General features: G+C 56.2%; 1 protein-coding gene across 1 annotated transcript; it reads left to right on the forward strand.

Annotated features, from left to right (window-relative positions):
• Positions 1 to 19,658: 19,658 nt before the first annotated feature.
• BMP7 (bone morphogenetic protein 7) lies at positions 19,659 to 109,179 on the forward strand. The gene is made up of 7 exons (XM_042930597.1): positions 19,659 to 20,143; positions 50,982 to 51,174; positions 78,324 to 78,472; positions 92,539 to 92,736; positions 101,581 to 101,657; positions 103,156 to 103,266; positions 107,130 to 109,179. The coding sequence occupies exons 1-7, from the start codon at positions 19,726 to 19,728 to the stop codon at positions 107,277 to 107,279; spliced, it is 1,296 nt and encodes a 431-aa protein (XP_042786531.1). The 5' UTR covers positions 19,659 to 19,725; the 3' UTR covers positions 107,280 to 109,179.
• The last annotated feature ends 31,103 nt before the right edge of the window (positions 109,180 to 140,282 follow it).

Consider the following 140,282-nt stretch of genomic DNA (forward strand, 5'->3'; position numbering starts at 1 on the left):
CGGTGGGTAGCAGTGATAGGCGGGCTTCCACCACTGGAAACTGTCCACGCCTATCTGACCCACACTGAACACTACTGCCAACAACACCCCTCCCTTTCTCTCTCTTATTTGAAGATGAAGTTCATATTTCTACTATCTGCTCTAGGTGTGTCTGAGAAGGAAAAAAAAAAAGTAATTTAAAAGCCTGGAATTCAAAACCCGCAAACCTTTGAAGCCACAGCCAGCTGAAAACATTGCAGTCAACTGTAGTCACTCATGTTTATCAGGGGGAGAAAAAAGGTTCACTCCAAACAAAAGCGCTTACCAGGGAGAGGGAAAATATGAGAAGTATTCGGTCCAACGCTTCATTTGCGCCGGATTGCACTTCTGAGCAGCTTAACCAGCAAGGCATTTCACCCACTGGGGGCTCAGCTGCTTTCCCCCCCACCCCCACCCCAGGAAGTTATTAAGTTGAAAATAATTAAGGTTGCTAAGTGATTTCATGCCCGTGAAACCACTAGAAAGGAATCCCATCCCTGTTTAATTAAGAAATGAAGAAAGAAGAGACAAGGAAGGATGAGAGGAAAAGGGGAGGAAGGAAGGAGGGAGGAAGGAAGAGAAGAAAAAGGAAGGGAGGAAGAAGGAAGGAAGGAAGGAAGGAAGGAAGGAAGGAAGGAAGGAAGGAGGAGGGGAAGGCGGGGGAGGGGAGAAAGGAAAGCCAGTGATACTCTCAGGGGGATGGGGCTCTTCTGGGGGCTCCCTAGGAACAGCTCTTCTTATCACAGAATGAGCTCATTTCCTGCTCAACTGGAAAGTGGTTCCTGCCGCGGCCTCCCCCCCCCCCCCGCCCCGGTTGCCCCCACCCCTTCATGGCACCTCCTTGCTGCAAACAGGGGAGAACAAAGAGATTCGGAAGTTCTCGTGGCATATCCTGTGCCAGCTTCTGAAGACTCGAAGGGTCCCAGCTAGAACACTGAGCAGAAGTTCTGGATGCAGACTGGCTCCAGTGTTCCCCAGGTGGGTGGCCTCGGGAAAAGGCCCTGACTTTTTTGCCTGTCTAGGATTTCACTTATGTGCACAAGATCAGTAGTATAGTGGTCTTGCCTCTCTGCTTAGACCAAACCCTATGAAACTACTGTTTTTGTAGGTCAAAATGGCCGAAGGTCAGTGATTCCATGTGATGGTACCAGAATCAGCTAAAAAGAAGGAGTGTGGGAGTGTTTTGAAAATGGCTACATGTCGTACTGATGCGAGAGGTGAGCTAATTCTACAGGTAGTCACCGACCGTCGCCGAGGTGCTGGTGCTGGGCTGAGTCGGCACGTTAACGCGGACATCACTCAATCCTTGCAGCAACCCCAAGGACGGATGCAAGTAATCTTCATTCTGCGGATAAGGAAACTGAAGCTCGTGTGGCCAAAATCACGTACTCTAGGACATTTGCCTGGGATGTGTAGCAGCCCGGATTTGAACCCAGGCAGTCTGGCTTCAGAACCCAAGCTCTCTACCATTAATCAATCATCAGCTATTTAAGTCAATCTGTTCATTCATTCAAGAAATATTTATTAAAGTCTTTTTTTTTCTTTCTCACGGTTCTAGGCATTAAGAATACAGTGATAGGGAAGATAGAGTCCCCAATTCTATGGAGAGAGAAAGGTAACACATAGCAGATAAGGAAAAAGGATTATAGATAATGGTAGCAACAGGAAGGAAGATAAGAGGTGAGGTGGGGAGGGGAAGGCTATGATATCATGGAAAATCCATATTTGGTCTTCATCCCTAGTTCCTGGCACGGAGATCTTAAAACCTTTGGGATTTCCAGAGTGATAGGAGGTAATAGGAGCATCTGTTGTTATAACATTTGGTCTTTGCCTCTGGTTCCTGATACAGAGGCCCTAAATCCTTTGGAATTTAGTGAGTGGTAGCAATGTCTTTTGTTCTAATGAGGTGATTCTTGGCAGGTCCCTAAATAGCTTCATGATGGGGGCTGGTCACCCGAAAGACTAAATCTTGATCAGAAACTTGGAACTTTCAGCCCCATCCCCCAATCCCAGGGGAGGGGCAGGAGATTGAGTTAACAATTAAAGGTGGTCATGCCTATGTGATGAAACCCCCCATACAAAACCCTAAACGATGATGTTCAGGTTGCTTCTGGTGAACACATCCACGTGTTGGGACCGGGATGAACCCCCATTCTGCAAGGACAGAGGCTCCTGGGTTCAGGATGCTTCCAGCCCTATGTACCTCTTCACTGGCTGTTCATTTGTATTGTGTTCTGGGAGAAGTTATAACAAATTGATGAACCCGAGGAGGGGGTGTCATGGGTGCTTCCCCCATCCTCCCCCTCCCCCCAGTTTATGGCTGGTCTGTTAGAAGTATGAGAGGCCCAGGTACCTGATGCAATTGGTACCTGATGTTGGCACCGTCTTTTGGGGCTGAGCCCTTAACCTGGGGGGTCTGTGCTAACTCTAGGTAATATCAGAATTGAATTGAGTTGCAGGACACCCAACTGGTGTGCAAAGAATTAAAGTATTGGTTGGGGTAGGAAGAAACATACATTTGGAGGAGAAGCAAATGATAGTTGGTGTCAGAAGTGGGATTTGTTAGCCTTGCCCTAGTTCATGGGAACATGTGATTTGAAAAGAGAATGGATGGAAGGCAGGGGATGAGAGGCTGTGGGTTTCTGGGTGGCCATGTGGTCACCCCTCAGACGGAGCAGCCACTGTACTGTAGTCAGTTATTAAAGATAAAAGTTAGCAACAGAATTCAGAGTTGGATCCAACTTTTGGCGAGTTGGTTCACTGAATGCATAAGGAAAAGCAAACTAATAAGAAAAAAGCAAAATATGTAACCCCTTGGTTACTGTTATCTGTAATAGCTAAACTGGAGTTAAAAGAAGTGCTGAGTTGTACCTTGATGCTAGACAAAGCTCAGATTTCAGGCAGTCAGAGGTTGGCCATCCATAAAGGGGAAAAGAGTGGGGGGGATAACAGAGAATACCCCTAAACTCTGGTCACCAAGAAGGTAGTCCATGTGACAGAAGGAAAAAAACCAAGAAAGTATTGAAACCAGGGGGTATAGTGTGAAGGAGTCTCAGTTTGTAGATCAGTATCATCAGCTTCCTGAAGAATCTTTACTAAGATAGATTTTGAGGGGCATCTGGGTGTCTTCAGTTGGTTAAACATCCAACTTCGGCTCAGGTCATGATCTCATGGTCCATGAGTTCGAGCCCCATGTTGGGCTCTGTGCTGACAGCTTAGAGCCTGGAGCCTGCTTCGGATTCTGCGTCTCCCTCTCTCTCTGCCCCTCCCCCACTCATTCTCTTTCTCTCTCTCTCTCTCTCTCTCTCTCTCTATCTCTCTCTGTCCCTCGATCTCGCTCTCTCTCTCTCTCAAAAATGAATAAACATTTTAAAAATTTAGAAAAATAAATAAATACAATGGATTTAAGTGACTAACTCGGGCACAGTAACCTTATGCTGCAGAGTGGAAGAGGCTATTCTGATGGGGCCGTCTGGGTGGTGACATTTGAGGAGGAGGCTGGGTGTCAGGAACATCTGGAATACAGTGAGGGTGGTAAAAGCAGCCAGAGGGTGGGGTAAATGTGGCCCGTGGGGCTTTGGGGGATGCTGGGGAGGAGGCCATGGCCACGGTCCAGGCACAGGTGGTGGTGGCCGGGATCCAGCAGCAGGCAGGGAAAGTGGGTAGAATCCAGATCCACCTTGAAGGGGGGAGTGGTAGGATCTGCTGGTGGATGAGACGTGCCAGGAAAAAGACAAGGCTGTTGGCTTTGTTACTCCCAAGTCCACAGCTACCGCATTGGGGAGAAAGGACTAGAAACCCAGGCTCCTGACATTGGTCAAATACTCTCTCTGTCATCCGTTCATTTGAAAGCATTTATTGAGTTCTTGCTGTGTGCCTGTGCTGGGCACTGAGACCCGCTGTGTGGCCAGGGAGCTTCCATTCTCGAGGGGAAGGCAGATGCCAATCACAAGGGTCTTAAGAGCCCATATCATCACATGGGTGCAGAGAAGCTGGGTGCCCTAAGGACACATGTCAGGGGACCCCACTCCTCCAGGCTTCTTGCCGAAGGACAAAGCTGGACCAGAAAGACGGCCAACGCCTCTCAGGGTCCAGGGAGCACGCCGAACAATTTATGACGGTGCTCTCATGCCACTTTGGTAAGAAACCTACAAGGAAGGAACTATTTTTATTCCCCTTTTGCAGATGAGACAACCCAAGGTTCCGTGGGAGGGGGTTGGTTGCCCAAGGTCACAGCTGGCAGAACCAAGATACAAACCCTGGGATTTGGATCCTAAGTTTCATCCAGTTCTCTCTTCAAAATCCTCTGGTATCAGCCCCTTCCCATTACTGCCTGGAGAAAAATAGACGTGATTAATAAATCACTATGTCAAGTAATAACCATGTTCTACCTCGAGACAGTCCCCTGTGATAGAAGCAGGTGTGTTTTTTTTGGTGGGGGGGGGGGGGAGGGGGAAGCATAAGGGAAACTTGATGAAAGTCCAGAATTTTCCCCGTGAAGTCCACATGACCTTTAATTACTTACAGATTTAATAGAATATCACTCCACATGATTTATTCCACTGAAAGATTGATTAGTAATACAACTTGAATTGCAGTTCATCTCCCCATGCAATTTAAGATGATTTAGTGCCAAATAAAGACTAACCCCAAAGGCCTTGCTTCAAAGAGCCGCTGTCTCCCTTGTTGTTCTAACGCATTTGGGAGAAATTGCGAGCCCACTGGTCAGAAAGCAATTCGATCTTTCCTAGCCTTCAACTAAACGAGGATCCGGATCCTTCCAACCTTGACGGGGGTGCGGGCTTGATTGGGGTCTGGGTCACTTTCTTCTGGCCCCGGGTCTCTCAGCTTTGGCATCATGGACATTCGGTCTGGACCCACCTCTGTTGTGGGAAACCATGCTGGGTATTGTAGGATATTGATTAACATGCCTGGCCCCCACCCACCGGATGCCACTAACACCGTCCCCAAGTTGTGAAAACTGTAAATGTCCCCAGACATTGCCACATGTCCCCCTGGGGGGCGCAGAACTGTCCCTGGCTGAGAACCACTGATCTACACCTCACTAAAGCGGGGAGCCAAAGCGTATTCTTTAGAAAAGTAAAGAGCAAACAAGCACACTTATAATCTCACTTGCGCGTGTACAGTTAAAAGCAGAGAAACTTGGCATCTGGGTTCCTCAGTTGGTTGAGATTCCTACTCTTGAGTTTGGCTCAGGTCATGATCCCGGGGTCATGGGATCGAGCCCCACGTTGGGCTCTGTGCTGAGTGTGGAGCCTGCTTGGGATTCTCTCTCTCCCTCCCTCTCTCTCTCTCTCTCTCCCTCTCCCTCCCTCCCTCTGCCCCTCTCCCCTGCTCACACACACACCCCCTCTCTCCCAAACAAAAAGAAAAGGAAAGAGTACATTTATAAAAAGAAGTGGGGAAGCTTTCTCCAAGGGATGCGTCGTTCCCTTTCATTTCCTTATCTCTTTGGTCCCCGTTGTTACATAGACAATACCCTTCGGATGCCTCCAGGGAGACCCTCGGGGGACGGACACTGTGGACCTCGGGTTTCACCAGCGGTGTTGAGCAGGACACTCTGTGCCCTGGCAGCGGCTGGTGGGTTTCTTCCCTTCCGCATTCTGGATCGTGCCTGAACCAAAGGGACTCCCCAGGCCTCCGGATGAAAAGCCAAGTGGTCAGAAATGTGGCTCCCTTAATGCAGTCTGAGTTCTCGGGCCAGAGGAACACACGTCGTTCCATTCAGCGGCTAGACTGCACCAGCTTCTGGGGTTTCAGCTTTGGGGAACCCCTGTCCCTCCAGGATGACTTCTGATGTCCCTGTGTGTGTGCACGCACGCGAGCCCGAACACGTTGCAAACACCAGTCATGGAAATTTCTGGGACAGTCCTGCTGTTGACACCCTCTCCCCTTTTCCATCTTAGACAACAAATAAAACAGCCCAGTTCTCCTCTGCGGCAGGACCACCAAGGCTGAGCAAAGGGCCGCCAGCCCCCTCCCGAGGGTCCCCCTGCAGTCTGTTCCACTCGCCTCTTTCAAGGACGTCTCAATGAGTGGCCTTGTTGAGACGTCCACTAAGGCCCAGACTAGAAGGGACCATTAAAAACAGTTTAATCGGAACAAAAGAAGTTCTGTTCTCATTGTCCCCCTGGTTGCAGTTTGGATGCGGCAGCTGAAAATGTATCTGCACCGAGCAACAAACCGGGATCCAGCCACGCTGCCGGGTTCACCCTCCGCAGAGATTTCTGGATGGATCCTTGGAGGAGATAATTTACAACTAAAGCAAAACACAAGGAGAAGCCTTTTTATTTGGCACAAATGTTTCCTATTAAAAGCCTTCGAAAGCCCCCGGTAACTGGAGCTCTTCCCCCAGCCCTGCACAAGCTCAAGGTGACCCTAGTAAGGCACACAGAATTCTGAAAGGAATTCTTGGTTTGGATGCTGATCCTGTGTGCGAGGAACAGTGTGGAATTGGACCGTGAAAAAGTATACGGAAGCACAAGCATGCGAACGAGGAGTGTCTTTGGGTTGATTTTAAATGCCCGTCTTGAAATCTTGGTGGTGAGCAATTTTCTGCCGCTGAGAAGCTCCAAACAGGCAGGGGCATTTGTGGTAAACCTCCAGAGCCTTCCGGAAACAGGGAGAATTGCCCCAAAGTGGAGCTTTCGGCGTGTCGTGCGGGATGGGAACTCGCGGGGCCAGTTCTCTGGGACATCAGGTAAGTTTGGTGCCATCTGTTGTTTGGGACGCACCGCCTCAAAGAGGCGATTTTAAATGCTTTGGTTCTCTTTTTCATCCGTTTTTCATTCTCATTTTCATTTAATTGAATTCTGGTTTTGATTTTAATTTAAGATTTTATGTACAGGCAAGCATGGAATTTCTAAGGACGACTCGGTTCAGAAGCTCATCTCATCCGACCCGTGGATTCCTGCTCCACGCTTCCAGAAGGGTGAGCCCGCCCGGTTGTGGGCCTTCTCTCGCTGTGCGGGGGTTTAACGCAGCTCGGCACCTTTCTCGTGCAGGCTCGCGAGCAGACGGAAACCAAAGGAGTCACAGGCACCAGTCTTACCGTTTTGGGACTCAACTTGGGGCAAAAGGTGACCGCTAAGGTCTGAGGCGGACCCTTGATGCGCAAACACCCAGGAACTAGCCAGAAAGCCGCAGGGCCACAGTTGGACCAAAACCCTTCTGCGTGACGTCGGATAAAAGCCACAAAGAGAATTCGGTACCGGATCGGTGTCATCGCTGTTTTCCCTCCAGTGCCCAGCAGCCAGGGGTGCGCAGGGACCCGTCTTCCTTTGACCCCCGAGGAATTCCTGAGTAGGAATTACGAGGCTGCCGCGAGGACCGATGCCGGAGACTCGCCACCATTTTTCAAGTAATCATCCTACACCAGGCGCTTCATGGACCGTCTCTCTGAGTCTTCCAGGCAATGAGAGGGAGAAAAAAGGAGCGTGGCGACTCTGCCCATTTTACAGACGAGAAAATGGGGCCGCAGAAAGGTGCAGGCTCGCGCGGTTGGCGGCAGGTCCCGGTCCCCCAACCGCGCTTTGAGTGAGCAGGGTTTCGGGCAGGGGGTCAGTAAACGTTTTCCGTTTTCTGTAAGGAGTCGGATCGTAAATATTTCTGACTCTGCAGAATGTACAGTCTGTCACAGCTACTCAAATCTGTCGTTAAACACGAAAGCGGGCTGAGATAAGAGGTAGGCAGGTGGCCATCGCTGCGTTAGCAAAACCTGATTAAGCAAAATAGGCGACTGGATGTGGTGCGCGGGCCATAGTTTGCCGCCCCGCGATCTAGTCCCTCGACCGAAGGCAAACAGTCGCCACGTCACGAGGACGTCGGGAGACTGGAACCAGTCAGGCTGGTGGCACGTCGAGACCGGTGTTGCTGTGGTCGCTGACCCCACGTCCATCCTCCCTCACCTCCTACCAGAACCGGCCAGAAATCCTCACCGGTTGGCCTCTGGGGCAGCTAAGCGTGCCTCTGTGACCCCGCGCTGGCTGATGAGATGCCCGGAGCTGGGCAGCCCATGCAACCGTGAGGCTGTAGGCCATGGGCTGAGGGCAGCAGCGTGGGGTGACCAGGGGGGAGGACGTCCTCCCCATACGCTTCCCGTGGGCGGAACGCACATCTCCTCTCACGTTTCCGACGCACACAGCCAGATGCGATCCTACGAGTTCAAATACCGGGTCCAGTGCTGGGCGCAAAGTGAATTCTTAAGAAGCAAAGTAGAGTCTCCTCTTGGTAAAGTCAGAAGGGAGGTCTCTGACCCTCTGGGGCATCCTGAGTGATGGGTAGGGTTGGAGGTGATACGTTCTGGCCTGAAGACAACATCAGTGCCTCTTTTCCCCCCTCAGTTCCGGGAACAGTTGGGAAGCTGTCGGGGGAGTAGGAGGAGAGAGCCTACGTGTGCTCCTGCCGCGGCCGCGTTCACAAGGTCATGATTGTGGCTCTCCATCTCCCGAAGACAGAGATGACCTCTGAATCATCTTCATGGCCCTGGGTGGCGGTACTGAAACTCACCCACCATGTGCCTGTAGACGGTTGGGGTGGAGCCTTCTTACCCCCCCCCCCCCCCGGGATGGTTAATTTTAGGTATCACCTTGACTGGGCTAAGGGAGGCCCAGATGGCTGGTAGACCATTATTTCTGGGTGTGTCTGTAAGAGTGTTTCTGGAAGAGGTTAGCCTTTGAATTGGTAGACCGAGTCGAGAAGACGGCCCTCATCGATGTGGGTGGGCATCCGATCCACGGAGGGTCTGAGTACTGCGACAATGTGGACGGAGGGCCAACTGGCCGTCTCTGCCTGAGCTGGGACATCGGTCTTCTCCCACCCTTGGGCGTCTATGCCGCTGGCTCTCCGGTTTTTCCTACTTGGACCAGAACTTACACCATTGCCTCCCCTGATGCTCAGCCCTAGACTGGATTATACACCGGCGTCCCGGTTCTGCCCCAGGGCACAGGTCTCTTGTTGGGTTGAACCAGTTCCTGACTCGGGGGTGAGCAGGTGACCCAGGCCAGGAAACTCAGGTGCTCCGTTCCTTGGCCCAAGACCCGGATGTCCTTTTTTTTTTGGGAAGCAAGAATCTCTCTGTCTCCACCATGGTCACCAGCTAGCACTGTCCATCTAGAGCAATCGGTGGCTGAATCCCCTCCCGCCCCCCGCCCCATGCAGAGGATGCCAGTCTGTGGAAGGAAACAAGGAAGCCAACACGAAGACAGATGCCCAGTCAAAAGACAGAGCTGGAGGGCTGGAGAGAACAGAGCTGCAAAGAAGAGGATGCCCCGTGCGCCCTGGGAGCCGGCACTGCCTGGACAGTGCTGAGCGGCACCCCTCTGATTTGGGCTCGTGTCATCGGCACTCAATGCCCTCCTGACTTAATATAACAGCTCAGGGAAACGCTGTACTTTAATTAAAGGCCGAGAAGCTCTGAAATGAAGAAACCTGTTTGTCTTTCTCAGGCTCGTCGTTTCTTAAGCTGACCTGACCGGGAAGTGCCTTTTCCATGTACCACGTTCATACGTTTGATGGACGGAGAGAAAAGAGAAGGTGTTCCCGGCAGTGAGGCAGCAGAGGCGGGGAGGTGACAGTCGCGACATCAAACTCCTCTGGGAAACAGAGCTGCGAGGTGGCTGCTCGGAAGCCAGGTGTAGAGAATGACCTTGCCCCCCACCTCCCAGCTTCCTGTATGTTTTAGGGTTCTGCTCCTGAGTGAGGAGATCTGTCTCCACGTGGGGCCATTTTCACAAGATGACCTCTGTGAGTCACATTCCATTGTTTTATCTTTAAAAATTCTGCCTCAGAGACAGACCCCCCCCCCCCCTTTTTAAACACAGGATGGCTTTATCTTCTCAGTCTGTTTATCGCCGAATGCCAACAAGGATTTCGGAAGTCACAGATGCCTCGAACTAACCTCTAAGAGGGACTCAGCGTGGCCAAACTCAATTGATTTTTTTTTCCCCCTTCGAAAATGGCAATGAAACAACCAAATGAAATTAAATGTTCTGGTTATAACGAAGCTTTTGAGCCCCTGTAGATCATCCTTTTACTTCTCTGGCTCCCACCCCCCACCTCCAGCAAGTTCCCACAAGGCATTTGGGAATCAAAGAATATTACCCCATAAAAACAAAATCAGGGCCGTGGTGCCAGAGACATGGGAGGACATGGGACACATTACAGCCGGGAGGTGGGGGTGGGGGTGGTGGCTCCAAGCGCTGACCCTGTCTACCATTCATGGGAGCCCCGAAGAAAAATCCTCCTCGGACTTGGTATCCAAACAGCAGCTGCAGGAGGAGAGCTGGGTCTGCGGTGACCGCAATCTTTGCAACCTCTTTGATGTCTGGGAACGTCGTGCTTCCTGGTTATGCAACCGCAGATAGCTTCCTGGGAGCACACTCTTCAAAGGCGGCCGGGGATGGGTCTGGCTAAAGACGATCCTGGGCTTCCGACCAGAAGTGGACACACACATGCCTGTACCCGTGTCTGGACTCTGCTCCGGGACAGGGGCCCGGGCTGGGGGCATGGGCTGACTTCTTTTGGCTGTAAGGATGAAGCACCCACTCGGGCCAGCCCAAGAGGGTGATGGTGTCATACAGACGCCTGGGTCCGGGGGTCTGGGCACCGGGATCCATCGGGCCCCGGGAAAAGCTGGAGTTAGAAGGAGTTTCTGGGGTCAAGTGGTCCAGGTGCTCTTGGGATTCGCCCCTGGGTCTTTGTACTTGGCGTCGCCTCCTTCGGGGACACCCTTTCCCTGTTTGTCACGTGCCTGGCTTCTCAGACGTCACCTTGGCAGAGAGCCTCTCCCTTGTCACCTGAACACCCGAACCCATGGTCGTTGTAGTCTACACCCAACTGTCAAGGCCATTGTGTCACCCCATCCCCCTAGGAACACGGGGTGCTATGGTGAGCCTCTCAGGAGCACCTAGCAGGGACAATGCTAGCTAGTGACAGCTGGCAGGAACAATCCCGGCTCCTGATTCGGAGACAGGTGGCGTTCCAGACAGAAACCGAGGTGTCAGGGAGTTCGTTCATTCTCTCAGCGGGCATTTGTCGGTCATGCACCACAGGCAGGACGCCTTCTGGGCTCGATTTATGGTGGTGCACAAGTCAGACCGAAGCCCATGCCCTCGTCCCCGTGGCGGAGAGACAAGAAAGCAATAAACGTGTAATTCTATGATATTTCAGGTGGCAGTAAGCATGTATAAGCGTGTCCCACACACTTTGGGACATACTTACATTTAAAAATTAGTCATGATCGTTGATAGGAAATTCAAACGTGCCTGGGTGTCCTGCCTTTTTGTGTCCTAAATCTGGCGGCCCTACTCAGTGGTCAGTCATCGTGTGAGCCACGGAAATAAAAGTTGCGGCTGGCTTTATGGAGAGGTGTGGGTGGAAGACAGAAGGCAGTCAGAAGCAGTTGGCCCAGGTTTCAAATGCCGGCACTGCCCTTTGTCCTGGCCAAGCTCTTTGACTTCTGGGCCTTTGATATCTTCATCTGCGAAACGGGAGACAGAACATCTAATTTCAGGCTGTTGGAAGATTCAAGATAATCCGCGATGCGCCCGGCACATAGTTTGTGTCGTCAGTACTGACCCTCATTATTCTTTGCATCATAGGTAACCTGAGCTCATATCTGTTCATCTTCCCGAACTATGTTTTTACGTGAGTCAGGACTAACCTATTTGGAGTGAGGGTTGATTAAGAGGGAGGCAATAAAGGTAACATTAAAGCAGAAGGAAGAGTATTTTTTTTTTTTTTATATAACAAATGCTGGGCAGGAACACAGCGAGGGAGGCCAGAGAAGGAAGAAGAAACAGACACGGAGACATGTACAATATGGGACAGTGAAGGGTTCCCAGGACCCTGGGAGCCAGAACCCCAGATTTGAATGCCAGCTCTGTCCTGACTCACTGGGAGACTTTGGGCCCCACACTTTTTCTGTGGGTCTCGATTTCTCTCTCTTCAAGATGAAGGACATGATACACACATTTGCAGGATTTGGGTTGCAACCGACTGAAACTCACTACACGGTGGCTTAAACGATCAAACGATCTTTTTCAATAAACGAAGAAATAAACGTTTAGTCTCAGTACGTCTCAAATAAAGCATGGGACGTACTTAGACTGAAAGCCATTCATTATTGGGGCGCCTGGGTGGCATCCGACTCCGGCTCAGGTCACGGTCTCGCGGTTCGTGGGTTCGAGCCCCACGTCGGGCTCGGTGCCGACAGCTCGGAGCCTGGAGCCTGCTTCAGGATTCTGTGTCTCCCTCTCCCTCCGCCCCTCCCCCACTCGCTCGCACGCACTCTTTCTCTCCCAAAAATAAATAAAAAATTAAAAAAAAATCGTTCATTATTTGTCCGAAATTCACATTTAACTGGGCATTCTACATTCTTCTTTGTTAATCGCAGCAATTACAGCCGCCCTTCTCGCTCTGTTTAACCGGAGAAGCTCTGTTTCTGTTTTCTGTGTCGAGCATATGTGAAAAGCGTCCTTGATCAAAAGTTCCAGCTGCTGAAAAAAAGAGGCCTGTAAACTTTAGACGGACATGGTTCCCGTGGCCCCTTCCAGCTCCCTGATGCTGTACCCTGCAGGCTTGTAGCTGTAGGCAACAGAAACCATCTGGGGCTGACTGGTACAGGAAAGGAGTTCACCGGAGGATCTTGTGGGGCTCACAGAAGTTCCAGGAAGGCCAGAGAACCAGGTTGGGGGTCTCTGCAATTGGGAACATGGCCCCAGATGGTTCTGCAGAATGGCCCAGGCCCAGGCTAGCAGCATCTGACTGGCTGGGACCTGGTCACATGCTCTGGTTGCAAAGCAGGCTGGTCCAGGGCATCTCTCATCTGGGGGGGGGGTGGGGGGTGGGGGGTGGGAGGCTGCTTCCCAAGATGGGAGATTCCCTGAACACAAGGGAGGACTCAGACGCAGAGGGGAGGAGGGAGACCCTTGGAGGCAATGGCAGTGAAGGCTTAGGGTCCTGGAGAGAGAATTCTGGATTTTGATGTTTGTGGGGGAATTTTCTGAGCTGGCGGGGGTGGGGGGGGGGCGCTGCTTTGAAACGCACAGACCTTGGGGTCCTTTGGTGTGGGGAGTGGGGAGGCTGCATACACCCTCCAAACCCAGCAGAGACCTATACAGGGACAGTGGCAAACTGGAGTCCAGCATCTGGCTGGTAGATGGGTTTTCTTTGGTCTAACAGTTGAAAAACAAATTGAATTAGCTGCCCATACACACTGAGAGCCGTCACATAAAAGCAGGGTTTCCGCTTCTCTTGAAAGTTAGCATTCTGTGGGAACGTCAGAATACAATTCCTGGATGGCACCCCCCCCCCACGCCCCCACAGGAATGTGGCTTCCAGCTCGCCCTCTCCCCAGCCCTCCCTGTTAGATCTGGGCCCCGGGTCCCTTCCTTCTGTTGTGTTTGTCTCGTGTGTGGTCTCCTTTAGTGGAAGAGGAGGAAAGTGAATTCTAACTTCGGAAACATAGAGTCCGCACACCCGGCGACATCAGCACCCCCTGGGAACCGAGTAAAGGTGCAGAATCACAGGGCCCACGGGGACCAGGGGTGTGGGTATGCGCATTTTGACAGCTGGGGGGGGGGCGGATTTGGGAAATTCGACAGCACAGTCAGGATGGAGAAGGTTTGCTTTTGGATCAAGCGAGGGGGAGAAATGATCTGCTCCCAGGCCATTAAACCACCAGGTGCTTCAAAGCCCGGGCTGTGCAGACAGATGTGGCTTTGGATGATGGTCTCCTCCCGAATGAGTAGCGTGACACTCTCAGAATCCCAGTCTGCTTCTCTGTGGTCCGAGAAGAACAGACCCGCGCCTGGGGGAGGGGGACGTGGGCTTAGGCAGCGAACGGTGTAGCAGGTGCCCCGCTTCGAGCTTGCCAGCCGCTCACGTCTGGGAAGCAGGAAAGGGCTTCTTCTGCCGCTCAACCGAGAATAGTAAATGCTCAAAACCGGTTCCTTCAACTGAGGCAGAAAACAACAGTCGTGCCAGTAAGAAACAAAACCGAAGCTTTCTCCTGGCTCTTTGGGAGACCCTGATAAATAAATCTATCTGGGAGCATCAGCTTTCCCTGGAGCGAGTGTGTGTGTGTGTGTGTGTGTGTGTGTGTGTTTTCCATCTGCAACTGTGGCTACTGCCACATGCACTGAAGACCGATAGGAGCTGTTTTGTGTCTTACTCCTCTGTTGAAAAATTTGTGCAAAGCCCCAGGGAAAGTGAGCTTGAGTCTCTATCTCCAGCGCAATGAAAGGTCTGCATGGAAAGCCACATTTCATTACAGGAGTGCTAAAATAATTTCCTCTCTGGGGCAAGTGGACACACACACGCACGCACGCAAGGATCTGCACACAAGGATGTGAAAACCTGTGCACGAGGAGGCTCTCGGCCCCCTATTCCCGGCGGGCGTCTGACGTCCGTCCAGGTCATCAGGCCATGGCCAGGTGGGGAGACAGAGGGAACAGCTCGCTAGACTGGCCAGGCCGGGGGGAGGGTGCCCCCGGGGAGCCCCCAGGCCCGCTGAACTTCTGCCGGGACAGGTGGTACAAGGGTTCTGCTGGGGAAGACGAGGTCCCTACCTCCCGCTGAATCTGAGCGTCAGCAGGATGACTTTTTTTTATTGCCTTCGAGACACATGCTGACTCGGTCAAAATCGCTCCGGCAAGATGTGAGCGATGATGTATGAAATGAAAACTTGCCCCAGCGCTGAGAGCCGGGTGTGGACTCTCGGCTGGGCTGGCCAGACACAGCGATACCCCTCACGTTTCCAGGCTGTCTTTCAGCCAGGCGAAGCAGGCCCCAGGTGTGGAGCAGAGAGGGCGGATCCGGTTACGGCCGGCCGGGGAGTCCTGCGCTGGGTGCCCAGCTCAGGGAACCACAACCGGGGTGGGGGCTGGGGCACCGGCTGCTGGGAAACCAGATAGGCCCCCGGGAAGTTCCTGGGCCCTGGATGGCACAGGAGGGGCGCCGGGGGACGAGGGGGGTCAGAATGCAAGCCTTGCCCTTTCTTCTCTAGTAGTGTGATGCTGCTCTGCTCTCACCCCTCACCCCGGCTCTCGATCTCTCATAATGGCGAGAAATGGACTTTTCTCTGCTTGGCCAAAACCAGACCCTCACGAAGAATTGTGTTGTTGTTGTTGAATTTTTTTAATGTTTATGTTTGAGAGAGAGAGAGAGAGAGAGAGACAGAGCGTGAGCAGGGGAGGGGCAGAGAGAGAGGGAGACCCAGAATCCAAAGCAGGCTCCAGGCTCTGAGCGTCAGCAGAGTGTGATGCGGGGCTCAAACCCATGAACCACGAGATCATGACCCGAGCCGAAGTCGGTCTCTTAACCGACTGAGCCACCCAGGCGCCCCAGGATTGTGGTTTTTTTTTTTAATTTTTAAAATGTTTTTATTTATTTTTGAGACAGAGAGAGACAGAGCATGAGCAGGGGAAGAGCAGAGAAAGAGGGAGACACAGAATGGGAAGCAGGCTCCAGGCTCTGAGCTGTCAGCACAGAGCCCCACGCGGGGCTCGAACTCACAGACTGTGAGATCACGACCTGAGCTGAAGCCGGACGCTTAACCGACTGAGCCACCCAGGCGCCCCTGTTGTTATTTTTAACTTAGAAGGCTTTCCTGTTAACATATTTTCCTTTTCATCCAGATCGTAACAGACACTTATCAAATGCTTTCTCTGTGCCCCAGTCACCTTGCAAAGCACTTTACGTGAATTGCATTAGCTTCCAAATCCTCCTGGGAACCGCAGGAGAAAAGTGACCCTAGGAAATGGGCGCTAGTAGCCTCCCATTATACAGACAGGGAAACTGAGGCACAGAGCGCTTAAATCTCTGAGACAGAAGGGCAAGTGGCAGGGCTGGGGTGTGAAACCAGACAGACAGGCTCCCAGGGCCAGGCTGCTAGCTCCCCTCTCCCCACCTTTCTCTAAACAATCTCCAAGGTTCTGATGGTGTCTTCAGCTCTCAAACCAGCATCCCATACATTCCCGGCCAGATATTTCTCGACTGTGTGTTGGCATTCATTCATCCATTCATTCATTCATCCAGCAAGCATTCGCTGAGGGCTGGGTGCAGTGCTGGGGACTCCTGTGGGGGAGGAAGCAGGGAAAATAAAGAACACACCCCCTCCCCCAGCGTGGATGGCAGGAAAGATAAAGCCGAATCAGGTTGTGGGAATTCGGAGGGAACCTTATCTTTGCCCAGATCTTGGATATGGAGAGCGTGTTTTCTCTTCACCTTGCATGAGAAAAGACGGAAGGGTCTCGGGGCGAGGGGTCTGGGAGACACCTCGCCCTGGCGCCTGCATGGTCAGCCCTCAGTGAACTGTGCTTTTCAGGTATTGGCTCTGCTCATTTTGCTATTCATCCAATGGGCACTTACTGAGCACCTGCTGTGGGCCAGGCTCCACTGGGCTCCCGGTGGGATGTGCAGAGGGGTGAACCATAATCCTGGCTTCAGGGCCTTCCTGGGGTTGAGGGGAGCAGGGCAGATGCCGACCAATCAGTTGTTTTCATATGTAAATCGGTAGCACCAGCACCGGCCGCCCCCACCCCCTGCCTCCCTCGCTGGTCAAAATCCCCCTGAAAAACTTAAGAGTGGATTAAAAAGCAGACAGGGCTGCAGCAGAGGAAGAAAGTGACCTCCTTCATCTCAGCTGGTGACGGAAGTGAGCTCAGGGGCAACAAAGCCCCGCGTCTGTTCCTTGCTCTGCACAGCCTGTGCACCTGCTGGTCGCTCTGCCTAGGATGCCTTTCCCTGGCGAAGCTGGCTCTCCCTCGTCCTTCCAGGACGCAGGTCAACGGCATCTGGTCCAGGAGATCTCCTTCCCACTGCCTCATCCTGTTGACTTAGCCCCGTGGCTTATCACGAGATGATCTAGGGCGCGCCCCTCACCCGTGGACTCGGGAGGCCCGCCAGCACTCCTCTGACTGCCTCCGCAGGCCCCCGTGTTTGCTTCCTACCCACCACGATGCCCGTTCGGGTCTCTGCTCCCTGACCCTCCTGTGTTCCCTGTGCTGCCTGGCCCCGGCCGAGTGCACCACATCCTTCTCCGAGAGAATCAAGGGACAGCACTGCCACCCCTCCGGACCTCTAATCCCATTGAAGGTTCCCGCTTCGTCTCCTCTGGGCTGAAAGCCAGCTTTGCGATGGAGGCCGCCGTGCGGGCTCGCTCTCTGCGGTGCCCTCCAGCCCAGCACTGTGCTTGGCACTGGGACGGGCGCGTAATTTGCAGGGCCCAGTGCAAAATGAAAACAGGGGCCCTTTGTTCATAGATTAGGAAGAATTGCAACACAGAAGCAGCAGAACATTAAGCCAAGCGTGAGGCCCTTTTGAGCTTTGGGGCCTGGGCGTCCCCACGGTTGCCCGCCCAGGAAGCCCACCCTGCCTGACACGGAGGAAGTACTTCACAAACCTTTGTTGAAGGAAGGAGTTAATGGATAAAGGGCAGGTGGAGGGGGCTTTCAAAGGGCCTTGACTGACAGGTGGGCAGAGGGGCCTCAGGACCTGTTCCACCTGGAAGCCAGGGGCCTAAGAAACATGAATGGCTCTGACTTGTAAGCCTTGTAGATCTCTTCTCCTTGCCTGGCCTCCGGCCTCTCTTCTCTGGCTGCGATCTTGTCGAAAAGCCCCCAAAGGACCGCATGGCAGAACCATCTCTGCTCCGGAAAACTCTAGAAGGCCAGGTTTATCTTGACCGACCCCGGAGCTTTCTCCTGTCCCCAGGCGAGGCTTAGCCAGACTGTCCCCCCCACCCCCCACCAGCCGGGGCTCTTGTCTCCCAAACTCAATACTTTACCTTCCTCCCAAACTCTAACCCACCATCTGGGAACTCCTAGCTTCTGGATTTGCCTCTTTGGGGCAGTCCTAGGAGGGGACGGAGGCAAGGTTGAACTTGTACCCACGGCCTCACTCGCACTCCGGGGGAGTATTTTGCTCCTGTTTTTACCGATGAAGACATTAAGGTTCTGAAGGGCAGTAATTCACCTAAGTTCTCCAAGCATCATCCAAGGCGTCCGTGTCCCTGCCCAATAGCGCTGGGCCCCGAGGAGCTCAGGATGTTTGCGGGGTGAGGGAAGGCCAGGAGGGAAGAAAGGAGGTCTCAGGCACAGAGCCACAGAGGGGAACTGGGTGCAAGGTGGATCCTCAGACAATGCCAAGCCAGGGGCTGATGGGGAAGGGCGGACATGGGGTGGGGTAGGGGCCAGGGTATTCAGTCCCAGGCTCTGGAGTGCTAGGAAGTAAACGGGGGGGGGGGGGGGGGGGGGCGGGAGCCCAGATGGGAGTAGGCGGGGCGAGTTCTGCAGCTCATAATTTCAATCCTTCAGCAGATAATGATTGTGCGGCCACAGTGGCTACCAGGACCCGGGTCCAAGGCGCAGCGGGTACAGAGGAGGCTCAGAGAAGCCAGGCCTGGGTCTCCGGGGTGGGGGACTCCGTTTCCGGTGTGTGACGCGGGGCGGGGGGGGGGCACGGGACAATAAAGGCAGCACGAATAACTCAAAACAGGAATCCAGGCGGTGAGGGGGGAGTTCAAGAAAACACAAGAAGTGACCTTACCTCTCCTGGTCCGGGAGGAAAGTGGCACCCGAATGGCACCCGGAGGTGGAGGGTTGGCTATCGGAGCTAGGCACAGAGGGTGGGAAGGGAGAGAATTCCGGGCGGAGGGGGTGGCAAGAGCGAAGGCTGGCGCTAAGCGCTGGGAGGCGCACAGGGGTCAGCGTGGCTGGAGTAAATGGGGGGAGGGGGGCTGGTGGAGCAGAGGGGAGGGAGGGACTCGGGGTCACCTCCTCCGGGAAGCCTTCTCGGATTGCTGCGCGGCCTCCGCACCCTCCCCCCCGCCCTCCCCCGCTTCTTCCCCGTCAGCCCGAGAAGAATCCCACCGGTCCCGCTCAGGCCTCCTCCCTGGCCGGACTCCGCGTCCCCAGAGGGCAGGGCCGGCTCGGATTCCTCCCTCCGCATCCCCGCGGCGTCCGGCCCGGCGCTGGGCACCCCGTGGGCACTCGGTAAATATTTGTAGAGCGCACTAGATGGAATGAATGAACCCATTGGGCGCAGCTGGGGGGAGGGCGGGGCCGAGGGCAGGTGGGAGGCCGCGGGCGCGGGAGGGGCCCTTGGAAGCCCGTCCTCCTCCTCCTCCTCCCAGGCCCCAGCGCGTACCAGTCTGGAGCTCCCGAGGCGGCCTCTCGTGCGATCAAGGGCGCGCACCGCTGGGAGAGCGACTCGGGGCCCCCGCTCTCCGCGCCGCAGTTCGGAAGAGAGTGGGTCGCCGCCGCCCGAGGGCGAGAGCGCGAGCGGAGCGGGAGGAAGGAGCGCTCGCTCGCCCGCCGCCTCGCTGCCTCCCCGGCGCTCGCTCTGCCGGCTCCTAGGTTTGCCGGCTGCTCCTCCCACCCGCGCCCGCCTCCTCGCTCGCTCGCTCGCTCGCTCGCTCGCTCCAGCCGGTTTCCGAGCCCCGCGGTGAGCCCGGGCGAGTGCGGGGCGAGGGACCCCGGGGCCGGCGCCGAGCAGGGGGCGGGGGTCCGGGCAGCAGAGCGCAGCCGGCCGGGGAGGGGCCATGTCCGGCGCGGGCGCAGCGGGACCCGTCTGCAGCAAGTGACCGAGCGGCGTGGACGGCCGCCTGCCCCCCTCCGCCACCTGGGGCGGCGCGGGCCCCGGTGCCGGGTGCCCGGAGCCCGGGTCGCGCGTAGAGCCGGCGCGATGCACGTGCGCTCGCTGCGCGCCGCGGCGCCGCACAGCTTCGTGGCGCTCTGGGCGCCCCTGTTCCTGCTGCGCTCCGCCCTGGCCGACTTCAGCCTGGACAACGAGGTGCACTCGAGCTTCATCCACCGGCGCCTCCGCAGCCAGGAGCGGCGGGAGATGCAGCGCGAGATCCTCTCTATCTTGGGCTTGCCCCATCGCCCGCGCCCCCACCTCCAGGGCAAGCACAACTCGGCGCCCATGTTCATGCTGGACCTGTACAACGCCATGGCGGTGGAGGAGGGCGGCGGGCCCGACGGCCAGGGCTTCTCCTACCCCTACAAGGCCGTCTTCAGTACCCAGGGCCCCCCTCTGGCCAGCCTGCAAGATAGCCGCTTCCTCACCGACGCCGACATGGTCATGAGCTTCGTCAACCTCGGTGAGTGCGGGCAGGAGGGAGGGGGTGAGCCTCTAGGTCAGGAGGCACTTTGGGACGGGGAGGGGGGGGGGGTCCCTTTTTGCACGCAGCCCGCCCATCTTTACACTCCGGGCGGTTTGCAAAACCGCAGTGCCTGGCGCAGGGTCCGAGCAGGGACCCCAAGCAGCGCGCGCCCCAGGTAGGGCGAGCCGGGCTCCTTCGGCCCGTGGGAGTTTGGCGGAGGAAGGGGTTGGTTTGAAGCCCCCTCCGGGTGAAGTCGGCCGGCCGCACCTCTGGGGGGCGGGAGGCGCCGGGCCCGCCGCGGCTCAGTTCAAAGCGCGGGGCTGGGTCATGTGAGCCGTGCCGGGCCCGCGCGGCCCCTGCTACCTGGATTTAAAGGGCCCTGTTGGGCGAAGCTGCCTTCCCGCCTTTTCGGGGCCCCTCTCAGCCCTGCCTGGACCTGGCATCGCCGGCGTCGCACCCCCTTCCCCGCCCCGTGAAGCCCTACCTGTCCCCTCGCGGTGCGCCCGCCTTGGCGTGCGGCGCGCCGCCAGTGTCTCCGGGCGCCCTCCTGGCGGCCGGGCGCCCCCTTGCCTCCCAGCTCTCCTGGCGGGAGCCGGGGAAGAAACGGTGCCATCGCGAGCTTTCTATTTTAAATATTTAATGATAGGTCCCGGGCGGGCAGAATCCATTTTCGGCGTTTATCACGTGTGGCGCGCAAACCGCGGGTTTTGGCGATTGAGTGGCGCGGGATCTCCGAGCAGACGCTGCCGGGGGCGGTCCCGGGGGACCTAGCTCTCGCCTGGAGCCGCGATGGCCCGGGGGACGGGAGGCTGGCGCTGCGGCGGGGGCGCGGGGGCTCCTCCATCAGAGCGCGCACGGTCGCCCGACTTGCTCAAACTAACCCCCGGCAGCGCGCTGTAGGACTGATGATCAAATATTTGGCTTCCCGAGATAACACGCCCCGATAGCGCCGTTTCCTGAGCCGATTTCATTCTACGTGTGTAACTTGCTGCGAAAACGCGAACGGAGCCAGGACAACAAACTCACGCCCACGGGCGCCGTGTCAACAGGGAGATGATACCGAAGCCCCCCGCTGGGGGCGCGGGGCAGGGAAGGGGGCGCGGGGGAGCGGGGATCAACCCTCGTGCTTCCAGCACCGGATAAGGTTCCCTGAGTTCCCGGGTCGCCATTGTCTGTCCTAATAATAGCGAGAAATCAAATAGTGCAGCGACTCTCAGCTAGAAAAGGGTGGGAGGTTTAGATGCCAAAATAACTTCAAGAAAGTTTAAATTATACTAAGCAGCCTGTTAGAAGGAGGCAGCTCCATATGTCCTGATTTAGAACAATCTCCAAGATGTATGAGGTGGAAAAAAGCAAGGTGCAGATCAGTGAGGTTAGTATGTGCTTGTATATCATCCGTTCCCCCTGGAAGAAGATACCATGAACGTGAAATACATTTTATGGGGGGGGGGGGGGTAGCACTGGAGCTGGGGCTTAGGGAGTGGGAGCTGGGGTCTGAGTTTTCATTGTCTGCACTTTTGTCTGTGTGCCTTTTTTTTTTTTTTTTACAATGTGTATTTATGACCTACACCAGAACCTAAAGAAAAATTCCAAATATATTTATAAAAGCGGGGCTCTGTAACCATCCTGAAGCTGGGGGTTAGCCAAGGCCCTTTCTCTGGTGAGGGATTTATGGTATCTAATGCTCTCTTGGGTCCCCGTGACTCTCAGTGAACGCAGCAGGTCCCAGGGGTGGCCCTCAGAGCTAGGCTGGGGTCATTAGAAAGGGGTATGTAAACCCTGGCTTCTGTGGAAGGCTTTGCAAACCCAGTGCAGAAAAGCACCCTGTTTATATGGATGAGCCTCGGTGGTCAGGGCTCCCCCCACCCCAGAGAAGAACTAGGCTGCTGACTGAGCGCCTCTGGGAACCTTGGGGCAGGGCTGTTTGCTCTCCCTTGGTGGTGGGAGCGAGCTGGGACTTGTTTGGGAAGGCCACAGCTGGGTGGTTCACCTCCTCTGGCTGAACACACACCTTTCAACCCGTTAGCCCCATTTCTTTCATCTTGAAAGGACAAAGACCGGCTTGTCTGAGCCTCTTAATCAGTCGGGCTGGCTTTGGGCTTTGTGGGACAGTCCTGACTTTCTCAGGTCTTGCTTTCTGGAACATCACTCCAAATTAGATGGCAGAGTGCCTTTTAACAGAGTGCGCTGACCTTGTTTTCTTTCTCTCGCCGTCCCTAAAACTCGAGGTAATTAGTTGGGTGAAGACCTGGGCTGCAGTTTGGCAAGACTCCTCCTGTAGATGCTTTAAGGTTGGCCTTTAATTTCTGCTGAGCAACAGCACAGGAGTAAACCGCCCGTCCCTTCCATTCTGTCCAGGCTCCAGAATTTCTCCATGGGAGGGGCTTGGGGGTGGCAGCCGGGGGTGGAGGGGAGTCTGTAGGAGACTAATCTGGAAGCTAAGTTTGCAGAGGGAGCACATGGTTTTTCCTGGGGTTGCAAAGCGTAATTGATCTGTAACATACCAAGTTTTCTAAAGGTGCGTTTAGTCTCACTTTATCCAAGCAGAAGAAAATGTCATTTGTCCCTATCAGACCATCAGTGGGTATCATGCGGGGGACCTGGGGTGACGTTGGGGGGCTGTGGGTGGAGAAGCTGGCGATCTCCAACACCCTCTCCTCCCTCCACTCCACACGGCTGCTGCCCTGCATGCCGGGGAGACCTCTGCCTGGATTCTGAAGGCTTTTGCAGACCCAGTGCATTACTCTTGTGTCTGCAGCCAAACCCGGTTTTGTTCGTCTAGGTTGTTCTCCTTGGAATTCTAGCTTTTTGCCAGGCTGAGTGGGGTCTAAACTAGAGAAGGAGCTGGGAGAGAATGTACAACAAAACCAGGTGCTGAGATTGAGGACTTCAGACCCCACCTTATGACAAAGACCAGCCTGTCTGATGAACCCCCCCCCCCCGTGTAACGCTAGCTGAGCTGCGAGGGAGACTCACATCTCAGCCTGGGCCCCTTCAGTTCAATGGCGAGATTTGTAAACTGGTTTGGATTAACAAGCCCCCGATTCCTCTGTGTAGAATTTAAGTTTTTGAATTCAAAACAGGCTACCTTCTCTGAAGTTGTCCCCAGGCAATGTGAGTTCTGCAGACCGAATCCAGCCAGAGCCCCCTACCATTTTTTTTTTTTTTTTCTTTTTGCCTTTGGGGAAATCCAAGCGGCCCCTTTTGGAACCTTCAAAAGAAGCCGGCTGGCATTAGGGGTGTGTGATGGGTGTTCGTCTCCGGCCCAGGTTATGAAGGAAGCAAATTTGTTGAATCTTCGGAGCTGAATTAAAAAAAAGAAAAGGCTGGAAACCGGTCATTATTGGACTCCACGTCTCAAAGTGGCTTTTGTTAACGCAGCCAAAGAGCGGGGAGAAGAAGGCTGTGCAGTTTTTTGCTTTATGCCATCTGGCTGTCCTTTTTGTTGACAAGTGTTTGGCATTACGATCTCTCCTCTTGCCCCTTAAGAACAGGCCCTACCACTGTAGACCATTAGAAAAAGATTCTGTTACAGTTTAAAAATTTCCTTCAGGGAGTGCTTCGAGAAGGGAGCATGGGCTGGAGGCATTTGCAGCTGTAACCTGGCTTGTGTTAAAATTTGGAAGGGGCGGAACCACATTCCAGCACTTGGAGCGCAGGCCCTCACTGGTGAGCAGCTGGAGGTTAATATAGATGTCACACAGGCTTTCCCCCTTCTTTCTAGCTTTCTTTTCTTGTTTGCTGCAGGGTGTCCTCACTCTAGGGCTGCACCAACAGCTGTGTGCTTCGGAACCCTCGCGAAATCGCTCCCCTTAAACCTCCTTTTCCTGCTTCTTAAATCACAGATCTTCTCCCACCCCCGCCCCCCACCCCTTTTCCCAAGGATATACGTGCCCCGGACTTGAACTTTCTTGATCTTCTTTGCATGCCCTTCGGGAATCCAAGCAGGTTGAGGCCGAGCCCTGGGTGCCAGCCTGCTGTGGCTAGTTTGGGGTTTTGATTCCGGGGCTCTGCTTTGGTTGTGGAGTGGGGCGAGGGAGGTGGCCCGGATAGATTGATTTCAGGACTGCAAAGGGGCGATTCTGTGAATGCCCAGAGAGAAGAAACCGCTTCTAAAGCACCGCTCTTGGGACGCCTGGGTGGCTCAGTCGATTAAGCGGCAGACTTGGTTTCGGCCCAGGTCGTGATCTCACGGTTCGTGGGTTCAAGCCCCACATGGGGCTGTATGCTGACAGTGTGGAGCCTGCTTGAAATTCCCTCTGCCCCCTCCCGCCCCGACACCCCTCACCTTCTCCCCCCTCCCCGCCATCTCCCCATAAAGAAATGAACTCAAAACACAGCTCTTGTGAGCTGTGGATCAGGGGCCTTTCATCCCGTAGTAGGGCTCTCAAACCCCTGCGAGATAAACCCAGCTGGCGTCCGATCCCCTGACGGCCAGAATGCCTGTGATGTGAGCGAATATCACATGTCCGCTGAACTCCGAGACAAGTGATGACTTCATTCCGGGGAGAGTCCCATCTAAGTTGATTGATCACCCCTATCGCTTTAATATCTTTTTTCCCTATTGGGTAAGGTCATATTTGGCCCATTGCAAGCATCACAGTGTCCTAACGCCCCCCCAGTCCCCACCCTCCCCAGCCTGCCCATCCGTTTTGCCAAATGGATATTTTGAATGGAGGGCCCGAAGGGCTGGCCATGTTCGTTTCTTTGCAGTCACTCTTCAGACCTAGCTGGGGGCTGTCGACACACTGTTTCTGGCAGGCTGCTGCATCACTTTGCCTTCATGCCGTCAGGCAGTGTCGCGGGGGTTCGGGCACAGGCAGGGATGCGTGGGACCTGTCATGTTATCGTCAGAAGGAATGCAAAGAAACGCCGTCAAAACGTGGTGGTGAGAGAGCAACGCAGCTGTGTATACTTCTTATAAAAGACTTAAGTCCCACTGGTAAAATCAATATATTGAATTGCATGACCCTCTGCTTTTAATTAGTTTAAATCAAATGTGCCGGTGCCATTTTGCCTCCTCTCGCCTTCATGGGGCGAGGAAATACCAATATTTACATAGAAACTGTTAATTTGTGGTGAAAATGATGGCACATTTAGCTTCACACACCCAAATTGCTCAGACTTGATGGATCCCAGAGCAACGTGGAGTCACAGGGTGACGTCACCGGGGCGCGGGAGCAGGGCAGAGGCGGCCCCAGGAATGCGGGGTCGCCTGGACCCTGGACGTCGCGCGTGCAGGTGGGAGCTGCCGTGGGTGCGGGTGCCCGGGGAAGCTGGTCTTTGAAGCATTTGGCCGGTTCTTACCCGGTGAGCCAGAACTGGTGAGCTTGACCCGTGCGTCATCTAAAATCTTTCCTCGTGAGCATTCTTACAAAGCTGTTCAGCGGGCACTTGCCTTTCTGGTTGTTTTGCGTCCTTGCTCCCAGCATGCTGGGTCTTTTGTACGGGGCAGCTCAAGGCACAGTACTTTATTTATTCCAGAGCTTCAGATGCTTTTCTTTCCAATTCCTGAAACAGTTTATAGAGGAAGGGGGGGGGGGGGTTCTTTCGCTGCAAACGATCCCGTGTATGATCACGGCTATTATGTGAACCATTTGGTATTAGCTGTGTGTTCAGCTGCAGTTGAATTCTGGGTTTTGCAGCAACTGGCATTTGACAAATAATATCTGACAAAAATGTGACTTGGTATTTCTTAATATGGAACAGATATTTTTTCATATATTTCATAGTTGACCTCCCCCCCCCCCCCCCAAAGATTGCTTGAACCCAACGGGGAATGACGCGGTGGGTGAACACCGGGGGCCGGCCGCGGCGTGTTCTTCCCCTCGCCAGAGGGGAGTGTTTATGATCTGGGGGGTGGGGGGGAGGACATCAGGAGCGCAAGAGTTTGACACTTACTTATGTGAAACTCAGAGCAGCATGTGCGATGCGGCCTTTCAACATTTGTAGCAGAAGGCATTGTTGGGAGCCGCGCAAAGCCTTTGCTGATCCGAGTGGAGTGGATTGAATTAATGACAACTCTGAGCACCAGTTTTAGGGTAATTGCTTTATTGTTTTGGAGCCAGGGTGCTTATAATCCGGTTCCTGTACAAACATGTTTAACGTGTGTTAATGCATTTGCAAACCAGAGCCTCTCAGCCCAGCCCTGCTTTCCATTAATTGATGTCGGTAGCATGGTACAGTGTTTCAAAGGGCTGGCCAAGTATAAACTGTGTTTCCAATTTCCTTCCTTTCCTGTGTTTGGAATGCCAATGTTAATTTGTTCCCTTGCGGGAGAGGGGGCTTCCAACTGCAGCTTTCTATAAAGGGCTTCACGGTGAAGGTCTCCAGCCCTTGCTGATGCTTGGGGCTGCCTGGCCAAGTTTCCTGACACTTTGCAGCTAATTCTGGGTGATATATGGAGTGGGGGGTTGGGGGGCTTCACTGCCTTGTAACGGAAGTTCTCGGTGACAGCCGAGGGTGTGACTTGGCAAGGGAGAACGGAAAGGCATCCGCCGCGATTTCTCTTTAGACACGGCTTAAACCCATGTGTCTGTTTCCTCTCTGGTTGCTGTGTGACCTTGAACAAGTTCCTTAACATCTCTGAGTTCGTGTCCTCGTTTTGTAAAGCTGGGTAACGATCCCCTCCTTCACAGATCCTCGCGAAGGCACAACCCTATCACACACGTGTAGAGCCTGGCACACAGTAGGTGTGCACGAAACGGTGGCTCTCGTTTTTGTGGTGGCCACAGCACTACTCATTTTGCTATATTGGTCTCGAGGTGAGGTTTTTAAAAAAATTTATTTCTTCACGTTTATTTATTTTTGAGAGAGAGAGAGAGAGAACATCAGTGGGGGAGGCGCAGAGAGAGAGGGAGACACAGAATCCGAAGCAGGCTCCAGGCTCCGAGCCGTCAGCCTCCAGAGCCTGACGCGGGGCTCGAACTCACAAACCGCGAGATCATGACCTGAGCCGAAGTCGGACACTCAACTGACTGAGCCCCCCCAGGCGCCACCCCCCCATATGTGTTTTTTAGTACTTAAAATATTTAGGTTAAGCCACCCATGTTATTTTAAAGATAGCAAGAAAATGGCCCCCAAAATGTGTGTGTGTTCGCACACACACGATTTCCTTCTTTCCGAGATCGATGAAATTTGAATGAGCACACCAAACTTCTTTGAGGATAAACAGAGCATAATGCTGACTATTTCTCTTGCTTTTAGCATCTATGGCTATTTAAACATTTTATTTCCAGGGAAACTAAAACTTGGGTGAAGGTATATGGGAACTCTCTGTACTCTCTGTGCAACTTTTCTCTAAGTCAAAAATTATTCCAAAATAAAAAGTTTTAATTAAAAAAAAAAAAGCCCAGCACTGAACTATTTCTTCCCACCCCTTCTGGAAGATGGTCAAAGTACAAATTGTCTTTTCCTTCAAGGGAGCGACAAGCCCAAAGCATTCATTAACAGAACAGCACAGCCTCCCCACTCTTTATTGGAGCAGGTGCGAGGCTCTCCCCCACTCCCCCGGCTGGGGGTTAGGCTGCAACAAAGCCCTGTGTGGATTCAGTGCGTTTAGAAGCCTCTGGAGACCCTGGGACGAAAGAGAACGTCTCCAGGGCCCGAGACGAGGGGTGGGCTTAATCACTCAAGGCTTCCCGTAAATTCCCTTCAGCTCTTTCTACACTGCTCGAAAAATCTGACTTAGTGAGTATTAGGTTTCCCTGCATCTTTGAGGTCACGTGTTATTCTTTCCCATCTTTATCTCCCCAGAGTGGCTTTCAAGTTCCAATCTTTTGTTGTCTGGCTTAATTAAATTTGGCTGTGAATAAAAACTTGCACTGTTTCCAAAATCGAGGACTCGCATGTTTTTTAAGCACTGGAGTTAGGCCTGTGCTGTCTTGTCATGCCAGCCTCTCTCTTGCTTTTATGTAGTTTGGAAAAAAAAAAAAATCTAAACACTTAGCGTGACAGTCAGCTTAGACTGGTTCTGTAATGGTCCCGGTGCTCATCTGCCCCGACAATTTAAGGCGGCCAACAGAGGCAAGCAAGTTATTCTGCGGTTTCAATGACTTGTGTTTGGCCTTTGATAAAGGACTCTTTTCTTGACCGTTTTTTCAGACAGTCTTACTATTTTGTTCTTGCACTGTCTTGCCAAATTCTCATGGCACAGGAGGTGATCAGATATTGGCTGCTTGTATGCATGAATGAGTTGAAGATGTTCTAAGGCAGCGGCTTCTGAATTTTTTTTTTTTTTTTTTTTTGCTTCTGCCTCCCCACTTGTAAATTTCTGGGTGGAGGCCCTAATTAGAACTAAGTCCTATTGGGGGCGCCCGGGTGGCGCAGTCGTTTGAGCCTCCGACTTGGGCTCAGGTCGTCATCTCCTGGTTTGTGAGTTAGAACCCCACATCTGGCTAGCTGCTGTCAGCCTGTGTGCACAGAGCCCGCTTTGGATCCCCTGTCCCCCGCCCTCTGCCCCTCCCCCACTTGCACTCTCCCCCCAAATAAATATTAAAAAAAAAGAAATCCTACTGTTTTAGTTTTTTTCTTTTCTTTTTTTTTTTTTTACCTTATAAAACATATCTAAAATATAAATTTAAGGAGGAAGGCACTAAAGGTAAAAACATGGGGCGCCTCGGTGGCTCAGTCGGTTGAGCGTCTGACTTGGGCTCAGGTCATGATCTCGTGGTTCCTGGGTTCAAGCCCCGCGTCGGGCTCTGTGCTGACAGCTCAGAGCCCGGAGCCTGCTTCCGATTCTGTGTCTCCCTCTCTCTCTGCCCCTCCCCTGCTTGCACTCTGTCTCTCTCTGTCTCTCAATAATAAATGTGTTTAAAAAAAAAACAAAAAGAAAGAAGACCCTAAAGGTAAAAACAATGCAAAATTCTGATGTTAATTGATACACATTTTAACTAATTGATCATTATTAATTAATACAAAATTGCACTTTTATTTAACGAGACACCTTCACCTAATTTTGCTCTCACGGGTGAGTTCATGTTGTGCGATAGAACTTGATGGCTTTCAGAATCGTGGCCCAGCAGTTCGGGATCAGCGAGCTAAAGGCCTGGTCCTACATTTTTATTATTTTGGCCCTCCATTTGCCTAATCAGCATAAGTGCAGTTATCACATGATAACAGAGACCGCAGTCTTGGTAGGCTAAACCCACAGAGGTTTGTTGTTCTCTTGTATTAAGTTTGGCTCCATTGTGGCTTGGTAGGGGCTCCGCGCCTTGGCCGGGTTGGCAGGGGGCGCAGGTCCCCTGGCTGATGGGGCTGAACCCTGTCCGGTGTCACCTGTTGCCAAGTCGGAGGGAAAGGCTCTGTGAATCGTGCCTGGGCTTTGACAAGTGAATGCCCCACTTCTCACATTTCATTGGTCAGAGCTGGTCACGTGGCCACAGCTGACCCAAGGTGGGCGGGGAAACTAGAACCCCAGCTTGGAAAGGGGAGCACCAGAAGGAACCTGGGAAGTGCTGTACTACGGTGGGAAGGCTTTCTCCCAGGAAGAATATGGCAGTGGAAGAGAGGAACTGTTGGCTGAAACACGATCCTCACTTTGTATTTAAAAAAAAAAAAAGTTTTTTAGGGGCGCCTGGGTGGCTCAGTCGGTTGAGCGTCCGACTTCGGCTCAGGTCATGATCTCACGGTCCGTGAGTTCGAGCCCCACGTCGGGCTCTGTACTGACAGCTCGGGGCCCGGAGCCTGCTTCCGATTCTGTGTCTCCCTCTCTCTCTGCCCCTCCGCCACTCGCTCTCTCTCCTTAAAAGATAAATAAACATTAAAAAAAAATTGAAATGGCTAAAATGGTGAGCTTTAGGGACGCCTGGGTGGCTCAGTCAGTTAAGTGTCTGCCTCTTGGTTTCGGCTCAGGTCATGATCTCATGGTGTGTGAGTTTGAACCCTGTGTTTGGGCATGGAGCCGACAGTGGGGAGACTGCTTGGGATTCTGTCTCTCCCTCTCTCTCTGCCCCTTCTCTGCTCATGCTCTGTCTCTCTCTGTCTCAGAAGAAAATAAACATTAAAAAAAGATTTAAAAAATGTTTTTTAAATGTTTTTATTTATTTTTGAGACAGAGAGAGAGCGTGAACAGCAGAGGGGCAGAGAGAGAGGGAGACACAGAATCTGAAGTGTTTTTATTTATTTTTGAGACAGAGACAGAGTATGAGTGGGGGAGGGGCAGAGAGAGAAGGAGACACAGATTCCAAAGCAGGCTCCAGGCTCCGAGCTGTCCGCACAGAGTCCCATACGGGGCTCGAACCCACGAACCGTGAGATCATGACCTGAGCCTGAGTCAGACGCCTAACCGACTGAGCCCCCCAGGCACCCCAAGATCCTCGCTATTTATCTCCTCCACCAGTTACGCAGAGATTTTTATCAAAGCTTGGCTAGTAAATTTCCACCTTCCCTGACGTCCATCGGTCCTTGAAATGTACTTAATTATGATTGGAATATTTTCCCCACATCCCGGTGGGTCCCTCCAGCCTCCCCCAAGTGCTTGCACCCCATTGTGGAGACCAGTGTTTCTAGAAGTTTCTGCATCACTGAGGTATTGACATGGTTCAACAAGAAGAACCACTTCTCCTCTCTCTTCCCACTTGTAAAACGACTGACCTCTTTAGGACTTGTCTTTCAGCAAAAGCACGCTCCAGCCTCCGTCTGGTTCCCGACCCAGAGAATCAGGAGCCTGATTCTGGTCCTGGCTGGCGCTTGTCTGGCTTGTGCAGAGTATGACTCTGTCACGAAGTCTTGCCCCGAGTGGGGGTGCTGCCTTTTCTGCCTGGGCCTCAGGGCCACTTCCTGTAGTCTGGGTGGGATCTTGCAGGGCTGAATGTAGGGACTGAATTCAGAGAGTCCTTCATCAGCTAAATACGCCACTGAAATAAATCCTAGTGATAAAGGACACCATCGTTTTGTAGCAGCCGTGGGGCTCTTACACCCCTCTTTATCGGGCTTCTCATTTAATTCTCTCAACGTTCTGCAAAACGAGTCGTTCCCCTTTTATTAGGGAGCAGGAAGGTAAAGGGGCCCCAACTTGCGTCGCTAGAAAGCTGTGGGGTTGAACGTAAAGCAGTGTACTCTTTTCTCCTCGGCCCATGGAGGTATGTGAACGGGGCTGGGGGACACGCAAGGGGAGTGGTGTTGGGCCACCGAAACACGCTGAGCCCTTGACCTTAACTTTGTGGTTTGGTGCATACCTTTTTCTGTCATCATCTATCCTGCTTATGATAACTCCCTCCTCCCTCTCTGGGACCTCAAACAAACTGCCAGGGTGGAGGGTCCCGAGTGCCGTGTACCGGGGCTCCTACATGCACCCCACTCCCCTTGGATGGTGAAATTCCAGAGGCAACTAAAGATGGGTATTTAAAAATTTTTTTGGTGGCGGGGGGTGGGGGTGGAGGCGCCTGGGTGGCTCAGTTGGTTAAGTGTCTGATCGGGTCATGATCTTGCGGTCTGTGAGTTCGAGCCCCGTGCCGGGCTCTGTGCTGACAGCTCGGAGCCTGGAGCCTGCTTTCTTTTTTTTTATTTTTATTTAAAAAAAAAATTTTTTTTTAATGTTTATTTATTTTTGAGACAGAGAGAGAGCATGAACGGGGGAGGGTCAGAGAGAGAGGGAGACACAGAATCCGAAACAGGCTCCAGGCTCTGAGCCATCAGCACAGAGCCCAACGCGGGGCTAGAACTCACGCACCACGAGATCATGACCTGAGCCGAAGTCGGACGCTTAACTGACTGAGCCACCCAGGCACCCCTGGAGCCTGCTTTCAATAATTCTGTGTCTCCCTCTGGCTCTATCCCTCCCCCGCTCATGCTCTGTCTCTGTCTCTCTCTCTCTCGAAAATAAACATTAAAAAGTTAAAAATAAAAAATTTTTTAAGGTTATTTGTTTGAGAGAGATAGACACAGCATGAGCGGGGGAGGGACAGAGAAAGAGGGAAAGAGAGAATCCGAAGCAGGCTCCGCGCTGCCAGCACAGAGCCCCACGCAGGGCTTGAACCCACAAACCATGAGACCGTGACCTGAGCCGAAACCAAGAGTCAGATGCCCGACCAGCTGAGCCACCCAAGCGCCCCTAGAGATTGGTATTTTGATAGCAATACCTCAAGACACTCTAGAGAAGACTAGAATCACCAAATGCCTAAATGTCCACGAGCAGGAGATTGGAGAAATAAATCTGCAATCCGTTTATTTATAAATTTGTAATCAACCAGAAGGGAACGGAAGGTCTTCTTTCTTATGTAGCAATACAGATTCAGAATGATGTCAGGAGGGAAAAAAGCAAGTTGCGGGAAGATGTTTAAAGGTATAACCACTGGACACTGTGTCGAACCACACACACTCAGGAGGGGGCACCAGGTCATACTATGTGTCGTCTGTGGGTCCATACGTATGAGGTCACACCAGGGGCACTCCCAGCAGCTGCCTCTCGGGAGGCAGGGAAGGAATGCGATTGGGGAGAAATTTCAAGTAAACTCCAACGGTTCCTGTCAAGTTTTCTTTCTGTTACACTTTGCTCTGCGATCTTTGTTGATTACATTTTTTTTTTCCAGGCCCCAAGGACTCGGGGAAACCCTCCCAGAGAGCCGGTCTTAAGAGAATGTTCGGGGTATCATGCCCCAAGGGCCAATAACTAATCAATCCACAGACCCACTAGCGCGACAGGGACTCAGCTGGCAAATGAAAAGCCTGTGCAGCTGTGCCCTGAGACCTTTAAAACTCTTTCTGCCCCCGTTCATAAGATGCCCAATGTGCAGCAGACATTCGTTTATGAGCGCGAGAGACAGGGTTGGGGGGGGGTCATGTTAGGTCTCTCAGCGTTCCTCCTGGTCCTGAACTTTGTAAAACGCACCCCCCGCCCCCGCCACCTTCCCCTTTCTCAGGTTCCCTTTTCTGATTGACTTGACCTAACGTTTGTTGAGAGAGAAGCCCTTAAAAATGGCAGTGGGGCCTCAGAACCTTCCAGGGCTAGTAAATGTTTATAGGGTAGAGGCACCGGTTGGTCATTTCCTTTAGGAGGAAACAATAAATGAAGCTACTTGCCTTATACCTACTCGAACCCTGGGCTCCTCATTGTCTTAATATACTTGGGGGGGGGGGGATGGGAAAGGGGGTCCAGAAACCTCTCGTGGCCCAGACGCCCTGGGAACTGGGCGGTGCCTTCTTTGGGTGGATGTAGGGCAGGGTTTCCCAGTCTTGGCACTCTTCGATTTTTAGCCAGACGGCGCTCTGTGGTGAGAGGTGCCCTGCGTGTTAACAGGGTGTTGGGCAGGCCCTGGCTCCTCCCTGCCAGGTACCCGTGGCACTGCACCCCGAGGCGTTTTGTGTCCAGACGTTGCCATTGTCCCCCGTGTGTGTGTGGGGGGGGGGGAGTTGCCCCCAGTGGAGAACCACTGGTGTAGGGTACCTTTCCTCAAAGTTAGAAACTGATTTGAGAGCCTTTGCTTCGAACCCGTCGGCCCATGGCGGTGAATGGGCGAAGCGGCATTTCTAGACCGATGGATCATTTTCCAGTCGAAAGGAACACGGACTGCAACCAAAATGTGAGCCCTCTCATGGGAGCACAGCGCTGCCTGGGTCTGAAACACCCTGGGGACAAAGAGGGAGGTCACATCTCTACAGAGTGGCATCATCTCCCAGGAACCAAAGTAGTTTTGTTTTGTTTTGTTTTGTTTTCATACTTATTTTGGGGAGAGCACAAGTCGGGGAGGGGCAGAGAGAGGGGGACAGAGGATCGGAAGCGGGCCCCGTGCGGACAGGCTGACCTCAGCGAGCCCGATATGGGGCTCGAACTCACAAACTGGGAGATCGTGACCTGAGCCGAAGTCGGACGCTTCACCGACCGAGCCACCAGCTGCCCCACCAGAGCATTACAGTGACTTGTGCTCCGTGATGCTGAAAGGCTATTAGATGCACACTTAGAAGTGGCCCCTCTCAGAGGCATTGGGGTAAAAACGTCTCTTACCAGGTGACTGTCCTCCTCTCTCGGCAGGTAACTTAGGGGGTGTAGCGGAGAGGTGGTGTTTCTGCATCCGCCGTAGCCCAAAAGCTGATTGAAGCAGGGAGACCTGCTGGCTTCCGGCCACGGCCCACGGCCCACATCTGAACCTCTGTCTGTTTTTGCGTAGCCTGTGAGCAAGAGTGGTCGTTACATTTTTTTGAGTTCATTTTTTTAAAGTAATGTTTACACCCGACACGGGGCTCGAACTCACGACCTCAAGATCAAGAGTGGGATGCTTTTCTGGCTGAGCCAGCCAGGTGCCCCGGTTTTTACATTTTATTTTAATGTTTATTTTTGAGAGAGGGAGAGAGAGAGACAGAGCTCGAGCAGGGGAGGGGCAGAGAGGGAGGGAGACACAGAATCCGAAGCGGGCTCCAGGCTCCGAGCTGTCAGCCCAGAGCCCGACGCGGGGCTCGAACTCGTGAACCGTGAGATCACGACCGGAGCTGAAGTCGGACGCCCAACTGACGGAGCCCCCCGGGCGCCCCGGTTTTTACATTTTTTTAAAAAGCAAGACACATAATCCAAAGAAGAAGAAGACTTCGTGACATCTGGAGATTAGAGGAAATCCAGGTTCCGGTGTCTGTACGGTTTGCTCGGAACATGCTCGTTCGCTTACGTGTTGTCCGCCTCTGCTTTTCCACCGCAGCGGGAGCGGAGTCATTGCAACGGAGCCGATGTTCCCCGAAGCCTTACGGTGCTGACTCTCTGGCCTGCTGGAGAAGGTCGCTGACCCCTGCTTCCGGCTGCCCACAGCCTCTACCTGGGAAGGGCGAAAAATGAAGCCTGAGTTTTACCTGTCCCCCTTTGTCCCTCTGCAGACGACCAATGACACAACGCACCCTGTCTCCTCCCGGCTGTTCAGAGGGGCCCCTCTGATTTAAACGGATTTCTCCGCCGACGGCTTCTCGGCATCCGTCACGCGAGCCATGCGTCGTGCCTCCATAAGAGATGCCGCGGCCCAGCGCATGCTGCTTCCTGAATTCGCGTGATCCTAGTAGCCTCCTCCCCGTGTTCTGCTTGTAAAAACTTCTACGGGCGCCAGGGTGGCTCAATCCGTTAAGCATCTGACTCGAGCTCAGGTTATGATCTCACAGTTTGTGAGTTTGAGCCCCGCGTCGGGCTCTGTGCTGGCAGCTCGGAGCCTGGAGCCTGCTTCGGATTCTGTGTCTCCCTCTCTCGCTCTTCCCCTCCCCTGCTCAAGCTCTGTCTCTCTCTCTCAAAAATAAACATAAAAAAAAAATTCTCGTAAAACATCTCCGGTGGTAGTTAAGACTGGCTCTGGGGTTGGACCTTAGGAGTCTAAATCCCAGTTCTGCCGCTCGTTAGCTTTGTGACCTGGGGCAGGTGATTATACTCTGGGTCCCCGTTTCCTCGTCTGCGTGAATACTGGCACCTGCCTCCCGGGCAGCTGGCGGGACCCCCTGGGCGGAGGAGAGAGGAGAGCGGGCATGGTGCCTGCGGGGCATTGGATGCCCAGGAACGTTAGCTGCCGGCAGTGACGGGGTCACTTGCCGGGCCAACGCTTGGGCCACCCGGAGCGGGCTGCCCGTGCTGGCACCCAGCGTGGCGCCTCTGGGCCCCCAGGGCGGCGGGACCCTCCGTCGGCTTGTGCCGAGGGTCACAGTGGGCTGGACGCTGAGCTCTGCAGGCTTGGGGCTGACGGTGGTTCCCCCTTAGCCGCGATGACCCCCGGGAAGCGGAGAGCCCGTCTGAGTTAGCCGGACGTGAGACAGACCGGGAAGCTGGCTTTCTTATCGCAGATCCTGTTATCCCAGAAAGTCACCCCTTGCTGACTCCGATCCCTACTGATCGGTGCAGGGTTTTAGGGAGACACGGAACCCCCAGGCCCAGTCTGCATGTGCCATCCAGCTCAAGGCACAGACAGCCCTTTGGATTTACACACTTGGCTGTGGGCTGGTCTACTCGTAAGAAATAAAATTAATTAATTAACTTAAAACTCACAGTAAAATTGTGCCTTTTTTTTTTTTTTTTTTGGCTTTGTTTTTTTTTTTCCTGAACGCCACTGATGTCACACTTAGTGGGGTGGCATTTCTTGTGTCCCCTCATGTTTTTATTAAAAAAAATTTTTTTTTTTTAACATTTATTCATTTTTTGAGAGACAGAGACAGTATGAGCAGGGGAGGGACAGAGAGAGGGAGACGCGGAATCCGAAGCTCAGGCTCCAGGCTCCGAGCCGTCAGCACAGGGCCCAACGCGGGGCTCGACCCCACGAATTGCGAGATCGTGACCCGAGCCGAAGTCGGACGCTGAACCGACTGAGCCCCCGGGCGCCCCTGTGTCCCCTCGTGGTTTGATGAGAATCCCTGATACTTCTCCATCTTAAGTGACCCCTCCCCAGCTGTTAGCATGCTTTCCCACATTCATTACCACATGTGAGGCCAAGTGGGGGTCAGGCTTGGCCACTCACTTGTCTGGCTTTGGGGACAGCAGGTCCGTGTGGCTTTGAGTCCCAGGTTGCTGGTGTGTGACCTCAGGCAGGTTACTGAAGGCACCCGGGCGCTCGGGGCCTCGGTTTCCACCTTAGTCAGTCTGGGCCATCACAAAGGGCCACAGACCGGGCAGCCTAGACCGCAGACGTTTGTTGTCACAGGTCTGGAGGCCGCAGGGCTGAAACGAGCCTGCCAGTGTGGCTGGGTCTGTTTTTCTCTCTGGCTACACGTGTCCTCTCAAGGTGAGGGCCGGAGCCCCAGTCACCTCCCCCTCGTATGGGGACGCTGACTCCTGCCTGGGGCCCACCCTCACAGCCTTCTCTAAACCCAATCCCTCCCCAAGACCTGTCTCCTGATAGCATCGTTTGGGGGTCGGGCTTCAACACGTGGGTTCGGGGGGCACGATTCAGTCCACAGCACTTTCCCCGTCAGGTGGGGCGGCTGGGGGCTCGGGGCCACAGAGACCGAGTGAGATGGTAATGGGGAACCCTCAGGAAACAAGGGGCTCCTCCTGGAGCTGCCCTGGGAGCCCTTGACTGCTGCAGAGTGTCTTCTAGGCCCTTCTGGGAACATGGTGATGAACCAGCCCCTGACGTGTGGACCGGTCTGCCCGGTACAGCTCACTGGGGGCGCCTGTGAGTCCCTCTCCACCCCCGGCCTGGGCCCCTCCTATCCAAGACCGCATTTCCATAAGTGGCTTCACATTTTAAAAATTATACTTCTGGGGGCGCCTGGGTGGTTAAGCGTCCGACTTCGGCTCAGGTCACGATCTCGCGGTTCGTGAGTTCGAGCCCCGCGTCGGACCCTGTGCTGACAGCTGGGAGCCTGGAACCTGCTTCGGATTCTGTGTCTCCTCTTCTCTCTCTGCCCCTCCCCCGCTCACGTTCTGTCTTTCTCTCTCTCTCTCTCTCTCTCTCTTTCGAAAATAAATAAACATTCAAACAAATGATACTTCTGCTTTTTTACTCCCCTCCTATTACAGATCTTGACAAGAGGCCTGGACCCTTGCAAAAAAGTGTGAAAAAAAGTCACCCCTTCCGTGGGGGCCAGGCGGAAGGCAGCGGGTTGGATAGAAGCTGGGCAGAGTGAAAATTACCCTTGAGATCCCTTAGGAAGCTGCCACATTGGAGACAGACGTGCTCAGCGCCCATAGGACCCAAATGCTTCTCTTTAATCACTAGCAACACCCTCCAGGACAGCAGATGGTGCAAGGCATATATATACCTCCCAAAGCCTGCTCTCTGCTTCTGTGGAGAGGAACGATGTCTCATCTAGGACGTGTTCTGAGTCACAGAACACCTGCCTAACAGCGGCTTTGGCGCTAAAGACATGTCATTATCTCCCATACCAGCAAGACCTCAAGGAGGTGATTCCGAGTTTGGGGGTGGTAGCTCAGTGGTCTCATCCAGGTATTCGTGAAACTTATGCCTTATCTTCACCACCTTCAAATTCCTCGTGCCCGTTGCCTCGTGGTTGCAAGATGGCTGCTACAGCCCCAGACATCACATCCTCGCACAATCTCACGTTCAAGGCAAGAGAAAGGGGATGCGTTCAAAGAGCTCCCCTTGCTTGGCCTCGCTCTTCATTTTCTAGAATTCTCTAGAAGATTTCTCCTTAAGTCCCAGGAGCCAACCTGGTTCATAAGGCCAGCTGTTGTTGCCAGGGAGGATGGGAAGGTATGAAAGTGGCCTCTAGCCAACGCAGTGGGAAGGGGGTGATTTTTGTTTCTCTCTCTGACACAGCCCCGAAGCTAGTTTCTGGTCTCCAGACAATAGTGTGCCGCCGTGAATGTATGAGAAGGCTGGTAGCATGTTGACACGAATTCAGACCCTCTGTGGCCCACGGAGAGACTTGAGCTTCTCTTTAGGCTCACCCCCCTAAGTAGACACAAGGTGAGTCCTCAGGACTCTAGCCAACAGCCACTTGTTTGCTGAAAACAAACTTTATCTTATCAGCTCAACCCTCCTGATCTCCTTAGACAGGGGAGCAAAGTGTTTGAAAAGTCCCGAGAAGGTCAGGAATCATTGTCCCCTGGGAGGAAGCAGAGGCTGGGCCCGGGGCTTGATCTGAGCTCTGCTTGTGGGACAGGTGGCTCCTGTTTCCCTCTGGACAGAGGATGAATCGATCCAGATACTCGAGGCATCGTAAGAATCTGTGTTGCACGGTTTGCTAGCCAGAGGTGGAAAGCTGCTTGGAGAGAGCCTGCTCAACCTTGTGCGTATGCTGAGAGCCGGAAAGAACTTTCAGGAAGTGGGCTTTGGGTACTAGGTTGCTTCTGCTTGCCCGCGAGAGAGTAATGCGCGAGGGTCCGAGTGTATCCTTGGGTTCGCCGGTAGGAGTTGATCAGAGGCAAAAGAGGTGGCAGGTATTTTCAGGGATCGTTTTTGGGCAGTGGGTGTTGGGTGTGAACAAAGGTACACATAACAGAATTCTTTGGTCCAGGCAAAATAAACCTATTCAAACTAGCTTAAGGGGGAAAAAAAAAAAAGGAAGTCAGTGCATCCCAAGCCTTGGGGAAGGACACGCCAGCAGCTTGCAGGTCCTTAGAGAATCCCAGGGTTATTCTCTCTGGGTCCCTCATCTGTCGCTGAACAGCTCCCCTCTTGCCCCTCTGCCTCACTGGTTTCCTCTGCTACCCTGTCGGTTGGGAGAAAGAAGGCCACCCACAGCAACTTGTAATTATAACTATCTGGCTAGCCACATACTTGCTTTCCCAGCTTCTCCAGCAGGTTGGGATAGCCACAGGATGCTGTCCGAACCAGTGAGACACAAGAGGAAATTTGCTAGCGGAGGAATGGGGTAGGAGGTGGTTCTGAAAAATATTTTGCTTCCAGATGAGTGACAGCTGAGCAAACAGAACTCTCTGTACTACTTCTTTTTTTGTTTTTTTTCTGCCATGAATGTGGCTCTGTGAAGACATGATGTTTGGAGTCGTGGCAGCCATCTTGTGACCATGAGGCAAAAGGCCTAAGGATTAAAAATCAACATGCAGACAGTGGCAGAGCAAAAAGACCGAAGAAACTTGGGTCCTTGATGGTATGGTAGACCTGTGCACCTCAGAGAGACTCTGAGGCAGCTTGGATCACATGTGTACTCGTGCATCAGTTGGATCTAGATGGCAGATCGTGCTACATGAATAAGGTTGCTGGGAGTCAGGTTCTGGTCCCTTGTGACTGGGTTGGGGATTGAGGGTGTGTCTACTATGTAGTTATATCTGTGTTAGCCATTTTTTGTTTTAAGTTTTTTTGAGTTTATTCATTTTTGAGAGAGAGACCGAGCATGAGCAGGGGAGGGGCAGAGAGAGAGAGGGAGACACAGAATCGGAAGCAGGTTCCAGGCTCCGAGCTGTCCGCACGGAGCCCAATGCGGGGCTCGAACTCACGGACCGCGAGATCGCGACCTGAGCCGAAGTCGGACGCTTAACCGACCGAGCCGCCCAGGCGCCCCCGTGTTAGCCGTTCTAATAATCTAAGTAGGTACCATTGGTCAGGGGCTTACTATGTGCCAAGCATCCTTTATCCTCTTTACCTAAATTAACTTGATGACTTTTCCTAACAACGATTTCAGGTGGGGGCTATTATTATCTTCCTATTTTATAGACCAGAAAACTGAGCACAGAGTGTAAGTAGCTGGCCCAGGATACATAGCCAGGAAGTGAATTTAAGTTTGGAGGTCCGGCTCTTGAGCCGTCCCTCTTAAACTTGATCCTGAAGTGGTCCTCGGGCTCGAAAGACGGGTTTAGAGCAGGTTAGTAAAGAGCCTTGCTAATGGGCAGGTCATCTGCGAGGGCAGGAGGAAGCCACAGAAATGTTTTACAATCGAGTCCTTTAGACACAATACCCCATTTCTTTGATTATCGGCGTTTCTGAAACCAAAATGTCATAAAATCGATCAGCGTGTTGGTACCTTTTCCCCCAAGAGCCTTCATTAAGTTGATCACACCTCTTACAATAGAGGAGATACGGTAATAAATACTCGTGTTGTATTGAAGGTGGATAAAGCCAGCCAACCTTTACCACGCACACTGTTAACAGAAGTGTAACCGTGTACAGCACCGTGCACGAATCAAGAAGCAGAACACGATCAGCTCCCAGAACCCCCTCGCGCCCCTCCCCGGGGGTGACCCCTGTCCTGTCTTCCCATGGCATGGATTCGTCGCCCCGGTTTTAAAACTTCACGTGAATTCAATTGTACAGGAATTCTCTTCGATCGCCACTGATCCTTTCCAGTGATTTGTAAGATGTCCCCAGGTAGAACGGGCTCATGTAAGCTGGGGAGCCTCCCTCTGGAAGTCGTTTGCACCTCTACGGATGAGGTGCAACAGATTTCGAAACCATCCTTTGGCTTGATCGTGGATTCTCCTTCCCTGACCAGAAATAGGTGCAGAGGGCAGCGGTGTGAGCTCGAGGGCGTTTTGGCGCAGTTCAGTTTGGGGGTCCAAGTTCGGCCTGTCGACAGTGTGAATAGCGAGGCACTTGGCTGGCTCAGTGACTCCTGATCCCGGGCTCGTGAGTTCCAGCCCCTCGTGGGGTGCAGAGATTACTTAAAAGTAAATAAGTAAATAAACTTGGGAGAAAAAAAAAAACTGGAAAATGGGAACGTCAGACAGATGGGGCTCCTGAAGATCGCTGGTTCCAGCAACCCTCCCTCCCCCCCGTGTGGTCCAGCCTTTGCACACCTCACGTACACTATCCTGTGTGCAGCGGTCTGTGGTTCGGTCAAGTACTGGGCTTTAGAGAAGCTTTTATTTTGAAAGGGAGATGGGAGCCCAGCGTGAAGGAAACGCACAACAGTCTCTTCCTTAGCTGCACCTGCACGGGGGGGGGGGGGGGGGGGGGGTCTGATGAGTTTCGGTTGATGGAGCCCAGACCTCAGGAAGGATTATAAATTCTCATTTGATTTGATTTGCTTCTAAAATACCTTAAGCCAGCTGTATGTGCCCAGCTGACCCTGGAGTCTCTGGCTGCTTTGGGGCAAGGTCTGGAGAGGCTCCCTCCTGTCCCAAAGCAGCTCCTCTCCCCAGTAGGGGCCGCCCTGGGTGGGGGGGGGGGGCTGCTGTGGTTAGGGCACATGTGTCCCCCTCCACCCCCTGCCTCTGTGACCTTGAATTCTCAAAAGGCCCCGTAACTGGAGGCCCCTTAATGTCTCCATTTTACAGAGGGGCAAGCTGAGCCTCCCAGAGATGGGTTAACTTGTCCTGAGTCCCTGCCGGTGGTTGGCAGAGCCTGTGTTCGAACCCGTGTCCCCCCCCCCCCCCCCCGACCCAGTTATGTATTGCTCTTGAGCCGAGTGAGGCGAGGGTGCCAGTTGGGGAGGTTTCTGAAGAGTCTTCACTGAGATACTGGAGAACCTGCCAAGAGTCAGGCAAGCGACAGAGCAGATGGGACAGTGGAGAACAAGCAAATAGTGACAGCTAACATCGTTCAGGACCTCTCTGGGTGGTGGCATTCTACACACAGCCTCTGTCCTAGCAGTTCTTAAAGCGGGGCCCCCAGACCGCCAGTACCTCCTGAGAATGTGTTAGGAATGCTGGTTCTTAGGCTCCACCCCAGACCCCCTGAATTACAAATGCCAGTGATCTCTGTGTTAATGAGCTCCCTGGTAATTCTGGAGTTGGCCAGTCCCTGGTCTATTTTGAGCCAACAGCAACCCGATGAAGGGTTGATTGATGCATTGATTGATTGGTTTTTGACAGAGAGAAAGAAAGAGAGCGTAAGTGGGGGAGGAGAAGAGAGAAAGGAAGAGGGAGAATCCCAAGCAGGCTCCACACTGTCAGCACAGAGCCTGACATGGGGCTCGATCCCATGAGCTGTGAGATCATGACCTGAGCCAAAATCACGAGTCGGACGCTTAACCGACTGAACCGCCCAGGCACCCAGAATTCAGTATTTCTAGAGCTCTCCCATTGTACAGCTCCACGGTTGAAACCTGTTAACGTCCTGTTGCTCAGTGTGTATGCTCTTGGAGTTAAAACCTAGAAGAGGAGACCGTTAATAAACAGGTCAGCAGGCCCATCAAACTAATCAGAGCAGTTCAGTTCTAGGCGGGAAAGAACGGGGCGGGTGGGGGAGGGGAGGTTAAGGGATGTTACGCCCTGTGGGGCTGCGACCATCGAGACGAGCCCAGCTCCGCACGAGGGAAGGGGCTGGGGCGCCAGGGTGACCTAGAGCAAAGACAGAACCCAGAGCCGCGGAGCCACCAGCTTCCGTCCCAGGCCTCGCACCCAACTCAAGGATTAACCTCTCCCCGTCTCCATGGCATTTTTCACAATGGGGGTGTCTTTGAGCTGGGGGGAAAAAAACCTCCTCTCGTATCTCCGAGAACATGTGTTCAGACCCTGGTTTGCAGTGAGCTTTACACATCGTCTTGGTGCTTTAAGAAGCCAGCACACCGGGGGCGCCTGGGTGGCGCAGTCGGTTAAGCGTCCGACTTCAGCCAGGTCACGATCTCGCGGTCCGTGAGTTCGAGCCCCGCGTCGGGCTCCGGGCTGATGGCTCGGAGCCTGGAGCCTGTTTCCGATTCTGTGTCTCCCTCTCTCTCTGCCCCTTCCCCGTTCATGCTCTGTCTCTCTCTGTCCCAAAAATAATAAATAAAAAACGTTGAAAAAAAATTAAAAAAAAAAAAAAAAAAAAAAAAAAAAAGAAGCCAGCACACCGATAACGGCGAAGCATGGCTGCCCAATAGAACCTTCTTCCCGGACGGAAACGCTCTGCGTCTGTGCTGCCCGATACGGGAGCCGCTGGCTTCACGTGGCCGTTTAGAGTCAGACGAATCACGCTAGAATAAATGGAAGCCTTCGGGTCCCAGCAGCACCAGCCACGTGTCAAGGTGCCCCGCAGACACCTGTGGGTTAGTGGCAGTCATATCGGAAGCACAGACACAGAGGTCAAGCGTAGAGGCGTGAGGTTGAACCCTTATAGGTCAAAACTGGTAGAACGTTGGCAGCTTTCCACGGTACAGCCCTGATGGGAGTGCAGGGAGGGGGCGAGACCGATGAAATCTGTCCCCTCGTTCTGCAGGGAAAAGCCGAGGTCCAGGGTGCCTGGGGTCCCGCTCACCTAGCCGAGAGCCCGGATGGGGCCCAAACCCGGGATTCCTGACTCTCTTAGGAGTCGTTTGTCTGTTTGCTCAGGGAGTCTCAACTCGCGTGGTTGACAGTTGGGGCCGGACCATTCCCTGAAGGGGTGGGGGGCTGTGCTGTGCGTTGCAGGATGTTTAGCAATGTCCCTGGCCTCCACCCACTAGCTGCCAGTGGCAAATACCCCGTCAGTTGTGGCAAAACAAAACCGAATCCAAGCATTGCCCAATATCCCTTGGTGGGGTTGAGGGGAGGACAGAATCCCCGCGGTTGAGAATCACCGGTCGAGCCGAAAACAGCGACTGGTTTCCGTTCTTTGCCTCCGCTCGCAATTGACCAGGAACGGGATTTGGGGACCCGGAGACCCCCGGGGGCTGGCTTCCTCCCTCCGCGGAGCTGGGGCGCCCACGAATGAGGGCTGGCCGCCTGGGCTTACGGCAGGAGGCTCGACATGTGCTTACAGCCCATTTTTCTTTCCAGTTCCACAGCGTCTGGGTCTTTTTAGGCAAATAACTGGCTTCAGCCCTAGAGATAATTAAACCCATCTTTTCTCCCTCTCCCCACCCCATCCCCTAAACCCTTTGGTCCATTCAATTCACAATGATAACATTGTTCGAGCAACACTGAGCACATGTTGGCACTGAAGTGTTTAATCTTGCGGTACAGTAATTCCCCTGCCCCACCCCCACCCCACATCTGTGCCGCGCAGGATGACAAACGCCTGGCCTGCCAGCGGCCTCGCCTCTGCGCCTGGGTCTCTGGGCATCTAACAAGGAGGCAGTGTCTCCAAAGACCCTCTCGGAGCGCCCGGCGCTGGGACCCCAGGTGGTCTCCTCGGCAGCCCAAGTATTTGGTGGAAAGTTCGAGAGTTGAAGCAGCGGTTTCGGGGGCGGGGAGACAATGCTGCTTGTGTGCCCTCCGCCAGGCGGGGGGCTAGGGAGGGACGATGGGGAGACGGGCCAGTCTTGGAGCTGTCGGCCTCTCTCGGGGGCGGCTCTGGCCTTGGGCAGGAGCCGAACTTGCAAACTGGAGAGGGACCCGAGTGGGATGCGGTCTTCACTCGCCGAGCTTAGCGTGTAAGGAGGCGGATGTGGCGAACTTGCTGTGCTTCCGAGCTGTGTCCTTACCTGATGATCTCCGCAGCTGTGCGGGCGGTGGCCGTGTCCAGCGTCAGGGAGGGGGTCCCGCGGCCGGTGATGCGGGCACCATGTGGGTGTTCGGACCGGCTGTGTGGCTGTGGGGAAGCGACTTGACCTCTCTGAGCCTTATCGTCTTCATCTGTAGAATGGACCTGATTCACGTGCCTGCCTGCCTCTGAGTAGGGCTTCGATAAGGGTCCCGTGAGATCCTGTGTGTGACCCCTGTGACGCGGCATCCAGGCCCGCGGGAGGGCCTGTGTAATCGTGGCCGTCCACCGCGCTGCCATCCGCCTGGCTGCCGTCAAAACGGAACGCCAGAAGACAAGTCGACCCTTCCTGGTGAGGACAAGCAGAGACCAGAGCCCTCGAGTACGGTTGGTGGGACGGTAAGACGATGCAGGCTCCGTGGGAAACGGCACGACAGTCCCTCGAAAAGTGAAAAATATAGTTACCGAGGCTCCTGGGTGGCTCAGTCGCTCAAGCGTCCGACTCTTGGTTTCTGCTCAGGTCACCATCTCGCGGTCCGTGAGTCCCAGCCCCGCGTCGGGCTCTGGGCTGACAGCTCGGAGCCTGGAATCTGCTTCGGATTCTGTGTCTCCGTCTCTCTCTGCCCCTCCCCCGTTCATGCTGTGTTTCTGCCTCAAAACGAAATAAACATTAAAAAAATTTGTTTAAAAAGATGGTGAACCTTATGTATGTTTTAAAATATTAAATGATTAATATTAAATTACGTTGAATTGCAATGAAATAATACAATCTATAAATGAATATGATAATTAATATTAATAACGTATTACTGTTTTTAGTACTAAATATTAAACATAAAACTTAAAAAGCGATAGGCATTACCTAGCTCAGGGATTAGGCAGGGGACAGAGCCTCGACCTAACTGGGCTTTTATCGGTGTTTCTCGAATCTCAGGACAATGGGGCGCTCTCCCACACCCCGCTGGGGCGGTCAAGGAGCATTTGTTGAGCGAGTACATTGGGGCGCGAGGAGACGCTGAGCTATTTTCCTGGAAGCATGTATCATTTTACGCTTTTGCGTGCTATTCCTTCACTGCGCGTGCGGACAGCGCCCTGTCTTCTTCTGGAACGGTTGCACAGCCGAGTGCCAACCGTCGTGTTACTAAGAGAACCTCTTCCTCTGGGAGTAGTTGGGTACGCCTGTTCCACTTTCCAGAGCTCCCGATTTCTGGCGTGCCTCGGGCAGCTTTCCAGACTCCGTCATCTCGCCGGGTAAATCTTCGAATGAATGTAGAGCCATCCTGGAAGTTGACATGCCCAAGGCTTCCGGGCCACCGGTTGCCTTCCGACAGCTGCCTTGGTAACAGTCAGCTCCAGGGAGTTCTGGACGTGTGACAGAACCTTCCGGGTGAAGTATATCTCTGTAGGAAGGAAAGGAGCCTGGGTTGGAAGTTTTAGAGTCAAGTCAGGATGGGGGAGGTTTCTGACGCGTGGGATCTCGAGCAGTCAGGCGTCCTTGAGAAGTCAGTTCTGGCTTCTGGTTATATTGTGGACTCTTGATTGGTTCTCTTGCCTCCCGGAGCGTCATCTTTATTAAAGAGGCTCAGAACTGGAGATCTTTGGACCAGTCTGTCTCCTCTGCCCGCGGTGCCCTTCCCTGTCCTCTGGGGCTGGTTGTCCCCATCCTTCCTCAAGACTGGATTCACCGTCTTCCGTGTGAAGAAGTCCCTCAAACGTAAACAAATGCACTGGGGTCTACAAACAGAAACTAAAACGAACTGTTCCTCTGGGGGCTGTGTCTCATTTGGCCCCGTTGCCGTTACCCCCACATTCTTGACATGGGAACAGTCAGGTGCATCTACCGAAGACCAGCGATTACCTGCCCGCTGACCTGCTGTCCCGCGTCAGAGTGTTTATCCAACAGAAACGTGTTCGCCAAAAGGCACGCACCAGGATGTTCCTCAAAGCAGGGTGTGTAACAGCCCCAGACTGGAAACTACCCTCAAAGAGGAGACGGGGGCCTGTACCCACAACGGGGTTCTATACAGCAGTGCAGACGAATGACCCATGACTACACACAGCCACACGGGGGGAGGCTGAGTGAAGGATGCAGACGCGGAAGGGTAAGCACCCAGCCGGCTGCGAGAGTCTGCGTGTCGGGTGTCGTGACCGTGGTCACCTGCATGGGGCAGAGGTGTTCCCTGACGTGTCAGCGGGTGGTGAGAAGGGACGCCCGGGTGGGTGGCTTCCTGTTCCCACCTGCCTCTGCTAAACAGATAAATGTCCATAAACACTGACATTCTCCCACCCAGAATTACCCCTCCCAGGACCAGCGTGGGGGTTATTAATTCCAGCCTTTTGTAAAAGGACACGAAAATCGGCTTTGGGGAATGGTGTTTCCCGGAATCCGTCTTCTTAGGACTTCTCTCTTGGTCTCGGAGATCTGGGCCCTTTTCATCTTTGAAAGATGAAAGTCGTGGTTAATGCCCGAGAGCTCTCTTAGCCGGTGGGGTGCTGGAGTGCAGAGGTCAGTGCAGAAAAAGCTAGATTCCTAGGCTCTGGGTTCCCTTTGGAAAGCTTTTCTGCATGGACAAAGGGAGATAACAACTCTAGGCAGTTATTTCAAAACCCAGGTCTTGGGTAATCAGGAATGGTGACGTGACAAGGAAATGTGAAGACGTATTTACTCCCTCAAAGTACATGCATTTCTCTGCTTTCGCGGCGAGAGCTGAACCGTCTTGACCCCTGAGATCGAAATGGTGTAGATTCTGTGCTGTGGGGCGACTGCTGTGTAAAATGGAAGCCTTGGAAATACGAGATTGGGAGTTTGGTTTGGACTTTGAATTATTAACTGCTCTTTTTTTGGGGGGGGGGGAGGAATGACTGTTCTTTCTTTGATAAATCACAAAGTTATTTTTAAAACCCACGATGCCGTGGTCTTAGGAAGCACAGGAGGTCCATGTGGTTTATGCTGCTCATTGCCCTGAAATAATTAGCGAGGGCAATTTGCTCAGAAAGCCGCCCGAAAGGGCCTGCGAATGTTTGCAAGAAATGTAGCTGGACGCTCGGTGCCTGTATCGTTTTAACAAAAGAAACCGTATAACCCTGATCGCTTCACTGTCTTCACAGGTAAGATGCATTTTTATCTTCGGCGTTTAAAAGGTTATGTGTGCACCTGCTGCCACAGATTGAGCTTTGTGATTATGCATCAGTCTTTTCTCTCCTTGTTTGGGGGTGGCTTTAGTGATGGCACCTGTGTTCATGTCGTGCTTATTCGCACATGTCTTTAGTGTTCGGTCTATCCGCACTCTTTTTCAAATACAGTTGTCAGGTACCCACACGCGCATAAGGCTCCTCCTTCTGCACCGACCGTCGTTCTCTCGGCTCATCGTTTGAGAGGCCCAGGACGGGAATTGGTTGTGTTTGCCCAGCATTGCTGTTAGGTGCTGACTCTGGACAGCTCAGCGAGAAAGGGCCGTTCTCATTATTGTCCCCGGGGCAAGGGGAGGCATGCAGAGGTTAGGGAACGCGGTCAAGACCACACAGCTGATAGACACAGCTGAGATTTGAGCTGAGCTCACCTGGTTCCAGAAAGTGTAAAGCTCAAGACCGTGGGCTTCTGGAGGCCAGCCACTCACTTCACCTGTAATCTTGGGCAAGTCCCCGAGCCTCCGGTTCCTCATCTGTAAAATGGGGATCCATCCTGCCTCACCAGAGTCGATCAGATGATGCTGGAAAGTGCCCAGAGCTGGTGCTTCGTGAACACCCAGAACTTCTGGGTTCTTCAGGCATCTTTGCTGCAAGCTGGGGGTTCTGCACCCACGTTCTCTGGGGGAGGACAGAGGCCGATGGTTGGAAATGGAGACTTGATCTGTGCAGTCTGTCGGCATGGGGGGAAGGAGGGGGGCCGTGGAATGCCCCTCTCATATTCCACAGCCCCATGGGACTTAAATAGGACTGTGTAAGGGGACATTTCAGGGGCGCCTGGGTGGCTCAGTCGGTTGAGCGTCTGACTTCGGCTCACGTCATGATCTCACGGTTCGTGAGTTCGAGCCCTGCGTTGGGCTCTGTGCTGACAGCTCGGAGCCCGGAGCCTGCTTCCGGTTCTGTGTCTGCCTTTCTCTCTGCCCGTCCCCTGCTTGTGCTCTCTCTCTGTTTCTCAAAAACAAATTAAAAAAAAAAAAACAAGTCGAGTACAAAAGAATACGTACCGTGTGAATCCCTGTTTATAATATTCAAAAACAAGGAAAACCAGCCTGTGGCTTGAGAAGTTGGGGAGAGCAGAGGGGTGCTGGGGGGTGATGCTCTGTCGATCTGGGAGGAGCTCCGTGGGGAGGTTCACCTTGACCGTGTGCAGAACCGCACACACGGTTCGAGCGCGTTCCGGACGCGTGCTGTCACGCAATGAGAATGTTCTGACAACAGGCACAGGAATTGGTCTTGCGGGGCTGTTGGCTCAGCCACTGAGATGCGTGGCTGGGATTTGGTGGGGCCTGGGTTCGAGTCCCGGCTCTTTGGCCCCGGGCAGGCCACCCCACACCTCTTGGGTCTCAGGTGCCTTCCCTGCCAATGTGGCATTGTGCCCACCTCCTTGGATGACCTGAAGGTTGGATGAGCTAGAAGGATGACAGAGGACCGGCCCCGGGCATTTCCTCAGTGACAGAGTCGAGGGTCTTTGCTGTGCCCCCTCCCGAAGCTCCCGTGGTCCCCAGTGGGCTGTACTTCCTAGAAGCTACCACAAAGACCCCTCCCTCCCCACTTCTGCATATCAGAGTTGGGGGACTGGCGGCGCGTGCCCATCACCATTGTTTGCCACCCAGCTCAGCCTTGCCCGTAGACCGGGTCAGAAAGGAAATGTTCTACAGATCCAGTGGTTTCTGGAGAGGTCACTCCTGTGCCCAGCCAGAGTCCCCTGGCCTTGAGGGCTGCCCCTGATGAGTGGATAATTCCTCAACACCCCTGCCCCCATCGCAGTATCTTTCAGAACTACTATTAAGGTTTAAAACAGATTTTTTTTTTTTAATGGAGATCTGTAGGAAGGGCCTTTGGGCTGCCACTGTTGGGGACCTTCTTCCTCAAAGGCGTTCACGTCCTGCTCGCAGCCGGGGTAGCCCTGACCCAGCCTGAGAGCTTCTAGAGTTCATTAAGCCAAAGCTCTAGACGAAACTGGCATGTTTCTCCTCTCTTCTGGCCAAGCTGGTTCCACTATTTTCCCTGCCTGTCTGGTCTCTCCCCACCCCTCCCCTGTTCCATTTTGGACCAGAGGATGCGTGCACCTTGGGAATCACAGGTCCACTCCCAGAAACACCCATTTGGGGCTTATATCATTGGGGCGTTTATTATCGATGCAGCGGGTATCATACCTGAGGCTAGGATCGCCGCCAGAATGAAGCAGGAGCACTGAGGCCTTTGCCTTACTTTATCCAGAAGCCATTTTCAAAAGCCACGTCCCCTGACCTTGCCGTTCACCTCTTTTTTCTGCTTTCACTCTAAGGCTGTGGTTGTAAACCCTGGTGGCCGTTAGAAACATCTGGGGTGGGGCGCCTGGGTGGCTCAGTCGCTTAAGGATCTGACTTCGGCTCAGGTCACGATCTCACAGTTCGTGAGTTCGAGCCCCGCGTCGGGCTCTGTGCTGACGGCTCGGAGCCTGGAGCCTGCTTCCGATTCTGTCTCTGTCTCTCTGTGCCCCTCCTCCCTCCCGCTGCTCGCATACTCACGTGCACTCTTTCTCTCAAATATAAATAGACATTAACAACCCCCCCCCCAAAATAAACACTCCTGCTTATGAGAATTTGGTTACTTAACTCTCACAACAACCCACGAAGGAGGACTATTGTCCTTATTTTTAGATGAGGAAATCGAGGTCCAGAGAGATGACTTGGTACCTCGTGCAGGCCAGCTCCTTAGCGGCAGAGCCCGGATTTGAACGCAAGCCCGAGCTCCCGTGAACCCGAGTCTGTCCAGGGTCCCTGGGACGGCTGGGTCTGTGCCCCACTCTCCCCAGCGGGTTGATGGAGAGTCATTGCTGTCGTTCAAGGCGGCCGTAGGGTCTGTGGCTGCGACCCCACCCCCACCCCCACCCCGGCTGCACCAGGTCAGCGGGAACGGGCAGGTGGCACCGGGGGGGCCCGGCGGTGGGCAGGCTGGGACGCTGAGCCACGAGGGTGAGAGCCGGTTACTGACGAGCTTTCGGTGCCCGCGTGTGCTTTCTTCCTCTCTAGTGGAGCACGACAAAGAGTTCTTCCACCCGCGTTACCACCACCGGGAGTTCCGGTTCGATCTTTCCAAGATCCCAGAAGGGGAAGCCGTGACCGCCGCCGAATTCCGGATCTACAAGGACTACATCCGGGAACGCTTCGATAATGAGACGTTCCGGATCAGCGTTTACCAGGTGCTGCAGGAGCACTGGGGCAGGTGGGTGCTGTGACTGGTCCCTGGGGGGCGTCCTGAGCTTCCTTCAGTGGCAGAGGAAGACGGGGGTGGCGGCCGGGGGATGGGGCCAGTTTGGGGCAGGGGGCAGTCGTGGCCGCTTCCGCCACGGGTCACCCACCGTGTGCCAGGCCCCCTCCACGGAATGTATTTTTTCAAGAAAGTTGATGGTGTATGTCGCTGTGTCTTAAAACTAGCCCCTGTCAGCAGATTGAGTTAGGAATTGGAGACAGCCAGGTGAGCCACGTGGGTATTTATGGGGGGGTCTGGGTCTGGCATGCGTTCATGGGCACCGAGGGGACGCGGGTAGGGAAGAGGGAGAAACATTTTGGGGGGAGGTCTACCCTGCGCCTCACTGCGAACCCCAGCCCATGAGGTCAGGCAAGCAATGAAGGTGGCCATTTGTAATAAAATGTTGGGGGAGCAGAACCTGACTAACCAGGCAGAGAGAGACCTCAGGCTTCCGAGAATCACGGAGTCAGGAACCAAAATCTTACATTGATTTAGTTTTGAGGTCTCCCGGGGGGGAAGAAGGCTGAGAGACGGGCTGGAGCATCGGACAAGGACATGATGGGCTCCCAAGGTGGATGTGACCCAGGCGGTGACACCCAGCAGTTGGCTTTCAAGATGTCTCAGGCTGGCAGACTTTTATCGTCTTCTGTCGTCGCACGATGCCACTTCGTCAGTAACTAATGGAGGGATTCATGGCGCCTCCTGACGGACAGCCCTTATTCGCACGTGCAGCGGGAATGGGGACCTGTCACCACACTAGGGACCTAGGAACCATCACCACCTCCCCAAGCACCACCACGTTAGGGGTCGTCTTAAACACTAAGAAAACCGAACTCTTCTTTCTTACTTCCACTGGTTTGCATGTGTAACCTCATTCTGCGTGCACCGTAGCCCTCCGGGATGGGGACTCCTCAGTGACGTGGGGAGAATTAAGAGCTGAGAGCAAAGGGTGGGCCATTTCCCCCCACCACCCAGAGAGAAAGTGGCCAAATTAGGGCTTGAGCCGGGGGGAGGGGGGGGGGCGGTATACAGAAAGTGTTTCTTTTGAAGATACAGGTTTGAGTAGCTAAGACGCGCGGACGTCATAAAATTCAGACGCGAGAAAAGCAAGGAACGTGAAAATTGAAGCTCCCGCCCAGCTCTGAGTCCCAGGGGCCCGTCTCTCAGGCAGCCTCAAGTTCAGTGCCGTGAGCTTCCCTGAATCCGCAAACGCGTGTGTGCGAGCGTGTGTCTTTCCAGGGGGCGTCTCTTCATATTCTCCCTCCTGCACCTTGCTTTTTCTTCGCCTCACAGCAAGCCTTGGACGATCCCGGGTGGGTTCACACAGAACGTCCTTTTTCTCTTTGTCACCATGCCGTGAGGGACTTAGCCAGCTTCCTGCATGTGCGTGGCGGGTTCCCCACCTCTCTGTGTTACAGGCGGACGACACGTTTTTTTCAGGGACGCGTTACTTCACGTCCGTCGTGTCTGTCGGATACGGCTCTAGAAACAGACTTGTGCGGTCCGAGGGTACACGCATCGGCAACTGATAGGTTTTGCTGAACGGCTGTCCTTGGAGGTCATGTCCGTTTATACCAACCACGTAGGACAGGAGGCCTGTTTCCCAAGCGCTCAGGACGCCGTCTCTCATTGAACTATTTGGTCTCTGTCAGTCTGACGGGCGACCAGTGGTATCTCAGTGTGGACGAAATTTGCACTTTAGAGCCCCCACTGGGACACAGTGCCCTACACGCCGTCCTGGAGGGGACGGTACCAGAAAGGGACGCGGTGTGGCGTGGGGGAACTGGCACCCGGTCCTGGCAGTCGCCTCCGAATCTGACTGTGGACGCTCCGCTGCCCCAGGCAACCCTGACGGCCTGTGCCCTGGCCCCCGGACTCATAGGAAGAAGCGTGGAGTGCATTCTGGGGGTGCGACACACGTTTGCTCCGTTCGCTCACAGATTGCCCCAGGACCCTTGAACAAAACCAGATGTTTGACTTTTCTCGTGAAGGCTGATGAGCTGGAGGCGAGGCAGAGGCCGTTGGTCGATAGCGCTCCGTTGCCCCCTCGTGCAGAAACCCCGAGTGAGCCCGGCTCGCTCCCCAGCCCTCCTGGCAGGCCCCCCACAGCCGCCTCAGAAATCTCCATCAAGGGGCTTCACCTCCGAGTGGGTCTGGCTGAACGCGTCCGCGAGGGTTGGCGGCTGGCACCTGTGCTGCTCTTTCTCCGGTCCCCGTGCAGGAGCGCGGTGGCCCTTCCCTGGCCGCCGGTCCCCGGGGGTTCTGGCCGGGATGCCGCCCCTTCTCGTGAGCGGGAACCTGCTCCAGCACTGCCGGCTCGCGCCCTCCGGGGCCGGGCTTGCTGCCAGGAGTGTCGCCACCCGCCGGTCCCCGCACTGCTGGGGGCCGCTGGAGGCTGAGAGCGGCAAGCCCGGCTTGACGGGCACGGGACCTCCTTCGTGGAGGTGCGAGGCCCCTGCACTTGGACAGAGACGCGTGAGCCCAGCGATCTGTTGCTTCCACCGCCTTGAGCGTCCAGGTGCCGGCCTCAGAACTGGACCGTGGGGACGAACAAGCTCAGATCACGAGGGCAGGACCCATCTGAATGGTGGCTGAGGAGTGACCTAGGTTTCTGGGGCGTCCTGACAGAGTACTGCGAGGACAGTAGAGAAGTGCTCAGTGCCGGAGGCTGGTCGTCTGAAGTCGAGGCAGGGCCGTGCTCCCTCGGAAGCCTTTGGGAGGTGGTGGGGGGCCCTTCCAGCCTCTGCCAGCTTCCGGGGCTGGCTCTCCACTGTCGGTGCCCTTGGCTTCCAGCTGCGTCCGTTCCCTCTACCCTGTTGCCACGTGGCTCTGCTCCTTCACGGGACACTGTGTGTGTGTGTCTCTCTCTCAGAAGGAAACCAGTCATCTCGAATTAGGGGCCCGCCTTCCTCCAGTATGACCTCATCTTACTCCACGGAGGGTCTGCAAAGACCCCCTTTCCAAACAAGGTCACACTCCTAGGTCCCGGGGGGAGGACTTGAGCGGATACAGCCCTCCCCGCGACGGGGTAGAGAAGGTGGACGGGAAACAAACGGGCCGCGTGGCCTGGCAGAGTGCTAGTGGTCATTGATGGCCTTGCTGAGCTGGGGATGTTCGGGTGACAGGAAGGATCTGGCCACGGGGAGTGGGAGAGAGCGGGGAGAGTGTCTCAGGGGAAGTGCAAAGGCCATGGTCCTAAGTGAGGGACAAGTGTGGGTCGTGGGGAGGACAGAGGCACGAGATGCTGCCCGGGCAGGGTGAGCCACTCAGTCCTCGATTAATGGAACACGAGCCCTGGCCTCCCGTCCCCCCGGCTGCCAGCAGCTGCTCCCCTCTCTGCCTGTCTCAACCTGCTGGCACCGTGGGTACCTGTCCCATCCCGGATTGAGGCTGCTGCCCCCTCGACCCTGGCTTAGCTCCGTGGAGTGGCTCCAGAGGCCCCAGGGGAGGGGAGAAGGCCCGCGTCGCTGTGGTTGGATGAGGGATGGGTGGGACGGCTGTCCGTGGCTCTCTAGCAGGGGGCCAGGGTGGGCATGGCAGGTTGCCCCCGATGAGCAGCTTGGCCACAGGCAATCTGTGGGGCTATGAGCCTTGCTCTGGGTCCCTGACTCTGGGGGAGCGCTTGGCTTGCTGGGAGACCCAAGTCCCTTGTCAGCAAACGTTTGAGTACCCGCTGTGTGCCGTGCACCGGTGGGAGTAACCAGACCCACGTCCCTGCCCGCTAGGAGCTCACGATCCAGCAGAGGAGATAACATGACAGGTGCAAAGTACCAAATAGGCGGGCAGTAGAGTGACAGGGGTGGGGTGGCAGGGGTGGGGGGAGGCGGGGGATGGGAATGCTATCTTTAGATTTCTAAATTTCCTTTCCGTACCTGAACCAAGGAGACGAGAGCTCCATTCTCCGGAAGTTAAAAGGTTAAAAAAATCTTTTTAAATTATTTATATCTTTTCCTGGGTGGGTTGTTTTGTTTTGTTTTTTTTTAATACAGAAGCAAAATGATTCTGTTGTGTAATTCCCCAGGTAGGATGGCCCGGCTAGTAAGAGTGTGGGTTCAAATACCGACACTATCTACCAGTAACCCTTGGAGCCTCAGTTTCTTCCTCTGTACAATGGGGATAGTAATTGCATCTACCTCCCAGGGTTCTGGTGAGGATAAAGTGGGTTAACATACTTATTTATTATTTATTTATTTGTTTATTTATTTATTTTTTGAGCCGGAGATAGAGCGTGAGCGGGGGAGGGGCAGAGAGAGGGGGAGACACAGAATCGGAAGCAGGCTCCAGGCCCCGAGCCGTCTGCACCGAGCCCGACGCGGGGCTCGAACCTACGAACCACGGGATCATGACCCGAGCGGAAGTCAGATGCTTAATGGACTGAGCCACCCAGGCGCCCCGACATACTTATTTAGAACATAGTAAGTGCTCAATAAAGGGTCACTGGGTTTAGATCATCACTACTGCCACCACCATCACCACCTTCTTCACTACGATCACCGTTGTCACAGGGGCTGCAGAGACCCTCAGAAGAAAACGGGAGCTCCCGGTTTTGGCTGCAGCACTGCTCCCCCCCCCCCCCCCCCCCCCGCCGAATCTCTTAGCTTCGCGGTCTCTGATGGGGAGGAAGGCCTGAGCTTGTGTGGAGGCGGGGCCCCTGTTGGCGTTTCCCCAGCTCTGCCGGTGGGGTGGGGTGGGGTTGGGGACACGCATCGTCTTCGAGAGCTGATCCCCAGAGGAGCCCAGGTCCTGCCCCTGCCACCCCACCGTGTGGCCAGCCTGCCCCCTGTGCTGAGGGGTCTGTGGCTTTGCTGCCACCAGCCGCCCAGCTGCGTGGAGCTGGGCCATCTGGCTCCCTGGCGAGCCTCTGCCGGGGCTCCAGGGAGGCCCCGGGGTGCCGGGGATTAGCTGGCTTTGGGTTAGCCCCAGCGTCTCTCCCCTCGTGGCAGCCACTTTCCACCAAGTCCTCTTGATCTCTCGGAATCCAGATTAAATTCCGATAATGAGCCGAGCTGGAGGCCTTCCATAGCCGTCGGGCCCTGCTTGCAGCTGGAGAGGCAGCCGGAGCCGCCCTTGGCGGCCTGCGGGATGAGTGGGGCTGAGGGGCAGGTCTGGGGACGGGGGCCTTGACCCCAGTGGCTTTGCCGGGGGACCTGGGGGGCCCGGGGATCGGGGCCTGCCCTCCTTTTCTGAACCCCGAGCCTCAGGCTGGACCGGCTGGGACCCGGCTCTCCGGAGCTGGATTCGCGCCCGTGTGGAGGTCGCACGACTGAACCGGTTTCGTTCCCGAACGCTCGACTGGGCCTTTCCATCCTGATCCCCTCCCAGCCCTCCCCGCAGAGGCCCCGGCTCGCCCCCCTCCCCACCCCCAGCCCGTGCTGCCTCACCTGTGCGGGACACAGGTGCTCTGCGAGACACGCCCTTGGGGGACCACAGGCCTGCCGGGGACGGCAGCGCCTGTTCGAAGGGGGTCAGTGACTGCCAAGGTCGAGATGGTTGAAAACTGTCCCTCAGTCAGTCTCAGGGACTCGGGGTGCCAGGGGAGGGACCTCAGAGCGGTCCCCGAGGCCAAGGTTGGATCGGCCGCAGCCTGAGCCACCGAGGAGGAAGGAGCTGTCCCCGTGACGGGCCGGAGTGGGGACCGAGGGGCCGCTCGCCGAGGCGGCTGGCGGGCGAGCGGAGGGAAGAGGCGAGCCTGTGTCCCTGTGCTGCCGGATGGGGGTCTTGGACACACTCCCCCCCCCCCCAGCCCTCCCCGGGGACCCCCAGGGCTCCCGGCTGCCATCAAGGAGGGGGCATCCTGTCTCCTCAGCGGTGCCCTCACCCCTCCCAGAACTCTCAGACCTGCCACGGCTCTTACCTTTTCGTCTCGAGAGGGGAGCCCCGTAGCATTCTTACCCTTAACAGTTCAGTGACCGGGCTCCCAGGATCCGGTGAAAACGTGGTCGAGTCTGCCCTTTGCGGGGGCAGGGCGAGGGGGGGCTGACCTTGTGCATTTCTGACAAGCTCCCAGGGGATGCCCTCGTGATTTCCATCCGTGGGAAGCAGGGACAAGCTGCCTGCGTGGTGGGGGCAGAGACTGTCTTACTGGGAGAGCATCGGCGGCTGCGGGGCGCCCGACCCTTCCCCAGCCTCCCTCGTGTTAAAGGTTCAGGACTTGGGAGCGAGGCTCTGACGTTTACCTGATTTTGAGCTGAGCATGTCTGGGCAGAGGGATATGGTCACCCACCAGAGCACATCCCCACCTGTGTTCTAGATTTGTCATTCTTTGGTGCTTTCCGGATGCGACTGCGTGTGCTGGGCCTTTTAGCCTCATCGTGTCCCTTGGAAAAGATCCTAGGAAAACTCACTATCCCCATTTCCCAGGTGTACAGACTTCCTCAGAGAGAGGGCGTAACTTACCTGAGGTCACACAGCTAGGACGGGGCAGAGTCGGGACTTGAACTTGGGTCTCCGAGATTCCAGGGCTCACGTTCTCGGCCGTGGTGGCACCGTGGTGTTTCTCGCTGGTACTGATTCCCTCACGTGATTGGGATCTGAGCTCTGGTTCTCACCCTGGGCTGGGGGTGAGAATCACCTTGGGGTGGGGGGTGGGGGCTTTTACAACTCCGGATACATCAGAGTCCCGAGGGTCGAGGCTGGGCATGTTTTTACAGTTTCCAGGCTGTGGGCAGGTGGCGAGAGCTCCCTTCTCTCTGGTCTGTGAGCCGTCGTATCTGCCTGAGAGATGGAACGGGACCGATTCCCTCCAGTCCGGGCCTCCATGTTCCCTTTTGCCTGGTCTTTCAACGATGACCGTTTTTCTTCACAGGACCGAACCCAAGTGCCGTCCAGACCCCGCTTCACAGTCTCGGCGGCACAGGCGAGGGGCTGGCTGAGGGTGGGGAGCCCTTCAGGCTCTGGCTCCAGAGGCTTCCGGAAGCTTCCGGAGCCTTTCTGCTGCTCCTCAAGGCCTACGTGCCTGGTTCCCCGTCTCCTGGCTTGCGCCTCCTTCCACTACACCTCGGCCCCAGGGCGTGAGCTCTGGTTTTGAGCTGCTTTTACAGAAGTTGCCGATTCAGCTCCCCAGTAGAATCTTCAGAGGGCAGGGAAGGAGCAGCTGGCTGCCTGGGCACCCACCGGCTGTTCCGGAAGGTCAGGGGAGAGCATGCCCGGGGCAGTCTGGTCAAGGACACCTTGGCAGGTCTCCTTGCTGCCTTTCTGTAATCCCAGCCCGGAGCTGCCTCAGCGGGAACCAAGTCCCTCCATGCCTCTCGGTCCCCCTTGGGGTCCTCTCCCGTGTCCAGAGGGACCGTTCTGGAAAAAGCCCGCATTCGGGGACAACCCGCCGGGTGGAGACGGCCGGCACCGTGTCCAGTCCAGTTAGCGCCATCGGCGTCCTGCCCTGCGGGCTGACGCTGGCGGGCCTTGGTGGTTTTTCTGATCTTTGGGCCTTTGTTTCCTTCCATAATTCATCCCAAGCCTGGCTTGGTGGGGAAGCGACGGTGACAGTTTCCGTCGGTCACGTGCTCGCAACAGATCCGGTCAGTGCTTAGCACAGCGCCCGCGTCCTCTCTTACTCCGCACGATGACCTCGAGACGTCCGTATTCTCCCGCTGGGTGGATGAGGTCGCCGGGGCGCAGAGTGGTCACATGAGCCTCCCAAGGTCACACGCTAGAGGCGGAATTCAAAACCAGGCAGTGCAAGTGAAACTCGGCACGCTGGAGCCCCACCTCGAGAATTCCCACGGACTCTGTCCTGGCGTCACCTTGATAGTGACACTGACTTGCTCCCCGCCCTTGCTGTTCCCTCGAGGATCGGTGGGAGCTCGGATGAGTCACTTCATCCCTTTCATGGGGGTGCAGACTCCCGTCCCGCTCCCCCCCCAGGGGTTCGAGGGCTGTGGGAGGTGCAGCGGGGTGGCAAGTAGGGCTCCCAAGGTGACTGGAAGGGTCTGGCCGTCTTTCTGCGAGGGGACACGAGCGATCCCCTTGAGGTCCGCTTGAGAGGCGCCTCCTACCCATCCGCCCCAGTCTGATCGCTTTAGGTGGGCCTCACACTTGGCGACTAAGGTCACGGTGAGCACGGGTCCCCTTGCCTGCGGGCAAGGGCTGCTGCTGGGCACACCTGCATCGATTCGGCCGGTGCCTTCCATTTCGCCCACCCCTTCTTTTTTTCTTTTTAAGTTTACTTATTTATTTCGGGGGGGGGGGGTGGGGGGAGGAGGGGCAGAAAGAGGGAGAGACAGAGAAGCCCAAGCAGGTTCTGCACTGACAGCTCAGAGCCTGACACGGGGCTCGAACTCCCAAACCTTGAGATCATGACCTGAGCCGAAACCAAGAGGTGGACGCTCAACCGACCGAGCCCCCACCCCCACCCCCCAGGTGTCCCCTGGCCCTCCCCTTCTTGAGAACGCCCCTCTGAACGGAGAGAAGAGACGGCCACCTTCTCGAACAGCGATGATGACAAAGCTAGCTTCCTTGAGTACTTGCCAGGCGGCGGTCTGTGGTCCTTCGCATCACACCCCCCGAGGGAGGTACCGCCAGGCAGCTCGGCTCACAGACCAGGACACTGAGGCACGGTGCCGGGTCAGGGAGTAAGGAAAGGAAGCTTGCATCTGTCTTTAGTCCCATCGGGTTTTCTTCCTTGGCCGGCAGGTACGCTTTTTCCTTTTCCTACACGGCAGTCCTAGGAGTTGGGTAACGGTGGGGAAATCCGGTTTCCTGCCCGAGGAAACTGAGGCAGAGAAGACAGAAGACCTGGCCGGCTTATTCCACAAATCTGCGTAGTGAAGAGGGAGAGACTGGGGGGGGGGGGTGCTCTGGAGACACCTGGATCCACCCCTGTTCCACCACTGGGTCGGTGGGGTGGGGGGGGAGGTGGGGAGGAGGGGGAGGCGGCTCATGGACCCTGGCTGAGCCTCACCGGAGATCTGAGTGCCAGCTGCTGAGACGGTGGCGGTTGCCCAACAGCAGGGGCAGGGACGGGTGCCTCGAGAGGGCAGGGGTTTGCTTTATGTTGCCCATTGTCATGTTCTTCGCGCCTGGAGTCTGACACAGAGCCGGCGCTCGGTAAAACCTGTGTGTGTGAGTGCCTGACAGAGCATCCGGCCTTCTGGGGCGTGGTGGGCTTCCTCCCGAATCCCGGGACCACGGCCGCCTCTTGCCTCGAGGTAGTCCCGGCACCTGAGCGGTGCCCAGTGTGGAAACGCACGCCAACAGTTACCTGTTGGCTGAGCGAGCGCCGCCGAGGAGCCCCGGTCCAGCCTCAGACCGGTCCGTCCCGGCGTGTTCTCTCTTCCGGAACTGAAACCCGAGAACGTCTTGTTTGCACTCTTTCCTCGGCATCTGAGCCCAATTTCCAAAAAGTGAAAATTGCCCGTAATTATAATACTTTTCGATCTTAGGGACGTTTCCCTGTGATGATTATAATTATATTATTTAGAGCTGCGTGCCAGTGGGTACCCAAGGGTGGATTGGTTCTCGTCTGCAAACAGGGGACATGTCAGCGTGGGTGCCGCGGCCCCGGGTTTCCTACCCTGGAATGAATTTGGAGAGGATGGCTTTCGCATTGGGGGCTGGCTGTATAACTTGATCTGGCGCTTTAATTCCAAAAGCACTTCATACTTGGACCTCTGCTCGCCTATAGGAGCCTGTTTTTCCAAATGTATTAACATCTGTGTTTCATATCAGGGCCTGTAATTGCTTTAGCCTTTTTGGCAGGAGACAAAGAGAATTAATATTTTTCAATGTGGTCGTGAGCGGTCATCTGTAGCTGGGAAGAAAAGAACCCAGTGAGGACCGGGAAGGCAGGCTTACCAGGAAGATCATGTTTTAAAGGCGTCAACCGCGCTTGTGGAAGTCCTCGGTTATTTCAAGTTCGTGGCGGAAGGTAGCCATCCGGGCAAGTGCTCAGGGTTCCTCCAAACCCTGGGTCTCCCTTCCTCCGTCTTCTTGCCAGCCTGTCAGCACCATTTTCTTCTTTTCCCCTCACAATGCCCTTGGCTTTCCATCCTGCCGCTCCCAGGATGGCGGAAGGAAAGCAGACACCCGGCCTGCACTCCCCCTCCTGCCCCTCCGGCATCCGAGGCAGGCATTGCTAATGGATCGCGGCACGCCCTCCAGCCTGATCGTCGGCACAGGCCTTCGCTTCGCGAAGCGGTCGAGTGACCAGCCGCGGAGGGAAGCCGGCCGGCCCCCGGTCTCAGGTCCGGTTTCCTGGAAGCTCACCCCGACACGAGGGTTATGGGTGAAAGTGAGTAATTAGAAAACGTTTCCGGCACGGAGGAGTGGGCGGGCAAAGGCGGGCCGCCAGGCGCCCTAAAGTCTCCGTGGCGGGACTGTGGCTCCCTCCGCCTGCAGGGGCTCCTGGAGACAGAGGTGCAGAGCTCTGCAGGTGTTGAGGCCTCCAGGTCCGTCAGTAGGGGTTAAGGGCGAGTGTCGCAGGCTTGGCAAGCCTGACCTGCCGTGGACTCAGTGCGGATCACCGTGTGAGGGTGGGTCGGGCCGTCCGGGGCCCTGCCACCCGGGAGATGGCGCCACCAAGTTTCAACAACCCCAAACGTGTCCAGACGTCGTCATATGCCCCCTGGGGGCAGAATGGTCCCCGAATGAGAAGCGCCCGGAGTGGAGCAGGGGGAGGTCGGTCCCCAGGCCCTTCCACTCTAGATGCTGCTCGGCGAAGGGCATGCTGGCGTGGGGGAGGGGAGGCTCATTGCCGCCCCGGAGCCTCCGAGGAGGATCTGGGGTGCTGGGCCAGCCCCAAGGGGTGCTGCTGGCTCTGACCCACGCTCGGAATAGGAATTCTTCACCACCCTGCCTTGTTCCTCCTTTCCCCTTCATCTTGCTTACCGCCGTCTGCCCCTTAAAATACTGCTTAGCCCCTGCCATGCACCTGCTCACAGGCTTGTATCCTTCCACAGTCAGGGATGATGAGGCCCAAACCGAGGTGTCATCAAAACCACTTGGGAGCACATTTAAAGAGGAAAACAGAGGGGCACCTGGGTGGCTCAGCCAGTTAAAGGTCTGACTTCGACTGGGGTCATGATCTCGCCGCTCGCGGGTTGGAGCCCAGTCGGGCTCTGTGCTGACAGCTCAGGACCTGGAACCTGCTTCGGATTCTGTGTCTCCCTCTTCCTCTGCCCCTTCCCTGCTCACACTTTGTCTCTCCTTCAAAAATAAACATATTTTTTTAAAAAAGTTTTTAAAAAAAGAGGAAAATAGAGATTACCATTTTTTTTTTAAGTTTATTTATTTATTTTGAGAGAGAGAGGCAGAGACAGAGGGACAGAAAATTCCAAGCAGGCTCCGTGCTGTTAGTGCGGAGCCTGACGCGGCCCAGGGGCTCCATCCCACGACTGTGAGATCATGACCTGAACCAAGCAGGGACTGGAAGTCTTCATTTGTATTCTACTTTTTAAAAGTTTTATTTTAGAGCCGTTTTCGGTTCCCTGCAAAACTGAGGGGAAGGGACAAGTTTCCTCTATGCCCCCTGGCCCCACACATGTACAACCTCTCCCGTTATCAACGTCCCCAGCCAGAGTGGGACGCTTGTGACATTGGATGAACCTATTTGGACACATCATAATCACCCCCGGTGTGCTGTTTACACTAGGGGTCACCGATGCTGGTGCACATTCTCTGGGCTTGGATAAATGTCCAGTGACGTGTGTCCACCATTATACTGTCATACTGAACGTGTTCACTGCCCTAAAAATGCTCTGTGCTCTGCCTACTCCTCTGTCCCCTCCCCCATCCTTGTTTTTATTGTCTTCATAATCTAATCTTTTCCAGAGCGTTCCGTAGTTGGAACCGTACAGGATGTAGGTGTTAGTATTGAGAACGAGCACCTAGGACTGGCCACGTGATTTGTGAGACCTAAGGCAAAATGAAAAGGTCCTAAGGATTTCGAGATGGTGACGGGAGAGCACACAGAGTCCACGCACAGAGTCCTTCTGTGTGGGGGACCCTGAGTGATGGGACAGGTGCCATGCCCGTGGGGCTGGCCCTGCAACGTCTCCGGGTGTGGATATCTGTCCGTTATCTCTGTGCGTTTGGGTACCTTGTGTCTGCACCTTGATTCCGTGGTCTAGCTCCAACCTCATATACACAGACACACGAAGATGCACACACACACGTACACGCGCTCTCTGGTGTGGCCAGGTTGACATTTGCACCCCCTTTTTTTCTGGGGGCACCTTGTTTTCAGGCCTCTGCGTTTCTCACCCCATTTCCCCGTCCGTCCGGTCTTCTACTCTCTTAATTCCCGCCCCTACTCCCTCCCCCCACCAGCTTTTTAAGAAATACAATTTACTTTTTATTACCAGGTTTTTATTTATTTCCTTTTAAAGTTTACTTAGTTATTTTGAGAGAGAGAGTGGGGGGGAGGGGCAGAGAGAGAATCCCAAGTAGGATCCGTGCTGTCAGTGCAGAGCCTGATGGTGGGACTTGATCCCATGAACCACGAGATCATGACCTTAGCTGAAGTCGGATGCTCAACCGACTGAGCCACCCGGGTGCCCCGATGTTTGTTTATTTTTGAGAGAGAGAGAGAGAGAGGGCACGCGCGCGCATGAGTTGGGGAGGGGCAGAGAAAGAGGGAGACACAGAATCCGAAGCAGGCTCCAGGCTCCGAGCCATCAGTACAGAGCCCGACGCGGGGCTCGAACCCGTGACCCGTGTGATCATGACCTGAGCCGAAGTCAGACACTTAACCCACGGAGCCACCCAGGTGCCCCAACCCTACCTACTTTAACCTCCAGCTCAAGCCCATCATTGTGGTCTCCCTGCCTTTTGGACCTGGACATGTGGGGGTCAAGATCGCTGGGTCCTCAGCTGGAGAGCCTTGTAACCTTTGGGTCTTTTACCCACCGTCCCTCCAGTGCCTGGCACAGAGCAAATGCTTCCTTGAGGGAAGACTAGACTATGAGAGTCTTTTAAAGAAGGTGATTTTTTTCCTTTCGGACTCTTTTTCAGGGCCTAGTTAAGGAATCTTTAAAAATGATACTTAGGCCCCAAAGCAGACTTCTTTTTTCTCCTGGACGTTGTGGGTTCAGGGATTTGCATTCAACCTTTGGCTCAGGGATTGGGCCCACAGGTGGGGGAGGAGGAGGAGGAGGAGGAAGGGCAGGGTCGTTTGTGAGTCAGGTGGGACCAGGAGTCAGAACCAGGAGCCTCCGGGGCCGGCTTGTCAAGGGAAAGGAAACGGGGACTCTCGGGAAGCTTTAGCCGACAGAGCCGTGCTTCGGGTCCCTTCACAAACATCAGGGGGCCCGGGCGCATCTCTGGACCCTGAATTCCTGGGAGAACCCGTGAGGCCCAGTCTTGCTTCCTGGGCAGTAACGGGGGGCTGCTGCTTTCACCTTCCTCGCTCTCTCCTCGTCTCGGGTGGATGTCCCTGCCCCGAGTCTTTGAAGCACTTGTTCCTCTAGCCTACGGCGGCCCACCTTGGGGGATGGCTTCTGCCACGTTGGTCTCGCCAGCTGTGGCCGTGGACAGAGCCTCTGTCCCTCCTCGGTGAGATGCCACAGACCTGGATGCTCCTACCCAGCACCGGCCCCTCCTGCCCGAGGGTCTTCTCTGACCCTGGGAATGTTTGCAGCCCACAGAGGAGCCAAGGCCCCCGGGAGCAGCCCCCCCGTTGCTGGTGGTCAGGGATAAATGGTGGATAAATGCCCCAGCCTCCTGTCACCTTGGGGAGCACCGCGCTGAGCTGTGTTCGCGCCGTGTCCCCGGGGCGGGGCGGGGGGGGCTCAGGCATGTGAGCCCCCGATGCACACAGCTTCCTGTTTGGGCTTTTTTTCCATCCCTGCCTCTCTTTCTGCCTCACCTCCAGGTGGTTCCCGGGGTCACCTCTCAGGCTACTTGCATTTAAGTCCTTGACTCAGGATGTGCTTTTGGGGGCGGGGGCGGCCCCTGAAATACGACGGAAGGTATGACAGAGTGGCCATGAGGCATAGCGTGCGCTTATTACGAAGAGGGAGCTGTTTCCACAGCCTTCCGTCCAGCCTCCACTCTTCCGGTTAAGGATCCACGGTCGGGATGAAGTCCGAGACACCCCTTCCCACTCGGCATCGAGGTGCTCTGATCTGGCCTTGGTTTCCGGACCTCGAACTTGGTAATCGCGTTACGCGTTTCTGTCTGCACACCCAGCTGTCGGGCTCCCTTCTCTGCTGGCTGCTTCCTTCTCTTCGCGTCTCTGCCTCTGGGTTTGGAATCTTAAAACAGACTGTGGTTCTTTTTCAGAAAAAAAAAAAAGAGAAAAAGAAAAAAAGGCAGGAAAGATGACCCAGCAGGAAAACGGTGTTTATGTTGGTTTGTTTATTCCCTGAGTGTGCGTGAAAGAGGCAGAATTTACCTCGTTCTATTTTGGTCTGGGGCTGGAGGCTGGAGGAAGTGAGGCCACCAGGGAAAGTCTCGAAAGATGAGTCTCCTGTCCGTGGTGTCTCGCCCGCCCGCCCCCACGATGCCAGATGCACGCAGCTGCCAGCCTCGGGGGGTTTCCAGAGCCACCCCCAAGCCCCACGGTGCTCCCCGCAAGGCCTGGTTTCTCTGGGGCGGCCCCGGGACCCTTTCTGTTTCACCGCAGATAGGTTCCCCGGCACTGAAGTCAGCAGCACGGCTCTCCTCTCGTCACTTGCTGTCTGGTGGCTCGTGCCTGGGTGAACGGAAGGAACGACAGGGTCTCCAGTTTCCGGAAACTCTGGGGCCCAAACCCTGGAGCCTTGAGCAAAGGGGGACAAGAGTCAGGTCCAAAAGTAAACTTGCAGTTGGCTTTTTTCCCAGCTGTGGCTTCCTGTCTGTCTGTGTCCTCCCGGCTCCCCCTGGACGCTTACAGATAAAGGGGCCAGTGCTGACAGTGACAAGGGTGCAAATATGGGGGCGGTGAAGCCCAGACCACCAGGCAGTTTCCCACCGGGGGTGTGTTCGCGTAATCTGGTAGCCCCCCGGTTGCACAGGCAGGCCTGGAGGGTGGGGTGTGCAGTGCCCGAGGCTAATCAGCCGGTGTTGTTGGGAGCCTGGGTTCCCGGTGGGTACCGGGGTTGGGGTGGGGGGCAGCGGGCTGGGGGTGGATCCATTGCCAGAGGTGCTTGGGTCGTTTGGAAAAAAACATGGACTTTTCCTCTCTTAAAGAAACATTTTTTTTTTTTTTAAGTTTATTCATTTTGAGAGAGACAGAGAGCGCTGGCGGGGGAGGGGCAGAGAGAGGGGGAGAGAGAATCCCAGGCAGGCTCTGCTCTCAGCACAGAACCCAACACGGGGCTCGATCCCACAACTCCAGGATCATGACCTGAACTGAAATCAAGAGTGGGACGCTTCACCAGCCGAGCCACCCCGGTGCCCCGACTTTTCCTCTTTTAATAACACAGATAACAGAAAGTGATCCCAGAAAGCCCCCTGGGCTGGTAAGAGGACTCTGAAGATACTCGCACGTTCACTCGACGTAAATTGGAGACCTACTGTGTGCTGTGCCGTGTGTTAGGTGCCGGGGCTGCAACGAATGGCTGGCAGAGCAGGACTGTTTCTTCCGGCCTTAGGAGCTTGAGGTCTGGTAGGGAAACAGGGAAAACCCAAAGAACCGTGCAAACGAACTTAAACCCCAGCCTGAGTTCTCGGAAGGGAGAGGCTCGGAGGGCGTCTAGAGACGGTGTGCCCATCAGGGCGTCGGCAGAAGCTTCCTTGGGGAGCCGAAGGCTGGGCAGGTGTGTTGGAGGTAAAAAGGTGAGGACGGTGTTGCAGCGGCCGCACGTGCAGAGGCCTGGGGTAGGCTGGCGTCTGGTCCGGATGCGAGCCTGGACGGAGGCTGGGGTGGCTGAGGCCGTGGGGGCCGGGCAGCGGGCGTGTGGGGTGACGGGGGGAACACATTAGGGAATTTTGGCTTTTTATTCTAAGAGCCACTAGAGGGTGGAAAGCAGGGCAGTTGTGTACTCAGATTTGAGCCCCGGAAAAGCCCTCGCAGGTTGCTGGGGGTGGGGCGGGGGTTGGGTAAGGACGGGTGGGAGTAGGACCCCCCCGCCCAGGCTTTCCCCCATCAGAAGCGTTGCTGGCTTCCCTGAGCCTCAGCCTCCCGCCTGTGGAAGGAGACAACAGCACCGACCTCTCAGGTGTGGTGGGAACCAGCAGGCTCCCTGGGTGACGGGGTGCCAGGCCCGTTCTAAGATCGTCGCACCTTGAGTGAGGGTCGGAACTTGGTTGTGAGCTCCTTGCTTTGGGGCTGGGGCAGCTTAAATCTGGGGTGGGGAAGATTCACGTTGACGAGGAGGTCCGCTCCGGCCTGGAGCCTTGAGCCTTGGACGCTGGCGTGGCATCGGGAGTGCATCATTCTATTGAATCCATTTTTAGAACAGTCCTCGTAGTTTGCCCCACTTTATAAGTAAAATAACACGAAAGACAGAAGCTGGCTTGTCCAGGGTCGCTCCACTGGGATTTTACTCTAACTTTCCTGGGACCCAAAGCCTTGTGTTGTAATGCCTACATCCCTGCCCGCCCAAAGTGTGGCCCAAGGACCAGCCTGGGGGATTCTTCGCAAGGTAGATAGATCCTGGGCTCCGCTTAGACCTCCTGATTGTTTTCTCCTGCCGGTTGCTGCATCCCTGATCGGGGAGAATCTTCTATTTTTAGCTGACCTCCTCGTCCACCTCCTACCCCCACGACCCATGTGTACGCACACATTTGAGAGACTCTTTATCACACACCAAGGTCAGAGTAGGCGTTTCTTTGCAGCAGGACTTCTCAGAGCCTTTAAAGAGCTGATGCACCTTAAGGAGCAATGATCCTGTGGTGCATTCCACCCTTGTGTGAGAGCCTTTGGATTTTTGACCCTCTCGTTTTGCTCTCTTGGGTGTTCTATTAGCAGAGGCAGTTGTTGAGAGCTTGGTAAACACATCCGTCCTCTTACATATGGGGAAACTGAGGCCCAGCCCTTGATGGCTCCTGACTGACTTCCTGACTTTTGACAACATGGGCCTCCTGGACTGTGGACAGGAGTCTTGTTGGCCCTCCTGCGAATGCCCAGGCGGGGGACGGGGGAAGGGAGAGAGACCGACCGACAGACAGACGGACAGATGGCCCCGGGGTGGGGAAACCGCGGGCTGGCGGCTCATGCTCCGGCCGTGGGAGGAGGCTATCATGCTTCTTTGTGTGTTTTCCCACCTTCCTCCCAAATGACTTAATTTTAGCCTTCCTGGATGTGCGTATGGTCTTCACGAAAGTATTTAAAAAAAGCCTCTCTGACTTCATCTTCCCGTCCCAGGGATGCCAGGGACCGTTTGGGCAGCTTGGTAGAAAGGCAGGGCATTCCCCGAAGCCCCCGGGTGGGGTGCTGGGGAGCCGGGCTGGGTCCCCCCCAGCCCGGGGCTCTGGAGGGGCACTCCCCACGGCACCACGCCCCGGCTTCCTCCCTGGGCCCTTTGATCTCCTTCCCTGCAGGGCTGGTGTGCCGTCCAGGTGCGAGCAGGGCTGCTGGCTTCCCAGCCTGACTCATCCTTTGCAGCAACATGCCCGCTCTCCCTCCGTGACTTCCTGTCAGCTTGGGGCTCCCCAGTGCGCGCCCTCCTGCTCTCCGGCTTCTGGGGCACGTTCTCAAGGCTCAGAGGCGGTCAGTGACGTGCGGAGTTTGAAAGCGCCAGTCCCTGCGGTGTTCCAAAGAGCCGCGGGCTGAGGGTGAGGGTCAGAGCAGGGGTGAGGGAGAGGAGGCTGCTGGTGACCCTTCATCGTCACTCCACCCCCCGGCTGGAAACTTTTCTTAGCTTCCCAGTCCTCTTCAGACCAGAACCCACCCCCTCCCCACCCCCACCCCCGGGGGCCGGAAGCTCTCCCCGCCTCTCTTACCTTGCCTCGCACACTCTGTTCCCTCTGCTGGAATGCCCTTCCCGCCCTCCTGGCTGCATTAGCCCTGCCCATCCCTCTGACCTGCCTCAGGAGACACTCTTTTCCTTCCTCTGGGGGTTACAGGGGACTCCTTCCCCTCCTTCGGGCCAACCGACCGGGATTTAATTGCCTTCGCCTGGTGAGGCGCTCAGCCTCCGGAGTCCAAGCTCTGTCTCTGGCTGACGGAGCGGGTGTTGGGGGAGTGAGACTCCATTCATTCCTGTGGCTGCTGGACCACACATTTAGCGGCTCGAACGCGCACCCATGATGGATCTCGCCGAACTAACGTGAAGGTGCCCCAGGGCCGCGGTCCTCCTGGAGGCCCCAAGGGAGGATCTGTTTCCTTGTCCTTTCCGGCTTCAGATGCCGCCCCCATCGCTCGGCTCACGGGCTCCGGCCAGCAGTCGCGTCCCTGTGACTCCGCGTCTGTCCTCACCCCTCCGTCTCTGGCTGGCGCGCCCCCCTCTTTGGGGCCACCTGCACCACCCAGGATCCTCCCCCAGCTCAGCATCCTTCGCCACATCTGCAGAGTGCCCTTGCCTGGACAGGTCACGGGTTCCGGGGATGAGGACAGGGTCTTCCGGATTGGGGGGCGGGTGTTATTCTGCCCACCCCATAATCCGAAGTCCATTTCTCTCTGATGGGGGTCGCTTGGCACTGGGCCAGCCACATTCTCCTGGCTTCTCTCCACGCCCACTGACCCCTGGGAGGATTCCTGGCTTGGGGGGGGCCCGATGGGAGGGATTATTCATGTCGCTTTCTGTCTGGGGTGTGCTCCTCATTGGCTGAAGACACTTTTTGTGTAACGTTTACTTACTCTTGAGAGAGGGAGAGAGAGAGAGAGAGAGACCGAGCAGGGGAGGGACAGAGAGAGAGGGAGACACAATCCAAAGCAGGCTCCAGGGTCCGAGCTGTCGGCATAGAGCCTGACGCGGGGGCTCGAAGATAGGAACCGCGAGATCACGACCTGAGCCGAAGTCAGACGTTTCACCGGCTGAACCACCCAGGCACCCCATTAGCCCCTCATCTGTAAAGCAGGGGTCACGGCTCTGTACCCCGGTGAAGGAGGAAGGATTAGGTGGGAGAATGTCACTCAAGCCTGGTGGCACAGCCGCTGCCCAGGCCTCAGTGTTGGGGTGCCGGGGCCCCTCGCTGCCGGGCAGGACTCCTGGAGAGACCCGGATGCCTCCCGATGTGGCCCTTCCAAACCCCGGCCGCGGGTGCTCCCCGAAGGTTGTGGGCTGTGTTCCTGAGGGACCCCCAGGGGGGACAGCCAAGCTGGGAGTCGGGCTGTGACGGATGGGTGGTTCCATTGTACCCTACGCTGAGGCCCAGAGCTGGCTACCCCCACGCAGCCGCCGGTGGCCTGCACACAAAGTCTGGGTTTCGGCGCCGAAAATGAAAGCAGCGGGAAGAGATTTCCGAGGCCCCAGGCCGCTGGGACCCACCGGCGGGAGCGGGAGGCAGGAGGTGGAAGGAGGCCCGGTCCCCTCAGTGCTGCAGGATCGAGGGAAAGAGGAGGGAAACTGGGTTCTGAGACAGGACAGGGGCTCTCCAGTGCCAAGGCCGCGGGCACTGGGGAAGCTGGCTGGGATCTGTTTCCTGTGGCTCCTGCCCCTGCCAGGGGTCCCCCGGGGCCAGAGAAATCCTCTGGCTTCCAAGCTGGCCGTTCGGCGGGGCCCAGGGGCTGTATTCTGTGGGGGCTGTGTTTGCGTGGAGGGCCGATCTCTGAGGTCCCGGTCCGGGGGTGGTCCCCCCACATTCCCCCGGGGATCCCCACCGCTCTGGGAGGTGGGTCGTGGTGAGGCCCTGTAGATCACAGTCTCGGAATAGTTTCTAAGAAGCCAGAGGGCAAAAAAAAAAAAGGACTTAGCGCCTTCCCACGTTGGATTAAAAATACCCACTTTTCCAGCGTGGTGGAACTTTCCGGGGCAGGTGGGCTGTGAGGCGCTGGAAAGTGACTCTAGCCATGGCGTGTGGCCCTCCTGCTTCTCTCTGGGGCTTAGGTTTCGGCTGGTTCTCAGGGCTGGTTCTCTCCCAGGAGAGGAGGAGCCCACAGGCCCCGGCCACACACTGTTCCCAGGCCGGTGGTTAAATATTAACACCCCTCCGTGCCACGAAGCCGGGGTCACTGGCGGTTCAGGCCTCACAGGGAGCACGGCTTCAGGGGCTCCTGGGGGTCAGGAGGGAGAAGGTGACCTTCTGCGTCTTCTGTCCTCCTGCCGCTGCTTTCGTCGGAAGCAGCGGGAGAAGGTGAAGCGAGGCCACATCTGCATCTCAGCTGGGCTGCACCCCTGTGCGTTTGCAGGGGTGGGCACGTTGTCCACACCCACGAACGGGGGCTGAGAGCCGGGCCAGCGCCCCCTCCCCGGTTCGTAATGCGGATCGGGCCGAGCGGGGAACTAGGGTTGCCCCGCGGAGATCTGGCTTCTTCCAGAAATGGAAACAACGTGCCAGGGGCTCCTCGGGGGGCTCAGTGGGTTAAGCGTCCGACTCTTGGTTTCGGCTCAGGTCAGGGTCTCTCGGTTCGCGGGTTCGAGCCCCGCGTCGGGCTCTTCACTGGCGTCGCGGAGCCTTCTCGGGATCCTCTCTCTCCCCCTCTCCCTGTCCCTCCCCCCCTAAAAAATCAAAAAGTAAACCTGAACACGTATTTAGAAGACACGGAACAGGCCAGCTGAATTGGGACAGCGTCGATGAACACGCGAGGAGGGGAGCCATTTGGGGGAGAGTTGTAGCCGAGACACGGTGGGTGGGCGTGGGAACCTGAGCGTACTATTAGCATGATGGCTCTTTGCTCTGTGTTTTAGGCCTACGTTGGCTCTACCCGCTTCACGCGACATGGCTTTATTGAGAGAGAAATCGCATTCTGTACGACTCACCCTTGTGAAGCCTACCGTTCGGTGGTCTTTAGTCTGTTCAGAGGTCTGCGGCCATTACCACTGTTCCACGTGTTCATAAGCCCAAAAGGAAAGTCCGTACCCACCAGCACCCCCCGCCCCCCCCACCCGGCCCCCTCCCAGCCACCGCTCGTCTTCCCGATTCTCTGTAAACTTGCCTCTCTGGACAGGTCACGTAAACGGAATCCCCCCGCGTGTGGTCGCGTGGCCGCCTTCCTTTACCCGGCAGGATGATTTCAGAGTTCGCCCATCGTACCAGCCGGTTCTTTATTCTGTCTTACCGCCAAGTCATTTTCCGTGGCGTGGATTTACCACACTTTGTTTATCCACGTAGCAGTTGATGGGTATTTGAGTTGTTCACACTCTTTGGGGCCACGTTACAAATAATGCTGCCGTGAACCTCGGCGTGTCGGGTTTTGTGTGGGTCTGTGTGCGCGTTTCACGTCCCCACGAGCGGTGTGGGAGCGCTCTGGTTACCGCGTATCCTTGCCAACACGCGTTACCGTCTGTGTTTTTGGTTTTAGCCGTCCTAGCGGGCGTGAGGGGCTGTCTTACTGTGGTTCTGCATCGCATTTCCCTAGTGGCTGGCGATGTTATCTTCCTTCTGCGTGCTCACCGGCCATTGGTATGTCTTTGTAGAGCTGCCGTTGACATGGGCCTTGTCCGTCGTTGGAGTCCGTGGCGGACGAGCTTTCCCCACCTTGTCCTGTGCCATTGTCTTGACCGATTTGTATAAGCAGGAATTGTCCATTGATAGTTTGTCAGTTTCGGTCAAGGTAGTGCCAAACCATTTGGGGTTTGGGGGTGAGAAAGGCTATTTATTCCTGTTTCAATTCTTTTTTCTTTTGAGAGATCACGGGGGGGGGCACACTTGTGCAAGTCAGGGAGGGGGCAGAGGGAGGAAGAGAGAGAGAGAGAGAGAGAGAGAGAGAATCTCAGGCAGGTTCCATGCCCAGCACAGAGCCCGATGAGGGGCTCGATCCCACAACCCTGGCATCATGACCTGGGCTGAAACCAAGAGTCGGACACTCACCCGACTAAGCCACCCAGACACCCCACCTGTTCCAATTCTCAACGCATTTACTTTGGCTCGAATTCTCTGTTTGTTTTTTTCCGCCATCTTTAGCATTTTGTATTTCTCCGGAAACATACGTGCTACGCATTCTGTTTTATAGGACCTTTTTGCTCGGTACCCTATTTCCCCCTTGTCAAGCAGTGCTGATTTGCGTGGTCCTTAGAAGCCACTCCATGGGACTTGTACGCGCCGTAAGGTTTTACTAACGTCTCTTAGTAAGTAGATGGTTTGCGGTTTTTCTGTAACGCGGCGTGACTGCTCTTGGGGTCCTCTCTCCGGGGGGGACGGCCTCCCCACGACACAGCGGCTGAATCGGCAGAGTCCTATTTTGCTCAGAAATCCAGGCAGGGCTCAGCTGGGAGGTTCTCGTATCTTCCGTAGGGTCTGCTGTGGTCACTGATGAAGCTGGCAGCTTGGCTGGGCCAGGGACACCCAAGGTGGCGCCTTGTCTGGGGGCTGGCTTGGCTTCTCTCTCTCTCTCTCTCTTTCTTTTCCAGACCCTCTTCCCCCATGGCTTCTGCCCCCTTGCACGTGGTCTCTCTTTCCAGCACAGCAGCCAGATTTCTTGATCCAGTGGCGAGCTTCCCAGAGAGCAAACCCAGAGCTGCTGAGCCCCTTACATTTTAGTCCCCAGCCTAGCCGGGCCTCGCTTCCCCTGGGTCCCACCGGTCACAGCAAGTGGCAAAGTCGGCCCAGACTTCAGAGGCGGAGAACAGACCCCACTGACTTATGGGGGAGCTTCATGTGGGGGCAGCGGTGGGAGGAGTTGCCAGTGGCCCTATTTGCAGAAAACCTACAACTGGAAACATCCTAATACAGTTGCCTGATGCACTTTGGGGTCCAAGTGAACATTCTTTGAATGGATACGTGGTCTGTTGACTTGTGGCTCTTGGGAAGTCACGGAACATCTGGGGCCAAGGCAGGTTGAATTCCGCGGTCTCGCAGGGAACCGGCCCCTGCGTGGCTCACGTCAGCACAGGGAGTTCCCGCGGAGCCTCGAGAGTCTGGTGCTGAGCTGGTCTTCACTTGGGTCTCCCCGTCGCCGAAGAAGGTCGCGTCATCCCCATTTGACAGAGGAGGAGACTGAGGCCCCGGGATCGGCTGGCTGGACCTACTCTCCTCCCTTCCCCCCCACCCAGACCTCATTACCCGTCTAGTATTTTCTCTGCTCCGCTGCTGTGCTGTGATGGGAACCTGTGTGAACGCGGCATCCGACCACCTCCCGCGTCTCTTGTCCTCTGGTGAGAGGGTGATTTAAGGACGTCCCAGGGCTCGTGTGCTCAAGTTCCGGGGGTCAGACTTCCGATGCTGTGCCCGGTCCTGTCGCTCACCAGGTCACTCGGATGGACAGTTGGCTTCGCCTGTCTGGAGCTCACCCTCCTCATCTGTAAAATGGGAACACCGCTCTTACCGTCGGGAGCCCCAGAGAACTGACGGGAGGAAAGCACCGGGGCGGGGGCGGGGGGGTGGCCTTCACCCTGAGCCTTTTCGGCCTCTGCTCACGCCTGGGCTGGTTCCAGGAGGCCAGCGTGTTCAGGGTAAATGCCACGTCACCGAGGGCTTCTCCGGCTCCTCCTCTGCATGAGAGCCGCTGTGCTCTGATAAGACGCTCGAGGTGCCGGCTGGAAATGGCCAGTCGCCCACCTTTCCCTCCAGACTTGGTTGCAGAGCGACCTCTCCGTTGCTTCGTCTGGGCCCGCCTCGTGCCCGGACCGTCGGGGCAGAAGCAAAGCCCGTGTCCGCGTCCCGCTCTCCCCGCCTCGCCAAGGCTCTCCTGCCCCAGTGCCTTCGAAGACGACTCTGCCCCTGCCAAGCAGGCCTGGAACAGACTGCAGCCCGTGGCTTGGGGGCGGGGAGTCGGTGCGTTCCCGCTGATTCACGGATGAGTCAACGCTCCCTGAACATCTGGCGCGGGGTGTCACGGCCTGTAAGAAGAACGTTCAGTATCGTTTGGCAAGGCGTTCACCGTTCGAAGGCCTGATTCTGTGGCCCTAAGTGACTCCTCGTGGTGTTTTCCTGTCCGTGAGGGCCTCTCCGGATATCTGGTCGCGTTTTCTTGCAAACAGCGGCGTCCAGCAGAGTCACCCCCCGCCCCAGGTTTGCGACTTCCGTGCTGTGGTGTGGACGCCTCCCGCGAGGGCCCTGGGAGCCTGTGGGAGCAGGGGAGCTGTGTTGGCTCAGAGCGGTGTTTCTTCTCTGACTGTGGCTCGTTGGGAGCAGCTGACTGGTTCCCTGACGATGTTGGCAGCGACGCATGGCCAGCGGAGCCATCGAGGCACACGGGGGGCGAAGCCGGCGGGAGACTCTCCTTTGTAAGCTGGCGATCTGCCTGGAACATCCCCCAAAGCAGTTCTGAGTCTGCCTGTAACGGGGCGCCGGGCAGAGGTGGAAGTAAAGCGGTCAGGAAAGACTGTCTCGTCGTTTTTGTTCAGTTCAGACGTGACAGTCAAAGCTAGGGTCTTCAGAAAGACTTCGGGGCTCCAAAAAGCCGTCCCTGGGGCGCCTGGGTGGCTCGGTCGGCTGGGCGCTGACTTGTGCTCAGGTCACGATCTCGCGCTCCGTGAGTTCAAGCCCCGCGTCGGGCTCCGTGCTGCCAGCTCGGAGCCCGGAGCCGGCTTCCGATTCTGTGTTGCGTCTCTCTCTCTGCCCCTCCCCTGCTCGCGCTCTGTCTCTCGCTCTGTCTCGAAAAGAAATAAAGATTTTCAAAAATTTTAAATTGCTTAAAAAGGACAAATACAGATAAAATGAAAAGCTGTCCTTGCTTCCATAATCTCTCTGCGTCAGCGAGGGGACTGAGATCCTCGGGGACTTCGGGTGGCTGGCCCCATTTCTGTCTTCTGGTCCGGATGATGCTGTCGCTGTGGAGCGCCCAGCCCTCCCATGGCCAAGGGCTGGGCACCAACTCGACTAAGACAACCGGGTTCTCTGCTCTCAGACTTTGGGATGGGGCGATGCATAGAGAGAACTAGAACTCAAGTTCCTGCCTTCGACAGCTGGGCCGGATGAGACAGCCCTGCACCCTCACACCTGCCTTGGCTCGTGCTGCTTCCCCATCCCTGTGTAGGCTTTTCTGAGTGACCTGTTCACCTCCCCATACGTTTCCAGTGGGTTCTGCGATCAAGGAAATTGAAACACCGGCTAAAGTCACTGATCTAGTTTCTGCGTGCCTTCTCACGACTCTCGTATACATTAAGGGGCTTGGTACATGTCTAATGCGTTACGGCACGCAGCAGAGGTAGAATTCGGCCGACCTCACAAACATGGAGTCTCCGGGCCACACAGAAGAGGGATGACAGGACATGTGTCCCTCATCTAAGGTGGGGGGGCGTCTGCTCCTCGGTGCCAGCCGATGGCTTAATGGCTTGTATTACAATGAGTTTGGTTTGCCAGAGGTTCTGAAATGAGGACAACCACACCCGAGCAATGGCAGCGTCCGGATGAACCGTGTGTGTCCCTGGTTGCAAGCTTTGACTGGCAGGTAGTCTGGTTGGATTTCGATCCCGCCTTGACCGTGTTTCAGCACACAGTGACCCCTGCAATCCCAGGCAAACAGCTTTGCCTTTCTGAGCCTCAGTTTTGAGATTTGCACAATGGCACAGGTAATTTTATCCACCTCATAGAGTTGTTGTAAGGATTCAGTGCTGATAGGATGCTGGTCAGGCATTTCAACCCAGAGTCTGGCACATGGTAAGTGCTCAATAAACAGTCACTCCATCTCAGGCCTTTATGTGTGAGCAGAGAAAATTTGCCTTAATTCCCAGGAAAATTAGATCACTCCGGGTATGATGCAGATTGTCGATGCCCCAGGGCAGGGGCTGGTTAGGGTGTTGTTCACCATTGTACCCCAGTGTCTGGCACAGTGTGGGGGTTCAAATTTTTTAACTGATTGTTGAAGGACTCAAAATGTTGAAACTTTCAATTCTTACGAGTAAAAGTGTGCAGAATGTTATGAGATGTTGTATACTACAATTCTATTAACAATGAATGTAAAAATTCACCCATCCGTCCATCCATCCAACCATTCATTCATTCATCCATCTATCTATCCATCCACCCACAATCCACCTATCCATCATCCACCCATCTATCCATCCATCCATCCATCCATCCATCCATCCCGTATATCCCTCCCTCCCTCCCTCCATCCATCCCACCATCTATCTGTCCATCCATCCAGTCATCCATCCATCCATCCAACCATTCATCCATCCATCTATCCATCATCCATCCATCCATCCATCCATCCACCCACCCACCCATCCACCCATCCATCCATCTATCCATCTACCCCCCATTCATCCATCCATCCATCCATCTGTCTATCCACCCACCCATCCACCCATCCATCCATCCATCCATCCATCCATCCATCCATCCACCCATTCACCCATCTACCCATCCATCCACCCATCTATCCTTCCATCTATCCATCCATCCATCCATCCACCCCTCTATCCATCCACCCCTCTATCCATCCATCCATCCATCCATCCACCCATCCATCCATCCACCCATCTACCCATCCATCCATCCATCTATCCATCCGTCCGTCCGTCCATCCATCCACCCATCCACCCATCCACCCATCCACCCATCCATCTATCCTCCATCCACTACAACATCAGTTGTAGTTTTGACCATTTTGCTACTGCAAAATGTGAGAAAGAGAGGATTAAAGGGTTATCTCTATTAATGCCCATCTAGGCGTCCACCACCTCATACGTGGTGGGCTTAGGAGGAAGTTGCACGGCATGCAAATGAGGAGTTTGTGTACCGGTGCTCGGTTGCCTGAGCTCACACCCCAACTCCTGGCTAAATGACCTGGGGCAAGTCATGGTTTTACCATAATCGTGGCGATGATAATATCCCTACACCTTAGAGTCATGAGAATTGAATGAGGTAATATGTGTATTCCAGGCCATGCCTGGCAAATGGTGAGTAATCCAAAAAACGTGAGCTTCTATTCCCTGAGAGTTCAGGCAACACAGAGGCTGCAAATGCCTGCCTTCCTGTACTGTCTCCCATCGGGATCCCCCCTAACAAGTGTGAAGGGTGAGCTCGCCTTGGAGCAGCGCCCTGTCCCCTGCGTGTATTCTCTGTGCCCCTTCTACACTCCCTTTTTCCATCACAGCTACTAAGGGGTCTTCAGCCCTGGATCTTGCTCTGATGTACCCCCTTCTGGGGGCCCGGTGGACCTCCTCCCACCTCCCCTACTCCCCATGGTCCTTCTGTCCAACGGCGGCCGGCTGGTGACAGGGCTGACCGAGCCATGACCTGCCACGCCTCGTGTCTCTCCTCCTCTTTTGTAGGGAGTCAGACCTGTTCCTGCTGGACAGCCGCACGCTCTGGGCCTCGGAGGAGGGCTGGCTGGTGTTCGACATCACGGCCACCAGCAACCACTGGGTGGTCAACCCGCGGCACAATCTGGGCCTGCAGCTCTGCGTGGAGACCTTGGACGGTAGGTGTCCCGTCACCACCCCTCTGGTTCCGACACAGCCTGTGCTGTGACTCACGTAGGAGCTCAGCAAGTTCATGCCTGTTCCCATCCAGGGAGGGCTCGCTCCTCTGACCCCCACCAAGCAGTGCTCGCTCTCCGCGTTTTGATCCCAAGCAAGAGTAGCACCTGCCCCTTTGCAGGAGACGATGACACCGTTGGCCACACCGGGTTGGGCGAGGCCTCGTTGTGCAGAGCAAGGTCCCCGCACCAGCGGGCTGGACATCCTCGCGGAAACACAGACTCTGGCCCGTCCCAGGCCTGCACTGTTAAAACCGGCACTTAAAAAAAATTTTTTTTTTACATTTATTTATTTTTGATAGAAACAGAGCACAAGTGGGGGAGGGGCAGAGAGAGAGGGAGACACAGAGTCCAAAGCAGGCTCCAGGCTCCGAGCCGTCAGCACAGAGCCTGACCCGGGGCTCGAACTCACAAACCGCGAAATCACGACCTGAGCCGAAGTCGGACGCTCGACCGACTGAGCCACCCAGGCGCCCCTAGAACCGGCACTTTAACTGGAGCCCCAGGTGATGCCTGAGCGCACATAACTGTGTGAGACGCGCTGACCCAGGCACCCCGACCGGGGACATGGGACATCCTGGGTGTCCCGTGCATGGCAGGATGTTGAACCGTGTCCCCGGCTTCTACCCACTAGAGGCCGGTCTGCCCAGAATGTCTCCAGCTGTTACCGAATGTTCCCTGAAGAGCCACATTGCCCGTGGCTAAGGACCTCAGCCCTGGTGCAAGGCAGGAAGCCCCTTCCGGGAGACCCCGAATGTGGTTCTGAGCCCCCAGGACTTGGAGACTCCGCTGTTGGCTGCGTTCCCCGGTGCTTTCCGCGCCCCGCCTTAGATCCACCGTCTTTGACGAGGGCGGACGGAAGGCGAGTGCGAGCCAGGGTGGGGTTAGCTGCGCCCATTTCTTCCCCCGAAATGTGTTTCTTATTAAGTTGGGGGGCGGCTCTGGGGTCGGTAGCTTCTTCCTTACGCCAGCTTTAAGGAAAAAAAAAACACACACACACCCAAACGAAGAACACATTTCTTTCAGAGTGGATAATACTTGCCAGTGGCTCCAAATTCAAGTCACAGATGGGTGCACCCGTGTGGACTTGCCCCGTGACCTCCTTCTGTAGCTGAACTCCACCTCCAGCGCCAGTGCTGTTCCCCTGGTAGTGGACATCTTTTCAGAGGTGCCCTCTGGGGATTTACACCATCGCACGTACATTCTGTGTTCCTTTTGTTTATCTGTTTTCCCCTGCGGGCAGTACCGTAGTCTAGACAGCGTGGGCCGCCTGGCTTTTTTTCCACCTGGCGACTCACCTTGAAGGTTGGGCCTTTTCAGCCGTTAAAGAGCTTCCCTGTTCGTGTGAGGGCTGTTGTGGGTTTGTGTACGTGTGGAGCGTTTGTAGCTCTTCCGCTCGCTCGCCGTGTGACTTTGGGCAGCCTCCCTGACCTTTCCCAGCCTCCTCATCCCCAACGCCCAGGGCTCCGGGGTGGTTCTGAGATTACGTGAGTTAATACAGAAGGGGTTTTAAAATAGTGTCCCAATGGGCCGCGGGGGGCAGCTCGGAGGGTCCGACTGTGGATCTCGGCTCAGGTCACGATCTCGTTGTTGGGGAGATCGAGCCTCGCGTCGGGCTCTGCGTGGACAGGTACGTGCCTGCCTGGGATTCTCTCCCTCCCTCTCTCCCTCCGCCCCTCACCTTCTCTCTCTCTCTCTCTGTCTCTAAAACAGACTAAAAACAAAGTTTTAACGATTAAAAAAGGGGTGCCTGGGTGGCTCAGTCGGTTAAGCGTCCTCGCCCGCTTGAGTGAGTGTAGCCCTGGGATAAATTCCTGAAAGGGACGCTGTCTGTGCTTTGGATCAATACACCCCCCTCCCCCCCCATAAGCAATGCACGAGGGCAGCCGTTCCCCCTTCTTTGACAGGACACGTTTCCAAACTTGCCCATCTTTGCGGATCAGGTAGGCGACACATGGGACCCTGTAGGTTTGCTTTGCTTTTCTCTCTCACGTGTGAGGCTCCGCCCTTCCTCCTGTGCGTGGCCTGCAGTTCTCCTCCGTGTACCATCCGTTCATACCCTCTGGTAGAGCGTTGGTCTTTTTCTTTGTATTCTACGGACAGCTTCGAGTTGGCAAGCTATATGTCTGATGGACCAAATTCAGCTTGCAGCCTGTTTTCCTGTGGCCTGCGAGCTAAGAATAGTCCTCACATTTTTAAATGGGCAAGATATCAAAACAGAAAGACTATCTCATGACATGTAAACTTCTGTGAAATTCACACTTTGGTGGCCATAAAGTTTTATGAGTACACAGCCACACTTACTGATTTACATGCTGTCTAGGCCTCCTTTTGTGCTATCACAGCAGCGTCGAGGAGTTATGACAGAGACTCTGGTCCACAAAGCTGAAAAATACTTACTATTTTCCGATGATTATTTACAGACAAAATGTGCAATCCCTGTTGTATGCCAGAACTTCTCAAACAGTGTTCTGTGAAGTGTTCGCGGATGTCCCGGGGTAAAGGAAAGCATTTATGATCAGTGAAGCGTGAGAAATGCTAGGTTGGAGACACTCAGCAGGTTTCTCTGCAGGACTTATCAGAGCCTTTATTTTGCGAATGTCCATTGGGAGTTTCCTGATGGGGAATATAGCGTAGAGGAATTCCAAACGTATTTGGCAATAGAGTCATGCAACTCTGCTTTTTACTTACAAGCTTTTGAGGAGCAGATTGGGGGGGGTGAGGTTAAAAAAATGAGGCTAAGGTAGGCTTGATCCCTTTCCCTGGACTTGTGGATCCTGGCTAGACCTTCCAACTTGACCTTAAGGGGTCCTGTGCTTCTCTGCCCTGCTGGCTCGAGGCGGCCCAAGTTTGGTTTTTCTCTTAAGGGACAACCAACCCCGTTCCCTTTAGTTTTTGCCACTGTCTTTCTCCCCCAAAGTCTGGGGCTTTGTACGCTTATTTCCTCCAGCTTCTGCTCCCCCCTAGCGTGAAGGGGAGGCTTGGCATCCACCGAGATGGCATAGCCTGCTGGTTAAAGCTTGGGCTCAGGAGGCCAGACTCCCCGGGTTCAAATCCCACCTCGGCCGTGTGCAGCCATGTGAGCCAGGGTGAGTCACTTAATGTCCCTCCTCTGGAAAGTGGGGTTAATAATAGTTTCCACCGTCCAGGGTGGTGGTGAAGGATCAGATGAGCTCATGCAAGTGAAGGGCTCAATTGCTCAGCTTGAGGCAGCAGCCGAGCACAGAGCGCTGTCTGCCGTGGTCCCTCGTAAGTCCCGCCACGGGGCCTCGAGGCAGATGCCGCCGTTCAGCTCCTCATGGCACAGGGGAGGACGCCGAGGCCCCTGAGGCTCCCTCTTCTGGCATCCACCTGGGAACTCCTCTCCGTCTATGGGTGGGGGTGTAGCCTAGTGGTCATAAGCTGCTGCCCAGAGTCAGGGCGAGGAGCAGAAGCTGTACCCCTGACTCCGGGCCCGTCTCCTCCCCGCCCGTCCCCTCCCACGCCGGGCACCGGTTGCTGGGCAGGGATGCCGCCCCCCGGGGACTTGGCTGGTCCGTCCAGGCACTGTACCTGCCACGGAGGCAAGTTTGGCCTGGCTGCCTGGGTCAGGGCAGGACCAGCCACTCAGCCCACCAGGGAGGAGCCGAGGTATGCCGTGGCCAGTGGGGGCTGTGAATTTGGGGATCTTCTCGGGGATGAGATGAGAGGCAGGTGAGCCCGGCGGTTCTGAAACCACGGGCTCCTGGCTCTGCAGTTGTCCATCGGAATCCCCCCGGGGGTTCGTAGAGAATAGTGATTGCCGCCCCCCCCGCCCCACACCGGGGCCTGGCCCAGGGCTGGCACGCTGGCCAAGCCGTGCCCTGTGTCCCATTGGGGGGTACCCGCCGGTAAGATGGCACCCAGGCCGAGCGCCCCGTTTGGGTTTCGGGTCTCACCCGCTTTGTGTTAAACGTCTGTACAGGTGCGACAGACGGGAGCCTGCCGGGGCGTCCGTGCGATCTGGGCTCCGTCTGCTGGCACCCCGCTGCTGTGTCGCCTGCAGAAGCAGCCGGGCCCCTGCCCCCGCGGCTCCTGCTGAGCAGCGCAAAGTCCAGTCCGTGAGCATCACCGCCTCCTGCGGCCCCCGGGGCAAGCCGAGTTCCAGGCGTCTCCGGCCCTCGGGGAGGGGAGGGGAGGGGAGGGGGCACCGAGTCAGGTACAGCATCTCGCCCTGGTCCAGACCCTAGCAGCATCTTGCAGCCCGCCGGGCGGCTGCCGGAACAGGGAGCCCGGGCCCTGTCGGGGGCCTCAGTTTCCACGCCAGTACAATGGGCGTGATGCCAGCAGTGCTGGTGAGGTCGCCTCCATCCTGGTGAGGCACAGACGTCACAGGTCTCCTCTGAGAAGCTTGGTGCTTGGTGTGGGGTGAGTCTCCCGCTCACGGGGTCTCCGGATCCCTCCCGGGACCACCCAGGAAGTTGGCGTCCCGTCCCTGTCCCTGCAGCCGCGCCTTCCCGTGGGTGCCCCCGGGGGCGGCACGGCTGGGGCCCGTGCGGGGGAGAAGCTCGTAAACGCTCCGGGCACCTGTGGCTCATAAGGAGCCAACTGGGGAGCGTCGTCTCGTCCGAGGGCAGGACGCCGAGGGAAGGAGGGCCGGCGTCTCCCGATCTCTCCCTTCGTCCAGAAGGCAGGAGGAGCGGCGGCCGCCCCCAAGCCACCCGGGCTGCGCTCCCCACTCCTGGGGCGGGTGGGAGAGGAGCCGAGCAACCCCTGACGGAGGGGTTCCGACGCGTTCCGGTGCCACCCGAGTGGAGGGCTGGCCCGCTGACCGGGGGGCCGTCCCTGCCGTGCCAGGCGGGCCGAACCCTCGCCGTGGGCCAGGCGGCCGGCGCGGGGCTCCCGCGCAGAGCAGAAGCGGGACCGGCTGGCGGCACCCCCGCGGACTCGGGAGCCGACGGCCCCAGTCCCTGCTCCTGGGGCAGCTGGTTCAGCCTCTCAACGCCTCGTCCTTTCGTCCGTTCCACGGGCGCGGTGATGGCCGGGAGGAAGACCTGAATGGATTTGCAGTAAAATGCTGAGTCCTGGGCCCGGCACCCTGGCCAACCGCATGTGTGCTCGAGATCGCCGTCGCTGTGCTCGCTGCTCGCGGGGGCCCGCCCGGGTGGCTGTCAGCAGGGGAGCAGGGGAGGAAACCGAGGCCCAGCAGGTGGGGTAACTTGCCAGAAGGCGCCCAGTTCCCTGGGCAGACCGGGGGCTCCGCCGCGGGTTCCCAGTCCGGCGCCCCCGACCTCGCTCTTTGCGGGACCGCGTCCGAGGAATGTGGTCAGCGGGGCCCAGGCCGGGGGAGGGTTGTGTGGTTCGGTGGGTGCCCGCCGGGTACACGGCCGGGCCGTCCGGACAGACAGCCCAGGACCGTACAGTCTCCCGGTCCCTCCTTGGGAACGAAGCTGTTTGAAAAGGAACCCGAAAGACCGTGGGCTTCCCACAGGACCAACAGAAGCGGCCAGGGCTGCATCTGACTTTCGTGGACTCCTTCTTCCATTAAAGAAAAAAAAAAAAAAACACCAAAAATTATGTTCTATGACCACGTTAGTATAAAGACGAATATAATCCTGGCCGGATTAAAAATGATCCCAAAAAGTTTTCTGCGATCCCAAAAAGTTTGTGTTTTGTCTTCCGATCTTAAGAGACATTAAAACATTTTCACGGGCCCCTAAAAGTACCGTGGGCCTGGGCACGGTGCTCGCGGACAGCTTGGCCCCGGGCCCTGCCCCCCCGGCCAGAGAGCGACGCCGGGCTCTCCCTGCCCCGTCAGACCTGCTTGTTAGAACCAGCCTCCTGCAGCTAAGAGCCTCTCCGCCTGCACTGGGTACACGTTTCTTCACTCAACAAACATTTGATATGGCAGCGATTTGTTGTAGGCACCGGGGCTACGGCCTGAAGGATTTTGCCGTCACCTCGCCCACATTCTTGTAGGAAGGCGGAAAGCGGAGAGACCGTTTGCTGAGGGTCAAGGTTGAGGCTGTGAAGACAAGTTCAGAGCCTCGGAGGTTCCCAGGAGTGCTTCTGGCTGCTTGCTCTCCAGATCGGGGCCCGTGGTTCTCCCGGGGCCGCCTTCCGTCTCCAAGCTGCCAGGAGACAATGGAGACATTGCTTTGGGCCAGAGATGCCTCTGTCCTTACAGACATGAGAACACCTGGTCCCTTGTTCCCAAGACAAGGACTTCAGCATTTGTCCTTCTTTATAGGGTCCTCCTCTTCCCCCTTGTAGAGAGAAGAAATCACTGGGAGGCCCAGGAGGGCAACGTCTAGAAGCCCTACCCTTCCAGTTCGAGAGGACAATGCGGTGGCCTCACTGGCCCGTCTCACACTTCTGGGGATCGCAAGGCATTTAAAGGATTGGGGGCGTATGCTGTCCCAAGTGCGATGCTCGGCTGGTACGGGACCAGGAGGTGAGCCGTTCGCCCAGGGCCGCTGGGGAGACAAAGCCCCAGAGAGCCAGGTTGGCGACTGGTCCCGCCCCCAGCGCAGCTGGCTCCAAGGTGCCTTCGCCCTTGGTGCTGCTTCACATCCCGTTTCTCCAGAGGCCGAGCGAGAGAAAACAGGAGGCCTTGATGACCCAGAGGCTGGGAGGGGTCCTTCCAGGGCTGGGTGGGCCGCAGGGGCCGGGACAACATTGGGTAATTGAGGCCAGGCCGATGTCACAAGCGTTAACTGCGTTCTCACTTGTCACTTGGGCCTTGGGCCATCGAGACAAGTGCCTGGAACCGGCGTTTTGCACAATCAACAAAGCGCATTCTTACGCCTCGGGCCTCCGCAGGGGAGCCCGTGGCTCTGGGCCTGGAAAACAAGGAAACCACAGGAAAACCAAGATGCTCCTTCTCTGTGATGAGGCTGTGCTCTCTCCTCTCCCGAGAGGCCCCCGTCTGTGCCCCGGGCCGGTTCTGGGGGGACGTCCTCTGGGCTGGGCGTGCGGACTCTGCTCGTGCCATCCCAGGACCTGCCGGCGGTGGCTGTCGCCCGCCCCCGTGCCTCGGCGAGCCCTCCCCTGCCGCTTGAGGCTCCGCGTGTCGCCCACATCCGTGCCTGGGCAACCTTTCCTCCCTGCGTCTCCGTCCACCCGGACTCAGCGACGGTCTGATGATTAAGTTCACAGCTTGGAGCCCGCTTCCCCGCCCGTAAACGTGGGGTCAGGAGGCCGCTTGGAGGGGCACGGAAGGGGCTCAGCGCAGTGCCTGGCGCAGAGCAAAGGGGCCGGAAGGATGGTTTCTCGTCCTTCTTGTGAGCCACCAGCCGCAGAGAACCAACTCTGTCGGGAATGCGTTCATTGGCAGGTAATAGACAAAGTGTCGCATCTCGGGGGCAGGTATGGTCGCCTTTACGGTCGGGGTATGTGGAGGCAGGGTCGGTTAGAGCAGAGGTCAGCAAACTTTTAAGGATCTACAAAGTTCCTGTAAAGCACCGGGTAGCAATGGTTTTAGGCTTTGTGGGTCAGAGGTGCTCCGTCACAGGTCGTCCACTGTGCCATTAAAGCATCCAAACAGATGGTGAGTAGGCGGTAAACGGAGGGAGAGCAGGTCTAGAGAGCAGAGTTTCTCTACCTTGGCGGTATTTGGTTTTTTTTATTTTTTTAAGTGTTTATTTCTTAAAGCATTTTTTTAAATGTTTGTTTATTTTTGAGAGAGAGAAAGAGACAGAACGTGAGCGGGGGGGAGGGGCAGAGAGAGAGGGGGACACAGAATCCGAAGCGGGGTCCAGGCCCCGAGCCGTCAGCACAGAGCCCGACGCGGGGCTCGAACCCACGAACCGCGAGATCGTGACCTGAGCCGAAGTCGGACGCTCGACCGACGGAGCCCCCCCGGACGCCCCTCCACCTTGGCACCGTTGACATTTGTCGTCCTCTGTCGTGGGGTCATCCTGACTGGGGGCCTCTCTGCATCCTGACAGAAGTGGTGATCACGTGAGTCTTCTCACGGCTCCGTATACGAGAAAGGTCTGTTTTACTACATGCTCACTTACCGGCCAAGCCCTCACCCTGGATCCATAACCTGCCCGTCAGGTGGGCCAGATGTCCCCGCCATCCTGTTTGTTTTCCATCGGGAAAACCTTTCTCCCCTAGCTTGCGGGGCACCTCTTGGCGGATTCAAATACAGGACGCCCTGTCAAATTTGAATTTCAGATCAAAACCCAACAATTACTCCGTGTGTGTCCCACGTGCTGCAAACATGGTCATTTATCTGAAATGCACATTTAACCAGGCATCCTGTATTTTCATTTGCAAAGTCTGGCAACCCTGGACTTGGGCAAATCCTCAGGTGTTGTTTCCCCCCCCCCCCTTTTTTTTAACCTATTAACTCTTAGCCACACTCTAGATCGTTTCCGACTTCCCTGAGGATACAGACCTTATGGTTAAAGTATTGGGTTTCTCTGCCCTCCCTGCCTAGACCAGGTGTGTCCCCTACCTCCGTCCCTCTGCCTGGTGCATGTGGCCCGAGTCCGTATCTAGCGTGAGTCGCCCTGGACACTTAGAAACAATCAAAACGAGCATTTGTGCTTGTGTGTGCTGTAACTGTGACATCATACACTGAAATCGAATTCTTCCCCCAGCCCGCCCACGTGTCCCGTCCTTCATTCGAGCCTTCCTTGGCCCTTTTTGGGGGGCATTAAAATAAAAATACACTTTTCGCAGGTACATACCCACGTAGGTTGGCATATGCGTTAAATTTCCTCTCTCCCAGGTGTAATCACAGTAGATCTTGTTCTGTTCCTCCTCTACGGGGCCCCGCGGGAGCCTGGGCCTGTCTTGTTCCTGCTTATAACCCCCGGGGTGCAGAGAAGTGTGGGGCTTTGGCCCGCGCACTGTGAACACTTGTGAAAAGGTGAATGAGGGGCGCCTGAGTGACTCGGTTAAGCGTCGGGCTCTTGATTTCAGCTCAGGTCACGATCTCCTGGTTTGTGGGATCGAGCCCCACGTCGGGTTCTGTGCTGACAGTGCGGAGCCTGCTTGGGATTCTCTCTCTTTCCCTCTCTCCCTGCCCCTCCCCTGCTTGCACTCTCTCTCTCTCTCTCTCTCTTAGATAAACTTAAAAAAAAAAAAGATGAATGGTTTAGGTGCCTGGTCGGTTAATTGTCTTGGGAAAACGCCACATTGTCTCTAGGATTTTGTAGCTAAAAACTGGACGGCAATGACTTCCGGCTGTATGTCCATCCAGGAGAACAGGTGCTTACTTTAGGGAAGGCGTGGGTAAAGCCGTGGCTCTCCACTGGGAATGTGGCCTCCCAGGGGACACTTAGCGATGTCTGGAGACAGCGTCTGTTGTCAGGACTCAGGGAGGGTGCTCCTCGGGCACGTCTGCCGTGCTGAGGTGCCCCCCGCTGGCCTCAGTGCCTCCTGCCATCGTCTGTGTGAACGTGCTTTGGCCAGTGTCGAGCCCTGTCCTGTGCCGGGACAGTGAGTGGAGGGGACCACCCTGCCCTGAATTGCCGGGCTGGATGGAGGGCAGCACAATGTGTGTGGGGCCCAGAGAGGCCACCCAAGTGCGGGGGTCTAGAGGAGAGCACGGGGGGAGGGGGCTCCGTCCCAGATCACCATTCACCCCACATACCCCCCTGAGCGGGCCTCAGAGGTTTGGCCATGTCCCCCCTCTCCAGACCCTCTGTGGCCGCCATCGTACCTAGAATGTGATCCAGAGCCCCCGCCAGGGCCCCCAGTGACCCAGCCTCATCGTCGGGCCCCCTCCCTCCCTCCCTCTCTCTCTCCAGCCCCACTGGCCTCCTCCCTATTCTTTTTTTAATTTAATTTTAAGTGTTTATTTACTTATTTATTTTGAGAGAGAGAGAACAAGTAAGTGGGAGAGGGGCAGAGCGAGAGAGGGAGAGAGAGAATCCCAAGCAGGCTCCACACGGCCAGCGCAGAACCCAGCGCGGGGCTCGAACTCACGAACCACGATACCACGACCTGAGCCGAAATCAAGAGTCGGACGCTTAGCTGACTGAGCCACCCAGGCGCCCCCGCCTCCTCCCTGTTCTTCAAACACACGTTTGTGTGTGTTCCTGTCTCCGGGACTTGGCATTTCCTGTTCCCTCTGCTGGGAACGTTTCTCTCCCAGGACCCCTGTGACTGTGCAGCCTTCCCTGACCAGTCCCCCTCGTCCCTGTCCCTGCCCCTGCCCTAGACTGCTTCTCGGCCATCACCACCGTCCCTCAGCTCATCCCCCCCCACCCCCCGCCCCGGTGGGCCCCCAGGGGGTTGTTCTGGCCGTTCTACGTGCACACCTAGCACAGGGCGGCCCACGGCAGGCGTGCCGTCGATAGTTGCCGAATGAACTAACGAGTCAGTAACAAGGTGGTTGTTGAAGCCTGGAACACATAACGCAAATGTCCACGGGCAGGAGAGGATGACGTAAAGGCCTTTCCAGATGTGAGGCTCCTCTGCGGCCACGAGGGATGAGGTCAGTGTGTTTCATCGATGCGGAAAGATGTCCACAGTGTATTGCGTAAAAACCAGGTTTATAGGAAACGGCAGTAACAGTACGATCCCAGTTATGAGGACCTGTGCACAAGCGTGACTGTGGACACACGTGCAGGCAGCTCAGACTAAACAGTCACGGGGGGTTTATTCATCTCGGTGGTTGGGGCGAGAAGCAAGCTTCAGGACCGGTTTGATCCAGTGGCTCAGGGATATCACCAGAGGTTCCATGTCCGTGTCTCTGCTCTTCCTTCCACCAGGGCGGTCCCACTCGAAAATGTCACCCGCTTGTGGTCTCTAACTGGTGGCCATTTCTGGGGCTCCATCCACTCCTCCTGCCTCAGTCTTGTCCAGGGGCTTTCTGGAAAGGAAACTTCCAGGGTGCCTCCCCTCCGTTCGTTGGCTGAGTTGGGTCACGTGCCCGCCCCCGAGCCGGTCGCTGCAGCTGGAGGACTAGTTGTTGTCTCGTAGGCCTACCCCTAAGGCACAGCTGCAGAAATGAAAATTGGGCCGGGTACCAGGGACAGGAGCCATGGCATCATCCCCATCTTACAGATGAGGAATTAGAGGCCCCCGCATGCAGCTTGACCTCCCTCGGCCCACACGGCGTGGTCGGTGGCAGCTGCGGGTTTAAACCCCCCGAAGACCCGCTTCCGTCCCCTCTGTCTGCCCGTTTTTGCAGTGAGGCTGTGCTCCAACAGCTGTGAGGGCGAGCTCGACCCCCTCCCTGCACACACTGCTCACGGCGCTCGCGTTTACTGTATCTAGATCGGCATCAGCTTTTCAGGCGAGGCATTTTTATTTTGCCCTGAAAGCCTTCCAGGTGGGGGTGGGGGCAAGATGCAATTCCTAGGGGCTCAGCTTTAATGGTTTCTTTTATAGAATCGTTCGAATTATAAATGCATGAACTCGAGGAAACCCTGCTGAAGAATGCAGGAAAGCCGAACGTTTAAAGGGGTTAAGGTAAAATAGTGGTGGACGGGGGAAGTCTGCTCTTTTAAACGCCGGCTGTTAAAAAACCAAAGCGAACCCCCTGGTGCTGGTCTGGTCCCTGGGAGGCTGGGTTTCCTGACTTGGGCCCGTCTGGGGGGCTCCAGGTGAAGTTAATTCCAGATGTGGACGGGCCCGCGGCCTCCAGAAGCTCCGCTCCCACTCGCCTCTGGCTCCCCTCGCCTAACTCGGGGTGACGCATTCCTGTCGTGGGTACGCAGCCTGGGCTCAGATTCGGCCCGGCCCCTCCCCAGCTGGGTGGCCTTGGGCAGGTTATTCAGCCTCTCGGAGCTCCTCTCTCGCGAGTGAGATAGGCTTTCTTTGCCCCCTGTCTCTTGCTTTATTCTTCTTTGGAATACTTAACCACCAGGAGGCAGGACCTCAATCCCTACCGGCCAGTGGCCTGCTTGTTGCCGCGGCCGAAAGGTAGACTGATCCCAGCTCCCATCCTACTGCACACCCATCAGCGGAGCACAGGACACCGAGATTATTCTGCCCGCCTTCTCCTCTCTGCCTCCAGGACCCCATATCCTCTGGGTGTCCCCCTTCCTCCTGCCCACACTTCTTCTAGATCCTTCTGACTGGGCACCCCTGTCCTCTCGGTGGTGGAGACAGGATGCCTGGGCTCAGCCCTCGTAACGCTTGTCCAGCTACACGCCCTCCCCAGGTGAGTTCCTCTCTGCCACCCGGACGGCCCCCCGACCTCTGCCCTGAGCCAGCGTTTCTCCAGCGCTTGGGGAACGCAAAGCTCTGCTCTGAGGAGCGTCTGGGTGTTGAGTGGCAGAGGCGGGACTTGAACCCGGGACGTCTGGCACCGGGCCAGAGCACGTGTGGCCCCAGGTCCGTCTCTGCCCCCGGACCAGGAGCTGCACCCAGGCTGGGATGCTGTGCTTCCCACGCTCCGGCTTCCCTCCCGCGTCAGGTGGGCATTGCAGACAGCGGCCGCGAAACCACCTGCTTTCGCCCTCCACCCTCCCCTGCCTCCCCGGCTGATTCTCTCCCCCCCACCCCCACGCCCGCCTCAGTTTCCCCACCTCCATAAACGGCCCCTCCCTTCCTCCAGGTGCCCAGGCTCAGAGCAGGAAGGTCAGGGATGAGTCCCCACCTCTTCACACCCTCTCTGTCCAGTCCCTCCTCCGCAAGTTCCGTCACTTGTGTCTTTTCACAGTCCCTCCAGGATCTGCTGGTTCCCAGCTTCGGAGGTACTCCCGTGACGCGACCGCTGGGCGAAACTGGGGAAGGAGCGCGGGGGGCACGTCCCTGTGCGTTTTTTTCTGCGACTTCTCCTGTGAATCTGTATAATTATTTCAAAACGAAACACGAAAAACGAATTCCAGAGATGGAGTTGAGAAACGGACCGTTGAGGAGCCCCCCGTCCCCTCTCCCTGCCACTGCCCCGGTAGCCTCCACCGGCCCCCCCACCCGGCCCCCCCAGGACACCTGGGCTGCTCTGTTACATGCAGCAGGTGGCCGTCTCGGGGTTGCCACTTCACGCCATCGCCTCGGTCTCCTGGGGCTACCGGGAGGCCCCAAACCGGGGGCCGCAAAACAGCAGGCTGCACCTTCCTAAAGCCTGGAGACCGCAGGCCCCGGGGCCGCACCCCTTCCGAGGCCTCGAGGAATGAGCCCTTGCTTGCCTGTCCCAGCTTCTGGGGGCCCCTGCTGTTCTTTCGTGTTCTCTGGCCTCCTTCCCTCTGGGTGTATGCACGTGGGTGTCTCTGTGTCTTCACGTGGCCTTTCTCTGAGGACACCCTCCAAGCCCATGTGACCTTACCTTAACTGATTGTGTCCGCAAAGGTGCTGTTTTCAATGAGGTCACATCCTGAGGTTCTGCACGGACTTGAACTTGGTGGGGGCTGGTGGGGAGGGGACGCTGTTCGACTCGGTAAACAGAGTAAGGGTAAAGTGCTTGCTGTTGCCCACAGGACCCGACCTTACCTGTGCTCCTGAGAGTCCCCCACGATTCATCCCCCTGACCCCTCATTCTTCCCTGCTTCCCCCCAGGCTGTGCTCCAGCCAGGCAGCCAGCGTCCTTACTGCTCGTTGAGAGAACCCTCCTCACTCCGTCCTCCCAAGCATTCGCCTTGGTAGTGCCCTCTGCCTGGAACGCCTGTCCCCAGACATCCACATGGCTCCCCCCTCCCTGTCACGCAGTCCTCCACTCACACGGCCCCTCCGTGCCTAGGGTGGCAGTCACCAGGGCTGTGTGCAGCTGTCCCCGCCGTCCTCGGGCAAGCAGGCTTCTCCCACCTCTTGAGATAGGCGGATCGCATGACCAGCTTGGGCCAATGAAATGTAAATGCAACTTCCGCTAGCCTGAGACCTGCAAACCTCAGCCTGCCTGCCCCACCTGCCCGCACGCCCAGAGGGCAGGAGGTTTTCTCTGTGCGGTTCCCTGCTGTGTTCCAAGCTCCTGAACAGCATGGCACAGAGTAAATGCCGAATAAATACCCGCCGGGTGGACGGATAACGGATGCATGAATGAACCGTGAGGCGGGAAAGAAATCGTGTCCGGGCGGCCCCTCCCCGCTCACCGGCTCACCGTTTCTCCCATAATTGATCTTCTGTGCATTTGGCTGCTTCCGGTCTAGGGCAGAGCATCAACCCCAAGTTGGCGGGCCTGATCGGGAGGCACGGGCCCCAGAACAAGCAGCCCTTCATGGTGGCCTTCTTCAAGGCCACGGAGGTCCACCTTCGCAGCACCCGCTCCACGGGGGGCAAGCAACGCAGCCAGAATCGCTCCAAGACGCCCAAGAACCAGGAAGCCCTGCGGGTGACCAACGTCGCAGGTACGCCGGGCTGGGAGGGTTAATGCACAGCCCCTGAGGATCCCACAGGCCCCCGCAAGACCCCAGAATTCATCCTGTACTCTCGATGTGACCCTCGAGCCAATGCCGCGGGAAGCAGACCCCACAAAATCCTGTGCTGCGCAGATCCCACTGCTTTAACTGGATAAAGTAGTAAGTTCGTGTAGAAATGCACGTGGCAGCACATTGGTGCATTCCGTTAGTATATAACGTATACTAGTGTGTTACGTTAGTATATGTTAGTATAACAAGATGCCGGTCATGTAAATTTCCAAGTAGGGAGAATCATGGCCCCAAATAAATGAAAGCAAACTCTGAAAACATGCAGAGCAGGAGACGCCACCCCAACATCCCCAGGAAGGCCACCCCTTGGGAGAGGAAAGGAGGACAAACGGGGAGAGTTTGCTGTGTCTTTAATTGTATTTCTTAGGTGAAACATACTTGAAACTCCTGGCTCGCTTTACTGCTTGTTCCACACGGGCGGCAGCGGGGCTGTTTTGAACGTTATTTGGGATACTTTGAACGTGTGTTTGAAGTGTCAGAAGTAAAGAAAAAAAGAGCATTAACTCTTTCAGTGCATTTTGGGGGGTACTTTAGGTTCATTGAAATGTTGCCTTGTGACAAGTAAACACAAACTGGAAATAAAGGGAACATGTTCACAGCAAGCAACTCAGAGACGAATAGCAATCCTGAAGGTAGTGAATTCCGCAACAGAAACTTCCAGGAGGTGCTACATTTATGTACGCTGTGCTTCTTGAGGCTCTGAGGCGGACGGCCTCCCGTTTTGAAGAGGGGGCGACAGTGGGGCTCAGAGAGGTTAAGTCACTGGTCTGGAAGTGCACAGTGCAAGTGTCAGCCCTGGGATTTGAGCCTGTTGATTTTGCCGGGAGGCGTCTGCCTGCCCTTGATGAGCTTTGGTTCCTCCACAGTCCTGTTCAGTGTTTTCTGACAACTCACCAGGTGCCTGCTGAGCCCTGCCCGGGCCTGCCTTTGTGCCGGCATCGGGGCTGGGCCGAGACATGGTCCCTTTCCCTACCGGCTGATCAAGCAGCAGGATGTTGATGGCATCTGGTGGCCTGGGGTCGCTGGGATGAGTTTTGGGGCTGGCTGGCTGGCCTGGACCGGCCCCTTCAGCACGGTGGACGCCTGTGGCCTGCGTGCCCACACCCTGGCCCGTGCCACGTTCTCCTGCGTAGCAGACGCTGCCTCTGTTAGGGAAAGATGCTTCTTGATTTTTCCCCCAGAGCAAAAAGAAAATTGCAAGTAAATTAAGTTGGCCCGCAGACCACGTTCCCAATGGGCTGCAGAAATGACCCACCGCCTCCGAGGAGCCCAGCTTGTGCCCTGTCCCCCTCGCCTTGGCTGGGTGCGCTGCTCTCCAAGGGGTATCCCTTGGCTCCTCAGGAAACTGTTTGCAGAATAATGCCCCCCCCCCGCCCCCGCCAGGCCTCCGATGTCCGTGTCCTTAATCACCAGAACTGGTGACTGTTTCCTTACATGGCCAACGGGACCAAGGCTGCTGATGGAATCCAGGTTGCTAATCAGCTGACCTTAGGATAGAGAAGCCTGGGCGGCCCAGGTGGGCCCAGCGCCGTGCTGTCATCACGTGGGTCCTTAAAGGGGGCAAATCTCTCCCCCGAGCGTGGTCAGAGGGGCGGCGAGGCGCGATGTCGCTGGCTTTGAAGCTGGAGGCGGGGTGGGGCGCACGTCGCGAAGGCGGGCTTTTCGAAGCTGGAAGAGACCAGGAAACAGAAGTCCCCCTGAGCCTCCAGGAGGAACGAGGCCCTGAATTCGGCCTGTGATGCACTTTCCGAGCTACAGAGCTAGAAGCTTATAAAGTGGTGCTGTTTTCAGCCGCCGTGTTTGTGCTGATTTGTTGAAGCAGCCACAGGAAACCCAGCCACCGTGTTTGCAGAGCGGTTGACTCAGCAGACGGATGTGCCGGAACACGTCCCCCCGAGGCCATCACGGAGCTCTGGGTGGGCTGCGGGGCAGGGCAGGGTCTGCAGCAGGGACCAGCCTGCCCGCCGCGTGGGGAGCTCTGAGCTGAGCTCATCGGCTCTGCCCGCCGCTGGGCCCGGAGCTGGCCCGAGAAGCATGCGGGGGGATCACGGGGGTGTTCAGAAATAGGGTGGTAAGCCGGCAGAGCGGCCCCGACCCCCAGATTGACCCCGTATTGTCATTAGCTTCTTTGGCCTCATGTAACCAGTTTTTAAGTGTCTGTTCGTTTTCCTTCTCGAAGAAGAAAGGAATGGTTGCTGTGCTTGGTAAAGCTTTCAGAGTCGGGTTTCCTGACCCCCCAGGGGCCCCTGGATGGACTCCAGTGGCCCTGCAGACCATGTGCAGGGGATTTGCAGGGAATCTTTTCTGGCAGTTGGATCCATCCTTTTTCAGGCTTCTCAAAAGGGTCTGTCATGCCCCCTAATTAAAACCCAGCAACCGGGGCGCCTGGGGGGCTCAGTCGGTTAGGCGGTTAAACGTCCGCTCAGGTCATGATCTCGCGGTTTGTGAGTTCGAGCCCCGCGTCCGACCCTGTGCTGACAGCTCGGAGCCTGGAGCCTGCTTCGGATTCTGTCTCCCTCTCTCCCTGCCCCTCCCCTGCTCACATTCTGCCTCGCTCAAAAATAAATATCCAACAACTGGATCCCTTCCTTTGCATTGGAAGCCTCCTCTATGCTGGCCCTGGGGACGGGGGTTCAGTGGGGAAAGCCCAGCCACCGTCCGTCCTCGGGATTTGGGCCAGGCTGGAGGTTGCTGCCGCTCCCAGGCACGCTTACAGGCCTGAGAGGCAGGGGGTGGTGACTAGGGACGGATGCATTGGGGGAGGGGACTTCAGGGAAGACTGTCCCCCGAGAGCTCTGGGACCAGCAGGTGCCCTTGAGGCCTGGCTGGGTCGGCTGGACCAGGGTGACCCAGGGAGCGGGCACAGAGACTTCTGGCGGGAGGCGACAGGGCGCCTTCGAGGGGAGACATGGTGGCTGGGACCAGGGGACGGCGGGGCTGGCAAGGTGAGCCATATCAGGCTCTTGGGAGCCCCGTCTTGAGTTTGAACTTCATCCAAAGCAAATTTGGAAGCCTTGGCAGAGTTTTAAGCTACGATGGGGGGCGGGGGGGGGGCAGGGGTGATGAGACGATCATGTTGGCTGTTCTGGGGATGGCGAGGAGCAGGGTGGGGTGTCAGATTAGGGACCCCCGTTAGATGTCTTTCCATATCAGCCAGGCAGGAAGCACGGACAGATTCCTTGCCAGCCGACACGCAGGTGTGCCTCAGGAGGGAAGGAAGAGGGACCAGGCCTCAAAGTCTTAGAATTCGACACCCGGTTTCCCCCACTGCATACTCCCCACTCACTGGGTCTCCATTTACATAACCCCCAGGACGGGGCTCTCACTACCTCACGTGGCACCTCTTCTAGCTTGCTTGCGGTCTGCCTCCTTCCCGGGGCTTTCTACTTCCTGGCCCTTTTTGAAGTTCACCTAAACCCTTCCTGGACATTTAATTTAAAAGCCATAGCAAGGCCTCCCCCCCGCCCCGCCCCACCCCAACAGACTTGGTAAACCAGAATGGCTGAATGTGTGAGTACATTCATTCACACCTTTTGAAGTGCTTGGCCCCGCGTGCTGGGCTGGGAATCCTGCTCTAGGGCCCTCCAAGCTGAATTCTCTCTCACACGCAGCCCTTCATGTGCCGGGGGGGCAGGGGGGGGGGCACATGCTCCAGCCTGCTGTCCACCACGGAGCTTTCTCTCCTGCAGGCTCATCCCCCCCTTCCCCCCTACATACACCCCAGAGCCTTCTACTGCTCGTGGACGGTGCGGTTGGGGATGGAGAGCCTGGGTCCCTGGCCTCCCTTCGACTGTCTTCTCCCCACCCCCCTGGTAATTAGGCAGCTCCACCAGATGACCTGGGCGGGGGGGGTAACTCGTCAGCCGCTCAGGCAGGGGCCGGTGGAGGCGGATGAAGCCGTGTGGGGTTCGGGGGGATAGGGCAGACCAGAGGGACAGGGGCGCTGGGAGTCATCTCTTCTCCCCTGTCCTAGCCTTTCTGCTAACACGCGGTCATCTCGAACCAGGACTTCTGACCGCTTTCTCCCAGAGCGGCCCAGCGATCCAAGGAGGCCCGGAGGTACAGTGCAGGCGTCTGGGTCTCTGGTGGCAGGGCCGGTGCCCCCCACCCCCCCCCCGCCACTTACACCTACAGCTGGCCTCACACGCTGCTCGCAGCCTTGGTCTGTTGGGCCTTGGGTTTCAACATCAAGCCAGATATCATTGCTTCGCTTTAAGACAGGATTGGGGAAAGTGGCACTCAGGCCGACCCTCGCCCTTCCTCTGCTCATGGCAGACATTACTAATCGATGCTGGCACCTTCCCCTCACTGAGCCTCGCGTGGCTTCGGATCCTTCATTACCCAGGGCATCGAGCAGCCAGCATCGACAAAGCTTCGTAGCCGCGCCCCTGTCCCAAGTTAAGGCGCTCAGTCCTCTGTCTTGTTCAGGCTGCTCCACGTGTTACTGGGCTGAGGGGAGGCTCCTCCTCCCTCCCCTCTACCTTCCGGCTCCCCACAGGGAAGGCGGGGAGGGAGGCCTGTGCATTGAAATTGCTGCCTGTGGCCACGGGCGTTGCCACAGCAATGGAGGCCATCTTTGCATTTCCGCTCTGCATTCCAGACAGCATTGTGAATGGTCCGTCGATTTCTGGGGCTCTTCGCTGATGGCTCCCTTGACCTCGACCGTCACGTGTTGAGTGCCACTGGGCCCTCCAGAGGACCCCTGCAGCCGGTTCCCTCTCTCAGCCCTCCGGCTGCCAGGCCCAGAGGTGGGGAAGGGGAGCCCGACCCCCCGCTGCTGCTCTGTCCTCCCAGCCACCCCTCGGAGCTCGGTCAGCAAGGCCCACACTGCCTGCTGCTGAGCCCCGCTCACCCCTCCTCGCTCCTGGAAGGTTCTGGTGCCTGGCCGTCTGTCCGTCTGTCGGCTGCTGGGGCTGTCAGGGTTCTCGCTGACCTTCGCGGTCACGGACGGCACGCTCCTCTCTCTCCTTCTGCGTCCTCGGGCTGGAGCGTTCCTCCTTTGGGTGCCTCTCTGGCAGACTCGCTCCCTTTCGGTTCTCGTGCAAATGTCACTTCCTCCCAAGGGCCTTCTGTGAGGACCCTCCCTCGCAGGGCCCCCTGGCGACACACCCCCTCTCCGGCCTTACTGCTCTCCTCGACAGGACACAACTCAAGCTGACCCACTGATTGATCATCTGTCTGTCACTGGAAGGCGTAGGCGCCCGGGGCAGGGCCTTATTGTGTTGGCGCCTGTGGCTCTAATGCCTAGAACAGTGGCCGCAAACTAGTAGACAGACCCCCAAGAACAGATGGCATGAGTCAATGAATGAATGAGGCACCAGGCAGTGAACCTGTGTCCCCGCCCCCCCCCCCCCCCAGGTCATTTCTGTAGTCCCGACTATCTGTCGTGCTCAGTCCAACGCAGTTTTTCTCTCCGGTTTGTAAATCTGTAAAAACTGCCTTCCTGGGCGCCTGGGTGGCTCAGTCGGTTGAGCCGCCGACTCTTGGTTTCGGCTCAGGTCACGATCTCAACGGTGTGTGAGTCCGATCCCCGAGTCAGGCTCTGCACGGCCAGGGCAGAGCCCGCGTGGGATTCTCTCTCTCCCTCTCTCTCCGCCCCTCCCCCGTGCTTGCGTGCTCGCTCTCAAAATAAATCAATAAACTTAAAAACAAAATAGAAAATAAAAATTGCTGGGGCACCTGGGTGGCGCAGTCGGTTAAGCGTCCGACTTCAGCCAGGTCACGATCTCGCGGTCCGTGAGTTCGAGCCCCGCGTCGGGCTCTGGGCTGATGGCTCGGAGCCTGGAGCCTGTTTCCGATTCTGTGTCTCCCTCTCTCTCTGCCCCTCCCCCGTTCATGCTCTGTCTCTCTCTGTCCCAAAAATAAATTAAAAACGTTGAAAAAAAAAATTAAAAAAAAAAAAAAAAAGAAAAGAAAAATTGCTTTCCTGGACTATAAAGATATGTATAAAATCGGGAATATTCACAGAGGCCGACGAAGGTGGAAGTCGCGTGCGATTAACCAGGCCAGCCGTGAACACGGGCTCGTCACCTAAGCGTTTCCGGAAAGCCCATCTGAGACCGTTTTCTGATGGCTGTGCCCTCTGCCGCCCTCCCCCTGCCCTCCCTCCTCCTCCTCTCGTCCAGTATTGCTCTGCCAGCCCGACCCCATCCCTCCTTCTCTTTTGTCCTTCCCATCCTCACTCCCGCCCCCCTCCATTTCGCTTCAGATTTGTTCTCTGCCTCGGGGTGGCCCAGGTGGCCATATGTTTGGGGTGTCTGGGACAGCGTAATATCTCGCAGGTGTCCGAGAGGGTTTCCCGATCTGCTGTGGCCGCCACATGTGACTTCCTAGAGAGACACCCCACCCACCTCCCAGATGGGGAAGTTGAGGTCCAGGGAAGGGAATCCAGTGATACCCTTTTTATCTATTTCTCATGAACATAGAAGCCACACGGGGAGAATTCTCGTGAATCAGAGGAAGGCGGAAAACTGGTGGACGTTTCGCTTCTTGCCAAATGGGCGTGTCGTGGGATTTGGAGGAAACAAGGCATTCGCTTTAAATGGCTGAAGGGTGTCTGTGTGAATGAAGTTCGTGGGGAGTGTTTTTTATTATCATTTAAATTCAAGTCAGCAGCGAAGTCTGGGCTTCAGGAGCAGACCCCTCCCTCGCAGGTGGGCCGGAAGGATAAGGATCAGCAGCTTGTCGCTATGAGCCGAGTGTTGTGCGAGACTGATTTGAACGTTCGAGGCCGCCCCAGTAGGCACTGGATCCTCGGCGAACGAGGAGCCCAAGGTCTGGGAGAACCGGGATGTGACTCCAGAGCTGGAGGGGCACCACCCCCTTCCCTGGTCCACACCCACTGGTCAGACTCCACTTGGGAGCCGGTGCGCTCTGGGGTCTATACCTCCGGGGTCTGTCCCTGGGCTCCAGCTGACCACCAGCCCCACACGGGGACGCACCTTCCTAGGTGGGACCCGCTGGGTGGTTTGGCCGCAAGTCTCAGAAGCACAGATCAAGTGGCGTCAGCCGCCAGGGAAGCCATCGGCTCGCGGCGCCAGGGCCGGGTGGGCGCGAGGGTTGGTTGGTCCACAAAGTCAACGACAGTGGAAGCCCGGCTTTTTCGACCTTGCCCTTCTGGGTTCCGAGTTGGCTTCTTCTCAAGGCTGTGGCCGCGTGGAGCCATCAGGCTTCATTCCTGTTCTGCTCCCGGGTGATAGGGGGGGAAGAGCTGAGCACCGTATCCCATGCGTCTTTCTTAGGAATCAGGAGACTTTTTCCAGAAGCCCCCAGCACGCTTCCATCCACGTGCTGTCGGCTTGGATCGGGCCGTTCGCTCTTACCTGAACCAGTCCTCACTCCAAGGGTGGGGAATGAGCTGGTGAGCTCAGTCCTGGGTTCTCAACCAGGGCGGGGGGTGCCGGGAGCACCTGAGGCCACCAGGAGGGCCACTCCCCTGGCCATCTGAGAGGCCTGACCATGCAGCGGGAACGGGGTACGTCTGGAAGCCTCCCAGGTACGGGCCAGGTGAGCAGGCAGCCCCGGTTCCTCCTTGTGTCTCTCATCCACTGGTTTCATTACCTTCTGGGACACTTAGGCCTGGAGGCATCACAGCAATGGACAGAAGCTGGGGCACTAACCTCTCCTTTAGTTGTGCGTTAATTACACAAATATCAGTGGACACTGGGCTCTGGGGATCCAATGGTGACCTCGCAAGACCTTCTTGAAGGGGCGACATTCAGACAGGCTTCAATATCAAGTAGATCCAGACATACAAAGATCACAAGAAACATTTCAGGTGCAGAGAACAGCAAGTGCAAAGGCCCTGAGGCAGAGACAGGCTTGGCATTAGATTCACAGCACAGAAAGAAGGCCGGTGTGATTAGAGCTTAGTGCTTGATGCTTTAGGAATCCGGGTTCCATAGGACCTGACAGGCCAAGGGCAGGAGTTGAGAGATGTTGCTCGAAGCATGCTAGAAAGTTTTAGGTGGGAGAGAGACAAGGCGTGGTTAAAGAAAACGATCCCTGTGGCTGCAGGATAGAAGATGATGTTGCAGTAGCAACAGAGTGAGTGTGTGAGAGAGAGAGAGAGAAAGAGAGAGAGCGCGTGCGATTGAGAGAGAGAGAAAGCCGAGGGTTTCTGCATGTTCACAAGTGCTCAGGCCCTAACCCAAATGCCAACAACCCTTACATACTTCCGGAAAACCCCAGCGCATAGTTTCGACTCCTCAAAGCAGCCTCAGGAGAGTGTTCTTCTGGGAGGTCAGTGGGATCTGACTTCCTGCCCTCTCCTTTCTTCCTGGTGGTGGGGGCCTTGTCCCAGGCCCCGTCTGCGCCCCCTCGCGCCCTTTCTTGCAGGGTGAGCCTCGCCAGTGGGCGGGCCTCACGGAAGCAGACCCCTTGAGCGGGCTCCTGGGGCCAGCGCGGCGGCCTGTGGCCGTAGTTTGATTCCCGCAGGGAATCTGGGCCCGTGTCTGCGTCTGAACAACACGTGTGGACAAAGACACCCAGGGTCCGCAGAAGGGTCCAGAGCGTGGCAGGAGCTAAGGTGGCGCGGGAGGAGGGGGAATGCGGGCACGTCTCGCGTGGGCCGTTCGTCGGGGACGGAGATGAGTTTTAAGGCTGCGGGTACTCGAACAGCTTCTGTGTCCGAAAGGTCGCCTTCCAGCTTTCTGAGTCTGACCGTGCTCACACCATTGCCTGCGACCGAGGGAACTCTAACGCGCGCGTGTTTCCTTCCCTCCCCACCCCCCTGCCCTGCACCTCTGCTTCCCGTCAATGCAGAAAACAGCAGCAGTGACCAGAGGCAGGCCTGTAAGAAGCACGAGCTGTACGTCAGCTTCCGAGACCTGGGCTGGCAGGTAAGGGCGGTCGGCTGGGTCTGCCGGGTTGGGGTGGCGGGGGGGGGGGCTCTGGGCTGGGCTTCCCCCAGGCTCCCCCGCCAGGGCGGTGAGGGCTGTGTCGCACCCGTACGGTGGGTCAGGTTTCTCACCTACTCGCCTTGAGACTCCAGCCTCAAGGGCCCTCGCTAGGGTAGAGAATCCAGGTTAAGGATGCAGGGACGCCTCGTGAGATCCAAGAGCGGGAATGGAGTCAGGACGCAAAACAGAACCAGGAGCCCCAACGCTCCGGACCCTGAGCCTCGTTCTCCACGTGGGCTCCATTTCCATCCTGCGGCTGGCTGGCTGCTCTCAGACGCGGGGGAGCCCGTGTGCCAGAACGCAGCTGCCTGGAGGGCCCACCTCCTGCCCTGTCTGTCCCTCCCTCCCCCTTCCGTGATTCAGTTGTGTGGGGCAGGGAGTTGAGCCAGCTCGGGTCAGGTGCTTGATCCTGAACCGGTCGGCTGTTTGGGGACGAGATCATGTCCTGGGACCGTGACTGCTCCCTCCGGAACCATTCGGATGGAGTGGGGTGAAGGGCAGGGGGCGTATCCTAGGACGGGCATGAGGGTCATACGCTGTCGTGATTGTTTGTGAGTGTCTCCGACATTCGGGGCCCTCTTCCGGGCACCGGAGATGCAGCCGTGAGCGTTAACAGTGTGCCCGCCCTCGTGGGGCTCGGCTCCCCGATGGGGCGTTGAGATCACCAAGGCCACCGACTTCGTTCTCTCCTCAGTGAACTTGTGGTTCGGTGGGCGAGGCCAGATCCTTCCCTGGGGATGGCTCCCAAGCGCACCTTCAAGGCCAGCGTGGAGCCCTCCCCTGGTTCTGGCCCTCGTACTCACGGCTCCCATGCTCCACGGGGCACCCGGCCGGGCTGGAACCGAGCCCCAGACCCCGCTGCTGGAAGAATCCGTGGGCTTGAGTCAGTGAGGGGTGTGGGTATTGCTGGGACGGCAGTGCTGCGCTCACCCGACCGTAAAGGCAGGCACGGCCGCGCGTCCTTCCCCAAGCCGCTCGCGTGCACCGGGCGGCTGGGCTGGCTCGTCGACACTGTCCTGTATCTGTTCTCCCCGTGGTGGGTGGTTATCAGTCTGTGCCCCACGTGGGCGAACTGGCCGACGGAGACTTCGCCGAACGCAGACCGCCAGCGTGTAACCACCTGGCAGTGCTAACGTGGACGTCCCCTCGGTCGTGCTTCTCTGCGCCACCTTCCCACAAAGCCGTGCGAGCGTCCGCTCCGCACTCAGCCCAGCCCCCGGGTGGCCTTTCCTCCATTCTGCGTTCAGTGGGGACCGTGACAGCACATCATCACCTGTTTCTCCTGCTCCGGCAGGACCCCCGCTGCGCAGGACGGAGCGGGGCTGGGTCTTTGTGCCCGGGAGTGCGGAGCGTGGCCCGTAGGAGGCAGTTTGGACGTGGAGGTTAGCGGGCCGTACGGGGCCCTCGCTCGCCCTGATTCGCCCTCTCTCGCCCGCAGGACTGGATCATCGCTCCCGAAGGCTATGCTGCTTACTACTGCGAGGGGGAGTGTGCCTTCCCTCTGAACTCCTACATGAACGCCACCAACCACGCCATCGTGCAGACGCTGGTGAGTGTGGCCCGCCCGCCATCGGGGCGGCCGGACCCTGCCTCGGGCTCCTCCAGGCTGGGGCCCCCACCCCATCCCGCCTGGGCCCCTTCCTCCATAAAAAAAAAAAAAAAAAAAAAGATTAAGAATCCTCTTTTACAACGGCATCGGCATAACAATGTGTACAACAACCTCTGACCCTAAAGTTCATGTATTTCTCCCAATTTTGAAAGAAGCGAGAACAGTTTCCTGGACTCCTAAAGGCATCTCGGACAACGGTCACTGTGCCTAATGGGGAAGTCGGCCCTGGTCCTGCCTCTGTCTGGGGGACTGTTCTTGGCTGTCCGCACGTCTACCCCACGTCCATAGGGCCTTCCCCGACCCCCCAAATCCGCACTTCCTTTGGCTCATGTTGGCTCGAGAGCCTGTCCCCTTCCCGAGTTCACGTCTTTGCCTCCTACCCTTGAACTCTGGGGGTTCAGCCATCCTAGGGCGTCTCCTGAGCATCTCCTGCATGTAGACCCGGACTGGGAACAGCGGCCACCGCGGGGAACAGCGGCCACCGCAGGGAACGGCACAGATGGGGTCCTTGCCTTCGGGGCCTCGGTTTCCAGGGAGAGAAACGGTCAAGTAGACAAATGAGGAAGCCTGAGAGGAGTAAGGGACAGGAAGGTGGCAGACAGGACGATAGGACAGAGAGATGGGGTGGAGGGGGGCCTTTCAGGTGGAACTTCCCTGGGGTCACTAGAGGATTCAGTGTGATAATAAGCTAAACTCTTACCAGGGTGCCCAGCACTGGGACCCCTGGTGCATGTGATTTTTATTACTCTCCTGAAAACAGCAGTAGTGATAAAAATTAGGAACTTGGTTCTTCGGTGTAGAATCTGAGGCTCAGGGGTCTTGATTATCTAGCTCTCTGCCATGAACGTTATTGGGGCCTTTCCTGTCAACCGGTCGTCCTCCCTGGCTTGAATGCTCCTGGTGACAGAGAGCTCCCTCCTCAGGGCCATCCCCTCTGTCCTGCAGTTCTGTTGGTGATGGACTTTTTGGCTTCTTTTGTTTCAGAATAAACGTCTCTCTCTTCCCTTGTTCCGACCCCACGTGTTACCTCCTGGAGAAAAAGCTCCTTTGGTCCGTTCGCTTGGGCCGCGGTCTGCCCTTTGAAGGAAGGCCTCTTCTTTTTAGCAGTGCTTTTGCAAGGTCCTTCCTCCCCCAGCAGTAAACTCCGGAGCCCTGTTGAGGATTGTAAGTCCTCGGGCTGGAAATGAATAGTGCCCCCACCCTGTTCCTTGGCGCCCACGTGCCCCCTAAGTCCTGTCCTGAAGCCCCTGGGAGGTGCACCGGGGGTCTCCCGGGCTGCCACGGGTCTAGCTCTTCCCTCCGACCCCTGCTTCATGGCCCACACGACAGGAGCCTAGCCGTCCTGTGACCACCCGCCCCGTCCGCTCGTCACGAGGAAACTCTGGGATCAGAGCGAGCCCTCCGATTATTCCGAAAAGATGCTTCTGTGGTCATGGTTAAAAGGGGGGGTGGGAGGGGCGCCTGGGTGGCTCGGTCGGTTAAGCATCTGACTTCAGCCCAGGTCATGATCTCACAGTCTGTGAGTTCGAGCCCCGCGTCGGGCTCGGTGCTGACAGCTCGGAGCCTGGAGCCCGCTTCGGATTCTGTGTCTCCCTCTCTCCCTGCCCCACCCCTGCTCACGCTCTGTCTCTCACTGTCTCAAAAAAAAAACCAAAAAACATTAAAAAAATAAAAGGGGGTGGGGGGAGAAGCCTTGCCTGCCGAGAGTCCTAGTGAAATACAGAGGAAATGAGCTGATGTCTGGGATTTGCTTTCAAATGATTCAAGGGTGGAGGTGGGGGGGCGGTTAGATGTGTAAGGTTTGAAATGGTCCGTCATAAAAAGTTACCAAGTGCGCTGGCTCATGTCAGAGGTCACAGGCTGGAGGCCTCTACAGGGTGCTTTCCCTTGGCATGTGCTTGGAAACCTGAAGTCTGACATAAAAACAAAGTTTGACGTAAAAACTCCTGGCCTGTCCCGGGCACTCGGCACATTCAACTCGCTGGCTTTGGTTGGCCGCGGTCAGCTGGCCGCGTCCGCCCTGCGGTCTGCCCCAGCCCTCACTCTTCCCTCTCGTCTGACTCCCTGCCTGCCTCGCTCATCCGGGACGCTTGTGTGGCCCCTTCGGGCCCGGGGCGTCGTTTGCCACCAGCCCTGGTCTCTGTAGGGTGCAGAGACTCCCACGAGCACGAAGGGCAGTAAACCTGAGCAGCCAGCCGGCCTCTGTCTTCAGTCCTCCCTTCCCGACCTTCTTTCCTGATGATGTCCAAGCAAGCGTCCGCCCCGTTTTGTCCTCTTAACTGTCACTACTAACGAGGCAGGACGGCCTCGTATCGTTCAGATCTGCACCCTCCAACACGGTAACCCCATTTACACATGGCTCTTGAGCACTTGAAATGGGGCCAGTCTGAATCAAGAGGCGTCGGGACTCTAACACACACCCTGCGGGCGCCTGGGTGGCCCAGTCGGCTAAGTATCCGACTTCGGATCAGGCCATGGTGTCTGGTGAGTTCGAGCCCCACTCGGGGCTCTCTGCTGTCAGCGTGGAGCTCGTTTGGGATCCTCTGTCCCCCTCCCTCTGCCCCTCCCCCCCTCAAAAATCAACATTACAGTACAATACGATACGCACTAGGGGTGCGCCTGGGGGGCTCAGTCGGTTGAGTGTCCAACTTCAGCCCAGGTCACGATCTCACGGTCCGTGAGTTCAAGCCCCGCGTCGGGCTCTGGGCTGACGGCTCGGAGCCCGGAGCCCGATTTCGGATTCCGTGTCTCCCCCTCTCTCTGCTCCTCCCCCGCTCATGCTCTGTCTCTCCCTGTCTCTCCCAAAAATAAATAAATATTTTTAAAAAAATTTTTAAAAGAAGGTGACGGACATCTGGGTGGCTAAGTCAGTTAAGCATCCGACTTCAGCTCAGCTCGTGATCTCACGGTTTGTGGGTTCGAGCCCCGCATCAGGCTCTGTGCGGACAGCTCGGAGCCCGGAGCCCGCTTCGGATTCTGTGTCTCCCTCTCTCTCTGCTCCTCCCCCGCACATGCTCTGTCTCTCTCTCTCTCTCTCTCTCTCTCCCCTTCAAAAATAAATAAAAACATTAAAAAAAAAAAAACCAAAAAATAAAATACACACTAGTTTTTGAAAACTTGGTACCCAGAAAAAGCACAATACGTCATTAATGATTCTTTACGGTAAGTATGTATTGCAACGGTAATATTTTTGAAACCCTGGGTTAAATTAAATAGATTATTTAAATGAATTGTACGTGTTTCTTTTCCATCTTTTCACATGCGGCTGCTAGAACATGGGAGATTACATGTGTGCCTTGCTTTCTCCTTTTCTTGGACCGGGCAGGTGAGCCCGGGGGTCAGCCACCTTTTTCCGGACAGAGTCAGGCGGTAGATGTTTTTAACCTCACGAGTCCTACGGCCTCTGTTGCAGCGACTCAAGTGTGCCAGGTGCAGCCCTAGGTGCCGATAAAACTTTATTCGCAGGAACAGGTGGTGGGCAGGATTCGGCCTGCGGGCCCACTCTGTCCCCAGTTGGGGCAATTTTGCCGCCCCCCCCAGGGGACATTTGACAGGTTCTGGAGACATTTTTGGCCGTCGCGGCTGGGGGTCGAGTGCCCCTGGCCTCCCAGAGACCCCGCGAAGCCCTCCGCGCTGTACAGGCAGCCCCGCGGTGGAGACCCGCCCGGCCACGCGCTTCCCAGCCGAGTGCTGTGTCGACGTCGGTACTCTGGTTCCCTGTGAGCCTTCTAGAAACGAGGCGGCCAGGGGCGGGGGGGAGTGACGCGACGCGGCTCACCGCTGCCGCCGTTTGCTCGTTCCAGGTCCACTTCATCAACCCGGAGACGGTGCCCAAGCCGTGCTGTGCCCCCACGCAGCTCAACGCCATCTCGGTGCTCTACTTCGACGACAGCTCCAACGTCATCCTGAAGAAATACAGAAACATGGTCGTCCGGGCCTGTGGCTGCCACTAGGCCCTCCCGGAACTCCGATCCTCGGGGGGGCCACGTTCTTTTGGGATCCTTGGCAAGGCACCAGCAGACCCGCCGCCCCTCGAGAGGCCTGTCCCGCCCCCGTCCCCAACCTTAACGGTGTAGGAGTATCAAGGAATTTGGGAGGTGAAGGCCTTTTGATCAGGTTTTCACCGGCCTCCTATGGACAAGATCCTACAAGCTGCTGCAGGCAAAGCCTGAAGGAAAACAGTACATATGTAAAGAAAAATTGCCCGGCCACGATCATTGGCTGTGAAGTCTCTGCCGTGCACTGACTCGTTCCCAGGGGTAATTAGGAGCGCCCTTCAGCCGGGCCCCCCAGCAGCGGGAGGAAGGGGGCGCAGCAAGGGGTGGGCGCGTTGTGTCTGTGCGCAAGGAGAGTTAACACAGAAGTTCCTGTAATAAATGTCACAATAAAACGAATGAACGAAAATGGTTAGGATGTTACAGATATATTTTCCTAAACAATTTATCCCCATCTCTTGGTTTACTCTGGTTTCGTAAACAGAAGCTGTGGCCGGGGGAGGATGGGGAGACACCCCCCCCCGCCCCCCCCCCGTCATTCCAGTCTGGTTTCATTCTGAGACTTGCAGAGGCCCACTGTTTATATAGACTTGCCTAAATCTAAGATTTAGCCGGGCAGGGAGACGGCAGATTTCTGCTCGCAGGAGGGGGGGTGTTGACCTTGAAGGAAAAACCTGTTCAGCTGGGTGTGTGTGTGTGTGTGTGTGTGGTGGCAGAGATTAAAATAGCCATGTGGAGTGCTGGCAGACTTTGGAACCGGTTTCCCGGCTCTCCTCACGGTAGGAAACTCGATGTGGCGTGCCAGAGTGGACGGGACAGCCACCGGGACAGCACCTGCAGCCACACCTGGAACTCTAGCCACCATGGCCCCATTTAAAGGAGTGCCAAGGAAGGCCAGCTCTAGATCGGGGTGGGGTGGGCGGCGGTGCTGGCCACCGCCCCGGGGGCTCCCCCGTTGGGCCATAGATGGACAGCAGCGTTCTGAGGTCTGGGCTCCCAACCGGGGCCCCCGGTGGCCCCTGTTGAGGGCTCTGCAAACAACCAGCTCCTTGAAGTAAGGAGCAGATGACGTGGTTTAGACCTGCTGGATGCCAATCTCAGATGGAAGGATCTAGAAGCCGCTTTGGGAGTGACGTCCTAATCGGGTGTTCCAACTCCCAAGTTGCCATTTCTGATGTGGCTCTTGGTGTGAACCTCCCTTTCCTTGGCCAGTGGGTCCCCTAAGTGGCTGTGCACCCAGCCACTAGCTGCCACACAAGCCTTGGGGAGCTCTGGGCAGTCTAGAGCAGGGTTATCCACAGATGAGGCCTGTGCCCCTGGAATCCCGTCCAGCAGGGGATTGTTTTCTCCGCCTTGATTAAGTTGGTTCCTGGAAACACCGGAGCCCCCGTTTTTATCTTCTTTTATTTTTCTTCTGCAGTAGCTTAGGCTGCAGCCTTCACTCGGCCTGGTCAGTAGGGAAGACTCACTGTCTTTGCTGTGCTTTGTCTTACCTGTTGGCAGATCTGGGGATTTTTGTGTGATTCCCTCTGGGTGCAAGTTTTCTGGCCACTTGTACCCCACCTGGCTTCTGGCTCGCATCGTCTGTACATTGAAACATGTAAATAGTTGTTACAAAACAAAGGAAATTATTTATGTCCATCGGAAGCTCACTTTACACCCTCCTTCTTCGGTCCCTCGTTCAGGATGATGAGTTCGCTTCCCCCCCCCTCCCCCCCCCCGGCCTGTTTGTTTTCTTATTTAAGACTATTTATTAACGGTCAGACCATTGTACCTTCAGCTGTTGCATAGAGCGGTCCTCAGCGAATTTTCTGTACAAATAGACAAAATAAAGAGGGTTTTTGCCTTTTCAATAAAAGGAGACATTTGGTTCTGATTCTTGGGGCCGTGGATGTCGGGTTCTTCCCCTCTTAACTCCCGGACGTCGCCGCTCCCTTGGTTTGCTAAGAACTCTCCGCCTTGGCCCCCACCATCAGCGCGCTGTTCATCAGCCGGGCCCCGGGGAGAGCGGGGCGCTCGTCAATACTTGCTGCAGCTGTGTGGGGCTCCAGGCAGGAGGGATGGAACCGAACCACAAATGTGAGCCGGGGAGGCTCGACTACAAAGATCCTTGATTGAATTACAGTGCAGCTGTCAACAGCTGTTTCAGAGAGGCGGGGGGGGGGGTAAATGAGCTGTGTTTACTGCTAACATAGTTTAAAGATTTAGTCATCCCAATAAAAGAGAGGCACAAGAAGGAAACAAAAAAGGCAGGCTGGGGGCGGGGGGGGGGGGGCCGGGGAAGTGCACACCCAAAGCTGAAGCAGCAAGGGCCCCGTCGCCAGCATTGTCCAATGCAAATTGTTTCAGTGGTTCAGGGCCAGGGTGGCGGGGGGGAGCTGTTGGCTCTGGGCTCGAGCCGGGGAGGGACCGACCGGTGGGGGCCCGGGGGAGGCAGCCAGGGGCCCACCTCCTTGCCGTGCATGCGGCAGCGCTCAGCCGTGCACCATCACCGGTTCCTTTGTCACGTTCAAGTGCACCCAGAGGTCGCCGGTGGATGTTAGGAGCCCGGCTGTTACTTGGCCAGATGGCCCGCCCTTCCCCGTTGCCTCAAACGAAACAACCGCTCCCGGCAACTTCCAGCCCCCGGGACCTCCAAACCCTCCTGTCACTGTCCTGATGCGCAATCCAGCTTTTGTTCCAGGTCCAGGCCAGAGACCAGAGCCGCACACCGGAGGGCCGGATGCGCCCGCGGACGAGCCTGGCTCCCCGCCCCGCCCCCCAGCATGGTGTTGATACCTCTTCAAAAAGGGAGTTCATGGCCGTCATGGTTTTTGAAAACTAGAAGGTTGAGGGTGAAAAACACATTCCCCAGTTCTGGCTCCTCTTGAGAAACGGGCAGACCTGCCTGCCGTGGGCCGCATTCCTGCATGGAGACTCTGGCTGGAGCCAAAGAGTGCTCGTTAACCACAGTCCTCACTACTCCCAATCGTCTGTCTCGTGAGGCTCTTATTCATAAGGGGTGAATACCAGTTGCTGTTTTAATCATTGCAGATGGCTCTGGATTTGTACCCACATGTCTATTAAGAGCAGGAAAGTAAAAGCCACACCTTCTGGAAGAAGCCGAGAGGCCAGTCTCAGAGCGACCTGCTGGCCCGCCTCCCCCGTCTGGCACCTCTTTGGGCTCCCGTGGGCAGGGGTGTTGTGGCCAAGGCAGCGCACGTGAGGTCATTTGCCTTCCCGGTTTCCACCCCTCTTGCTCACTTTCACCTCCGAGCGGTTTCTCATCGCCTCCTGTCCCGCCCCTGCTCTCCGAGCACCTGCGTCAGGCACCTTTGCTCCCGCGGCGCGGCCTGAGGTCCCCGCTGGCCATGCCGAGCAGGCGCGGAGAGGTGAAGGCGTTTACTCGAAGTCCCCAGCCACCAAGTGCCGCGATCAGAATTTGAGCCCCGCAGCCTGGCCTCCACCGAGATCACCGCAGCTACGATCGCCCGGGGGTGCTTGTAAAAGCGGGGTCTCTGGGCCCCCCGCCCCAACCCTCCCAAAGGCCCCCGGGGCCGTGTGTCAGTCCCCGAATCCGTGTGCCGACTTCCTGGACCACAAAGGGCAGGCCCGGGGTCTCCCTGCCGTTTCCAAGCCGCCCGAGACCTTCCTTTGTGAGAACTCTGAGCGCAACACAAAGCTTCCTCCCTGGCTGTGGCCGGCGGCCTCTCCCGCCGAGCGAGCGAGGCCTTCGCTCGGAGCCCTCCCTCGCCTGCCGGTGACGGACCGTGTGTGGGCCCTGCTGAGAGGCTGGGGGTGTTGGCCGTGGCCACTGAGGCCATCTGCTCGGAGAATCCTCACATGTACGTTTGGAGTCCTTCCCTCTGTTCAGATGTTTCGGGGAAGGTGAGCGTGTTCGTGTCCCAGAGCTGCCGTAACTGATGACGACAGTGGTGGCCGAAAACGGAAGTGTTTGCTCGCGGTTCCGAGGCCAGAAGTCAACACTCGAGGTGTCTGCAGGGCTGTGCCCTGTGCAGGGACTTCAGGGAGAGTCATTCCCAGCGGCTCCCAGCTTCTGGGGCTGCTGGCTCCCTCGGCTGGTGGCTGGGTCACCCGTCGTCACATCTCTCCGTTTTCCTCTGGTCCTTCCTGGGCCTTTTGTCATTGCGTTTAGGATTCGCTGGATAATCCAGGACGATCTCATCTCAAGATCCTTAATTACATCTGCAAAGACCTTTTTGCCAAATAAGGTCACATTCGTAAGGACGAGGCGTTAGGCTGTGGACAAGTCTTTTTTGAGGCCGCCATTCATCCCATTACGGTGAGGTTCCTGTCTTTCTCCCACGGCCTTGTCCCCTTCTGCCCCCACGACGTTCTGGAGCCTACCAGAACTTCCCAGCAGCCTCAGTTAGTCCCAGCCTGCCTCGTGCCACACGTGCTGCCGCTTTCTGCCCCATCCCGTGGCTGGAGAAGGGGCTGTGGGAGCCCAACCCCCGCTTCCCCCCACTTCCCGCCCTTGGCCCATGCACGACGGGAGCCACCGTCCTCCGGTGGGGCCGACGTGGCACAGGGATCCAGGAGGAGCAGGTAGACCACACACAAGGATGACCACGGCCAAGGGCAGCCAACCCGCGCTGCCCTTTGCGGGAGCGGGGATCACTCCAAGGAAGCACAGCCTTCCTCTTCGGCCGGAAGCATTCGTTCGCTCGTTTGTTCATTCACTAGTTCATGGCACCACCATGCACCAGCCCCGCTGCGGCCACTGGAGAGGCAGGGGACGAGGCAAAGCGTCCTCACCACGAAGCCTGCATCCGGGGAGCACGGGAAACAAGTCGTAACTGGCGCCGCACCGTGGCCGCGTGGACCCCCTCCTTCAGGCAGGATGACGCAGATTCTGTTACGACTGGGTTGGAATGGCAAGTAAGTCAGGCTGAATCCCATCCATTTCTTGCCTTCTGATTTTAAAAGACGTGAAAACACCTTGGGGGCCCCTGACAGTGCCGTGAGCCCTGGGCACTGTCCACCGTGCCTGATGGACAAGCTGGCGTGGACCGTGAGCACTTTAGTGGCGAGTAATGATGTGTATCAGGAAGGAACAGCGAGCGGGGGAAGGAAGTGGGGGGTTGGCTTAGCTTGGCTAAGCTCCTCGGACGGAGCGGTCAAGGAAGGGGTGGGCCCCCGAAGGAAGGACAGAGCAGTGGAGTGACTGCAGGGAAGAGCATCTCTGCCTCAGGGATCAGCACGTGCAAAGGCTCCGAGGCCCCAGTGGAACCTGTCCTGCCTCCTCATGTGCAGAGGCTGGAGGGGGTGAGCCCCGAGGCCCTTCACCAGGCGTTTGGGGTGAGAAGTGACACTGGTCAAATTCACCGGTGGGGGCAACTGGCAGGACACTCACTCACCTGCTCTGAGGGAAGTCCACTGCTGCTTTCTTACAAATATCTGTTTGACGTGGAGGAGAGTTCTCACGCCACAGAGTCAGAGGCAGTGCGTGTTGGGCACAGGGACCCGGGGCCAGTTATTTAGTTAGCTGTGGGATCCCCGCTGTGGGCACGTCTCTACCTTCTCTGTGACCTCAGTTTCCTCCTCTGTGAGATGGTATGGTGCCCACCGAGATAACGTAGGGTGAGCATAAGCGGTACTTAACCGCCACCACAACAAAACCCCCGAGTAACAGTGGCTTAAACAAGATAAGAGTTTCTCATTTAAAGGAAGTCTGAAAGTCAGCTGTCCAAGGTCAGGATGGCAGTTCCACCGCACCATTTGGGGTCTAGTCTCTTTCTGCCTGTCTGCCCTGTCGTCATCACTCATGGCCTCCATCCTCCCAGTCCACTTCGTGGCCCAACATGGCTGCTGGAGCACCAGCCATTATATCTGTATTCTAGGCTATATGCTTCCTTCCAGTAGCCGTCCTAACGCGTAGACACAAAATATCCAGTCATCCGCCATTAGCAAAAATACAGTCACATGGCCACACCCAGCCGCAGGGGAGACTGGAAACTATAGTCTTTGATTCAAGGTGGCGAGGTATATAGTCAAAAATCAGCAGTCAGTGTTTTATTGCTCTCAGAATTTTATGGATGTTGGAGACTGGCAACTACCTATTGGTATTAGTTTTCTCTTGCTACAGCACAATTACCCAAACTTGTTGGCTTAAATCATCACCCATTTATTATCTTACACCTTCTGTGGGTCAGAAGTGTGGGCAACGTGTAGCTAGGTTCTCTGCTCAGGACCTCACGGGGCTGTAAGCAATGTGCCAGCAGGTGCGTTGTTTTGTTTTTTTTATGTGTATTTATTATGTTTATTTTGAGAGAGAGAGAGAGAGAGAGAGGGAGAGTGTGAACATGGGGGAGGGGCAGAGAGAGAGGGAGAGAGAGAGAGAATCCCAAGCAGGCTCCATGCAGCCAGCACAGAGCCCGAGGCGGGGCTCGATCTCATGAACCTCGAGGTCATGACCTGAGCGGAACTCAAGAGTCAGACGCTCAACCGACCGAGCCCCCCAGCCACCCCCCCCCGTGGCTCCATTCTTACCTGGAGCTGAGGCTTCTTCCAAATTCATCCCAGCTGTTGGCCAAATCCAATTCCTTGCGGTCGTAGGACCGAGGTCCCCATTTTCTTCCTGGTTGTCAGCCCTGGGTCACTCTCGGCTCCTTTACAGGTGCTCCCCTCACAACACGGCCGCTTCGTTCTTCAAAGCCAGCAGGAGGACCTCTCTTCTTTTAAAGATTCATCTGATGAGGTCAGACCCACCCAGGAAAATCTCCCTTTGATTCGCTCAAAGTCTGTTGGTTATAAAATCCCTTCACCTTTGGGAGCGATCCTTCTACGCCGGGCAGAAATCCGGGGGCTATTTCAGACTTCTTCCCTTGCACATCACCTGAGCTACCCCACGCACCTTGGGTTATGGAGGACGTTAGGGGTAGCACGGGCACAGAAAGTCCCTGGCAAATAGCAGGCACGCGAGAGAATGACCATGGCTATAGCTGAACACAGAGTCCTCCCACGGGGGACGCCCCCCCGCCCCGATCCCATCCAGTGAGTTGAACGATTTAGGTTGTGACCTACAAGTGCCCAGAATCATTACCTGTCGTCCCCAGATTCTTTGTAAAGTCCCTCATCACCTCAGCTACTCTCACATGTGCCCGGGAACGATGGTGGCGTGACCTGTGTGGATCTTTGCAAACCACAGTGTGAGCCCTGGAGTGCTCCCTCCGGGCCAGGGGCCCCGGCCGAGGCACATGAAGTGCGTCGAGCTCGTGCAGATCCGCGGGACAAGCCTGAGAGCCGCGTACGCTGACCGCCCTCCCCACTTGAACACACAGGGAGGTAGAAACCGTCACACGTTTGCTGGGCGTTAGTGAGCTGGGCCCTGCACACCTCCAGGGGGCGCTGTTTCCCGGGAGGGGTCGGGGAAAACAGCACCTCCGGGGTGGGGCAGTGCGGAGGCGGCCCTGGGTCCGGGGGCCTCCGATGGCGGGACGGAGCCTCTGTCAGGGGACCCGGTCCTTCTCCGGGCTCGGCCCCGCCCTCAACGTGAAGTCTGTCCAGTGACCCCTTGCAGACACGTTTCCCTTCGCCTGTGGATCGGTCCACCCTGGCTCAGACCGCTTCGGAATCTGGCACTGGCCTCTCTTGGTCTTAGATTTGAGGAAATAAAAATAGAAGAGGGAAAACACAGAACTCGCCAAAGCCTTTCGCAGCAGCTGTTTGGACAGAGGCAGAGTGCACCTGGCCTGGGCGAGCGGCACCCTCTCCGCCGGCCGTCTCTCAGACCCGGCGGCCAGCAGGCCCAGGAGCTGGCTCAGGAGCGGGCCCGCTCGAAGCGCCGTGACACTGAGGTGTGGCCGCCACTCTTGTCCCAGCACCGCGGGCCAACGTTTCGCGACGGTACGAGCTCTCCTCTCTCCGGCCGCGTGTCCTAAGCAGCCGCACGAGCCTCTGTGCTCGGAACGGCCCCTTGCTGATTCGAATGGGCTGTGGTCATCGTCCTGAAGTCCTTCCTGCCTTTTGAGCCAGGGCCCCACCCTGGCCGGGCTGTCCTGTCCTGTCCTGTCCTGCCGGGCTGTCCTGTGCTTGGGGACTAGGACAAAGGCTTCGGGGCCAGGCCCGGGGCCCAATTCTGACTCGATACGTCTGCCATCCAGCAGGTGCGTTTTGAGCATCGACGCACTGTGGGCGGTGTTCTGGGCACCGAGGACGCACCATGACCGAGGGGGAGATGAGGGCCCCGTGCTCGTGGATGGTGGTGCGTCCAGGGGCAGAGGGAGCAGAACAAGTAAGCAACCAAGGGAAAGGGGTGACAACGTTGAGCGTTGGGTGGGGATCGGTGCAGGGGAGCGGGGCGGGGAGCAGAGAGAAGGCACTCAAACCAGGTGATGGGGGTGTCAGAAAGGGGATGTGACAAGGGGCGCAGGCAGAGTGCACAGAAACCCCATGTGTAACGCCCCCATGGCCACAGGGCCGCCCGCAGACCCCGAGGCGGGGACATGAGGCCAGTAGACGGGTGATGGGCAAACTGTGATTCTCAGCCTCGGCTGCTGCCGTTTGGGGCGGGGCACCCTGCACACTGTAGGCTGTTTAGCAACATCCCTGGCCCCCATTCCTCTCCTGTCCCCCAAGTGGTGATGGCCATCAATGTCCCCAGACATTGCCCCGCGTCCCCTGGGAAGACAGTCGCTCCCGGTTGAGAACCACTGATGGAGAAACGGAAGCCGGGCCAACAAGGCAGAAGCCTGGGAGCTCAGGGGAGATGTTAAGGGGCGGGGGCCCCTCCTGCCTTCTGGAAACCCCCCCCCCCCCCACCGTGGTGTCCACTCGGCGGATTGGTGACAGAGTCTGTGTGGCAGTGCCTGCCTCTCTGGGAGAGCCGTGAACACCCGCAGGAGGCAGTGAGGGGACAGCAGACGGCTGGACATTTATTCTAGGGGACAGTTGAAGGAAATCTGCCGGGGCGGGGGTGGCCACCGATCGAAGGACCTCGTACGCCCCACCAGGGGGAGAATTGGAGCCTCTTACGAGCTGGCGTACCTCGAGGCACCGCACAGCGACCACGGAGCTCCCTGAAGCCCCAGCTTCCTCTTCTGTGAAATGGGCACGGTGCTCACAACCTCTCAGGGACACGGGGAGGCATTAAATGAGATGACATAAGCAGAGCACTTTGCTCAAGCACCGGGCTGATCGCCGCAGCCAGAGTGATCCTGTTAAACCCGAGGTCTCTGCCCAGCACCCTCCCCGAGCCCCACCCTTCTTCGAGTCAAATCACCCCAAAGGCCCCACTGCATCTGTCCCTTCCCCGGTTTCCTGGGCTGCTGCGACAAATGACCCCTAACTCAGCGCCTTACAGCAGCACGGATTTACCCCTCACAGTTCGGGGGGTCGGGAGTCTGCCCAGGCCGCAGGAGAGGGCTGGTTCCTTCCAGAGACTGGAGGACCCCCGCCTTTTCCAGCTCCTTCAGCGCCTCTGCTGTCGCCCCTCGGCTTGCGGCCCCTTCCCCAGCCCCAGGGCAGGAGAGTGGCGTCCTCAAATCCCCCCACGTCTTTCTCTGATCCGACTCCTCTCTCACACGGCCCCTTGTGATGATGTTGTGCTCACGCAGTCCAGGACCATCCCTCTGCCTCAACGATCCTTAACCCAACCACATCTGCCGAGTCCCTGGTGCAAGGTGGGATCGAATAAAACATAAATATTTGGTCTTTGTCCCCGGTTCCTGGCACAGAGCTTCTAAAACCCTTGGAACTTCCTGAGGGGTGGGAAGAAGGGGGTTTTGAGATGTCGGCCGATTCCCAAAAGTAGCTCCCTCCAGCCACGTCTGAGTTTATTATGCTGAGGAGGTGACTCTTGACTGGCCAGAGGGACGGACCCCTAGAGGGGGGCTGGAACTTCCAGCCCAAGCCCCTGACCTCCAGGAGGCTGGGGACCGAGTTCATCACCACCGGCCAGTGATTTACTCAGTCCTGCGTAGTTAATGGAACATCCGTTTAAAAAAAAACCCTGAAAAATGGGGTTTGGGGAGCTTCCTGCCTGGTGATCGTATGGGGGTGCCGGGAGGGCCAGGAGCTCTGAGCCCCTCTCCCCCCTCCCCCCCATGCTCCGCGCCAGGGATCTCTTCCATTTGGCTGTTCCTGGCTTGTGTCCTTTACGGCCGGTGCTAATAAGGAAAGTGACTTGAGTTCTCTGAGCAGTTGGAGCACGTCACCCAAGCTGAGGAGGGGTTGAGGATATCCGCCCCCCACCCCCCGTTTATAGCCAGTCGGTCAGAAGTCCAGGCGACAACCTGGGACTTACAACGGGCGTCCGACGCAGGGGACCCCCTAACCTTGGGTCTGTGCAAACCCTGGGTGCTTAGTGCCAGAATCGAATCGAATCATAGGACATCTGGCTGGTGTCTGAAGACTTGAAGAAGGGGCTCCTCCTAGGGTCTAGGGTCTAGGGTCTCCTCCGCTTCACCAACACATTTGGCGCCAGAAGTGTTGTGGGTGAAAATGGCAGACGCTAAGCTACATGTCAGCTCCGTAAGGTACCATATGCACAGAGTCCGGGGACTGGGACGTGGACATCTTTGAGGGGCCCTTATTTGGCCTCCCGCACCTCGCCCCGCCCCCTGTCCCTTTATGTTCTCTGCTACGGCTATGCATCCTCCTCGCTGTTCTCAACACCCCAAGCGTGCTCTGCCTCAGGGCCTTTGCACCGGTTCCAGCCTGTGCCAGGAATGCTGTTCCCCCAGACAGCCACAGGCTGTTCCCTCAGCTTCCGTAGATCTTCGCCCCAAGTCGCCTCGTGCGTGAGCCCTGCTCCTGGCGAGGAGTTTGGTCACTGCGGTGTCCCCAGTGCCCAGCCCATGGCTTCCCTCGCATGTTTGGTGAACACATGTGATTGTTGTCATCAACAGGCCTGGAATCAGACGTGGGGTGTGCCCCCCGTGGCTGCACGACCTCGAGGAGGCCTTCGCCCTGGCCCTCGGCGTCCCTCCCTTTCAGATCAAGGCTGGGGTCAGGGGCTCTCGGTCGGCCTCACCCCGTGGGCACATTTGACGCCGTTTGGGGATCATCAGTGAGAAGTCTTCTCAGGTGTGCCCGGGCGTGCCAACGGAGCAGTGAACCTTCCCGCTGACTTTCATCCCAAACCCGTGGCTGTCTTCTTTGCTTTTCCCGCTCCGTGACGGGCAGTGGCGGGGAGAACTGGGGACGGTGCATCTGCCCACGTTCTCCCAAACCTGTGGCATCATTTGAGGCAGCCGGCCGGCCGGCGAGTAGAAGATGACATAATCCCCAAGAACAGCGTGCGCGTGTGTCCGGTGGGGGTGGGGGAACGGCGGGGGCCGAGGTGGAAGGGGTGGGGGATGGAGACGTGGGCCCCAGTCGGCTCAGAGGCCCGCACCTTGGCCCTTGACCCTCAGCGCCGCGTATCCCACTTAATTATGTTATCGAGGTGCGGGATGTAGACGGTTTGAAGTAGGGAAATTCCACGTTTGGGCCCTGACCCTCTCTAACCGAGTCCAGATCTGGGATCTCTTTATTTTAGGAGGTTTTTAGCAGAAGTGACCTCACGCAGCCCGTCCAGCCCGGGGTTGGGGAGCAGACCTTGGCCTCGGGGGGCGGGGGGGTGACCGCCCAGAGGTGCTGGGGAGGAGGATGGAAAGCATCGCTCTGAGCAGGTTCCTTGCCCAGACGCCTTTGGGGAGGGTGGTTTCCCCAGGCAAGTGGTGGTCTTTGTTGGACGCTCGCATAGCGTGTTGACGAAGGAGAGGATGACGGATGGCTGGGTCCCATCCCATCCTGTCCTTCTGAGCGGTCCCTGAAATAACACCATTCGTGGGGCCAAGCGGAGGCCGCTTATCTTCAGAGCCGGCCTGCTGATAGCGCTGAGCGGGCCTTCTCGGAAGCCCGGGGCTGAGACGGGGCGGCGGTCGCGGGCTTAATGCGCCACAAGGCTCTTTGCTTCCTGGCCCTCCTGGTGACCTCCCAGGGGTATAAATAGTCCAGCGGGCCGGGGGCCTGACTGTGTGGGCGTGGCGTTGATGGCGAAGTCTGGCACGCCTGGTCCGTGACCCCCACGACCTGCCACGGCTTCTGCCCGCGTGTCCTCACCCACAGTGGGGCCCTGGGCTCAGCGGTGGTCTCACCCCGGACGGCCTTCCTTCCAGCCTTTGCCCAGCTGGGACGTCCTGTCCCCGCCGTGGGCTCCGACGTGCTCCCCTTCAGCGTCGTGCCCGAAGCCTCCGTCTGGCTGCCGGTTCAGCCTCCGAACGCTCCTTTGGTTAACACGGATTGTTCCCAATCTTAGATCCGGAAACGAACAAGGGCTCGGAGGAAGAGGTCGAAAACATTGCCCATCAATCCAGCCTTCTCCTCTCGGCGGACGGAAAACAGGACGCACGTTTCCCTTCCTCTGGTCGGTGGAGAAACGCCTGACTCGTCCCGCCCAACACACACACGACAGCCGCAAGGGCTTCATCTCTGACACTGCACCTGGCACTGTTCCAGAAAACAGGCACGCGGCAGGCCGGGCCGTGAGCGGGATAAGGCACAATCCACCACGTCCCCGAACCCGCAAGTGACAGTCCCCCAGCCACAGAAAGCGGCTCTGCCATCAACAGGAGAAACAGCGGCTCGGCCGGCCGTGAAGGGACACTTACCGGGGGCATGGCGGCATCGTGGCCAGCGGTGAGGCCACCTGCTAGGACAGGTGCTGAGAGACATTTCGGCGGAGACGGGAGGACAAGGGGGGCTCACCATCGGCCCAGGCCCCCACCGCCCCTTGGGCGAGGGAAACACAGTCAACGTGATGTAATCGCATGTATCCGGGGTTTGCTGCTGAAGAATGACACCCGTGCAGGAAGGAGCACCAACTTTGCAAGAGTGAATATGCACCAAGTGACCCCAGAGTGAGGGCCTCTGCCCTGGGAATAAATCAAGAAATAGCATCACCCCCCCCCCCCAAGAGGTCTCTTCCGGTACAGCCCCGTCTCCTAGGGTAAACACCTGCCCAGATTCTCACCCCAAAATTGGTCTGGCTGTCGGAGAAAGGGAGGCGGACAAAGTCGAATTGATACTTGTTCTTGTGTGTCTGGCCTCTTTCCCTGAACGTTGTTTGTAAGATCGACCCATCTCGCTGCGTTTACCTGTAATCGGTTCATTTCCTCCGCTCTATAATATTTTATTCTGTGAATGGAGCCGATCAGTTTATCTGTTCTTCTCTTGATGGGCGTGTGGTCGTTTGGAGTTTCTGTTTGAGAAGGAGACGAAGGGTTGGGGCGCCTGGGGGGCTCAGTCGGTGGAGCATCCGACTTCGGCTCCGGTCATGATCTCACGGTTTGTGGGTTCGAGCCCCACGTCGGGCTCTGTGTTGGCAGCTCGGAGCCTGGAGCCCGCTTCTGGATTCTGTCTCCTTTCTCTCTGCCCCTCCCCTGCTCACGCTTTGTCTTACTCTGTTTCTCAAAAATAAATAAATGTAAAAAAGAATTAAAAGAAAAAAAAAGAAGGAGATGAAGGGGTGTCTGGGTGGCTCGGTCAACGGAGCGTCCGACTCTTGATTTCGGCTCAGGTCGCGATCCCAGGATCGTGAGCCCCGCGTGGGGCTCTGTGCTGAGTGTGGAGCCTGCTTAGGATTCTCTCCCTCTGGCTCTCTCTCCCTCTGCCCCTCTCCCACTGTCTCTCCCAAATAAAAAAGAAAAAGGCAATAAAAAAGGAGATGATGCTGGGAACATCCTTGCCTATCTGCCTCTTGGTGAACATATGCACACAAGTCAGCGAGTCTCATCCTAGGAAGGAGATCAGAGCAGCTGGGTCGGACGGGGACTTGTGCATCGTTCGCTCTAGTCGATTCCGCCCCCCTGTTGTCCAGGGGGACACTAAGTCCCCAGCGGCAGCCTACGAGAGCTCAGACCCTCCCCAACACCTGATATGTCTGTCTTTCTCATTCTGCATACTCTGGTGGGTTGTACCATTCAATTTTGAATTTCCTGTTTTTGAGTCTATTTTTTTGAGGGGGGCGCACAGCCACACCAAATTCTTTAGGGGCAGGGGCAGAGGCCTTACGGGCCATTAGTTGCCGACCCGAGTGCCGCGTCCAGGTGCTGGTCTGGGTGTTTCCACCCGCTGTCCCGGTCCGGCCCGTAAGAGAGATGCTGTGATCGGCCCCCCCGAGCTGTGCGGAGGGCCACATCTACTGAGAGGGCCACCTTGTCCCTGTTCACACAAAGGCGCTCGGCAGACATGGGGGTGGCCCCCGGAGAAAAAGGGTGTGGGCCCAGAGAGAGTAATTCGGGCTTGAGAGCTCACTTCGCCCTGGCAGGGCCCCCCACCACGGGAAGCCGGGCAGGTCCACTGTGAAAGCCGCTCTCGCCAGGACAGCTGTGGAAAGGAGAGTGATGTGTTTATTTATTTAGGATTTATAGACGGACTGCTTCCCAAAAAAGGTTCGGTGGGAGGCTTCACAAAAAGCTTAAGCGTATGAAAGATGGGAAGATCAAAAATACAATCAGAGTAAAAGTGTGTGGAAAGGGGCCGTGAGTCAATGACTCAGGCACCTGGCAGCGGGGGAGGGGCGACCACACAAATGTGCGAGGGGCCACCCCGTGAGACGTGAGCATGAGGTCGACCCCGTGGAAGGCAGACCAGAAAAGCAGAAACCCCGGGGCCCTTGCTGGGGTGACCAGCCGTCCTGGTTTGCTGGGCACTGACAGGTTCCCCCAGAGGGTGGAGATTTCGGTGCTAAAACTAAGGAAGTCCCCGGCACGCTGACTCGAGTGGGCCACCCCAGCCCTCGGTGGCATTTCGTGAGCTTCTGGATCCAGCTGTACCTGAAAGCCGGCCACCCCCACCCCAACCCCCTCTCTGCGGACGAATTCCTTGCATTACTTTTGCTTCCCAGAGAAAACTGTGCTTTTGTCACTTTTCACATTTACTTTCTACTTACGCAGAGGTAAATAAGACCTCTGTGTTCAGCGGAATACAAGTTTGTGAGAAAGAGCAGCCGTGGGCCAGTCCCCGCTCCAGCACCGACTCCTGCTTTCGGTGGGAATACAGGTGAGGATCCACCATTGTTTTAAAAACAATGTTTGAACTGTTTATTTTTGAGAGGGAGAGAGACGCAGAGTGCAAGCAGGGGAGGAGCGGAGAGAGAGGGAGACACAGAATCGGAAGCAGGCTCCAGGCTCCGAGCTGTCAGCACAGAGCCCGACCCGGGGCTCGAACTCACGGAGGGTGAGATCATGACCTGAGCCAAAGTGGGACGCTCAACCGACTGAGCCATCCGGGTGCCCCACGCCATTCTGAACTTTATTGTACTGGGCACCTGGTGGGCACTTTCAATGCGGGAAGAAAACACTTTTTCACTCTTTTGGATCTTCTCATATATATACCTCTGTATTTCTAAAAAATATACCCATACTGTTCTTTCTTGACTTTCTATTTTATTTGATTATTTTAAAAAAATGCTTATATATTTATTTCGAGAGAGAGAGAGAGAGAGAGAGAGAGAGAGGATGCACACACATGCGTGGGAAAGGGGCAGAGAGAGCATCCCAAGCAGGTGCCGTGCTGTCAGCACAGAGCCCGACATAGGGCTCAGTCTCACGAACCATGAGATCATGACCTGAGCCAAAATCAAGAGTTGACGCTTAACCAACTGAGCCACGCAGGCACCCTGTTTTATGTTTTAAACATTATTCATTAAGTTAGACATTAATTTCACATTTAAACATTAAAAATGTTCCTGTTTTAAACATTATTCATTGACCTCTCCTACGAAAGATGAGGATTGAACACCTTACACCATCTGCATATACAGACTACTTGCGTACATCCTCTTGGTCTATTGATCCCAATTTTTGGTGAAATGTATGTTTAGCATTTGCACAATTATGGCCGTGGAAATACTGTTTAACCTCGACACCATGCGGTATATTACGGCATCATTTCCTTTCCTGCACAGACTTTTGTTTTTCCTGAAGTTTATGATTGCCTCTAGAAGACAATCTGCTCAGCTTTCCTCGTGCCCCTATCTCTTTCTCCAACTTTCCGAAAGAATTCTGAAGTTTTTTCAATACATCAGGTAATCTATTGGGTGACTTTCTTTTCGTTCTGGTTTTTCAATTATTCTTCCTGGTTTCCTGTCAGTGGCTTCCAGGCCTGCTGCACGGCTGGGACTTCCCCACCTGCCACCCTGGGACGAGTTTTCACCTCCCTCCTGCAGTGCGTCCCCCCCCGGTTCCTGGATCCCGTGTCTTTCATGGTTTATACTGTTGTGTGATTGGGACAGAGGCCTCCAGGAGCTACTGGGATAAGATACACGGGAGGCCACTTTTTGAAACTTGCAATATCTGAAAACATCATTCTGTCTCACACGTTGATTACTTAGCTCAATAGAAAACTTCTCGCTTGAGAATAATTTTCCTCCAGACTTTTGAAGGCCTCGTAAGGCTCGGCTCCTGCTTCTCAGAGTTGGAACATTTCCAGGATTGTTGTTCAGAAGTTCAAGGCTATTCCGATTCCTGTTCATTTGTATACGAACTTTCCCCTCTTTCTCTGGCAAAACTTGGAGTGTCCTTTTTGTCTCCGGTTTTCCAAGAACTGTTAATGCTATGATCATTTCTCCCTCCGTCCTATCTCCTCTTTCTAGAACTCTTGCCAGTTGTGAGCCGGGTCCCAGCATGGAGCCTCTGACTTCTGCTTTTCCATCACCATGGTTTTATGCCAAGCTTTGGGATATTTCTTTGCTTTTTATCTCTCGAGTATTGTATTGACTCTCTCATTACAGTTTTACAAGAGGACATTCTTACTTCTCCAAAAGGTCTTTTTTTTTTTAATCACATTTCGTTCTTGTGTGAATTCAATCTTTTATCTCTGTAAGGATATTACTGCTATCAGTAAGGATATTAGCTGATATCAGTCAGCTAAGCGTCTGACTTCGGCTCAGGTCACGATCTCACGGTTCCTGAGTTCGAGCCCCACGTCGGGCTCTGTGCTGACAGCTCGGAGCCTGGAGCCCCCTTCAGATTCTGTGTCTCCCTTTCTCTCTGCCCCTCCCCTGCTCACGCTCTGTCTCTCTCAAAATAAATAAACACTAAAAAAAATTTTAATAAAAATTTCTTTGTCACCTCTTCAGCAGGGGCTCTGGATGGAACAGAGGAAAACACACCTGTTCGGTTCCCCGGGTTCGCCGGGAATAGGGTGACCGACTCTTCCTGATCTGCCCAGGACTTTCTTGGCCTTAAAACTCAGAAGCTGCCACCCCAGGAGAGCCCTCCATCCGGGGAACTACCCTTCTCCAGGGGTGGCTTCTGAGTGTTTCCCCCCCCCACCCCGGACTGTCCGGACCCACCTGAGTTCAGTGTTCCCTGAACGGCCGCTAAAGGCAACCCTGGCTCATCCAGGCAGTGGGTTCTCGCGGCCTCGGAGAGTGATGGAGACCGAATCACTCATGTCACAGACACTCACGAGTGTCTGGAAAAGTCCCTGTATTTCTGGAAACCCCAAAGATAACCGGCGTGCATGACTATCATTACTGAAATTGCTGGCTGCGGCCGAGACGTGCAAACCCACTGGCCTCCTGGCGGCACTTCCCCCGCCCACACTACCTCTGTAATTATAAGAAAGCGTTTTAAATTGTTCCAGTCCAAACAAGACCTGGAAGAGCCGAGAACAGTCTGGTCGTTGGGGCTGCAGATTAAGGGCCGCCGTGGAAGGGCCTGGAAAGACTTACTCATGGCCAAGGGCAGGGCTGGAGGTGATGCGCTCACCGCCTCTGCTGCCATAGGGTTTGTAGATGGAAAGAAGGCAGCAGACCCTGCTCAGCACCCCTAGTCCCCCCGCAGGAAAGGGCATGTGGGAGGGGCCCTTTAATTCGGCTGGTGCGTCTCTGCATTCCGAATAAGGATGCATTTGGAAGAACCAGAACTCAAAAGAAAAAAGCAGATACTGCTACGAGGAGTCGAGCTTGGTAGTCGCTCACACCTTAGACTAAATTAGTGTACACAAAGACGGAAGCAAGCCCACGCCAAAGCAGTTGCTAGAGGCCAGGTGGGACGGTGGCGGCCAAGGAGGTGCTGGTGGGGAGGGAGGACCGAGGCGTGTGCCCTGATGGCGGACGCCCCCGCCTTTCCATCCCAGTGTCCACCTGCTTCCTGGCTGTGTTATTTGGCTTCCTGGAGCCTCAGTTTCCTTATCTGCAAAATGGCTATAATTATAGCATCTGCTTCATAGAGCTGTTGTAAAGATTAAAAAGAAAAATAAGCCCATGTGCTTAGCATATTATGATAACATGGACCATCACAAGTGCGCAAGGACTGGTGCCGTCATCATAATTATCAGGCTTATTTGGCCATCCTTCCAGGGACCCGCCTGACGCTGCCCGCGGAAACGATCCCCACTCCGCTGGAGGTTCCCGCCGCCCGAGACGGAAGGCGCGGGAAAGAGCAGACCGTAGGCCGGCCTCCGCTAAGTGAGACCACAATTAATTGGAACTCAACTGAGCCGGCTGCCCCTTTAACCAGATCCCGCCTCCCCCACGTGTCTACACCCCACGATGAGCACAGAACAAGCCAAGCGAGGACCTGCCCAGCAGGTCCTGGGAGAGGGCGGGGCCTGGCCAATCTCCTGGAAGCATCTCTGTCTGCCTCTGTCACTGGAGGTGATGCTCCAGGCTCTGTAAGAGCAGGGCCACGAAACGGGGGGGTCCGCTCAAGCCCTGTGGGTCGCCACGGAGGAGAGCCCGAGCAGGGCATCACAGCAAGATGCCGGCCTCAGGGGGTCATGGACAAAGTGACCGGAAACGTTCCTTCCCTCCATCTCCTCTGGCTCAGAGATTTCTGCTTCGTTGAGCTCTTCCTGGTCAGGGTCCTTCTGATGAGCCCACAGTTCTTGTTGAAATGAGGGAGGGGATCGATGGGGGTGTGGGAGAAGGAGCGAACGACGAGCTAAAACATTTGGTCCGGCGGGGGTAAGTGCGGGTGTGGTGGAGGCCCGTGGGGCCGAGGGACCAGAACCCACACAGCTGCCTACTGGTCCCCCTGCCCTGCCAGCCCTCCACTTCCATTTCACAAAAGCCCAGGCACAACCCGGGCTGTTTTTAGAGCACGGAACAGAGGAGAATACCGAGCAAGCGAAATACAAAATTCTTTCCGGCGGGGTTGCTTAAGGAAAAGAAGGGGCATCCAGACATTCACCGATTTGAATCTCCGTCACAAATACCTGGGAAAATATTTTGAGGCGTTGATTAATGTTCCTTCTGCCTTTTCTTCCTGCCTGGAACGTGGGCGTGCTGGCCGGAAGCTCGGCTGCCACCTTGCAGCTATGAGGTGACAAAGGTGCGGATGAGGGAGAAATGGGGACAGATAGGGAGAGGACCAGAGGGTCAGAGAGGGACACATGCATGAGCACTGTAGGGAGAGAGAAGTCCAAAGGAGGGACAGGGTGAGGGGACAAGCCCATATGGGCCACCACCACTTTATCGGAACGCTGACTGCTCTGGGGAGCCCCCCCCTCTGGGCACCACCGTCCTGAGCCCTCTGCCGTCTGCAGCCTGAAACAAAACGAGGGGGCCCTTACCTCCTAGCAAGGTCCGGGAGTGCTAAGGAGGGTCTGGAGGGCCCATGTCACATGTTGTCCCACCAGGGACTCTCAGTGACCTCTGCTTCTGCTTCGGAATGTGGGAAGGAGGGATCCCTCCTGGTTGGCATATTTCTTTGAGGCTTCTCCCCCGGGGGGCCTGGCGGGGGATGTGTTTTCCTGAAGGTGAAGAATAAACACGGAAAATATGCAGGGGAGTGGCTCAGGTCTGGCACAAACGCGGCCAGGACCACGAGCGTGGTGGGTGTGTGCGTGGGTGTGCATATGTACGTGTGCAGGTGCCTGCGTGGGTGTGCGTGTACGTATGTGCAGGCAGGGCCACGATCGTCAGAACAGCCGTCGTCCAGCGCCGTGGAATTTGCAAGGCACCTTTTCAAAAATATACCATTCGTACAACTCGGCCGCTTAAAGTACGCGGGTCAGTGTTTGCGGTGTATTCGTGGTTGTGCACCCGTCACAGGCTCGCAGAGGGTTTTCCTGGCCCCCAAGAGACACCTCAGCCTCATCAGCAGCCGCTCCCCAGTTCCGTCCCCCCGCCCCCACTCCAGCCCCACCCCCTGGCAAGCACTGATTTCAGTGTCTGTGGAGCCCTCTGTCCCGGACATTTCTCGCAAGGGCAACCACACAGCGTGGGGTGTGTCTGGCTCCTTTCGCCCCGTTCAGCCACCTCGTCGCAGGGGTACCATCGCCCCCCTCGCCTGTGTGGCTGAGTAACGTCCCATCGTAGGACAGACCGCGGTCTGCGCGTCGGTCGGTGGGTCACTGGGTTGTTCCCACTTCTGGCTTTTGTGACTCATGCTGCCGTCAACATGCGCGTGCAAGTTCTCGTGTGGACGTAGGTTTTCGTTCCTCTCGGGCAGGCCCTGAGCGGGCCTGCCGGGCCATAGAGTAACCCTCCACTTTAACTCTTGAAGAGCCGCCACACTGTTCTCCGGGGTGGCCGTGCCGTCTCGCGTTCCCACCGGCCGGCCGCCCAGAAGGGTCCCGATTTTCTCCGCGTCCTCGCCAACGCTTGCTTTGGTCCGTCTTTTGATTCTGGCCGTGGTAATGGGTGCCGAGGGGTATCTTCCTGTGGTCTTGATTTGCATTTCCCCGATGGCCGATGGCGCGGGCATCTCTTGGTGCGTTTCTGGGCCACTCGTCCCTCTTCTCTGGAGACGTGCCAGTGTTTTCGTTGGGGCGTTTGTCTTTCTTGGCAGAGCGGTTCTACAGACCCACACTTGAGCCCCACGTCGTGGCTGCTGGGCTGGGTCCATTCTGTTGTCACCGCATCTTGCCGACGAGGGAACTGACGCCCATCGAGGTCCCACAGGGACGACTACATCATTTGCGGCCTCCAGTGCACAACACAGAACGTGGGGCCCTTTGTTCACACTCGTTACGAATGTGAAGACAGTGATGGCAAAGCATTAAGCCAGGCGGGGGCCTTATGCCTGCACGGCTCTCTCACCCGGAAAGCTGCCCCCTGTCTACCTGACTGTAAAACTAACCGCTAACATGTGTTGAGCGGTCACTGTCCGCCGGGGTCTATGCGAGACACGCCCTACAGAACATACCGAGTCTTGAGACTAATGCAGCGGCTGCCGTTATTGTCTGCATTAAAAAAAAAAAAAAATTAATGTTTATTCAATTTTGAGAAGAGAGAGGGAGACAGAGCACGAGCAAGGAAGGGGCAGAGAGAGAGAGAGAGAGAGAGGGAGACACAGAAGCCGAAGCAGGCTCCGGGCTCCGAGCCATCAGCACAGAGCCCGACGCGGGGCTCGAACGCACGGACTGTGAGATCGTGACCGGAGCCAAAGTCAGCCTGAGACAGCAACCACGTGAGGCGAGCAGTGTGCGTGGGGGAGACTCGGGAGTAGGGAAGTCAGGCAGGGAGGGGAGGTGGCCGACAAAGGGACACCTATGGCTGCGGGCGGCTGAGCCGCTCTTGCTGGGGACTCCAGGGGACAGGGTGGGGCATGCATTTCAGAGCCGGGAGGATACTGGCTTATTTACCCCCCGTAGCTCAACCCCCCCCCCCCCATAGCTGCTCCCCTGGGGGGCGCTGGCTCCCAGAGGGCTTCCTGAACGCATCTGATCCTCTCCCCGACCCCGTAAGGTAGTCAAGGCATTACGCCCATTATATAGATGGCAAAACCGAGGCTGAATAGCTTTTGAAGGTTATGATCTTCGTGGTCGGTCAAGCTGGGATCCCCCCCACACACCCTCGGGGCCCACGGCCCGTGCTCCGAAACTCCGCTGGCCTCGGCCCCGCCTCTCCACGGGCCACGGAGCAGCTGCACCCTGGCCACGGCCCCGCTGGCCGACGAACCCACGTTCTCAGCCCCAAGATGCAGGGAGCCCAAATGCTCAGTGTCCTCCCGGACCAGGGCTGGCTCGGGCCTGCCCCCCGCTGGCCCCGGCTCCGTGCCTGCAGATGGTGCCTGCTGTGGGGCCTGGGGTCTTTATCACCGTGCTGTGCCCGTCCTCGGTCCCTCCCGCCCCGGCCTGGGCGCCCGCCACTTTGATGTGGTTTCTGCTTCCCGTCCTGCATCTGGTCTGCACATGGAGGGGTGGGCATCTGAGCTTGTCCCCACTCGGCGTCCTCGCTGCCGCTCCTCCAAAGCCGTTCGCGATCCCGGCATCGTCCAGGTTCTCTATTCCGGCCTGGGGCTCTGCCTTTGGAGGCGCTTGGGAGTCAGGGCTTGGGGGCGGCTCCTGGGAAGACACGGGAAAGCCGTGGCGCCCAGCCTGCTCTTCCGGGCAGAGAACAGGGCCCGTGCCCACCACGGCGGCAGCAACAAGCTGCGAGTTGGCAAAGAGCGTGGCTCTGAGCCCCCCGCGTGCCCCTCCCGTCACCCCAGGCCCCCCTTCCTCCCCAGTTCATTGTCTAAAGGAGCAGCATCTGCACAGCGGGGGAGGCCGGCACCGCCCTCCACCCGTGCGCTGTTGTATGTTTGCACATGCACCTTGCAGCGTGGGGGGGAAGGCCGGGCGGTGTGCACGTCTAGGGACACTGCAGGGCCACCCCGTGCGCCCACCGGTCACAGCTGCCGGCCACGGAGTATGACCAGCAGTGAGTACATCCGTGCCAGTGCCTTCCGGGGGCCTGAGTGTCTGGGTTGGAATCCCAGCTCCTGCTCTCAGGGCTGTGTGACCGCGACCGAGTCACTAAACCCCTCTGACTCTTCCCTTTTGCATCTGAATGGGCAGACTGGTGCCCTCCTTGAAGGGCTGCTTAAGGGAAGCAATAGGCCCCTGCCTCCGCACCCAGCAGAGAGAGAGTCAGCGCTCAGAACACGGAGCGTTACATATACACGTGAACTACACGGGTCCATCCGGGCTGATGTGTGACCTCTTTTGAAGCTGAGCCGATGGAGTTTTCCACACTCTGGTGGATGTAGCTGCCCAGCATGATTTTGAGCCGCGGGGGCTGACAGCGCGGGGCTCTGGAGCCAAGTTGCTGGGATCGCAAAGTCCAGCCTTGGCTGGGCGGCCTCAGGCGAGTCACTTAACCTCTCTGTGCCTCACCTTCCACATCCATGAAGCAGGAACAAAATCAGTCCGTCGATCAAAGGATTATTGTGGGAATTAAGTTAATGGGAAGATAGAGAGGGCCTTGGCCCGTTTTCTGGCACAACATAAGCTCCCTGGACAAGCTGTTGTTTCTTTATTATCTCTCCGTGGAATTGGTGTGCCTTCACCTCTGTAGTGTGACTTCCCATGAAGCAACTTGCCCACAGCTGGCATCTGAAACCAAGCCCTGTCTGCAGGACACCAGGGCCCATCCAGCTAATCAAGGAAACCTAGAAGCTTGAAACCCTGAGACGGAGAAGCCAAAGAGGCACGTCACGAACCCCTGAATTGCGAGGAAATGCTTTCTTGTAATACAAAGGGACTCGGATCTGGCATCAGAGTTCCAGCCCGGCTCTCTCTCTAACCACATGATCTCGGTTACATCATTCCCTGTCTACAAAATAGGCATAGTGGAAGGATCTTGTATTTCTTTAGTATCTTAGATGTGTTCTGAACCAAAGATGCCAACGTGTAAAGGCAGAGAGTGTAGGGAAAGGACAGCTCTCTGGCAGAAAGCGCTGGATTGGGCTCCCAGATTAGCAGCCACCTCCCCGCTACTCAGCAAGGCAGTCCAACGGAGGCTCCGTTTCAACAGGAAGGGGACAGAGCCATCTTCCTGAGAATCAGACGTAGGTCAGATGGTGTCCCCCTAACCCGGGAGCTGTTGCGATTGGCACAGGGTCGCCAGTACTGTTGGCCTGGTCTCAGTGGCTGCGGAGGGCACAGCACTTCCCCGGATGGCTCAGCTCAGGCCCCGAGAGTCCTCGTCACTCGTGACCCTGGGAATGGCATAGCCCTGGGCCACTGAGGATCAGTCCCTCGTTCCCAGAGGTTAAAAAATGATCAAACCTGAGTGTTCCCTCGGCAACCGTTCTGTCATTTACTGACGGTGGAAAGAAGCCCCAAAGGGAAAGCTGCGTGAGACGGTCGGTGAGGCGTCCGACTTCGGCTCAGGTCATGATCTCACAGCTCGGGGGTTCGAGCCCCGCGTCGGGCTCTGTGCTGACAGCTCAGAGCCCGGAGCCTGCTTCCGATTCTGCGTCTCCCTCTCTCTCTGCCCCTCCCCCGCTCGTGCTCTGTCTCTCTCTCAAAAAAAAATACTTTAAAACATTTTTTAAAAAATTTTGCACATGAACGTTCATAGCAGCATTATTCACAATAACCAAACCGTGAAAACAACCCCCGCTCCCGTCAACAGAGAAATGGAGAAGCAAAATGGGGTCTATCCACACAACGGAACGTGATTCAGCCGTAAAATGGTGGAAGGCGTGGGCACCTGGCTGAGCCTTGAAAACATGGCGCTAAGTGAGAGAAGCCGGACGGAAAAGACTCGAGGTTGTACGATTCCGTTGACAGGAAGTGTCCAGAACTGGCAAGTTCATAGAGACAATAAGTGCTTAAAGTACTAAATTTTGTGATATGATTTTCACCCCAGTAAAAAAGCAAAAAAACCCCACTGCGTACCCCCAACGAGAGCTGGGCCTGACACGAAGAAACACCCACAGTGCCTGGCATAGAATAAGGACTCGCTGAATTCTGCTCCCTCCAGGTAAATGCTCAGACTTGCACACCTCTAGCTCGTTCACACCATCAAATCTGAGTCTCTCGCTCAGACCGGCCGACAGGCTGTCCTGGGCTCAACAGAAGCCGTCTCCACGCACCCCTCCCGTCCGGTTTACGTGGCACCGAGGACTCCAAGGAAATTAAGGCCAAACAGGGAAATCGCAGGACAAGTGACTGCAAGAAAGGGTATGAGCTGGAACGGGGCAGTGTCCTCTTTCTTCACGAGGACCAACTCAGGAAAAATGAAAGCCTCTGTGTGACATGTTGTCCCCTCGTTTAACAATGAAGACAGTTAAAGTGAGTCCCATAGAAGATATATATTCTTACAATTTAGGCTACACTAAAAAACACTGAAAAACCGTGCAGTCGAGAGCACAGATTGCTGGGGTCGGACCCCGCCCCGGAAGCACCAGCTGTGGGGCCTCAGGCCGGTGGCTTCACCTCTCTGTGCCTCAGATACCTCCTCCGAGCCTGGTGGGGTGCTGGTGAGGACTGCACGCAGAGTCGTCGGGCCTGTGCTTGGCACAACACGAAGGCTCTACAAAGTATGTTAGCTCTTATTAAAGATATGAGCCAGGGCGCCTGGGTGGCTCAGTCAGTTGAGCGTCCAACTTCGGCTCGGGTCACGATCTTGCGATTCGTGAGTTCGAGCCCCTCGTCGGGCTCTGCTGACAGCTCAGAGCCCGGAGCCTGCGTCCGATGCTGCGTCTCCCTCTCTCTGCCCCTCCCCGGCTCGTGCTCTGTCTCTCTCAAAAATAAATAAATGTTAAAAAAAAAAAAAAAGATATGATTGCCATTCGTATAATATTTTCCTCTATTTTTTTTTTTAGCCAAAAAAAAAAAAAAGTTCTGGGCAAACTTGAGGAATGTCACAGAGAGACATTTCTAATCCTTCCGTCTGAGACTGTGAAGTGAGACGGGTCATCATTATTACAGAGCAGGGTTTCTTAACCTCAGCACGGTGGACATTTGGGGCTTCATCCTTTGTTGTGGGGACTGTCCCTTGCACGGCGGCAAGTGTCGGGGCCTCCCTGGCCTGCACCCACAGAGTACTCACCTCACCCCCACCCTCTTTGGAATGTTCCCAAATGTTCCCTGGAGCCACATGACCGCAGGTTGAGAAACACTGCTAGCGAAGGAAAAATGGGGACGAATAGACAATCGTCACAGTTTGTCGGTTTTCCCTCTGCTTGCAGAGAAGTGTTGGGAAAGCCTAGGTTGGGGTGAGTCTGTAAAACTCACATCTTAGGGTGACAGAGGACTTCTCAGTTTGGTAGAGGTGACAAAACTTTTGAACCAAGAGTTTAAAAAATACCAGCATTTGGGCCCTGGCTCTTCATCACCGTCGGTGTGGCTTGAGACGCGGATTTCTACTGCCCCCCCCCCCCCCCCCGTCTGTCTCGTCCTTTGTCACCCGGAGAGAGTGGTACACGTCAGATGGAATCTCCAGGCCTTGGGGCCATCCACTGAACAGGGGTGCCCCACACTGCTCTCATTCACCTTCGTGATTTTTACCTGTCCCCATAAAATAACCACATTAACAAAATTTTTTTGAAAAATTTTTTTTAATATTTATTTATTTTTGAGACAGAGAGAGACAGAGCATGAGTGGGGGAGGGGCAGTGAGAGGGAGACACAGAATATGAAGCAGGCTCCAGGCTCTGAGCTGTCAGCACAGAGCCCGTCGGGGGGCTCAAACTCACGGACTGCGAGATCATGACCTGAGCCAAAGCTGGCCGCTTAACTGACAGAGCCACCCAGGCGCCCCCCTCCTGTGTTTTTTAATTCAGTTTCTCAAACCGGTTGGAAGTTGGAATTACCAGGGGGCCCCGGGGCCAGATCCCAGGCTTTCCAGTGATTGCTCTGGGGTGTGGCCCCAGCATCTGAATAACTGAGAAGCTCCCCAGGTGAGGACTGAGACGCAGCCGGGAGGCCCCCCTGCCTGACAGACAGGTCCCCTCCGTCTGAGCTCTGGGAGCATGCATTCAGCCACTCATAGCCCCGGGGTCTCCTGGCTGACATGGTTCTAGCTCAGTCATAAACTTGGGTGAGCGGGGGGAGCATGGGAAGCTTCCAGAAGCCACCACGCACCTGCCCCCTCCTGGTAGCCGGGTAAGATTTCACATACTCGCTGGTCAGCCAAGGAACCACAGCAACGATGGCCATGGCTCACATTTGTCCCCTGCTTAGCACAGGGGTGCAGTTAGGGTTGAGGGGGCACCAGAACTTCAGTCATCCAGGTAAGCAATATTTTCATGCAATGTTGTTGTTGTTTTTAAATCAAAAGTAACATAAAAAAATCCCCGATGAACAAAGTATCAAAACTGTAAACAGAGACAGGATGGGTCCCAGGGCTGTGCCAACCCATCCCAGACCCCAAGGCAGGAGCAAAACTCAGTAATGCCAAAGGTGTCCTTATTCACCTTGAGTCCTCAGACTTGTGGCAGTCCCTCTCCCCCATCCGAAACTTGGCACTTGAGGGGAGTGCCTGACACGGTGGGTGACGGCCGGGGGCCTCAGTTCACGGAGTCCTCCCTGGCTGGACAACACCAGGACCCGAGGGGTCTCCCCGATTGCATTGCCCCCACTGGTCCCGGCAACCCATCTTCTACCCAGAGCCACAGAGATTTTTTAAATGAACATCAGCGGTGTGGGGGGCAGAGGGGACGCCTGGGTGGCTCAGTGGGTTGAGTGTCAGATTCCTGATTTCAGCTCAGGTCATGATCTCACGGTTCGTGGGTTCGAGCCCCGCATCGGGCTCTGCCCTGAGTGTGGAGGCTGCTTAAGATTCTCTGTCTCCCTCTCCCTTTGCCCCTTTTCCCTGATTGGGTGCAGGCGCTCTCTCTCTCTCTCAAAAAAAAAAAAAAAAAAAAAAAAAAAGAGTGAAAATGGGATCCTATTCAGACTCTTTCAGTGGAAACTTCACACTCAGAACAGCAGCCAGACTCCAGAGCCTCCAGAGTGAGCCTCGCGTGTGACCGTCCCCTACGTCGCCAGCCTCTTCCTCCTCCCTCCACCTCCCTCCCGCAGCTCTAGCACACGAGCCCCTTGGCATCAGCCTGGACGCCCCGATGCCTTTCCCTGCCTCCGGCCTTTGCACGGGCTTCGGGCTCTGCCGGCACATTCCATTCTAGACTGTGTGCCTAGCTCACCCCGTCTTCGCATCATTCAGGGCTCCACCCCGGCGCCACCGCTCCAGAGAGGCCTTCCCTGACCGCTCATCTTGGTCCCTTTGGGACACATCTTATCGTTTTTTCATCCTGACCCGGAGTTTTCTTATTTGCTCATCTGTTGGTTTCCTGACTGGCGAAAGTGTTCTCGTCCAAAATGTGAGGTCCACGAGGGTAGGGACCTGGTCTGCACCCCGCTGGATCCCAGTGCACAGCCCGGCTCTTTAACTGTTTTCAGAATGAGTGAAGGAAAGAACGAGGTCCATTTTTCCGGTGAAGAAACTGATCCCTGACTCTCCCCGAAGTTCTCAGGAGCCCGCTGTGAGTTCTAACGCGGGACCCCCCCTTTTCCAGGCGGTCACTGGGCTTTTCTGTTTGGAGATCCCTGTCCCCCCACCATCGCAGCCCCGCACCCTCAGTCTGGCTCTGATTACCGGTCGCTGCCACCCGCCCGCAGACTAACAAACGTGGAACAGCTGTGCCACAGGAAATCGCCTCCAGCTCAACCCCGATGCTGCAAGGATGTCTTTAGTTAACATAAATAGGCTTTTAGCTTCATTTGTTTTCTCTTTGTGCAAAATACCTATCATTAATTCTGACTTGGGAGATCAAACAGTTAACAACGTGTTGATCCTAGCTTACTTTCAAGTGATGTATTGTATCATTTCGGAGAGTTATGGGGGGTTGATACTTTCTTTGACAAACACATCTAAGTCCACCAGAGAAGGGCTAACCAGCATCCCGGGGAAGGAAGCAATTAACAGCTCCACCCCGAGGGTTCTGAGCGCCATTACGTCATTCCTCTGTGTTTTATTAAACACTGCCTTTTTCTTTTGCATTCTGCTTTTTTCTTTTCTTTTTTCTCTTCTTTTCTTTTCTTTTCTTCTTTTCTTTCTTTTCTTTTCTTTTCTTTTCTCTTTTCTCTTCTCTTTTCTTTTCTCTTTTCTTCTTTTCCTTTTTTCTCTTTTCTTTTTTTTCTCTTCAACCAAAGGAAGTGAGCTTCTTCGATCCATCACTCTGAGCAGGAGCAGAGGCAGAGTGGAAAATAAAAAGGCTTCACGAGCATCGTCTGGGCTTTTTCCCTCCATGTTGACGTGGCTCTGCCAGGCTCTTTGTGAACACGCTTCACTTTCTTCGTGTTGTGGCCAACTCTGTCTTCCCGGGGAGGACCCCGTGGCCTTTCAGCCCTTCGTACCCCCAAATGCCAGTCATTCCAAGGCAAGAACACATACCCAGTGCCTCCGGGGCCCAACTGAGCCCATAAACCAATGACATAGTCTAGGCGTAAGACACTAGGGCGTGGTGGGGACTTCGGCACCACCCCTGGGAACCACCTGCACCACCAGCACTGGGAACCCCTGCCCAGCCAGAAGGGGCCTGCCACTACTCAGGGCCATGTGGTGGCTCTTTGGGGAACCATTTGTTCAAGAGAACATAGAAATCTGGATTATTTTCTTATTTTGGTGAAAACTTAAAAACACTACATAAGCCATAAAAAATTAAATTAAAAAAAATACTACAGAAGCCAAACAAAACCAAAGGGCCCGAAGGGCACCCGTTTACAAGTTCTGCTGTCCAACAGAGCGTCTTAAACTGGAGCATTTTAGCCTCCGGGCACAGTCAGGGGGTAAAAGGAGTCAGAAACGCCCAGAAGAAATGAGGTACATCCTCTGGGAAGGCAGATTGCATTAGAAGTTCTTTTGAGAGGAAGTTTGTGGGATTTCACTGATAGACAACCAAAAACACCGTTTTTATTTTTATTCATTTATTTATTTTAAAAGTGTATTTATTTACTTTGAGAGAGAGGGAGGGAGGGAGAGAGAGAATCCCAAGCAGGCTCCACACCTTTGGCGCAGAGCCTGACTCGGGGCTCGAACTCATGAATCGTGAGACCGTGACCTGAGCCAAAACCAAGAGTTGGACACTCAACTAGCTGGGGCACCCCCCAGGTGCCCCCAAACATCATTTTTTTAAATGTTTATTGATTTTTGACAGAGAGAGACCGAGCATGAGCGAGGGAGGGGCAGAGAGAGAGAGAGAGGGGGACACAGAATCCGAAGCAGGCTCCAGGCCCCGAGCCGTCCGCACAGAGCCCGACGCGGGGCTCGAACTCACGAACCGTGAGATCGTGACCTGAGCCGAAGCCGGACGCTCCACCGACTGAGCCACCCAGGCGCCCCCAAAACATCATTTTTATATTAAAAAAAAAAAAAAACTATGTAAAAATGTGTGTAAAAATCAAATCAACACACACACGCACACAGAACTTCAAAGAAACGCTGCTTTTGCAGTAGGTAGATTTGGGAACCGCCCCCCTTCAGGTCCCCAGCTTCTATGTTCCCCTTCTTCCATTATCAGGAGTATTTTGATAGAAACATTGAGAAACCCGAGAGACTTGGTCTTCTCATCCGTGAACTGGGTATCTGTGACTTGTGGGGTCATTTTGAGGAATCGATGAGATAACTTGGGTGCCGTTTCCGGCCTCCCCTGCATGCCGCCCCTCCTTCCAGCCTACCCTCTGTCAGTGACCCTGAGTCCCTTCCCTGTCCCCTTGCTACCCTGAGCACTAGGACAGGGCCGTCGACACTCAAAGCCTGACCGGGATTTGATCTGTCCCCGTGAGAAATGGGTGAATCTTAAACTGACTCGGAACGAAGGGGAGGGCGACCTGCGTCTCCCTGTGTCCCTGAACTTCTTCCGCCCCCCCGTGCGTGCGGCGCTCGCTTCCTCTGGGACGCGGACTCACGTATGGGACACGGCTGCCCCGGGCTCCGTCCAGCACTAAGATACAGACTGACACCCGGTAGGAGCTCCTAGAAATTTGGTGGAAATAAAAGCGTGCCAAATTGGTTTCCCAAACGGGCCATCTGCTTCGGGGAAAATCATTTCTGGCAGAATTTTGATGAGATTCAAGCATGTTGAGTGATTTATGCAGCTGTTAAATATACACTAAATCCATCTGCCTTTTTTTTTTTTTTTCTCTAAGAGTGGGGGTGGAGAAGCGACATCCTTAAGGGAAAAATAAAGTCTCTGCAAAATAAAGAATTTGCAACCTGGGGCCTGACGTTGCGCAGAAAATGGCCGCTGCGGTAACACGAACCCAGCCAGTCGATTCGAGTGTGATAGTTCTAATGTTCCCCGCATCTTGCAAAATGTGTATCCAATTGACCACTACTGAAGGGCCTTATTTATAAAATAATACTTTTGTGGTCAGGTTGCACTTCTTCCATTCGTTTCTGGTGCACGGGGCTCAAGTTGCAGATTCTGCCTGTGATTAATGGAGACGGACGTCGCGTTTCTGCTGGCATCCGCGGTGCCGGGTGGAGTCCGGCCGGAGTAGTTCAAACCCGGGGACTGCTCGACGCGGCCTCTCCCGGGGAACACGGGGGTGAGGGAGGGCTGCAAGGAGTGCTGGGCAGGGGGTGGGGTACGAACGGTAGGGGGAAAAGTCATTTTTCTTGGACGGGGACGGGTACAAGCTCCCTGTGATCCAGGCAGGCCCCTGGCACATCCCGTTGGCTAATCGGAGGGGGAAGTCCGAAGAACGTTGCAGTATGTGGGAAAGGGCCCCCTGGCCCACTCAAGGGTCTGGTTTCCTTTTAGGAAGCCAGGTTTACTCTTGTTAATGCTGTGCCTCGTTCCCAAGCCTCTGCCGAGCGAGTCTAACGGAAGCGGGGTTCGGGAGGCGGGGGTTTAGCATTTGAGGCGGCGACGTTTTTTAGGCAGGGGTCAGCAACCTGTGTCCGCTAAGGGCAGGTGATAGCCATTTTCCGCTCTGCGGGCCAGACCATCTCTCCTGCCCCTACTCCGTCCTGCCTCCGTGGCCCTGGACGGTGCGGAAACAAGGGGGCATGGCTGTTCCAATAAAACTTTATTTACAAAAGCAGGCAGGAGGCTGGATCTGGCCCGCGGGCCCCAGGTTGCCAACCCTGGTCGAGCCCTGCGGGGACCGAGACGCGGGACTGAAGCAAACAGACCGCTTCAGCCAGGGGTGAAATCCGTTCTCTGTCCACAGCGGGCGTGAACTTCTGTCTTCTGTCTCTGGGGAGACAGTCTGGAGACTGTCACTCCAGCTCAAGGTACTTTCTCTTTCAAGTCCCCTGTGTCGGATGGCAGAGACCTCGTTTGGGGGATTTGGGCTCCTCCTTTCCCTGCAGTGCTGCTTAGGGAGGCCACATAGCCCCGGACGTGCGTGCGGTACCCGGTCCGGGCGGTCCCCAGGTGCCCGGGCCCCAGCCGAGCCTGCACTGTCCTCTCTGCACTGTCCTCAAGGCTCACCCGCCACACCAGTGCCCTCTGCACCTCGGGAGCAAGGCCTCTCCCAGGGTGCTGGGTCCCGGGGCCACACCTGGCAGGGCACCCTGAGGGCCCACAGGGAGCTTCCTGGATACCGTGGAGTTCTGTGCTGAAGAAACTCTACGAGGCTGTCAGGCGCACCGGCCACGCGGTCCCTCTACAGCGGCCCCTTTTGCGCGTCTCGGGAAAGCACCGGGAGCTGGCTGGTTCCCCGGATCCTTTTCCACAAGTGACTGGCATGGGTTTTCTTGTACTCTTGGGTCCCCGGAGTAACAGCAAGTTCTATCGCCCCCCTCTACCTAACTTTGGGAGTCCTGGGGAAAGGGAAGGGCGCAGACCTGTGGCACGTTCATCACTGTGTTGTTAGTCACAATCGACACAATAATGCCACATCACACACCGGCCAGTGGCTCGCACGACGAGAGGGGTTGACTGCGGCTCGGCTGACGCGGGTTGAGCTCTGCTGGGCTCGGTGCTTCAGGCCGAAGGTCTGCCGGGCTGGCTTACAGGACGGGCGTCGGGCTCGCTCAGCCCCCGGGCGTGTTTGCTCTGAGCCCCAGGCTGAAGGGGCAGCAGGTGACCCCGGGCGCGTTCTTCTTACGGCGGATCACTGGGCACAAGAGCCAAGCCCTTTGGGGGCCACTGCCTGTGGGACATCCACGAACGTTCACTGATCGAGGTAAGCCACGGCCACGGCCAAGTCCACAGTTAACGGGGGTGGGGAGGGATACTCTGCGTGTGCTGTGAAGGAGGGAGGGCGAGTGGCTGCTTGCCCAACAATAACCCATCAGCAACGATCACGACCACCATGCTGCCCGTTAGAAAGCCTTTGATCAGCAAAGACTAG

Source organism: Panthera leo, chromosome A3 (genome assembly GCF_018350215.1).
Source record: "Panthera leo isolate Ple1 chromosome A3, P.leo_Ple1_pat1.1, whole genome shotgun sequence".
NCBI classification, from domain to species: domain Eukaryota; kingdom Metazoa; phylum Chordata; class Mammalia; order Carnivora; family Felidae; genus Panthera; species Panthera leo.

What these genes read in the sequence shown, in the direction of transcription:
- BMP7 (XM_042930597.1), top strand. Translation starts at nt 19,726, where the DNA reads ATGCACGTGCGCTCGCTGCGCGCCGCGGCGCCGCACAGCTTCGTGGCG. An exon ending in CATGAGCTTCGTCAACCTCG is followed by an intron (nt 20,144 to 50,981) that starts GTGAGTGCGGGC and finishes CTTCCTCTCTAG; the next exon opens with TGGAGCACGACAAAGAGTTC. An exon ending in TCCGAGACCTGGGCTGGCAG is followed by an intron (nt 101,658 to 103,155) that starts GTAAGGGCGGTC and finishes TCTCGCCCGCAG; the next exon opens with GACTGGATCATCGCTCCCGA.